Below are 144179 nucleotides of genomic sequence, written 5' to 3'. Positions count from 1 at the left end.
ACTTTATCAATGTCTGGCTGCCAAATTCATGCAAATAATGTAGCTACTGAAGATAGCTTAGGAACCTTATCAGTAGATGTGTCTTTACTAAAAATAATACAGTTAACATCTTCTGTAATAATCAATTCACCTTTTTATATAAGGTTATAATATCCAAATATGTATTTGGAACTTTGACTCCAATTCCAGTTATCCAGTAAGAATTCACAAAAATAAATTGTTTTGTAATTTCTACTACTGCTAAACTAACATGCTATTTTTATCTGAATAGGTATTTAATATTTTAGGCATAGGTAATGAATTTCTCCAAAGAATAATAGTGCCTCTCCTTTTTGATTTAAAATGAGAGCTCACAAGAGATGAATAATCTTTTAACATCAATCTATCTGCATATTCAGATAACAAATACATTTCTTGTAAGAAAATTATGTGAGCTTTTTGTAGTTTTAAATATTTGTTTAAGCTACACCTCTTCAATGGATTATTAAGCCCATTGATGTTTAATGAGAAACAATTACATGTCAACATTCATAAGAACATGTGAATGCACTGATTTAAGATGATTTAGCTTAAAATATAACAACCAAGTACTACTAATTATTGTTATGGACAGATAGAAAAAAAGCAAAATTTCAGACGTATATACATTCAAACCACCCATCATGGAACAAATTTTCCTTGATTTGATGATATAATCATGCAAATCCCACACCAACCCATCCCAATGTCACCAAGCTAAACAGTTGCTACTGCTTCTTAATTTAAAACAATATTATTAATAATAACTATTTAGAACACACTCAAGTCATGTTAAAATGAACAAAAATATAAATTATTAATTTGTGAGATATTAATATTTAAGATCCTAGAAGTATAATGTTGGAAATGTTAATAACAAAGAATGATATTATGTATTTTTGAATATATCAAAATACTCCTGAAATAACGCATTTCAAATTTCTATATTTGATCAAGACATTTTATATAGTCATGTCTTCTTATTAATTCTAATATAGAAAATGCTACAATTTGCCTAGTATTTGAACATTCATATGGAGGAAATAAAACTGACAATACCTATAACACATTAACCTTTAGACAACATAATGCCAATACATATCAAGATCACATATCATAAAACTTTGAAAACTCATTTAATAACATGGGTGAAAATGTGAAAGTAATAGTCAGAAGATGGAAGTATAATTAAAAGGTGCTACACTTTAAAATTACATATTTGTGTATATTGTATGTCCTTATATATGCATAATATATTTACATGGATGTGCATACATATAACTGTGTGCATGTGCTTTAAGTTATGATATGTATACCAACAGTCAAGAGAGTGAATATGTTCTATTTATCTATGCATGACAGTAAATATACAAATGAGTGTGTGTTTTTAAATGACTGTATTATGAATGTATGCATGTTACTATCAGTACTTCTAGTAATTGAAATATAGATTTAACATCTAACTTCTGTAAAGTTATGGTTCTATTTTAAGTATCCTATACTTACAAATTTGCTTATAGAAATTTTTATTGCCATATTATGAAATATGTAGAGCACGTTTATGTATTCATCATACCAATGGGAGATGAAAAGTGCTTGAAATGCATTAAAACTCACCCCAAGATTCAATAAAACCCATGTAGGCTCAGTATAGAGCCTACACAGAATGTACTCATGTACACGGCCACAGTTCCCCTTGGCAATGTGCCATGCATATTAATCATGGGGCGCTGCTGAGGGAGATCACAGTAACACAGATGTTGAATCCAGGTAAGCAGTAGTGTAGAGGCTGTCCTGTAGTTGTGGACTGTCCATGAAATTCTTGGACAGATGTTATGCACAGGATAGAATCCCCTGTAATGTACTCTGCTATGGTATAAATATGTTTGAATTTTTCTTTTTTTTTTTTTTTTCTTCTTCTTTTTTTTAATGCCCATTTGTGAGGCATGGAATGGTGCTTAGTGATGCCAGGCTGCACTTATACATACACAGCTGATACCTGGCAGACATTTAAAAATAGAAACTATATATAATTAATTTGTTTATTTTTTAATGGCCACTTGCGTGGAATGGCACAGAGCTTATCAACACTAACAGACACCTTAGTAGTATATTTAAAGGTATATTGGCTCTGTCACTATCCCAGGAGCTAAATAGGTTGAGTCACAGCCTAAAGTGTAGTAGTATCGAGTTCATGTCCTTACTAATCATACCTTTTTAAATTTCATGCTGTGAAAATGTGTGAGGTGACCTAAAGGGCAGTTTAATGCAAAAATAAAATTGTTACATTTGGAAAAGCTGCACAATGCTAAGCATCACTTAAATATGGCCAAAGTCTATTCTTGTTTGTGCATTGTTGAGCTCTGCTGAAACACGGTTGTATGAGTTTACATGATGCTAAGCTCCACTAAAATGGTTTGTATGATGCTAAGCAATGCAGCACTTTTTTGAAATTTACAGTATGATGTGTAAGGGTGGGAATGCAACTTATATTAAGACCAATAGGCAGGAATTCTACACCATGCACTGGAGTCCATAGTAGTCTACTGATATGCCTGGCAGTGTTGGTGAAGGAGCATGCTTTCAGGTGCAGAGGTGGGATATGCAGGAGTCCAGAGTGTTTGGTGGACTCTTGGTGACCAACTATGAACCCCAGCTGCTGCAGAGTGATTTTCAGGGCTCAGAATTTAAAGCTGAAGCCTGGGATAATTTGGCCAGGGATCCTACCAGTGCTACTGGTATCGACCGCACTTGTGAGCAGTGTCATCACCACTATGGCACTCTGAAGCTAAGGAAGAGGGAACCCTTGGACTCCTTGGTTCTGGTCAGTTTGAGTCAAATAACACTTGCTATTCCTCCCATTCCAGGAACAAAGTATATGGGTAAGGTAGCTCACATTCTCGGGAGATATCATGTGTATAAGTGACAGATTTTATGGAACAATAATCATAAAGTTTAAAACAGGATTGTGCTTTGATAAGTAATGTGTTCAAATAACTGCAATAGGTCTTTATTTACTATTTGTGTGCTTTAATCTGACTCCAGTCAGTTGTTAAATTAAGTGTACATGTTCCCTGGAGTCACAGCTTGTGGGTTCAACTCTCATGCCAGCCTAAGACATGACTGGCTGTCTAGTCTACTTAATGTGCATGAACATATCTCTCAGCTGTCATGTTTTTTCATAATGTAATGACAACTGCCTAATATGTCTGGTCCTTGATTAGCAGATAAATGATTACCTGGAATGCAATTCATCTATAAATCCATTTCCAGCACACCTTGGTAGTAATGTATGAGCACAGTATGTGAAAGAATTCCTTGCAGTTGTGTACCTGCATTTGTTAGTGCTTGGCCCATCATGACACATGCTGAGGTATGTATGTGCGACATCATCTATACAAGAATCTGAGTCACTATACTCACAACTAACACTGCACATCTGTAGAAGTATGTATTAGTAGTCTGTGAAGTAATAACATCTGCAAGTTCACTAATGGTATGATTTTCTCTTTCTATCCCCACCCCTTATCTTCTTTAATTTATTAATGTTATTTATTATTATGATTTGATATCAATGTACTCTGTTAAACTAACTATTATGTTGGCCTTATGGGCTATTTCATCCTGGTTTGCTGTTAACATACTTACCATTATGTTATTTATTGTTGTGTTCCACATAATATACATTAATATGTATCTTTGATTAATCAATATTATATTCCATTATGTTAATAATAACATTTGCTTGGTTATTACTTATCTTATCGTATGTTTACATTTAATTTACTACAGCACGACAAGGTAGGCCAGTTCCAGGCAATCCACCTACCTTGGCTCCCCTGGCCATGGTACTGGGGCCCAGCATGTCTGGGCCACAGCTTGGTGATGCCCCCTCTGCTGCCCCTGCACTACCTGCAGTATCAGATAGTTTCACCCATGGGCTGGGGCTGGGACCCCCTTCTGAGAGTAGCAGGGGAGGGGGGTGATTTTGTCACTCATGATGACATGCCAGGTATGGTGTGCAGGTTGCTCCATCGAACTGTCAGAGCTCTCCTACACTGGATGGAAACCATGCTCACCATCCTGGTGGTGTAGCCTCACCCTGGATGCCATCCTCCTCCACTGCCACCACAGACCCATGAGTGAGGACTTGAGTCACACTGCTACCTTGTGGATGGTCCTGAGACTGGGATTGCACAACACCCTTCCCATCCAAGGTCTTTTCTCCCCTCTTGTGTCTCACACCAAACCTGTTTGCTGTCTTGTCTGTCTCATCTGTCTGCAAAACCTTCCCAACTTACCTCCCCCACACAACCTATGTCCCTTCCCCAACATTCCACTCTCACCTTAAAAAAAAATGGACACCTGCCCAAAAAAAAAAAAAAATAAAAAATAAAAAAATCATCCTATACATAGCTCTCCATTTCACACACAGGTCCACTGGACACATGTAATTTGGTCCATTTGGCTTGACAATGCAGTTAGGTTGTCATCACCCCACCAAGCCACATAGTTGCTAATCAAAACACGTTTTTTAAGGAAAACATAGTAATGCTGTATCAAAACATAGTAATGCTGTAGTTCCCCCATTAAGCATGTTTAAACAGTATGGTGCATCACACCACACCACTCAAATCAGCTAAGAGAGTCATACAAAAATAGTACTGCAATTACGACTCTAGTACACAAACACATCACTATAAAGGCACACACATAAGCTTAGATGTAATTAAGGTATCTGATAGCAGGTAACCCTGCAGTTATATCTACAGTGTGTAAGAACAAGCTTGATAAAACATTAATGGAAAAGATGATGTTAACTGGGACTCTGTTATACAAATACAGCACTCTAAAGCCAAATACATACTAATAGATGTAAGTGCAGTACTTAACAGCAGATAACTGTGGAATGATAACTACAACATGTAGGAATTCACCTGCTATAACAGTAACACTGCAGCTCAGTCTGTAAAATGCATTGGAAGGATAACTTTTTTGTACCCATGGTCCTGGGTTCAAGTACAGCTGCATCTACTAATGAAAATGCATGTATGTGGCCATCAGTATTATAAAGTGTGACATGTATGTTTGTCTCATCATATATTTATCCATTCAAAGCAGTACACTTGGAATATCTGCATCTATATTACAGAGGGCAGAGGCCTACAGATAGGCCCACTCTCATCCTACTCCTAGTGCAACATGTAATGCAGTCGGCTGCATTCCCACTGGATATTGGTGTGTACTAAAATTGTGCCTCCTGTAATATCACACTGCAGCCCACAATGTTTTACTTGTGATATCACAGACAATGACAGATGCACAAGTAACATACATATATGGTGGTTGAGCTAGATGCAAGGGTTGCCAGCACACATTCAACAGGGGAATACCAAGGCATAACACATGATCTGGCAGTTGTCCACCTGCCTGACATCATGGTTAATGTACACCTACCTATTTTGTAAGACACACCAAGCATTTTGGCTTGCATTGTCTTACTGATACTGCTAGATGACACACTTACCTGACACACATACCTTACTTCCCAGTGGAGTGGCTACACTCATTGTGGCTCTGAGTATGAAACAAGGCTGCCATGGGTGCCACACTTACACTTTCAGCTTGTTGTCCTGCAAAGTGTTCACCCTTTCTGCTTATGCCTATTGCCTGCAGCATCACCATCATCTCCAGCCTGTAACACACACATTTGTATGTAAATAGTAGCTGCTACAGACATCCTTTCTGCCATGAAGTCGGATCTGTCCCCGACTATTTCCAAACCCAACATAGAGAAAGGGGTGGTAATGTACATTGAAGCCTTACATCTAGTTCAGTGTTTCCATGGGACTGGCTGATTATAATGCCAAGCAGATGTGCTGGTTGCAGTTTGCAGTTCAGAAGCACAGATTGGTTCTGAGGCAATCACTTCCTAATACAGAACCATGTTAAACAGCTAGCTAGGGAAAACATTGTGTATGAGAATTGCTTTTCATGACCAAATCATTGCCACATCTATATATCAGTATCGTTCAACAGAGGATATTGTACTCCATCAGGTATGTAACCATTTTGTTTCCAACATGGTGCATATTTGTCCATGTACTTGGGTGGAATGGTGATTACAGCAGTAAGCCTTGCGTGGAACTGTACTTCTGACAGGTCATTGATCTGCTATTGGGTTACCCCTACAGTGGAACTAGTGTACAGTACGAGTGGAATGCTCTCTGTTGAATAAGTATACCACTCCCCTGGGAATTTCATGCTGACAGAGATGATAATACTACACTGCTATTTGCGTGGCACTGCTTGTTTTACATGTTACAAGAGGGGTTTACACATACAGGACACAACTTAATGGACTTTTGTGTTGGTTGTGTGACCATACAACAGTATGTGTCATGGTACAAGCATGGATACATGAGTACTGCTACTATCCTACTTGCATCCACACCCTTACTATGTTTGCATGGTGTCGAATGTGAGATGTGTAACCAAGCCGTGATTACTGGTAGACATCTGGTATTACTGCATCTCTACATACTATACTGTCACATATCTGATCATGATATATGTCCCCATTTTGTTGTTTTTCAGGAAATATGTATCCCCAATGCCAGGGCCCTTTTACAGAGGCTGAAAATGAAGCTATCCTGGTTGCCCTGCATCAGCATCACCAACTCCTGCTGTCCATGGGGAGGACAAACAGGGAAAAGCAGGCAGCACTGAGGGCTGACCTGGTTCTCAAAGCAAATGCCATTGGACAACAGAGCAGGACATATGAGTAGGTGCAACACCATGCCACAGATATGATAAATTCCACCTGCAGAAGAGCAGCAGATGTGGCCAGGGATCATAGTGTCACTGGTGGAGGGCCTGTATTAGAACAACCACTGTCAGCCACAGAGGAATTCCTGGTGAACCTAGGAACACTGGACAGCTCCCAGGCATCCATCACATGATATGTCATGGATGTCGATGTCACTATTTCCACACAAGAAGAGTATCCAAGTATACTTAGTTGGACAAGCATTGGAATACTGTAGCATTGAGTGTTTCACACTGTACATACTTCTGTGTGGGTGGCAGGAATTTGTTTCTTGGGAGGAGAGGTTATTTGCAGTGTAAATCTCATGCCCAGATTGTGACCTACATACCAAGTAACATAGTATGCACTGTAAATGTGAGATCTGTGGATGTATTAACCTGTCATAGTGCAACATGGCTTGCTGTTTATATTACCTTTCCCTCAATTTTTTACAGGACCATCAAGAATCATATGTGGTCATGATCCTGCTCCTGGTAAGCATAACACTGTTGTGATACAGATGTAGATTGAATGCATTGTACTTGCTAAAATGTCATCCCAGGCCTGATGGCTGGATTGATGTACTGTCTGCATGATTGCCAACCTCATAGAGTTTTACCAATGGAACACAGTTTACAGTCATACCTATGTCTTGTAGTTGTGACCACACTGATAGATTTGCAGTATTTGTAGGACAGGTCAGATTGCCTTATGTGTCAGCTGTGCAGTGTTGACAAATTTCAGCAGTGTACATCACTGTTGCTCATGAGAGTCTTGAATAAGGTGTTTATTATTTACAAGCAACTACAGAATTTTTTTAGAAAGTAATTTCTCTAAGTCCTGGTATATAAGGGTGGGGGTTAGACAAGTCTGTAATACTGATAGCATTGTATAGAGCTTGACATATATTGCAAGATAGTACTGTAGAGCATAGTGGTTCATGTAGAAATGTACTGGTTTTCCCTTTTTATCACAGGTGACTGGGGGGTTGGTATGTTTCTCCTTCACAACCTGATGTCAGTGTCTCTTCAGACTCTGATGATGATGGCCAAAGTGAGGGATGGGAGGATTGCAGGGGTTGAATCTGTCACAGAGGTTGACATCCCTCTTCTGCCCTCATTATGCCTACACATACCCAGTCCCCTGAGGCCACAGATATTGGACAGTCAGCAGGTGGGGAGACTGAACAAGAAAGTGTGGGTACTATGGCTGCAGTGAGCGTTGATACTGGCCATAGCCAAACAGATGATGAAGTTCCACACAGGTGGATTGATAGGGATGCTTGTAGGAGGCCTGCTGTCCTTCCACCTCCTGTTGCAGGTGTCCCATTACATGCTACTTGGTATATATTTGCAGCCAACATGGAGGCACAGGCACATTATGAAAGGACCTCCAGACAAATGCTCAGGGTTAGAGATGTGGCACAATCTGACATCGGTGACTGTCTCCACCGCATTGCTGATACCGTGGATAAGATGACTGATTGGAAAGACAGAGGCCTGTGGGAGATCGCAGATTATCTGTCTTGAAACGGTCATTGTCTGTGATAGAACATATAGTTGGAGTTGAGCGTTGGACCTGTGGACATAGTTCAGCAACTACATCACCTGAGAGTCCACGTGACCATGCTCACTCATGCTCCTGTAGTGGCAGTACATATATCATTCCAGAGGCAAGTGTGCTTGTCCACACCAAGATGTAGCAGACCATGGGCTCATGGTCCTGGATGTTCCTGTGGAGGACACAGTCCCAGCAGATAGTTACCCTAAGGTAGTAGCAACACTTCTGACCTTGGGCATGAAGGTGCCAGTGCAACTCCTGGCAGAGGCAGTTCCCATGTTTGGGAGCAGAGACAGTGAACTGTCAGCTCTGCCATGCACAGTTCAAAGCTCTCCAACATACAGTCACGTAGGGCTAGCACTGAGCTTGACTGTGTTCACACAGACACTCACACACCACTGTTACAATCAGGTCACCTGCAGACACACATGGTACATTCCATGGTCCATATTGCCTGCTTCCCTTCCTGACTCATACACATGCTTGCTAACCTATTGGGTCAACCTTGGCCTCCTGCACCACCACACAACACCCTGTGCAAGTCATGATACCTGTGCCACATCCCTGTCATCCTTGTTATAGATCCAGGGAAATTAAGCTATGTGTCTGATGCACAGGGTGACTACCTAAATTGCTATGTATTCCTTTAATCCACTGTTGTCTTTCGCACGCTACTTGTACTGGTCATGGACAGACATCTGCTGGCAGTTGTATTGAGTACACCACATTATGTTGTGTAGATTAAGTTGGATGATGTTGTAATAGCTGTATACTTACAAAATGCATGGTGTCTCATAGAACAGTTTATGTTTCAGATTCTGGACATTTTGGGGCACAACTATGGCTACAGTGCTACAATAAACCAGGGGGCCATCAGAGCACATGAAGAAATGTCAGCACAGAATCAAAATATCTTCACAAAGGAAAATCAGTAAAGGTACATGGCTCCATAGCTTCATATGTGCATCATAGGCTAACAGGGACAATGGTGTCATGCAGCCTATTCCTGCATCCTTAATCTCTGACACAATGTAGTTTCCTTGATAAGTGTAAGTAGTGTTCTGGAAGCTGACACATCTACAACCTCTGGTGTAGGAGATGCATTATCTACAACCCCGTGTCCATTACAGACATTTGCCATCATCCAGCTATGATTCCCTTGTTCTTCATTCCATTGTGTTACTTACACATGATGTGCATTACAGCAGAAGTGTGGTTCACATGGCTGGAGAGCCTGTCACATGCAGTGTGTAGTGTCATGGTTACATACCTGTCTCCACAGCATAGCCTATTTATACCACAGTCAAGGTGCAGCTGTGCACAACAGGTACGTCCCATACTAGTCCTTTCTTGGAGTGGGAGCTGTCAGCTCCCTATATGGCAGCCATACACCTCCCCTCCAAAACATGTAATAGACAGAATAGACAGTTTTGGTCTTGACAGAGTCTGCATTGGACATGTTATGTACACTGTATATTGGGTTACTGTGGGACCTCTCTGACTGTTACAGTTGTCAGATATACCTATGTACTTACATACCGCAGGTGTCATTGTACTCAATGATAGGTATGATGAGTGCCACATACAGTATAACAATGACATTCTGGGATTTACATGCCATACATTTATCTATATGTTGTACAACAGTGCATAAAGTCCTACATCTTACTGACCAGTGAACGTCAAAGACTACATCACTCTCTGTGTCCATAAGCCCCTGCCTGCCAGGTCAACTATTGGAGGTGTGCAGACAGTACTGTATTGTCCAGGGCATGGCAGACTGCCAAAAGTATAGTATTGTGCATATCTTGGCATCTAGTATTTGTCAATGGCTCTGCCAGCAACTGAATGTTTGTGTCAGCCCTTCCTAGGTAACTGTTGGTTCTGTGTATGAAACATTGACCGTCTCTTATTTGCAATCATCTGCAAATGTAGTCAGTCTGAGGTCCCTGACAGTGGCTGTGACTGCAGAGAAGGGAATGGCTAGGAGGGGTAGTACAGGAAGGATGTGTGTGGGTATTCCACTGGTGACTGGGGTCATTGTAGAGCTGGCTTACAAAAACCTATCTTCCCATATAATGACTGTTAGACACTTGGGTATTACTTAACGGCTGAGATGCAAGTTTGTAAAACACCTCCACGGTGTGTCCACAATGCCTAATGGCCTAATTTTGCCGAATGCATTGTTGGGCCATGGTAGGTTGGATGAGTCATTTTCCTCTCATACATTGCAATCTGTAACAATAAATTCAGTACAAAGTTTAGCGTAGGCATGATCTGACCTTGAACAGCACATACTGCATTTGGTCCAGTGTTTGCAGGTGTACTACATTGTTAGTGATCATTTCCATGATAAGTGTTTTCATGGCTGTAAATGTGACACTACTGAAACACCTGGGGACACCAGTTGTCATTGTATGCTATTTGCCCTGTGTGCAACTATGTATTGACTTCAATTCCAGCATGGTTTCCAAGAAGATAGTCTACCAATATGTCTGTGTCTGTAGAGACCATAGGCAAGCAGTGGTGGGGAGAATTCATATGTACACCCTGGGAAAGGTAAGGAAGCACTGTTCTCACAGTTATCCTGCAGCTGCACATCACTCAAGCAGTATGTACTGTGCTGACACAATTACCTTGTGAGGAATGCTGACAAGAAGGGGTGTCCCCTGAATTGCTGGTACCTGGCTACTACAACTGCTGGTCTCAGTACAACCACTCTCTCCTGAGATACCATGCCCTTACACCTAGTCTCACACCAAAAGCAAAACATTAGTACCAAGCTCCACATGAAAAGTGCAGGCCACAGCCTGTTTGCTCATCCACATAGTTGTCCCACATCATGCAAGGCTCTGTGCCTTGACATAACCTTTACCAGCTTTAATCAGCCTTGAGTAGCAAGCATAACAATAATTACAGTGTGGCATGTATTATGCCTAGTATTCCAGGGTTCTTTGGTTTCAGTAGGGTAATGTGCAGATGGTGAGGTAGAGCACAGCTGCAGTGTCACACTATGATGTGCAATGTCTGGTGACATACACGTGAAAGGTTGTTTGGGCAAGCATCACAGTGGCAGTGATCCCTGTCAGGACAGAATGTCACACCAGTTCATGCAGCTTGACCATCAACAGCTTCATGGTGCATGTCTGCATGCCATGGATACTGCATAGGGGTGGGCACCTTTGGCCAAAGCATGTGTACCCACACTTGTCCTATGTATGTCAGACTGTACATTTATGTAACTGGAGCACATGTCTGTATTCCCACATCATGCCCCACAACATCCAGTGTGCTGTCTGGTAGCCTGACAGGCAGTGCAGGCTAGCAAGGCCAGAGTAATGACCACAGAGTTGAACAAGTTCTCTGTGCATGCATGGACATCCATATCTTCATTGCAAGGTGTGCCACCTCTACATCTGCATAAACTTGGCTGTAGCTGACAGGTGGACAAGGAGCACCTCATGGTACAGCAAACTGGGAGCAGTCATACAATCTCCCAGTTATGTCAGTCTCCCACAAGAGGGTCTTCATGAGCATATGCCTGTTCACATATTCATGGCTGTAACCCCATGCAAATGTGTATGTAGTATCATTTCCATCGATTACAGCATTGTTCCTGGTAAGTAACACTTTATTAGCCACACTTGATGTACATACTCAGGGGAGATATACATGGGCACACAGGCCTAGCCACACAGGTTTACACCTACTTTACCACAGATCACCATCTCTCCACAGGGGTAGGACAGGTAGCATATCATGCTCATGTCATCAGTGAGGGCATTGTCAGTCGATAATGCTGTGTTTATAACCTCTGTGTGCTCTTCCCTCAGCATGGCAATATTTCATTGCAATGTTCATTTTGTCATGTAGCTTTGCAAGCACCACCAGCAATTGAACACAACACAAAGTTTCTTCACAAGGGAACTTCAAGTCCCCAGTATCTCACTTGTGCAATTACTGTCATTGTAGCTTGTGTCATATAGACCACTCAGAAGTGATCTCTACTTTGCATACAAGCCATTGTGGGACCTTGCTGTATTGGACATGCTGCAACTCTGTAAGTGGAATGGTACATGTATTACCCATTGTAAGGACTTAGGATCATAGGATCATAGGAAGTTACTAGGCTATTGGCCCTGAGGCCCTTACAAGCCTGCCCATGAATTTAGCCTGTGTTCTGACACATTAGCACCCAATGTCCCTGTCAAGCAGGGACATATGTGGAATCCCAGGAGTGTATGTTCTGTTCCCCATCCAGTTATCCAGGTTGTGCTTACACTGGATTAATGAGGTACTCAGCTTGACATTGAGAGGGAGTCTATTCCACAGAAGGGGAAGTCTTTGGGCCACAAATCTGTCCCACCAATAAATCCTACTGATGTCACAAACCAAGTTGAGGTCATGTATGTGGGTTACTCAAGTGGAGGTTGATTTGTGTATATGCATCAGTCCCATCAAGGCGGGATCTGAGATTGCCATGTATGCCAGACAGATGTCAGCTCTGAGGAGTCTGTAGGAGACTGAGTAGAGGTACAGGGCTTTTAGCCTATCTGTGTAGGGTAGATGTTTGAGGCCCTGGATTCTCTGGGTGAGGAATGTCTATGTTCTCTCCAGCTGCTGCAAGTGCTTTGTGAGGTACATGCCAAAAGGGGCATTGTATTCAATAATCGGTCTTATAAGGGATGAATACAGGGATGCTCTGGCCACCTTGTCCCTGGATGAGATACCCTTACTAATGAGGTGGGCCATGTAGAAAGCTTTCCGTACAATGGAGGCACTATGGTGGTCAAAAGTCGGTATGCTATCAACCTGGGTTCTCAAATCCCTCACGACTGATTGTGTGCTTAGTGCCTTATTATCAATGTGACATTTTTGGGGACATAATTCTCCCCATAAGGGATGATGGTACATTTTTTGGCATTCAATTTGAGGCCATGTTTCTGACACTGGTCATTTGTTTGGGTGACACCCCCTTGGAGAATGTCCACATCACTAGGGGACTTGATGACAGCATCCAGCTTGCAGTCATCTGCAAACTTGGTCAGCCATAGCCCACTAGAGTTGGTCTGCACCTCTGAGAAGTATATCCCAAATAGCAGAAGCCCCAAGACCTATCCCTGGGGTACACCGCTTGTTACAGGTCTACTACTTGAGGTGGCTTCCCCTATTTTGACTGGTGAAAAGTATCAAAGGCCTTGGCCAGGTCAAGGTAGGCGGTGTGCACCATCTTCCCCTCTTTTTTGCACTGCATTTCTGTTATGAGCTTACATATATAATTTCATTTAGGCTGCACTTTTGTGCTCCTAAATGACAAAACACAAATACATGCGAGAGATGCAACTATACGGCCAAACTGGAGGCTGAGCTCTCTCAACATAGGACTGGCAAGACCAGTCAGGAGGAGAAGGTTACCACACACACTATAGACCCAGTCTCACATAGTACCATTACAACCTCAAATCATACACATAAACACACAAAGACATACTCGGAGGCTCTGATCAAAAATCTACCAAAACAGCAGAGGCCACCAAAGCAGACACCCAAACAACCACCACCTCAGAACACAACACCCGCAACACATAGACCTCACAGTCAGAGTGTCAAACAGTCACAGCCCTTAAGGCCAAACACAATGCCAGACACACTAGTCATTGGTGACTCCATAGTCAGACACACTGATGTCCCGCTCACCAGACTGAGTAAGGAGAAGGTCACAGTAAGCTGCCTGTCGGGCGCTAGAATCCTCCACATAACGCAAGCACTCACGTCTCTCAACAGCAGGTACAAATATGACTCAGTCATTGTCCACGCTGGTGTAAACGACCTGAGACGTACCTCCTTGGACTACATGAAAAGAGACATTGAGGAGCTCTCTGATTATGTAGCCCAGGCAGGTATGACCCTGACCTTGAGCAGTATCCTACCTTCACCAAGAATGATGCCACAATACAGAGATAAGATGATCAGCTTTAACAATTGGCTTAAACACTGGTGTCATTCAAAGGGGATCCAGTATCTGTCTGCCTGGGATGACATGCTGGACAAGCCACGCTGCTGCAAGGGATGGCTTGCACCTGTCACCCTGGGATTCCGGATATTGGCAAAGGCTCTTGCCACCCCATAGTGCCTTTTTAGGCAAGGCTCAAATTCTAAACCTACCACCCTAGAACACAAAAAGGAAAAAACTAAGGGTAATGCTGCTCAATGCCAGAAGTCTAAATCTCAAAATGCACGCACTCGAGGCCCTTCTCAGTATGGAGAACATCGATGTCTGTGCTGTGACAGAAACCTGGTTCAAGGCTCCTGAGAGCACCCCAGCTATCAGGTTTTACCTCATATCATGCGTTCCGCCCCAAAATCCGGACAATACCAAGAAAGGAGGGTATCCATATTCATCAAGGACACCCACACCTCAAGACTGGTGGCAACGCACGATGCATCGGAGACCATCCAGGTGCAATTAACCATAGGCAAGACTGCTCTGCAAATTGTAGCATGTTACAGGCCACCCTCACAAACTCAGGAAACTCACATGGCCTTCCTGAAAACACTAGAGGGGATAAATGTATCACCAAACACCATCATACTAGGTGACTTCAATTACCCTAATATAGACTGGGAACACTACTCAAGCCCAAACACCCTAGCCCAAAAGTTCCTGGAATTCATAAACTCAAATGCCATGGAACAACTAGTCACCATCCCCACAAGAGGAGATAACATACTTGATCTCATCATCATGAACATGGGAGCACAATGTTCAACACCGGAAGTATACCCCTCACTGGTGAGATCAGATCACAAACTAATCTCGCTGGAGGTCCTCATCCCACCCCCACCTGAAATAAAAAAGACCACAGTAAAGAACTTCTCAAAAGCCGACTTCACACTTCTAAAGACTAGTGTGGTCTCCTTTCAGGCCCCGAGCCGCGGAAAACAATACTCAAGCCGCTGAATCACTTACAAACGCCTTCTACCAGCACCTGCAGGACTGCATGGATAAGGCAATCCCAAGCAAAACAAAGACTCTTTGTACCAAAGGCAAGCGTCCAGTCTGGTGGACCTCAGCCATAAACAAACTCTACAACAAAAGGAGGAAGCTACTACAAGATAGAGCAAAATCCTTAAAAGGTAAGACACCCTTGATCAGTATAAGTAAAAAACTAAGAGCTCTCATAAAATCATCCAAAGCAAATTTCGAGAGAAAAATAGCTAAAGACTCAAAAGACAATCATAAGGCCTTCTTTAGCTATGTTAGAAACCTAGGAGGAAACTCCCAGATATGCTCAGAACTAGTTCAAAATGATGTGAAGATTACTGATCCTACAGACATTGCCAACATACTGGCTGACAGGTTCAGTGCAAACTTCTCCCCTCCCCCAAAAGGAGAGATATCTATACCAAATGAGTGCAGCCCCCAAACATCTCCAGCCCAAGTGAGAACTGCTCTCCAAAGCAAAAACACAGCATCCATGGGACCCGATGGTGTCCCCGGCTGTGTGCTGCACGAACTCAATGAGGAATTAAACCCACAGCTAGGACAGCTGTTTAATCAAAGTCTTACCTCTGGATACGTACCCAGGAGTGGCGCACTGCAACTGTGGTCCCACTTCACAAAGGCGGTGCCTCCACAGACCCTGGAAATTACCGGCCCATTAGCTTGACAAGCCTTATCTGCAAAGCCATGGAGAGGATCATAATGGACCTCATAAATAAAGACATAGGGAATTTGCAGACTTTGGATCCAACCCAGTTTGGCTTTGTCAAAGGCAGATCATGCCTTTTAAACTTGGTTGACTTTTTGAAACAGTCACCAAAGCCATTGATGAGGGAAAGGCAGTCCATACAGCCTACCTCGATCTGGCTAAGGCCTTCGATACAATACCCCACTCGGGTATCATTGAAAAACTCATCAGCTTAAATGTTAACCCATACATCACAAGATGGGTTGCAAACTGGCTGAGTGACAGAACCCACAGGGTCAGAGTTGCTGGCGCCATGTCAGACTCAAAGCCTGTCACAAGTGGTGTCCCACAGGGCTCAGTCCTGGGCCCACTCTTGTTTGGCATCTACTTTTCCCAAGTACAAGCAAACACAGGAGGGTTATGGCTGACAAAGTTTGCAGATGACTGCAAACTGGGCGCCATAGTAGAAAACACATCTGACACAGATATCCTTCAGAAGGGTCTCACAGAAACGGATAACTGGTGCCAGAGCCACGGCCTAAAGTTAAATGCCAAAAAATGCATAGTCATACCCTTCGGGAAAAACAAGGTTACCCCTAGCTACCAAATAGGTGGCAATCCACTGAGCACAGAAGAAGTTATCAGGGACCTGGGGACCCAGGTTGATAGTAGTCTGTCATTCGACACCCATGTAGCTAAAGTAGTTAGGAAGTCCTTCTACATTGCCCACCTTATCATGAAGGGATTCTCATCTAGATCAAGGGAGGTCATAGTCTCCCTTTACTCATCACTCATCAGACCAATGATTGAGTACAATGCCCCATTCGGAATGTATCTGACCCGACACTTGCAGCAGCTGGAGAGGCCACAAAGTTCCTCACCAAAAGGATAAAGGGTCTCAAAAATCTGTCCTATGCTGCCCGACTGAAAGAACTCCAGCTCTATTCAGTCGCACCGCTTGCTCAGAGGTGACCTTTGCCTAACATACAAGGCCATGTCAAACCCAGATTTGATGAATATGCTTCACCTCAAAAATCTAGATCCATCAGAGCCACAAGGGCGGAGACTTAAACCTCGACACGGCTATTAATAGGACGTGCTGGAGGGATAGATTCATCACCCAAAGACTCCCTATGCTGTGGAACAAAATCCCGGTACATGTGAGGCAGAGCACCTCGCTGGCCTTGTTCAAGAGAAATCTTGACCAATGGATGGGAGATCGCAGATATACCCCAGGAATTACCTCAGTGTCACTGCTCGACAGAGGCACAGCAAAATAATGGGTATAGTTCCCCATACAAAAGGGGTGGCGTAAGCCACAAAACAATGGGCTAGGCTTATAAATGCCCTCGGGCAGATAGCCTAGTATGAACCTATGAACCTATGAACCTATGAATCTTTTTGAATCTTTGATTTTTATTTTATTTGATTTATGTTAAACACAGAGAAAAATATCTGAAAAATGAACAAAAAGGTTAAAGCTAATGTGAAACAATTTGAATATTTTTGCACGTTTGAAGATTTTCATGAACCATATGCAGCAATTCTAAATTGTCTGGCCAACAATGTCATTGACTGGGAAATACTGGGATATAAAAATTATCATAAATGAAAATGGACTGTGTGCATCTATTAACATGTTCAGTTTTATTCTTGCATTTCTGAGTGCAAGGTACCTATTAGGCTATATAAAGAAAATCTTAAAATAACTTTCATCAGGAATCATCTCAAGACATTATATGTGCTCGCAAAATTGCAAATTTTCCATTCAGGGAAAACAAAAATATGCAACCTAATACAGATAAACATTTATGAGCTATATTTAATGCAATGCTAGCAATACTCAAAATATATGAATCTCTAAATGGCGGAACATGCAGAGCAATATTGGCGGTTATACTCCTAATATGTAGTAGAAAACCTTACCTGAGCAGTGTATTTGGAAACTGTTTGTTAGACTATGTGTGCTTTCTTGAACAGCTGTAATTTTTTCTCCTTAATATCAGCTAATCTTCAACACTTAAGTGAAGAAAAACTTCTGAAACTGAACATTTTATGTCTGGCTGAATTGACTTAACAATCAACTTTTGAACAAGACCTGAGCATGTGGATCATGATGTGGACAAACTCATGGCCAAGTTCTGACCTTTGAACTCACATTATGCTATTTTCTCCACAGCCTTTCTCCTCATCTAGGGTTTATTCATCAATCTTGCTTAAACTTTCTTCTGACAGAAGGTATGCTTGATAAGATATGGATGAATTAAGACAAATATGCTAGTTTGGGGAATGAAAGCATTAATCATGTTAAAGAGCTCCTGTATGAAATGCAAAGACTATTCCTCATTACTGTGCAGACAAAATTAATATTTACATGCTGAGCACTATAGTAAACAGTTTGCAACTTTACTCTACATGAAGAAAAACAGAACTGATATTCAAGCATTTCATATTAATCATTTAGTAATACAATATTCAAGACATTCATTTATTCATCTGTAAGGCCATGGAAAGTATCATTATGGACCTCATAAATAAAGACATTGGTGACTTTCTAACCCTGGAACCTACCCAATTTGGCTTTGTGAAAGGCAGCTTCTACCTGTTAAATCTTGTGGTTTTCTTTGAAAATGTGATCAGACAAGTGCAAATCTGTGCACATAGCATGCCTTGACCTGGCAAAGGCTTTCGGCACAATCCCACATTCAGGCAGTACCTATAAACTAAAGTCCCTGTCACAATACTCCATATTGTATAGATTTCTTATGGGAGACTTATGTCTGGCCTACAGAGTAATCCAAGACCCAATCCTAATAAACGCTGCATATCCGTAAATCAAATCGGACTAGGGCTACCCATTCCAGGGACCTAAATATGTCCTGCAACTTAAATAGGTCATGCTGGAGAGACAGATTTATCTCCCGATGACAGCTGCATCTTTACAACAGGCTACCAATTAATGTAAAACAGAGCACATGTATGACACTGTTCTAGAGGAACCTGGATGAGTGAATGGGGCACTGTAAATTCTTACCAGGGATAGAACCCACAACCTCCTGGACATGGGCAGTCATCACTAAATGCAATCTTCAGTATTGACTAACATTTCTATGGTATTACATTGGGATGAAATGGCTAGGCTTAAAATGACTTCCGGGTCAATAGTTTAGTAATCTCCTGTGATCCTATGATCCTATTTATTTATTCAACTTACTGGGAAAGTCTGACTGGGGGAAAAAAGTATTTTTTCAGCAGAGTCCCAGAGAGAAAAGCTCCACAATAAATAACAACAGTAGTTCATATACAACATAAAGAATGCTAGTATAACTTTTAGCAGCATTACTTAAAAAGTTTCATAAGAACTACTTACAGCAATACTATACTATATACAGAATGCTTAGGCAACAACTAGCAGCATTACATGCAACGTGTGGATAAATTATGAAATAAACAAGTATTTTTACAGCACTGTATCCAGCATTGGGTGCAGTACATTAGGTTGGATATAATTATATGCATTAGCCAAAAGAAGAAGCAGGAACAGTTTTAATTTATTTTAATTACTAAGGCCTTTGCTGTACATATTTGCAGATTTTTTTGTGATCAAAAATTGCAAGGTGAGGACAATTGCAATAGTTTACTTGCTCAATCATTATAATGTTCTACCAAATTTCACAGAATTTAGGATTAGGTATGCAAAAGTTAAAAAATATATATTATTGTTTTACCAAGGAATAAGCCTCTAAGACCTGGCATGTTGCTATATTAGTTTTACATTTCTTTACTTCTTTTATGATCATTTTTTTTCCCATATTAATTCAAATGCATACATTTATGTGTATCACAGGATAACCCCCTGATAATTTTTATTGCCTAACAGTATACTTAAAACCAAAAACTCTTTAGAGGAGGATAGTTATCTATCTATCTATCTATCTATCTATCTATCTATCTATCTATCTATCTATCTATCTAACTATTATATATTTCTTTTTTATTTAATACAAAATCTATCTTAGTGGCACAAAATGTTAATAATTAATTTCTTTCTCATTTGTTAAATTTGATAAACCAGTTTTACTTGGGCTACGTCCCATCCTCACACAGTTAATTCAAGTGATGCAGTTATACATTGTGACACATTTTCATAACTAGTCAAAAGATGTTGCCTTAGTACCAATTGATGTATTGAATAGTACTCAATGAAATTAAAAGAGTGTATATTTTAAGGTTTAAGATAAAGAGAAAAAATGCTAAACCAATCCACGGCAGATCAGGTACATCAAAAATCAGTCCATATAATCCATCAAGAAGCAAAAAACATTTATTTGGTGGTTAACAGTTTCAAAGTTCTTCAAGACTGTTCATTTGTTCTCTTTATCTTTAATTATCATTGTGACAGTGTTATGTTTTACAGAACTGTTTGGTGAACCATTTATTTTTCTTGGACTGTTTTTTGTTTCTGTGTATATTTTAAGGTATAATAAAACACAGCACCACGGATCTATAAAGGCTGTCTTCTTGCTTCAAAAACTCCACCAATAATTCCAGGAACCATCGAAAAACAAGAGTAGCAAAATATGAACTTTATTTCATAACAAAAATAAAACAGGATTGAACGCTTTCGTCTCCGTACTGGAGACCTCTTCAGAATCTGCTGTGTTTTATTTTTGGTACTGTTGCTATTTTCGATATATTTTAAGGTATGTTATAACCTGGGCCTTCCATTCCATATGACATCTTAAATCTGATTATATACTTGTTTCTTACTACACCTTTTTTATGACAGCAAATGCAATTAATTGTAATAATGTATAGAAGTGATATATGTGACATAGACAAAAAAAATACAAAGCTCTTAAAAGGATATAATGGCTTTTCCCTGCATATGTATACAGCCTGTGCATGAAGCCAACGCAGGCCTATGTCAAACAAAACCAGAGGGGTTAGGTCAGTGTCAGCATCATTCATACAGGGAGATGACCAAGAATAAGCAGGCAACCTGTATAACAAGAAAGCTGATAGAGAACTTAGGAATGGTTAAAAAGCTGACAACATAAGACTTAACAAAGTGGCATTATAAAATACTGCTTTGCCTTTCTGCTAAAGAATAAAATCAGCTTTGCAGCCCCTGAACATATGTTTCAGTACAGAGAGCTACCATTTTATATAGATGGAACTCCAGCCTACTTTCAGAAATTAATGGCTAAAATTCAGAGGCTCTACTCACTTTATACCTCTGCAAACCTAGAGTCTCTCTCTCTCTTACAAAAAGTGCAAGCTGTGCTAATATCTATTAAGTAGGCATGCCTAGTAATTGCAAGTGTTAAAACGAGTAAATTGGGAATTGAGGAAGCCAAATAATAGAGATATGTTATAAAAACAGGGTTGGTAAAAAATGCAAGTGCAAGCAATAAGAGGCCAGCAGAGGAAATGAAACTATTTCTATTCCTTCCACTGCGGGGAGGAGGAATTTATCTCATTTAACTCTAGTCTAATGTTGTTTGCTTTGCCTGTTTAGATGGAGGTGCGCATATACCTTGGCATTCAATAAACTCTGTGTAGGCCCTGCATGAAGTCTACACGGAGTTTACATGTGTGTGCAATGCTGTGCGCAATGCATATTCATGCTGCGCAGCGAGTCTAAGCAAAGTTGTGTGGCTGGCAATAGTGTTGCTGGCTAGAAAACCATGTAAGCAAACACAGATAGCAATACTGTTTAAGTCAGACCATTTATGGTCCACAGTTTTGTGCAGAATGCCACAATGATCACCAAGGTTTCACAAATAGCTCTCAGTCTGCTAGCTCAACACATCTGTACAAAAGCCAACATAATGTGGGGATAATTAACCAGAAACAGGGACATATTTGAAATAGATATCTCAGAGAAATGTGGTAGAATGAAACTCAAACAAACATCTCAACCTGTTAGAGCAAGAAATCTGGACAAAACCGTATATGATGTAGGGGAAAAAGGCCCCAAAATAGGGACAAATTTTAATATTGCTCTTACAAACTTAGAAAGTTGATAAAATAATAGGTTTTACAGTAGCATGAATTTACTGAAGAACATGAAGTTTGAAACTCAAATGTCTGCCATTATTTTCTGAGTTCAATCTGCAAAGACATGCCAATGATTTGCCAGAAAACCAAAATGTTATGAAGAAGATATAAAAAATATGAGACAAAACCTGGACATTCTGTGCAAAACAGGATAGTTGAGAGGTATGAACAGAAACATATGTAATATTGAGTCACATCAGTTCTGAGATCATCCCAGTGATATGGCAGAAAGACACAAATATGACAAGGAATACATCTGGACATCATGCAAATATCTGGACAGTTGAGAGGTATGAATGCTAAGTATATGGTCCAAACATAGTACAAGACATTGTATCTACAGTGCAGGATATTGTGATATCCCATTCCTGGCATTTTATACTGAAGCTGGGTAAATGATCTGTAATAGTACATGGATTACCATGTAAAATGAACACTCAGTGGAAGTGTGTGCATTGAATAGGGACACACAGATGAACTATAGGAATGAACACAGGGGAAAGAGGACTGGTGAAACAACCTAATGTACAGCAGATGAGGGCATGTCAATGGAAGATGGTTGCAGCAGCAACACCAAACATATATCTATATGGTACAGTATGGACTGCACAGTGAAAACGTGTTATCTGTTCCTGTCACACAAGGTGACAAAACAATGGGGAGGATGTCTATGTGAGATAAGCATCCTTACATGTATAATGCAGAGGACATCTACCAGGTATCTGACATATAATTGAGGTAGGGTGCATATTGTGAAGCTGTGCAAACTGATATGCTTGAATATGAGTGTAATCTCAGCAGAGGTCTCCAGCAAGTGGGGCACAGGTAAAGGCTCAAGTAAAACATTAAAAGAACCAACCACAACCATGGACAATATCAGAATAATACCACCAGTAATTCCATACCTCTGACATAACATATTTGATTTACAATGATAAGAGATGAGTCTGCACAAACACACTTATAGGTTCATAGGTAGGTACTAGGCCTTTGGCCCTGGGGCCTATATAAGCCTAGCCAAAAAGGTTCCCTGGCTTTCGCCATCCAAAAAATTACTTTCCTGTGTCCCTGTCAAGCAGTGCTGCAGAAGTGATGCCTGGGGTGAATTTTCTATTTCCCATCCAGTTGTCACGATTTTTCTTAAAGAGGGCCAATGAGGAGCTTTGCTTGACATGAATGGGTAGTTTGTTCCAGAGTATGGGAAGTCTCTGGGACAGGAATCTATCCCTCCAGCATGTTCTGTTTATTGTGGTGACAAGGTTTAGGTCTCTGGAGAATGTGGTTCAGAGAGACTGGGATTTCTTTAAGTGTAGCATGTCCAACAGCTCTGGGTTTGACATAGCTTTGTATGTTAGGCAGAGACATACCATATGTCATCTTGTGACATAGGGATTTATGCCCAGTTTAGTGAGTTTATCTATAATTCCAGAGTGGGGGATGGTATCAAAACCCTTGGCGAGGTCAAGATAGGCTGTGGGCACTACCTTGCCCTCATCTACAGCTCTAGTGACTGCTTCAAAGAAGTCAATCAGGTTTAGTAGACGTGATCTACCTTTTACAAACCCAAACTAAGTGGGGTCCAGGGTTTGGAGGTTACCTATGTCTTCAGGCTGATGGGTAGTTTCCGGGGTCCATGGTGGCACCCCATTTGTGGTGTGGGATAACCGTTGCTGTGTGCTATTCATTAGGCACATAGCCTGAGGTGAGGCTATGATGAAACATGGTACTTAGGTGGGGTGCCAGTTCGTTCTGCAGTTTATGCAGTACGCAGCCTGGGATGTTGTCTGGTCCCATGGATGCTGTGTTCCTGGCTTTGGAGAGTGCGGTCTTTACTTGTTCATCCATTATTACAGGGACTTTGCATTCTTCCAGTATTAAGATGGGCCCTTTGGTGGGTGAAAGGGGGGTAAAGTTAGCACTGAACCTATCTACCAGAATTTTGGCAATATCGGTTGGTCCTGTATATTTAGTGCCATTGTGCTGTAGCTCAGAGCAGATCTGAGTGTTGCCACTGAGAATCTTGACATAGCTGTAGAATGCTTTGTGCTGTCTTTGGAATCAGTGGTGGTTTTATTTTCATTACTGGCTTTGGATGATTTTATGAGGGATCTCAGCTTCTTGCTGATGCTGACCAGGGAGTTCCTCCACTCTTGAGATTTTACTCTTTTTTGCAACAGCGTCTTCCTTCTGTTGTAGAGTTTGTTTATGGCTGGGGACCACCAGATTGGCTTCCTTTTTTGGAGGATAGCATCTTGGTTCTGTTGGGGATGGCACGATCCATGCACTCCTGTATGTGCTTATACAGTGCATTTGTGTAAGATTCAGCAGTCATACCTCTATTTTTCATCTGCATGGGTGTTGTGAAGTTTGCCACTTCTGTCTTAAGAAGCATGAGTTTGGCTTTGGAGTAGTTTTTGATGGTTGTTTCCTAAATTGGGGTGAGTGGGGGTGGGATATGGATGTTTAGGGGGATTAGCTTGTGGTTGGATCTGACCAGCAAGGAGTTGACGTCTGGTGTGGATCACTGGTTACCCATATTGGTAATGACCGGGTCCAGGATATTGCTGCCCCTGGTGAGGGTGTGGTCAAGCTGATCCAAGGTGTTGGAAATTATGAAATGTTGAGCGAATGAGTTGGTACATGAGTAGTTTTTCCAGTTGATGGTGGGGTCGTTGAAATCACCCATAATTAAGGTATTGTGTTGTACCTTAATATTTTCCAGTATCTTAAGAAATGAAGAGTGGGAATCCTGGGACATGGTGGGGGATCTGTAACAAGCTACAACCTGGATTGCAGTCTTGCCCAGTGTTTGTTGCACTAGGATAATTTTGGATGCATTATGTTGAGCAACTAGCCTGGAGGTGTGGATATCCTTAATGAATATGGAAACTCCTCTGCCTTTAGTGTTTCAGTCCAGGTTAGGTGGCCGAAAGGTGTGATATGAAATATAGCTTGGTAATGCAGGGGTGCTCTCTGGAGCCTTGAACCAGGTCTCTGTCACAGCACAGATGTCGTTGTTCTCCATTTTAAGGAGTGACTTGAGTGAGTGCATTTTGATGTTTAGACTTCTATCATTGAGTAGCATTACCCCCAGAGTTTGCTTCCTTGTACCTGTTACAGTGGTGAATTTAGATTTTGAACTTTGCCTAAAAAAGCCACAATAGGGGTGGCAAGAGCCTTAGCCAGTATACAGAATCCCAGGGGTGACAGGTGCAGGCCATCCCTGTCAAAGCATTGTGGTCTGTCAACCATGTCATCCCAGGCAGACAGATACTGGATCCCCTTAGAATGACACCAGAAGCTTAGCCAATTGTTGAAGTCAATCATTTTGTCCTTGTACTGTGGTATCATTCTTGGGTGATGGCAGGATGCTACTCAGGGCTAGTGTCATACCTGCCTGGGCTACAAGATCTGAGAGCTCCTCCATGTCTCTTTTCATGTAGTCCAAGGAGGTACGTCTCATGTCAGGACTTGAACAATTATTATGATACATCCACACACTATGAGGGTAACCATTCATACTGTCCTGGCACTGCAACATCTGCTGGAGGTGTTCAGAGGGACACCGCTATACCTGTGGGCAATATTATGAGCAATACAGGCTAGCTGACTGGTGTGGATTGCACACACACACACACACACACACACCTATATATAGATATATATATATATATATATATATATATATATATATATATATATATATATATATATATATATTTATATACAGAGAGAGAGAGAGAGATCACATTCACATTGCCGAAAGTACAGTTCTCCAAACCACACTTTGCCAAGACCATAACTCCGAATTTACACTTTTCCAAAATGGCACTTTGCCAAAACGGAAAAGAGTTAAACCTTATTAACTAATTTTCTTTCATTTTTGCAGGGGGCCAAGCCCCCCTGCACCCGCCATGTGGGGGTGGGCTGCACCCTCCACACTCCCTGCTAATTATATATACTAATTCCGAGATCACACTACAGTGACAACAGTATATATGTTCATACATACTGCAGTGTGATTGCAAAGTGCCATTTCAGAGAAGTGTAAATTTGGAGTTATGGTCTAGGCAAAATGTAGTTTAGTTTGGGGAACTGTACTTTCGGCAATGTGAATGGGAACCATATATATATATATATATATATATATATATATATATATATATATATATATATATGACAAAATCCATGTTGCTACAAATGTTACCCATGCCATTAATGTAATGAAACACCTATGTATGTAGTGTGTGCATCAGCAGAACAGGTAGCACAAATACATCTGGTGTCACAGCTTGACCTGTGTTCCACACCATCAGGCAGTCATATATATTCCACAAAAAGAATACATAGGTATGACTAATAAGATGTGTGACAGCTCACTGTGACAAAGGTGGTACACTTCAGTTATACATCACTGGAAGATGTGTAGGGAGGTACATGAAGAAGGCTGCATTGTACTCAGGTATGGGTGTGAGGAAGGGCGGAAACTATAAAGGTATTATGGCCTCTGATGCAGATGTCCTACAGATACCCAGTACATGAATTACATTCAAGGGAAGAGTCAGCATGGTGACTACATGCTGTTGGATGTTCCACTTCACATGTACCCCATGACATAGGTCACATACCTATTGGTCTGATTATAGGGTGTGATGTCTACATTATACCTGGGCTGTGTGTTAGTTTTCCTGAATTAACAAATCCCCTCATGCTTTCTTGTCATTGCAGGTGTTGTCATAGCTGTGGCAGCAGTTTTTGGTATGTGTTGATGATGTGTGTATTATAATAATATCACAATTGGAGTCAATGGTTGCCCACAATCTGTAGGCCTTCAGGCAGCTGTTTGGACACAGGGTATGTATATCATCTGTGATGTCTGCCACTTAAATAATGGGCAGGAAAGGGCCTAGCAGACAGCACTGATGTACAGACCTGATCACTGGACCTGAGATATAGGTCACTTCACACATTTCAACATAGTGAGATGCCATGTATGTGATACACTGATCTACCGACTTGGTGATATAGCTGTTTATGGCCATATATGACAGTGTTGATTGAATACCTTAGTGTGGATTTGTGTCATATGCCTTGACCTCATCAAGTTTCACAAGATAATACTGTTGTCATCATGCATGCCCTCAATGACCTATTTGAGGACATCTATCAGATGTAACAGACATGATTTAGCATGAACAACTCACACAGTTCTGTTTTACACAGCCGGAATATTGCTAGTGTCCATGTAGAAGAGGTCCATGACAATATGTTGGTCTACTTCACGATGAGGAGAGTCAGATGTCTGTATACATGTATGCATCAGGTGCTGTCCCTTCAACTCAGATAGATGCATGTTGACATACACCCATCTATGGGAACATAGTCCATGTGGAGGGTGTGTTGAAGGATGTGTTTAACCGTATCAGGAAGGTGTATGTCCTGAGTCACACCATAGGCAATCTGTGATGTTGTCACAGCCCAGTGATTCCATGTGACAGGCCTGGATGAAGGTAAGACAGTGCATACTGCCTATCATGCTCTGCCTTAAGGTTTTGACACAATCCCCCATCCAGGTATCACTGACAAACCCTCCGAGCTGCAGAATAATCCTTATGTCACTGGATGGGTAACCAATCGGATCACCAACAGAACACATATGAAAGTTGCTGAATCAAACTGTATCAGTAGAGCTGTCACCTTTGGCAAACCACAGGGATCTGTGCTTGGCTCTTTACTGTTTGGAATCTATTTAGTTCAGGCTAAAGTATATGGCCTTTGCTTACTGAAGGAGGAGGTAATACAGACAAATTATTGGTGACAAAGGCATACAATCTATAAAAAAATGCAAAAATGTGTCTTTTTATGTTTTATGTCTGAAAAGTGGAATTCTATGTTAAAGATAGCATTGACAACAGTCCTGCTATGCTGAAATACAGTGATGCACGCACTGGGAACACATGTAGATACCAATTTGAACATTGACCACCAAGTATCGACGTTGGTATTGAAAGCCCATGTTGTGCACATCATAAGTTATGCCATCATATTCAGATTTTTGGATAATGTTCTCTTTTGCATGTATCTCAACAGACACATGCAGCAGTAGGAGAGACCACAGGGCCTACAAATCATGTCATGATGTATGTGGACAGATTAAAATCCATGTGACTGTAATCTGTCTCAGATAGAAAGAGGTGACATCTGACTGGCTTCTAAGCCAGTCTCTGACCCTGCCCTGGTGGAAGTACTGCATGTCCACAAATCTGATATAGCTGATGACATCAGCAGTATCTTTTGAGGAGAATATAACAGTGTCCCATATGCTAGTGTAAAAGACTGTCTGTAATGTCAAGCCAGAGCATGCACACACACACACACATACACACACACACACACACACACACACACACACACACACACACACACACACACACACACACACACACACACACATACACACACACACACACACACACACACACACACACACACTCACAGTTGATGCACTGAGAATAGATCCCATACCTAAGTTCACAGGCTACAGAACACAGTTCTTTATGAAAGCCACTGCACAAATCTGACTTGAAGTGTCTCGGACAACACTTTATATCTGATGACATTGGCAGTATCATAGGTTCATAGGTTCATAGGTAGGTACTAGGCTATCAGCCCAAGGGCCTAAGTAAGCCTAGCCAACAAGGTTCCCTGGCTTACACCACCCGAGAAAGTTATTTTCCTGTGCCCCTGTCGAGCAGAACCACAGAAGTGATCCCTGGGGTGTATTTCGTATTTCCCTTCCACTTATCAAGATTTTTCTTGAAGAGTGCTAATGGGGAACTTTGCTTGACATAGATGGGTAGCTTGTTCCAGAGTATGGGAAGTCTCTGGGACAGGAATCTATCCCTTCAGCATGTCCTGTTTATTGTGGTGACAAGTTTTAGTTCCCTAGAGCATGTAGCTTGGAGGGATTGGGATTTCTTTAGGTGTAGCATGTCCAACAGCTCTGGGTTTGACATAGCTTTATATGTTAGGCAGAGATCACCTCAGAGTAGATGGTATGCTACAGAGTAAAGCTGGAGTTTTTTGAGACGGTCAGTGTAGAGCATCTGTTTGAGGCCAGTAATCCTCTTTGTGAGGTACTTCTGTGGCCTTTCCAGCTGCTGCAGATGTCTTGTGAGGTACATTCCAGTAGAGAGGGACAATGACCTCTTATTTCCTAGATGAGAACCCTTTTGTGATGAGGTGTGCCACGTAGAAGGATTTCTTGACTACTGTGATGATGTGATTATCAAAGGAGAGACTACTGTCCACCTGGGTCCCCAGGTCTCTTATCACACATTTGGCATTAAGTAGACTGCCGTCTATGTGGTAGTTCATGGGTAGAGAGTTTTTACCAAACGGGATGACAATGTCTGTTGAGGAGAATATGTTAATAACAGTGTCCCACATGCTGGTGTAAAAGGTTCTCTGTAATGGGATCCATATTATTTCAGTGAAAAATCAGGTAATTGAATGGTATTTACAGTGTAATTATATCGAACATGCCATTTGTCAAACTGTTCATACTGAGATCACAGTAGATTGAGGATCAGGAAATTTGCCCTTTCCCCACTGTAGTGCAGTCTCGCAGTTGGCATATATAATTACCAGGGGGTGAGAGTGTCACAGACCCCACATGAGGGGAAGTCAATGAATGGCATTTTCGATTAAAGAAACCTTTATAAATAACACAAAGCTTTCAGGTCAAACACCCTTTCTCAATGCTTAATACAGGTTCACTAAAAATAGAAATGTAAATAGGGGCCAGAAACCACGACACGCAGCCCAAACGTCATGTGACCAAATAATACAACATACAAAGTATGGTTATGGCACAACTAGGTAGAATAAGTAGACTGAATACAAATGACTTATGTTTTTTAAATTAATTAGAGGACACATGTGCAGAGTTTATGGTTAGTGGATATAAAACTGATCTTTTGGCTGATGTCAAGACCAAAGTTATAAATAGTAGGCAAACTATTTTTAAACCTATTTTCCTGTCATCTGAAGAACTTATAAGTAATTCTAACAGTGTTTTGTTAGGGGATGGTAATGTGAGGTACGTTACATCCTATAATGTTATGACACACTTGGTTAAAAATGTTATAAGTAAACACTGGATGGTATCAATGGTGTCTAGTGAGATTCAGACAGTTTTAGGTGATGGACCACAGTTTGTGTATAGAAATATGAAAACTTTAAAGAATATGTTATGCTATAAGGACTTTAGGGAATGTTTGCAAGATAAATGCAGATTGGAAAATATTGGCACATTTTGCTGTCGAAATTGTAGTTGTTGTAGTGATATCATGAACAATGATATCAATAATAACCATGGTAATAGTGTTTTTGTACATCCGACAACAAATAAGATCTATAAGTTCCATGTATCAGCCACTTGTATAACTACTAATGTGGTATACCTTGCAACCTGCACTGCTTGTTCCTCTTTCTATGTAGGGAAGATGACCAGAAAATTAAAAGAACGTATAACGGAACACAAATCCGAGATAAGAAGAGCATGTGAAAATAATGCCCTATATAAACATATTGTTATACATGGATTAAATCATAGTTTTAAGTTTAGGGTAATAGATAGTGTTTACATATCTAGTAGAGGAGGGGACATAGGAAATTCTTTGGAAATAAGAGAGTTTGAATGGATTATCAGACTATCAGCTGATAGTCCTCCTGGTTTGAATTCTGCTGTTTCCTTGAAGCATATTTTAGTTAGAATACAACATACTAAGTTAAAGTAATGAAGTTAAATATTTATACTCCTAATATGTATAGATAATTATGTATTTATTATTTTTTTATTTTTCATTTTTATGTACATTTTGGTATATTTGTATGTTGTATTATTTGGTCACATGACGTTTGGGCTGCGTGTCATGTGGTTTTTGGCTCCTATTTAAATTTCTATTTAAATTTCTATTTTTAGTGAACCTGTATTAAGCATTGAGAAAGGGTGTTTGACCTGAAAGCTTTGTGTTATTTATAAAGGTTTTTTTTCTGCTCAACAGTGTTGTTTTTTGGTGATTTTTGATACAGCATTTGTTTTTTTACTTTTTATTTTCGATTAAAGACCATTCACTGAAGTGATGGTTTGATAAAGTGATATAGACTCATGTAATGTCAAGAAAGAGTGCACACACACACACACACACACACACACTTGACTGCAGTGAAAACAGAACCCATACCTAAGTAAACAGACTACAGAACACAGTACTTTACAGAAGTGTCACAGCACAAGTCTTACTTTTACAATACTGCAGCTCAACTTATAGTAGATGACATTTGCAGGCCATGTTGGAGAGAAGGTGTTGGGAAGTCTGCATAGGTTCATAGCTTCCTAGGTTCATAGGAGGCTATTGACCTAATGGCCCTAGGGTATTTACAAGCCTAGGTGAGTAAAAACAAAAGTACCTTTATTATGCATAGTTAGATGGTCATTGCTAGCAGAACAATTTTTCTGAGCAGCAACAACTTTCCCTATCCATGAGGGACATAGCTGCTACACCAGAGGTGACTTTGCAATCACCCAAAGTTGCCAAAGTTGCACTCGAACAGGGTCATTGAGGATCATTGCTTCACATGCAGTGGCAGCCTATTACAGAGGAGTGTCAATTGCTAGGGGGAAATATCTGCTTCCCCCAGCTTGTTCTGTTATGTCACAGGCTAGGTTGAGAACCCTGGAGCAAGTTATTCCAGTCCCATTTGATTTGCACATGTCCACCATTTCCAGTAAGCAGGGTCTGAAACTGCTCTGTAGACCAGGCATATGTTACCTGTCAGCAGCCTGCATGTTACTGAGTACAGTGACAGGTCTTTCAGTCTTTCCACGTGCACCATGTTTGGAGGCCCTGGATCCTCCCAGTTACAAAATCTGTATTTTCTTCAATTGGTGCAGGTGTCTGGTGAGGTACAGACAGAAGGTAACAGTGTACTCAATTCATGGTCTGATAAGGGCAGCATATGGAAGAGCTATGACCTCCCTGGTCTTTGATGTGATGTCCATATGTATGAGGTGCACAAATGCAGAATATGTGTGCCATGACTATGGATTCATAATGATGAAAGTGTAGATTTCTATCAGCATGTGATACCAAGTCTCACACAACACTGCACTTGATCTTAGTGGGGTACTATGTATATTATAATTAGCAGGGGTATTTCATTGCCAAAGGAGACAATGAGGCATTGTTTGCTAAAGCTTCAGTATGTGAGTTTGGCACAAATTATTTGTCTGTGTCAGCACTATCTGTAATATGTTACCATCACTGGGGGACTCTATATAAGTGCATCCAGATAACAGTCATCTACAAAGCCTGCGCTTCAGAGAAGTAGTTTCAAACAGTTGAGGGCCCAGCACAGATCCTTGTGGTGTTCCACTGGCAAGTGGCTATTGGTGGATGTGCAGTCCCCAACTTTGTGAGTGTGTATTTTGTCGATGAATCAGTTGGTTATCCAGCTAGTGCTGTATGACCTAATTCCCAATTAGGAGATCATCTCAATGATACATGAATGGGTAGATCATGTCAAAGATCTTGGCTAACTCAACATAGGTGGTATATCCTGTTATCCTTCATCCAGGTCTTTGGGATTGGTATCTAAGAAGTCCACAATGTTCACTAAGCAAGCTCCACCCTTGACAAAAACAAAATGGGTCGGGTTAAGTGTGCTAAAGGTCACTTATGTCCCTGTGGATAAGTTCCATGCTGATTTCTTCCCTAGCCTTGCAGATGAGGCTTTTTAAGCTTATGGGTCAATAGCTGCAGTTATGGATGTTACCAGATTAATGTGCATTGCATATCACACAACATTTGATATTACTCTCTATAGTTTAGGTGTTATATGGATAGAAAAAGCACTGACACTCCATGGTTGCAGTGCTTGGGGGGTGACAACACATGGCTGAATTGTAATTATGTGACAGAACCATGTGTATAGTAGTCCTACTCTTAAACTTGTTGCCACAAGAAAGTTGAAATACCATTTGTTGATATTTCAGTTCACTGCTATCAACCGCAATGTCACAACAGTAAAAAAAATGGTGCGTACCCTATGCTAGAACCCAGGGCCATCTGTACTCCAGCCCTACATTTATACCTGCTGGTACAGGACTAGTTTCATGGCATTGCGTAATTAGTAATTGTTCTTAAGGTCTATCTGGTTATCTGGGTCCTGTGTGCTTCCTGGGTGGTCCAGCTGTCCAGTTTGCACACTGTCATACTTCTCGCAAATGAGATAAGCACATCCAACCCTGGCATTCATTTTCTGCATTCCCATAATTGCTCTATGTGCCTTAATGTGCAAATACTGGCTAAAAAATGAAAAAAAAATTAAATAGGAAAAAAGAAAAATAACCAAATGAGGTGGCGTTCCTTCTATATTAGAAATAAATTCACCTCCTAGCTAGTTAGACTGGACAACTCAATGGAGTTACTCCATGTTCAGATTACTGGGGGTAATATCCCCATTCAGGTCATAGCTAGTTATAGATCCCCCTCCATGGACCATGCTACCCATGAGATTTACTTGACTAAACTGGAGTTAATCCAAATATTGCCAAACACAATGGTCAGGGGAGATTTCAATTATCCCACCATCAACTGGGAAACCTACTCTAGCCCTAACTCACTACCACAAAAGGAACAAATTGTTCAAACCCCAATAAGAGGAACAAACATACTAGTTCTGGTCCTCACTAACATGACAAACAGATGTGTCATTGCAACTGTTGGACCTTCATTAGTCCAATCTGACCACAAATCAGTCAACTTCAAACTGACACTAACAGCAGAACTCACAGAGGGAAAAGTCAGACTAAAAACTTCACCAAAGCAAACTATACCCTTGTAGGGGAAGATATAAATGCATTCCAAGCCCCACCTCCAGCTGGAAATGGTAACTACACAAAGCCCTGTACAATCACTTGTATCAGTGTATAGACTCTGCTGTTCCAGAGGGGCTCAAAGCCAGAGTCCCAAGTAAAAAAAAAAACACTGCCCTGGTGGACATCCAGCATGAACAAACTTTACAACAAATACAAAAAGTTGCTGTCTAAGAAAACTAAGGCGAGTCCACAACAATGGAAAAGCACCCTCCTCAGCCTCAACAGGCAAATAAGACAACATGCCAAATCCACTAAGGGTAACTTTGAAAAATACTTAGCAGTCACAGCCAAGGACAATCATAAGGCCTTTTGCAGCTACATACATAGCTTAAATGGTGGGACCCAAGCATGTGCTAAACTAGTGACTGACAATATCACGCACACTGATCCATCCCGCAGAGATAGCAAACCTGTTAGCAGACAGATTATACAAAAATTCCACTCCCTTATCTTCTCCAAATGTATCACAAACCTTGCCACCAACTCCTCCCCCTGCCCTGCATATCCAAAGAGCAGGTCATTAAAGCCTTGTATAAGTCAAAAAATACAGCCTGTATGGGACCAGATGGCATCACAAGCAGTCTTCTAAACAAACTAAAACATGAACTTGCATCACCATTAAGTACTCTGTTCCATCACAGCCTAACCACTGGATTTGTTCCTGCAGAATGGAGAACAGTAACAGCTATTCCCCTCCATAAAGGTGGCTTAGCAACAGACCCTGGCAATTATAGACCCATAAGTTTGACCAGCCTCATCTGTAAAGCCATGGAATGTATCATCATGGACCTCATAAATAAAGAGAAAGATGACCTGCACACTCTTGACCTGACCCAATTTGGCTTCATTAAGGACAGATCCTGCCTGTCAAACCTGGTGGATCTCTTTGAAAATGTGGCCAGGGCCACTAATGAGTGCAAATCTGTGCACACAGCATACCTCAACTTGGCAAAGGTCTTTGACATAGTCCCACAGTCAGGCATTACCAATAAACTTAGCAAACTGAATGTAAACCCCTTTACTGTAAGATGGGTTGCCAAATGGCTCACAAAGCAGTCGCACATTATCAAAGTGGGTGACTCCTCATCCACCAGCAGATGTGTCACCATCAGGGTGCCAGAAGGGTCAGCACTGGGCCCCTTATTGTTTGGTATATACTTCTCAGAAGTTCAGACCAAAACTAAGGGGCTGTGGCTGACCAAGTTTCTGGATAACTGCAAACTGGGTGCAATTATTGAATCCTCTTCAGGAGGGTCTTACACAGACTAACAGCTGGTGTGTCTTAGTCACTGTCTCAAACTGAATGCTAAGAAATGCATCATTATTCCATTCCATAAAAAGAATGTCCCCTCACACTATTAAATTAACAACAATACCATATGTACCTATGAAGTGGTAACATATTTGAAATCTCAAGTAGACTGTGATCTTAACTTTGACCAGCATGTGTCTACTATAGTAAGGAAAGCTTTCTATGTAACACACCCAATTAGTAAAGGCATCACTTCTAGAGCAAAGGAGGTTATAACCCCTATATACTCATCACTAATCAGGCCCATAATTGAGTATAATGCCCTGTTCTGCATGTACCATAAATAGAACCTGCAGCAATTGGAGAGACCTCTGAGGTTTCTAACTAAGAATATCAAGGGAGTCCAGCACATGCCTTACACAGACCAACTAAAATCCCTGTCACTACACTCAGTATCTTATATATTTCTTAGGGGATACTTATGCCTGGCTTATAGACCAATCTCTGACCCAAACCTAATGAATTTGTTGCACAACTGTAAATCAAATGGGGCTAGAGCTACCCATTCCAGGGACCTAAATATGGCCTGCAACATGAATCAGGCATGGAGAGACAGATTTGTCTCCAGCAACTGCTGTGTCTTTGGAATAGGCTGCCAAATCATGTGAAGCAAAATCTAGATGAGTGGATGGGGCACAGTAATGTTTTACCAAGGATATCACCCACAGCCTTCCTGGACATGGGCAGTCATTAATAAATACAGTCCTGTGTATTGACTAGAGTATTTATGGTATTACATTGGGATAAAATGGCTAAGCTTGAAATGACCTCCTGGTCAATAGCCTAGTAACCTCCTATGATCCTATGATCATAAAAGTAGCTGATATGAGGGAAGACAATGTATGACATACACACTACAAACTGTTACTACAAATGAAGTTTTTCTACAGTGGTCTGGATTTGATCTCTCATTCCACTGAACCATAAGAACACAGTAAGGGTGCTTTATTCCTCTTTGCAACACAAACAGCTTTGCAGCAAGGAACTGAAATCATTCTGCATACAGCCAACTGCAACATCATCTGCAGTAATATAATACCTTACAGCTGTTATTTGTACATTTATTATTTTTGGATATAGTGCACTAAGTGATCATACAACCAGTTATGATTGTCACTTGTTAATATGCAGCTCTGTGTTACCTTTCTGTGTTTGTTGGCCATTCTTCTCTTATCTGACCAGTAATCTGAGACATAAAGTATGCAGGTCATTCTATAACATTGGCCTTAAAATGTTTGAGGATATTACACGGTAATAATATCATATTCGGTTGCCAACAAATGAAGGGGACGCTGGATGTTCATGAACAGAACCTGTGAATTGTGTGCTGCTTCCTTACATTTCCATCCTTGACAAAAGTATATTAACACTTTGTAAGTCCAGTCTGGCACACCCACTGGATGTAGGGCCGTCTGCATTGCTGTTGTGTTTACCTTCTCCCAACCAGTAACCATTCACAGTTATAATCCTTTAACAAAACACTGATGGAGCACCTGCACTATGTTTACATCAGCTACATGGTACTAAGAATTTGGGATTCAGCAACTCTGATGAGTTTGCACCTCATTTGGATCTTCACCATGCTGACAGTCCTGAATCTACACTAGACATCAGCTGTGTAGCTAGGGAAACTGAAGGTGAACAGACTTATTTATGGGTGAACACAGAAGAGAGGCTATTACTTTGGGATATATCTGCACAGGGGATTACTCATTTTGAGAAGGTATGCCTGCATTTTGTCAGCTACATACTGCATATGCTGACATGTAATTATGAATAATCTGTTTAATAGTTTTATATATAAATATTTGGATTAGCATAGGCTTTTACACTTTTATCTATATGCATTAGTTAGAAGTGTACTGATAGCATGGGCAAGTTTGTCAGGGCATTTCACAGGTACACGTGATTGGCAATACCTTCATGTGGAATATCCTGCATTAAATCTGCAGACATGTTTCAAGGACAGGCCATTTGATAGCACTTTTAGCATGTCAGTGATGCTTTGTTAGCCAAATGTGTAATTTGCCTGTTCTTTTGGGGCTAGGGAAGCAAAGCTGAATTTCTGTTATGGTACAAACAAGGATATGTTGCTATTGTTACTCTCCTTTTTTTTGCATCCAGCCTACACATCCAAGTCAAATATGAATCTGCTGTTACACATTAAGGTAATTTCTGTACAAATCTCCCATCTTTTACTTGCTCTTGCATATACTGCAAAGTAACAAGATGCAAGGATATGCCACTCTTTCATATTATTACACAAAGCACTTCAGGTTCAAGACTTACCTTGTAAATGCAGAAGTTGCCACAGTTTTAGTTCAGCATTGACTCTGCCTAATGCAAGCAGTACACAGCCAATACATGGGGAGGTAAAGGTTGTGAGCATCGCCTGGCATCAATGTTATTATATGTATGTGCATAGGAGGAAGGTTTTAGGCTCCTAAGTAGTGACTGAGTGCACTAAGCATTGTCTCTTAGCCAATGCAAGGGAATATTGAGCATGCTTACATCTGTCTATACCCACAGTAGCTGGTTGTTCCCCCTCTAACTCCTGAACTGACTCTGGCTGTGGTAACCTTGGCATTGGTGGTGGGATGTGTGCTCCTTCCCCTTGTTGATCATGCTGAAGCTGTTTTCCCAAGATGATATAATGTAGCATGGCACATATTATGAATCTTTCAGTACATCTGTGAATTGTACTGCAGGGCTCCCCCAGCTGTATCTAGGCACCAGAAGTGTGATGTCAGCAGCCCAGACACATTCTCTATATTTATGGTCTGAGTGTGTGCCTCATTATGGCATTCTTCAGTGAGTGAGTTTGGATTTCTGATGGCTGTCATCAGCCATGGCTCTAGTGTATCACCTGCATCCCCCAGTAAATGATCATGTGGGAACATCTGGTACAGTTGGGAGATGTGCCAGATATGTCAGTGATGATAACTGCCAGGCTTGCCAGCACACATGTTCAAGATGATTCACTTGGCATTACACATGACTTGGCAGTTAATAGAGTGGTAGCCCTTTCTGTTTATGTACAGCCTACTCTGTTCCCCCAGTGGTGTCCTCATTTCTATATGTGTGCAATCTATGGCACCCAGTTTATCAGGGTAGTGTGCTACATGGTAGAACTCTAGCATATTTCTGTCCCTCTCCTGAGGTGCATGGGAAAATATATGTGTTCACTGGCATGTTGGAGCATAGCATTCAGGAATTGATGAAAGATCCTGGATGCTGATGCCTGTGACACCCCAAACATGTCCCCTGTTTACCTCTGAAAGGTACCTGTAACTAAGATTCTAAGTGCTACACATACATTTGTCGCCACTGGGATGGGTTCCCCTTGGTTGACCCTGGCTCTGAGTTAAGGACAACAGAGGTTGCAGAGTTCCTGTAGTGTGTCCCTATCCACCCTGTAGTGCTCTACAATTTCCAGATCATGTAGTTTTTTAAAAGTTAAATGGGGCCTGAAAACTCTTCTCTCTCTTGGCCTAAGTCTATTGGCAACAGCAGCAACATAGGCTTCAGATTGTTGCACATAGAAATGAATAAAAGCAACATCAGCCACTAACATTGTTTCCATGTAGACTCCTTTCTGTGGCTGTATTTCAATAGGTTTTGGAATTAATAGGGAAAACCAGCACAGAGTCTACACAGTTATTTTATAATTTGTTGAACAGCTCTACCATGTTGGATTGGTTGAGTAGCATGCAGTTCAGCTGCTTATGCTGTAATTAGCATGCCACAGTGTTTACCTTATTTGCACTGTGGTGCCTGACTCTATACAGAGCTTAATGAATCTAAAACCCAGTGCTACCATGTAGGGTTTATTGAATTTGGCTGTGAGTCTATTCTTAGGCTTTTTAGATTACTAACTTATTTACAATTTAGAGACCAGTAAATGTAATTTTTCAAAATGAAACATCATAACTGAGATTTATAATTATTCAGAGCAAAGTTTTTAATTCAAATTTTCAGATATGCACTGCCTGTCAGGAACAACATATATAATTAACATGGCTGCCAATTCCATTACATGCCCAGTGAACATCTATTTAATAGCTATGGATAGTCATCTCATTGAACAGAATGTAGCCACATGGTGCTGAGCTGCATGGATACAGGTTTGCTGTGATTGGATATCAGCATACCATGATAAAACTGTAGAAGAGATCTAAAATGGTGTACGTGGTTTACAGACATACACTTATGCTGCTGTATTCAGATGTTGCACAGTACAGGATTCTATGAATCATCATTCTATGTAGCCTCCATAATGGCAAATTTGACTGTGGTGGAGAAGAATCTAATTTACATCGGCAAACCACCAAATGACTGCTACATTAGCTCACATGAGTATCTGTGTCCCCCTGCATGCTATGTAAGGTCATACAAGGTGGCCCTCTATAATATTCAGCTGGCCAAAATTATGACTCATTTTAGTAGCTATTTTATGCAGATAAAACCTTTTCTTCTTCGTCTTCTTCTGCTGCTAAGTTTCAGTTTCAGAAGAGATGAAGCATTTTTGCATTTCACATTTGTGTTTATGAACCTTTGCATACGATAGACTTTTTGTCAAGTTATTTGAATTTCTTGGTTCTACACTTACACAGCACAGAAAAGCAAAAGAAAACAGACTGAGACAATCAAAAAAGAATGAAACAAATCATGCAAGGAAAAAAAAAACCACAATACTGAAATGTAGAGCAGATATGAAGTCCGGTGTTGGAAGTATAGTTGCCTATTGAGTATATGACAGTCCATGATGTATCTGTGCTAGTTGTTAATGCTAGGAGCATTAGTAATAAAAACATTTTATTGGAAAATATGCTACATTCCCACAGAATTTATGATGTTATTGTTTGTGAAACATGGTTAAACAATAGTGACTGGAAACCAGGCATGTCAGAGTAGAAATGTTTTTATTGTGACAAACATTCTAGCAAAAATCAGGTGGAGGATGTATCATGGAAAGATTATTATGTGACTTGTGATTAGCACATGTTCAGTGATAACACCAGTACTACAGATTGTGTAACTGTGACAATAAAGATGACCATAGAACATATGACATTAGAGTGTGTAGACCACCAAAATCAAGTGTTGATGACCTAGAGGAATTCATACATTTCTTGAATGAAACACAGGAGAGAAAAATAATATTGGCTGGGGACTTCAATTTACCAGAAACAGATTGCAATAAAATTAATACAACAACATTAGTAAGAAAAAATATTTACAACTTATCTTCAGGAACATGAATTGCTTAAGACTGTCAAAAAAAAAAAAAAGAAAACTACAAGGGAATGGAACATGTTATTCATATTTTTTTCTGTTCATAAGGAATGTACAGTGATCATGGGGTTACAAAGGTTGAATTACTACCAGTTAATTCTGCCAAACTCAACTCTAAACCAATGCACAGAAGATTAATAGTAGATTATACAATGACTGCTCATTGCTATTTATAAATGAACATGCTGATTGGACAGCCCAACCACTGTGTCCATTGCAAATCAGGTTTATCGAGTAGCCAGGCATCCTATTGGCATATGCTGGGGACTGCAAAATATGAGAAAAATAAGGTATTTTCTGCAATACAAAATAAACAGAAGTATACCTGACTTCTTTGTATTTCTCCACTGTCCCTTGTAAAATTCTGACTTTTTTTAAAACTTAAAAAAAAAAAAAAAAAAAAACAGCAATGGAAATAGTTTTTTTAACATTGACTGTCCTACACTGCACTGTGCAGTCGTGGGAATGGAAGTCCTATATACATTAGCAGTGCATCAGTAAACAAGAAAGAAGACTGAAGTGCCATTATACAAAGGCATTATCTAAGAAAGGTAATCAATGTTTTTCTTAAACAGTGTTATTGCATAAAAGCAATGATCCACTCCTGTTTGTGGATATATCAGGATTTAGCCACAGTTGGTTTTGTTTAATCTCTTGGGCTGTACCCTTGTGATCAAACCACATCAACTGTGGATAAATCTTGATATACCCACACACAGGCATGGATTATTTTAATTATAATATAGCAAAGAAGTTAATATGTAAAACTAACTAGAGTGATGAGTTCAGCAGAAAAACTGCAGAAAAAATCTGACAAGTTTTGAAAAAGAAATTTAATGCAAAAAAAAAAAAGTTTAATATTAGGATCTGGGCATCGAAGGTCAGGAGAATATAATTCCATAAAAACAAGATGTTTTATTAAGATAAAAATAACAGACGCACACACACACAGACACACACACACACAGACACACACACACACACACACACACACATATATATATATATATATATATATATATATATATATATATATCTATATCTATATATATCTATATATATATATATATATATATATATATATATATATACCCTATTTCTTTCCTTATTAATAGAACTATTTCAGAAAGTAAAATCCCCCTTATATGGAAGGTATCTCATATCATTCCTTTACACAAAGGTGGGATATCAACTGACATTTCCAACTTTAGACCTATCGCCTTACTCTCTCCTATAGCTAAAATAATGGAAAAATGTATCCACCAACAACTACTTGACCATCTTCTCCACAACAATTTGCTTGCCAACTGCCAACATGGTTTCAGACCATTCCATAGTACCTCAACTGCCCTGCTATCCTTTTCTGACTGTATAAACAAAAATCGTAACAATAACACTCCTTCCTCCACTTTGTTTATCGACCTTTCAAAAGCCTCCGATATGGTCAACCATAATCTGCTTTTAGAGGTATTAAAAGCCCATTCACTGGATGCACAGGTGTTACTCTGGTTTAAATCTTACTTAGACAACCATCATCAAGCAGTCCTTTGGGATAATATGCTGTCAACTCCCCTCCCCATAAACCTTGGAGTACCTCAAGGTTCCATCCTAGGCCCTCTTCTTTTTTCAATGTTTATTAATGACATAAATACTAAAATTTCTCAAGCCACCTGCCTTCAGTATGCCGACGATTCTACTTTAATCTGCTCTGCTAGGTCCCCAACCACACTCCAGACCCTCACCCAGTCTGTATTTCATACTGTTGAAAATTGGTTCATGCAAAACTGCCTCCTCCTGAATGCAAAAAAAACCCCAAATTATTACTCTTTACTCCCACTCTAAAATCACCACAATTTCTCTTCACTATAACTTCTAACAATGGAACCACCATATCCCCTGATACCACAACCCGTCACCTAGGCATAACCATTGACAACAACCTTAGCTATGACAATCATATCAACACTACCATAAAATCTGTCAACAAAAAACTGGGTTCCCTGTATAGAATTAAACCCTTCCTTACACCTACAGCCAGAACCATTATAGTCCAAACTCATCTGATCTCTCCCCTAATTTATGCTTCTGCCATTTAGACTAACCTTTCCAAAAGCAACCTTAACAAACTTGCCACTAGCTATAATAACATAGCCAGATTTGCTACCAGCAACCCTTATAGAACACACCACTGTCTCAACCTCAAGCAATTGGGATGGTTAGAACTGCAGCACCAACTACTCTATTATCAACTTACTATAACCCAAAATATACTTTTCCACCCTAATAATATCCCAATCCTCAATAATCTGACTACCTCTTACAAAAACCTTACTACTCTTCGCTCAGCTGATAAGCTTCTAGTTTCCACTATTAAATCTGAAAACAAAGCTGGAGACTCTCTTTTTGCTAACACAGTTGGCAAGGCCTGGAACCAGCTTCCAAGTGAACTTTCTACTCTCTCTTCCACACATCTTTTTGAAAAACATCTCAAAGAACATTTTAAAACTCACTGGCTCTGCCCCTGCACTAACCCTGACTGATCTCTCCACCTTTACACATTCCTGCTATCCCTTTTATTTCTCTTCTCCAGGGTACTTTACTGCTAATTATTCTATGGCCTTTTTTCTGTACTATGTTGTCCTACAAAAAAAAAAATCACACTTTTTCATTTATTGTAAATATGTTCTTGATCATCCTCTTTTGCAAATATCACAAATAATGGTATTATCTGTATAAGTTGATAGCTTTTCTATATTATTATTCCATAATAATGTCTTTACCTGTCTGCTTGGAGCTTTTCTCCCCGGGCCTCTACTGAAAATGGACATGTATCCAGTTAGACTAGCCCGGTCAACAAATGTAAATAAATAAATAAATAAAATAAAATGAAATAAATATATATATAAAACATGTAAATGAGTTTGAAGTGAGACAAGATTAATTAAAATTTGAATAAAATGTATATAAGTATATTTATTAAGCATAATAGGAAACCATTTTATAGATACACACAATGCAGTAGGAGTAAAGGCGTACAAATTGAGTGTGCATAGATTCTAAAGTTTAATCTCAAATACAACAGATTATAGCTATATGCAAATCATCTTATGCAAAACAGTTTGGATCCACAAAGTAGGTGATGAATTGTCCTAGTAACATCCAGGTAACTTCAAATACTGATATTAAACTAGATTAGATTTAAAAAGAACTATGCTAACTGGACCCAAACATAGCTCAGGGAAATGACATAATTAATAATACCAACTCTAGAACACTTCAGCATGAACATATGATACAATTATATCTGTTATTCTCTAAATCATTTAAGTAAGGGGAGATTCTTAAAGATTGAAGATATGCACAGGTTAATCCTATCTTTAAGGGCATCCATGAATGTGAACATTTAAGTTATTATGAAAGACTAAAATATCTGAACTTGTACGCTGTCTCATATAGATAATTAAGATAAGACTTAATTCAAGTATATAGGCCATTTAAACACAAACGCCCTTGCAAATATTTGGGGTTATCAAAAAAATAATAGAGAATTTCAGACAACTGGTTCTCAGTAGCTGATGCATGGAATAGACTACCAAATTATATTAAAGCAAGTACTAGTTTAGATATTTTATAAACAGCTTGGACCCTTAAGGGAATGACTGTTTTGGTATATTGGCAGGCTATAAGGGCACTATTCATCATTCCTAAAATAGTTGTCTGCATGTATATATATATATATATATATATATATATATATATATATATATATATATATATATATACACACACGTGTGTGTGTGTGTGTGTGTGTGTGTGTGTGTGTGTGTGTGTGTGTGTGTGTGTGTGTATTTTTTTTCCATCCTCACTGATACCAAAACAAGAAGATCATGACTACACTTCATTTTACCAAATTGTGTTACACTAACAGGTGGGAATGTAGAGTGCAGAAAGCATAACTGAAGCAAGAACAGTGATATAATATCTGTCAGGGCAGAAGTCATTGATGTATTGCAGCCCCTTCACACACACATGCCTTTCAACATCTTTGCTCGAGAGTTTTAGACAAAGCCAAAAATAACAGGAAACAGAGGGCCAAAATCAGGAATAATTTTTAAATATTAGTCCAATTCACTTGAAAGGTTTATAGAGCAAAAGGTTTTGCATCAGCATGCATTGCTTTGAATAAAAAGAAAAATGAATCTCTAATATCTGTAATCATCAGTGATTTACCAGAAAATTAACTATTTTATATGGACAAGGCAAAATATGAGCATAATCAGGAATGCTCTGCAAAATTATAAACAGATGAGCGGTATGCCTTCACAGCCATTATAAGCATAATCAGCTTTATAGTAGTGGCAGCTCTAAGGGGAAAGGAATACGCCTTATATTACAGTCACCTAAAAGTATAATTGTAACTTCAGACATTCTTCCATTCTCTGAAATTCATTTATCTTATCCAGAGTTGGGGTGGGGAGGTAAGCTATACAGAGATTTCTTGATAATCCTGGCTATCCTAGAAATGTGTAGAATATGCAGTCAAGAGGGTGAATACTAGAACCCCAAATGTATCTAGACGGTTTATACAATATTAAAAGACAGCATAAAGGTTGGGATGTTATTTTGCTATTAAATATTCACTCATTTCTGTTAGTATCATTGATATGGTGAAAAGCCTTGGGGACTTCAGTTAGAGTTAAAGGAGTTAAGGAAGCAAATCTTACTACAGGCCTATAGCTGGCCAGGGATAAATGACAGGTTGTCCATCTCTCCTGTATTGAAATTAAAAGCCCTAGAAAGGAACAAAATATCTCAAAACATTTGTTAAGCACAAACACTTTTGTATATATTTTGCTTTGGGAAACATTTCAGCATTATGTGAATATTTAACGAGATTTAAAAAATGACTTTGATTTTAGTTTTATTCTATTTATAGCCATTCATGATACAAGTATGAGACTAGTAATTTATCTTTTAATTACAATTTTTAGTTGTATTTAAAAGGCAACAGTTTCAACAGTAATGCAGTCGTCAAGGGGTTAATTAATGTTCTGTATCAGTGTTGCTTAGCTAGCTGCCTCTCTTTGCTTACCCAGAGTATTTCTCTATGTATATAAAAGGTTGTCTTGCATTTTAATGGTGTCTGATGAAGTTAACACTTCTTTAACAAAGCGCTCACGTTTTATTTGTTTTTCTTGTGGATTTTTATCATTAAATACACCTTTGGTTTATCATCACCTGAGTGATTTGTGCCTGTGAAACTCTGCCTGCCAGCATTTTTATTTATTTAGTCTGTTTTGCTGCTTCTGTTTTTTTGGTGAAAAGCATTGTCATGTCTTAAGTTTGGATAGTATGTTGCAACAAAGCTTTACCCTCCTCTCTTATTATTTCCTCTCCTGTTGAAGTATCCTTAATATACAAATTAGCTTTTAGTTTTATGCATACATATGCAGTAGAAATTGGAATAATTTAAATCAGTAGGTTCCTTTGTGTACACCATAATAAATGTGAGTATGTTTGTTTGTTTGTATGTTTCTCACCAACCTTCCTGGAGAAAGAATAATGGTAGGTTTGATGTTACAACATATTTTAACTGTTTTACATCTATGCAGTTAATACTGTAGTGGGCCACTCTTGCCAATTGTTCTATAATGCAATGACAAATACAAATAGTATGGATTAGAATTCAGGAACATATTTTATAAATGCTTACCTATGTAAGAATATGAATAATTGTGCTCCACATGGTGGTGGTGCTGCAGTAGTGTTGTCACCTCACAGTAAGACGTTGTCCTGTTCGATTCTCAGCTAGAGCGTCTTCTGTGTGGAGACATGCATGAATGGGTGTACCTTCATTGAAGGTTGTGTGTCAGAGCTGGCAACTCGGCACGTAAAAATCCACTGCCAATCATTAGCTGACTGGTTTTCCGCTGTGGCGACCCCTAACCGGGAAAGGCTGAAAGACACAACAACTTATCAAGATTTATCTTCAACAAATATTTACTTAAGGAATATTATTTTCACATCAAGCTATGTGACAGAATTTAGGAATGCTACAGAATTTAGGCAAGTAGCTTTGAAAATAATGGAGGCTACATATATACTAAGATCTGGCGCTGTTATTCCAAATGGGCTTATGAGAGAAGCTTCTTGTGGATATTTCAGTTGATTGGTTAATTAATTAATTATTAAATATTTTTTCTTATGTAATAGGTTGCTTTGCCGCTTGAATTTATGCCCTTGAAGAATTTTTGGAACTTAACATGTTTGCTTTCTCTAAACTCAGCAAAATAAAATATGAGGATGAGTTTAATTTAATTGATTTCGCTTAAATGATTTGGAGCTGATTGCTTTTAGAAGAGGAAATTACTTCTAATTCAGTTTCCATTTATTCAGTAGCAGTGTTTTAGACTATTCAGATTGTTTTCCTCTGAAGCTGTGTGATCATTGGGTTAGTAGACATAAAAAGGGGGGACCCTCCACATAGATGGTGCAAGAGGGCTTGTCTCCCTGCAAAAAAAAAAAAAAATTGTATTTGCTTTATGGAGCTTAAATTTCATTCAGTGTGCCCTATCTGTAGCACAGACTGATAATGCTTTGACAATTGCCCCTGCTGATACAAATTTGGATAGCAGCCTGGTTACTGATAGTGCATGCATAGAAAAATGGGAAATAAATTGATATGGCTTGCACATGCTGATAAGAGGATGCATTGTTTTTTGGGACAGCTCTCTGGAACTGCAGTGTTAGGGGAGAATATCCAGAGTGGAGAAAGCAGGATGCAAGTCACAGCAGGGATATACCCTACACATACCCAAGCTCTTAGTGATAGTACATCTTTAAGCCAGCAAAGAAACATGCATGTACAACATATAAGGTTATGGATAATCCCTACAGTGATGCAGATACAAATTTCACCATCAGTTGAGGAGTTAATTATAGAGATGTTGGTGACAGCATGCCTCATGATTATCTGAATGATATTTTTTTCAGATGACCTTCACACCCATATGGTACTGAGAAAATGATACATATAATCCAGCATTTGTAATGTCAATTTTTTTTTATTCCAGCAGAACTGTTCATTTAAGCTTAAGGTGTTAAGTCTGTGTGAGAATGTCAAAAGTGGGGATCAGGGAATTTGCCCTTTCCCCACTGTAGAGTGATCTCAGAGTTGGTATAAATATCACTACTATAGGGTATGGGGGGTACAAGGGGGCTTGTCCCCTTGCAAAAAAATGTAAGTGTTTTGTTTTTTCAGTGTTTTGGTTTTCAGTCTTTTTGGGCTCAGTGTTTAGTCATTTGACAATGTTTTGAAGTAGATCCAGTACTGCGTATATCCCTTGCATTTAGGATAAATTAACTTTGCCTGATAGTGGAGGGCTTCATAGTTATCACTCTGAAAAACTTCATTCATTTTGTTTCATCTAGTTAAAGATTCATGGAAATGACATCTAACAAAATTTATTTTGTGTGTGTGTGTGTGTGTGTGTGTGTGTGTGTGTGTGTGTGTGTGTGTGTGTGTGTGTGTGTGTGTGTGTGTGTGTGTGCATGTGTGTGTGTGTGTCTTTCTCTGTTTTATAGGTTCATAGGTTCATAGGTAGGTAATAGGCTATTGGCCCTAGGGACTATATAAGCCTAGCCAAAAAGGTACCCTGGCTTTCGCAACCCAAGAAAATTATTTTCCTGTGCCCCTGTTGAGCAGAGCCCCAGAGGTGATCCCCAGTGTGAATTTCCTATTTCCCATCCAATCATCAAGATTTTTCTTGAAGAGTGCTAATGAAGAGCTTTGTTTGATATAGATAGGTAGTTTGTTCCAGAGTATGGGAAGTCTCTGGAATAGGAATCTATCCCTCCAGCATGTTCTGTTTATTGTGGTGACAAGGTTTAGGTCCCTAGAGTGTATAGCTCTGAGGGATTGGGATTTCTTTAAGTGGAGCATCTCCAACAGCTCTGAGTAGGTGATATGTGATGGAGTAAAGCTGGAGTTTTTTGAGACGGTCTGCGTAGGGCATCGGTTTGAGGCCGGTAATCCTCTTTGTGAGGTATATCTGCGGCCTTTCCAGTTGTTGTAGATGTCTTGTGAGGTACATACCAAAAGGGGCATTGTACTCTATAATGGGTCTAATGAGTGATGAGTAGCGGGGAACAATGACCTCTTTTTTCCTGGATGAGAAACCTTTTGTGATGAGGTGTGCCACGTAGAAGGATTTCCTGACTACTGTGGCGATGTGATTATCAAAGGAGAGACTACTGTCCACCTGTGTCCCTAGGTCACTTATCACACTTTCAGTGTTAATTAGACTACCACCTATGTGGTAGCTCATGGGTTCAGAGTTTTTAACAAAGGGGATGACAATGCACTTTTTGGCATTGAGCTTGAGGTCCATGGCTTTGATACCAGGCATCTGTCTCAGTGAGGCCCTTTTGTAGGATGTCCACATTTGTAGGATGTTAGGAGTTTCGATTTTGGCTCCTAGTTTGAAATCATTTGTGAACTTCATTAACCAAAGACCTTCTGTGTTAGCCTGTACTTCAGAAAAGTAGATACTAAACAGGAGAGGACCCAGGACTTAACCCTGTGGTACTCCACTTGTCACTGGCCTGAAGTTGCATTTGGAGTCTGCTACTTTCACAGTATGGGCTCTGTCCCATCTTGTGATGTAGGGATTTATACCTAGTTTAGTGAGTTTATCTATAATTCCAGAGTGGGGGATGGTGTCAAAAGCCTTGGCGAGATCTAGATAGGCTGTGTGAACCATCTTATCCTTGTCTACGGCTTTGGTGACTGCTTCAAAGAAGTTTCTCTGTTTATCTATCCCCATCTACTTATTAGTCTATGACACTTAATCATATACTCATGCAATCAACTTGAACAAGATCAACAAACACTGGTCAATCTAAAAAGAAATTAAAAAGGAACAAAAACAAAACCCAATAGGGGGCTGCACCCTCACACCCTTGACTAATTATATATAACAACTCCTAGATCATGGTACAGTGGGGAAAGAGCAAACTCCCAGATCTACACTGCTGGCCAATTTACACCAAAACAAAACTGGCAATGTTCGATCAGTTGATCTGGCTATTTTTTAGTATGATGATCCACCATTCAACCACCTCAATGACATCCCTACCTAAATACATCAATATATATATATATATATATATATATATATATATATATATATATATATATATATATATATCTATAGAGAGAGTGAGAGAGAGAGAGAGAGAGAGAGATGGAGAGAAATATCTATATCAAGATATATATATATATATATATATATATATATATATATATATATATATATATATAGGTTTACTATCAAATGGTTGAAGTTCAGAATGCAAAGCTATCATAATGTAGAATTATATTATCGAAATTCAGAATGTTAAAGCATTCATATGGTCAAAAATCAAAATGTTTTAACATTTTCGACCATTCTCGACATTTTTCCACCCTTTGCAAAACCAAACCTCCACCAAACCAGACCCAGTGAGATTAAACACTACTTACTTACTCTCTTAACAGAAACTGGTCAGTATGAAATCAAGCTAGGTGGGAGGCTGCACACCCCACACCCCCAACTATATATTCTAACTCAAGGATCGCACTACAGTGGGTATAAGGGCATATACACTACCACTACTATGTTCGGACAAAATGAAATTTGGTGATATGAATTTTTGGTGATTTGGGCTTTCGGCGATGACAATGAAGTGATCGAGTTCATTTATTCGAATTGCATTGCAGTTTCGACATTCTGAATGGGTTTTTATGACAGTCAAATAAAGGATTTTCACATATATGTTATTCAGGTATGTGACTTTCAACTATTGGCCTTTCAACCATTTGATAGTAAACCTATATATATATATATATATATATATATATATATATATATATATATATATATATATGTGTGTGTGTGTGTGTGTAGGCAGAGAGATATAGATGTAGATATAGATATAGATATAGATATAGATATAGATATTTCTCCCTCTCTCTCTTTTTTTCTCATTTTGTTTAGGTCATTTTTTTATTGCAAAACAAATAATCTCACTCACATATGACATTCCCACCTATGCACAATTTGGGAAAAATGCAGAAAGATAACAGGTGCTTTGACAGGTTACAGATGAACTTGGTCAACTTTTACCATTTTATGTTCTTGCAGAGAGGACTGTTGCTAAATTTGTCTAGCATTTGTTGAAGTGCTGGATTTAGTGGTAGCCTCTTTTTCAGTAGCATTACAGTCCATTTGTTGTGCTAGGTTGTTTTAACTGTGCCGTATCATGATTAATATTAGACATTACTATTGGCATCTTTCAGCGTGATGCAGTTTGATACAAGCTAGCAATGTTTTTTTACTAACTAGCAGATCTGACATCAGCTCTGTCAGTCCTTAGACTGTTCTTAGGATACCACAATTATTATATAGCCTGTAATGTTGCCATGGTTTTCATAGGCACTTTACAGTTTTTACAAAGATATTTTTCCAGGATAGTCTTAAGGTTGCTGGTTGAACATTAAGAATGCTTTCATATTTCTTGAGATCCTAGGTAGAGGGCATCTTTTGAAATGAATGGATGTCTATTTCCCTTTATTATCTGGATAAAATAGGATGATGGTGGATTTACAATTTGTTTCCAGACCAGAGCTGTAGTATCTTTTTTTATATTCATATTCAGTTTGGATTTGGAATTATACATTGGTGCATTTATTTATTTATTTTATTTATTTATACTTTGTCAATTGGGTTAGTCTGACTTGGCCAGTGGCCTCTTTTTTTTTGGGAGGGGGGAATACCTGAGGTTGCTTTCATACTGACTATGGGAAATTTTGCCAGGAAACTGGAGAACTTCCTCTCTTTTTTGTGAAGAGAAAGAAGTAATGCAAATGAGCAGTATTTAGCTGTTTCTGGTAGTTTTTATTATGGAAGTGTTTGATGGAGGGCTAGATGATACAATGCTTGTCAGAATGATGCAACAAGAAGATCCTAATGAGGATTCAACTTCGTATGACATCAAGGAACAACATTTTTTTCCAGAATGAAAAGGACAGAAACCTGATGTACTGTGTACAAAAAGTGTTACATTTGTGAATGAGAAAGTGCCCAAAATGTTTGCTGACATTATTGGGAAAGGGGAAGGGATACATGAGATGCTGTCAAGATATACAAAAAAGAAGATACATACAGTTAGAATTAATTAAAAAACTGATAACTGATTGGCAGATGTTATGTGTGGGGTAGAATTGTGTTGCCATTAGGATTTTCAGCTGGTGACATAAATCTTTTAAACACTTGGAAAAAGAAGCTTTCTGTGATCTTACATTTGAAGCAGACATTAAGTTGGCTAGATTTGTTGTATGTTGAGAAAAAGAAAAATATGATTCCATGGAATTATTTTATTTTTCAGGGCATAAATATGTATTAAACACTTTTATTTGCAATTTAGATCTGATGAGATAAATGAAAATGATATTAAAGGTGTAAGCAAGTTTATGTGAACAACTGAATAGTATAAAAGAGATGAAAGAAATTTGTGGAATGGGGATTTGGAAGTGTAGGGAATTCTGAAAATTGAAAATAATCATTTTATTCACATGCCTAGTGTAATTTATGTAAATAATTTGAGGGGAACTTTGGAGAATATAGGTCAACCAAAGACTTTTGTGGGGACTTATCACATTCAATTAGTGCATGTAATAAGATGCAATCAGTGAGGAGAAAAGGATCATGCTTTGAATAACTGCAAAGCTAAGGGTAGTGTTTGTAAACAGGGTAGCCATTTTTAGTTTGGTTTTGAAGAAAATATAGAAAGTGTGGAGGAGAAATTGAGGAAGATGAAGAAAGAGGAAGAAATACTTTTTTCAAATGAAGAGAGAGTAGAGGAAGAAAAATTAGATGTCTTATATTGATAAAAGTATGACAGGTTAAATCAAGTAGGGAATGTAGAAGTACAGAATAAATATGTATCGGTAGATAATGAATAGACTGAAAAAGATAAAGAAATTGTGGAAGACAATAAAATATTTTGATGGGTCCGACAATGAGATTAAGGAAAAGAAAATTTAAAAACAGACCTGTTAAAGTTAGGAAAAAGGGAGGGAATAATTTAAAGTTATTTTGTTTGATTGTAACTAGCTTACTGAATAGAGCAAGAAGGTTAAGTATTTTGGAATGGTGTGTGAAACTAAAGGTGAATGTAATTTGTTTAAAAGATGTCAGGTTTATTAATACGTTTGACAGAATTCAAGTTGAAAAGATTTGGTGTGGTAAAATTATGTAGAATGTAGGACAAGAAGTATGTTCAGGGTAGTATTTTTGTTTAATGACAAGGTAAAGGATGTCAATATAACAATTATAAAAGCTAGGAGGATGGTAGTTGTATATATGTGTCATGGGATAACAAGATGTATAGGGTGATAGGAATTTATGCATATACAAAAATTAAATGGATGGAAAATGTATTTGAAGAAATAAGTACATGGTTGTTAATATGCATATTATTGTGATGAGGGATTATAATTGCAATTTTACGAAGGGAGATAAAAAATAAGGATAGATATAAAATGAAGAGGTGCTGACATGTGGTGGTTTTAGTATATTGGATCAGAGTCACTGAACATATAAAAGACTATAATTAAGAATAAAAATTGACTTTTTTGTCAGTGCAGGTGAATGGAATCGAAGGATGTTTATTTGCTGGATATTAGGGTCATTTTGCAAAATGGGTAGATATTAGGGGCAACAGTGAAGGTATTAAGGAAGGGAAAGGTGTTAAAATTGTTAAAAGTTTATTAATTCTGAGTAGTTAATTGAAAAAGTGTTTCAGTTGTGGAATGATCATTTGCTATTAAGATTTTTTTAAAAGTGGTCTGATTGGTGGCTGACTTTAAAAACTGTACAAAAAGTTGTTTTAGAGGAAGAGTATGAGTTAAGAAAAGAAAAAAATGAGTTATGGGAAACTGTGTAAAAATGGATGATTTGGAACATAATAAGGATTATTTTTAGTTAAAATTGTATAATTTAAATTAAAAAAAGAGTTTATTGTTTAAGGAGAAATATTTTTAGAAGGTAGACATGAAGAGATATCCCTGTTTTAGGAAAAGTTGTTAAGGAAGAAAGTAATTTAATAAAAGAAATTAGGAATGTGGATGGTAAAATCTTTAAAGCTCACAACAGTGTGATGAAGATGATTCAAAATTATATATGTAGCAGGTTTAAAAAAAGATGGTAGCTGGTAACAAGATGTGGGCAGTGAAAAAGTTTTCTTCATGTACATTACAGCTGTTGGAAAGGCCAATATAAGTTGAGGAATTAGACATTGTTTTTAAATTGGTGAAATAGCAATCAGAAACTGGTTTTGATGGCATAGGATATGATTTTTAGAAAAATGCAGATATGGCAAATATAAGTTTTTGTTAACATTTTGAATGAATGATTAATTTTTTGTGTAAACCAGTTTGTCAATGGGTGATGAAATTTACTTGAAAAAAGGAAGGAGACCAATTATATTAAATATTTCAGATTATAAGATTTTTATGAAAATTATGCAAATGCATTTTGGCAAAATGTTGGATAAAGTATGGACATTAGGCATTTATTGGGTGAAAGAAAGAAATCATAAGGATCTGTTATTAATTGTGAAAGAAGTAGTGGATAGTATGCTGTATGAAATGGAGGAGGTTAAAGTGATTGTAGAAAATATGAGCTATGTCCAACTGTGGAATATAACTGAGCAATATGGTATTTAAGAAAATGTTCTGCTTATGATAAGCATTTTTTTATTATTACAAGGCTAATTAGTGAAGGGATAAAGTTAAAACATGCGGTGAGACAAAGGTGTTCAATGTGTAATGTTTTATTTCCTTTAGTGATGAATGCAGTAAGTGGGAATACTGGGTAGTATGAGGAAAGCTGAATATAAGATGCAGGGAAGAGTTAGGAATCCTGTTGTATGTCTTATTTAGATGCTGCTGTGGTGGTCATAACAATAAATTATTGATGAAGGAAGTATTGCTTTATTTGATGGATTTATTGAACCATCTAGTTTTAACAATGAGTAAAGAAAAAAGTAAAGGATTAGGAGACATTATGAAGATAAAAAGTATTTATTTTTCTAAAAGTGCAATTAAATCGTTAAAGAGTGAAATTCAGAAAAGTTGAGTATATTTTGAAAGATTCTGATGATTTAATAGAAAAAATAAAAGAATTTGTATTTGAGAACATTTGGAATGCATTTTAGAAAATAATGTGTATTTGCTTAGTTATATAATTATAGGAACATTGGCATACTTGATTAATGTTTATATGATTCCACTGGAGAAAGAAAAATATATTTAACAGATTATTTGTGATTATATGGAGTGGCTGCGGTTGTGCAGTGGTTAGCATTGTCGCCTCACAGCAAGAGGTTCTCCCGTTCGATTCTCGGCTGGAGTGCCTTCTGTGTGGAGTCTGCATGTCTTCCCGGTGACTGAGTGATGTTTAAAGACATGCAGGTAGGTGCGCCCATGAATGGGTGTGCCTTCTTTGAAGGTCAGGCATCGGGCTGGCAACTTGGCACCATAAAATCCACTGCCAATCATTAGCGGACCAGAGTTCCACTGTGGTGACCCCTAACCAGGAAAAGCCCAAAGAGTAAGAATTTGTGATTATATAGAGATCAAGATTAAACCCAATAAAACTGGGTGTTTTATTTTTAAGTTGAGATGAGGGAGGTCTGGGCTTAATTCATCTGATTTTTGTGCAGCTTTACAGTTATTCATAATTTTAAGGAAAATTAATTTAAGCAATGAAGAGTTGGTAGGAAAGAGATATAAGATTAAGTATCAAGATTTTTTTGAAAAATATTTTAGAAAAGAAAAGATGGAAAAGAATGATTCATACAGAAATTCAAAATTATAATGGAAAATATTTATTGTGGAAATTGAATTTGGAAAATTGTGGATAACAAAAGAATGTGGTATGAATTTACTGTTAGGTCATGCTATATAGTTAATCTATGGGAGGGATTTGATGTAGAAATAATGAAAGCTATTCAGAGAAGAAGGGATAAATTGAAAAATATATTAGAATGTCAAGATTTTTTTTATGGAGTCCAATATCCAGAAATAAAGTCCCAGCTAGAATAAATGGCCCATTCAAAAAGAAAATAATCAAAATAGTCATGAACAACATTCAGCGGACCAACCAATGATGCAGGATGCCACAATCCACATATAAGAGATAAAAAACAAATAGCTTTATTGTAGTTTAGTGCTTTCATGGAGACACATAAAACAAGAGATGTCATGGTCTGAAGGAGTGGTGTGTATCACCATGAAAGCGCTAACCTACAATAAAGCTATCTGTTTTTATCTCTTATATGTGGATTGTGGCTTCCTGCATCATTGGTTGGTCTGCTGCATGTTGTTGGTGACAATATTTTATGGAGATTAATTATAAGAAAACATTTGGTTAAGGGATCAGTTTCAGATAAAGTATGGAATTTTTACTCAAGTAAAAACAGTGAGTCAATTTTAGAGTGCAAGAGAGTACAAAAGATATGAGAAGTTGCATGTAATGGAGGTTTAATAAGAATCATTAATAACAGAGACGATGGTATGGCTGGTATGGCAAGAATCCTAAGAAAACTGAACAAGATATTTACAGAAAATAATACTGAAAGTCATACTAAATGGCTCTGGCTAAGTTTGCAGATGACTGCAAGATAGGAACAATGACTGAATCCCCAAATAACTTGGCCATCCCACAGGAAGGTTTTTATCAAATAAATAACTGGTGTGAAAACCATGGACTGAAACTAACTGCCAAAAAAGACACTATTGCATCTTTTGGGAAGATATCTACTTCAGGGAAGTTCTACACGGACAACATACCCCTAAGTGTTTATCAGGATTTGGGTATTTATGTGGACAGTGACCTAACCTTTGACCAACATGTGTCTATTATTGTAAAAAAGTCCTATATTGCACAGCTTATAAACAAAGGGATTGTGTATAGATCTATGGATGTCATTGTCTCCCTTTAGTCAGTCATAGGTTAGTTCTAAGCTAACTGCCCTTGCGAGCCCTTTTAAGCCTAGCCAATTATCCCTTGTGAGACTCAAACCCTGCATCTTGTGCTTGCAAGGAAAACACCTTAACCATTAGGCCACCATCCCAACTCTCATTTGGACAGACATTGAATCTAATGCCCCTTTTGGCATGAATTTGCCTAGAACATTGCAACAACTGGAATGCCAACAGAGATATCTTACTAAAAGGATACAAGTCTACAATCATGTCCTACAAGGACTGACTCAAAGCCTTGTTACTATACTGTGTATACTACAGATGCCTAAGAGGTGACCTGTGTCTGACACACAAAACATCAACCAAAGCATTAATAATGGATTTACTGCACATCAGCAAGTCAAATAACATCAGAAATACTCAGTCTAGTGAGCTAAACCTTTTCTGCAGCATCAGCAGAATGATTTGTAAGGACAGGTATATATCACAGAGGATACTGCTTTGGAACAGATTCTAGCACAACTTATATCTATGTATGGAAAACAGAAAATCTACCCCATATCAGCCTCCTGTACTACTAATGAACAGATGTACCTCTAAATGTTTTATTCCATGCATGGGCCCCCCTCAGATTATCTATGGTATGATCCCAGTTATTCTCATTAGGGGTAATATATAATTATCGACCATGGGATGGATAAAGCCAAGCTATACCCTAATGGGATAGGTTATTTTGAGCACAAAAAGGGAAACTGGCTAGGCTTAAAATGCCCACAAGGGCAGATAGCCCAGTACTTATCAATGAACCTACATACAAAAGATGCTTATTAAAATTTGCGGTATTTGTAGTTCTAGAGTCAATGAGTTATTGTTTAATAAGTCTTGGAATGTGCAAGAAATTTGGTAAAAAATTAAATTTTGGTTGTGGAAAAGAAGAGGGAGTTATGTGTGTAATGTATTTGGTTTTAGGAAATGATTGTTTGTTTATTTATTGATTGAATTATTTAAAACTTTAAAAAAATTTTAAACACCCCAAACATCTCATACATAATGTCTAACATTGACTATATGACATTATAATCCACCCCTCCTATGCCAAAACTTCCTATAGCATTAACACAAATGATCCATATAACCAAACCAATACCTTAAATTTTTACTAATATCTGCATAATCCCAAACTCACTCCCCATTATATCCTGAAGTCATCATGTTTACCAAACCTCTTTCACTTCTAATTCAAATACTACTATTTATTACCATATCGTACCTAACCTATCTCACTCAATCTCTCAGTGCAAATCACCCACCCCCATTTCATACAACTATCCCAATCTCCATGATGCACACATATTTCTCAACCTGGATATCACCCAGTCTCTACCCACTCAATAATAGTACACTCTTCACCTACAAACTCTTACCTAACCCCAAAAACTCTACTCACATCTATATTAGCCACATCCCCATAAAGCTTACACCCCATAGATTACATACCAAGCAACTCAAATACCTCTTCTGCCATCTCATTTCTATCCTTCTCTCTGGCAGCATTCACCCAAACTTTGGCCCTTCTCCCTCACACAGCTCAACCTTCCAATCCCATCCTCATCCCACAACTGGTAAACCCCTCCATTTCTCAGCTCTTAATGCTCAAAGCATATGCAACAAAATTCCTAAACTCCATGCCTGGCTTCCCATAACCAACCCGATATTCTGGCCATCTCAGAAACCTGGCTCAAACCCCATATAAAAGACTCTAAACTAACACCACCCAACTACTCCATAATTAGGAAAGATAGAACACATAAGGTTCATAGGTTCATAGGTTGGTACTAGGCTATTGGCCCTAGGGCCTATGCAAGCCTAGCCATAACAATTCCCTGGATATTTCTTCCCACAATATTTACTTCTCCAGGCCCCTGTCTAGCAGGGTGACTGACATGATCCCTGGGGTGAATTTCCTATACAGGTTCATAGAAAAAGGAGGGGGAGTCACTCTCCTCTACTCATCATCCCACTTAGTTACCCCCTATACCAAACCTATTGCCAAATTTGGCAAGGCAGAACTAATTCCAGCCCTACTTCATATAAACAAACATAGGGACGAGCGTAAACTTATATGCATGGCCTCCCTTTATATCCCTCCTGGAGACAATATGTCAACCCTTGAAGATATTGTCTCCTAGTTCTCTAACATCACTAATGAAACTATAATTCTGGATGTTGTTAATATTAACTGGTTAACAATTCAATCTCCTACAAACTCACTTAATATAAACTTGTACAACTTCACTCAGATTATTAACTCAACAACAATGCCTTCCAAGAACTTCCTTACTGGAAGCACCCTGGACTGGATTCTAGTTTCTAATCCGCATTACATCTCTGATAGTGGCACTCTGCCAAACCCATTAGGTGACCACTTCCCCACTTTTGCCCACTGTCTTCCTTCCTCCATGCAACTAACTCATACCTGCTCCTTCACTCGCTGTCTAAAAAAACTTTAATCCTAGCACATTTGCAAATACACTAAAAAAAATTAACTGGAACCCACTAAAAACCCTTCCCTTAGAAAATGCTGTTACCTACTTTAACTCAACTTTCCTCAACTTGCTTGACTCCTTTGCCCCTCTGAAAACAAAATGCATAAGAGGCAATCCTATACCTTGGCTAACCAAAAAGATCTTACTAGCCATGTGATTCTGGGATAAAGCCTGGAAACACTACTCCAAAAATAAAACTATCACCGCCCTTAATGAATTTAAAACACTTTGTAACAAAGTAAAAAAAAAACTTATTATGTCAGGCTACAAAGCCTACTTCTCTACACTCCAAACCAACCATAACACCAACCCCAAAAATTATGACATGGAATCTCCTCCCTTCTCAACCCTGGCAAAAAAGAAAAACCCTGCCCTGATCCAGATGCCTATAACTTGGACTTAGCCACCCAATTTAACACTTTCTTTATCGATTCCATAAGTACACTTATATCATCCTTCACCTCCCTTTCGGCTTCCCCACCCTTATTTCCACCTATCCCTCCCTCCCCTATTATCTCCTGCTCCTAACCTCCTCCTTTTCCTTCAACCCCATCCCTACATCCACCATAAAAAAACTAACATTGAAACCCGGCTCCAATGCCCCTGATGAAATACCCTCATATTTCTTAAAAGTTGTTGCAGAAGGCATAGCTCTTCCCATCTGCATTCTTATAAATCGATCTATTGCTGAATGTCAAGTTCCCCAGCTCTTGGAAAAGGCCTTTATTATTCCACTCCATAAAGGTGGTAATAACAATAATATCACAAACTTTCAACCTATCGCAATCTTATCCCCCATTTCTAAACTTCTCAAAAAATGCATCCATCTACAACTTCTAATTACCTCATAAACAACCAACTTCTAACCCCTACTCAACATGGTTTCAGACCCGGCCACAGCACTACCACAGCTCTCCTCTCCTTCCTAGAAACAGTTAATAAGGCCGTGACACTGGCCACATCATGTCCACTCTCCTCCTTGACCTTTCTAAGGCATTCAACACTATCTCTCATAACCTTCTTTTCACTAAACTCACCAAACTAAATCTATTCCACTCTTCTATTAACTGGTTTACCAATTACCTCTCAAACAGGCAGCAAGCAGTCAGAAGGAAAAAAGCCACCTCCCCTTTTCTCAATGCTCCCAGAGGTGTCCCCAGGGTTCAATTTTAGACCCCCTTCTATTCAATATATTCATAAAAGTTTTCTACCAAGCCATCCCAAATGCCAACCCTGTCCAATATGCTGATGATTCAACAATAATCTTCTCTTCCTCTTCTATACCCACCATAGTTAAATTAACCCAAGATGCCTTCTTCTCCACTGAGCAATGGATAATGGACAACCATCTAGCACTCAATGCTACTAAAACTAAACTCATCATATTTACTGCTCTCAAAACTATGACCATAGATAAAACCTCATTCTCAGTCACCAGTCAAAATAATACTCCTCTCAAAAAAATAGTCTCTAATGCTAAACTACTAGGAGTCCTGATCAATGACCCACCAAAGTTTGATAATCATCTACAAGTAAATATCAAAAAACCACACAAAAAATAAGCATGCTTTACCGCCATAACCGTTTCATCTCTCCCTCCACTAGGGTCACCCTTGCCAACACTTACCTTATCCCATGCCTCCTATATGGTGCCTCTATCCTTTCTAACCTGCAATCCTCCCTCAAGACTAAACTCTCCTCTTGCTATAATAAAATAACAAAATTTGTAACTGGCCATAGATCCACTTCCCATCACTGTACTGCCCTACACCAACTCAATTGGCTTGAGCTGTCCAATTACCTCATCTATATTCAACTTGTCCAAGCACATAAATTTATTTTCACCCCCTCTCTCTGTCCCTCTCTTGCCACCACCTGTAAAATGCACCAATCAAATAGACTTTTGAGATCTAATTCCCAAAATCTAATTGAACTGCATAAACCTGCCCATCCACCAGGCAAGCATCTAATGTCATTCTCTCTAGCACACCATTGGAATTCCCTCCCACCTCTCATCTGTACCACCAGCAGCCTCTCTTCATTCAAAACCTTACTTCACACACACCTAACTTCACTATGGGAATGCTCTTGCTCCCACCCCACATAATCTCCCTACACTATAGCTACTCTCTATAAGCTAGAATTGAAAACAGGCTTCTCATGGCCCAATGGACTACCCTGGCAAATAAACTATAAATAAATAATAAATAAATAAAATAAATACATTATTTATATAATATAAGTATTTATATATAACTGCAACTGTGAATAAGTGCAGTAAAGAACCCCTACTCTTTTTGATAAGTGCCATAGGATATTTTACATTCACCTGTGCTACCACCAACTCAAGCAGATAGGGTCTCTATTTATAGTTTACTCTACAGTATAAACATGGATGCCCTTTTGCCAACCTACTCATGCATGCTAACCCTAACCCAAAGCCTGCCCCTGCTGCTAACCTTAACCCCACAGATTACATTACTAACACCCCTTATCATAACAGTATCACTATCAAGATGGCATCTTCCTAAGTTCATAGGTTCATAGGTGTCTACTAGGCTAATGGCCCTGGAGCCTTTACAAGTCTAGCCCATTGGATTACCTTGGCATCGTGCCACCTGACCTTAGTTCCTAGTGCCTCTGTCGAGTAGAGCCACTGGAGTGAAACCCAGGGTAAATTTTCTATTTCTCATCCACTCAACAAAATTTCTCTTGAAGATGGCTAGTGAGGTGCTTTGTTTGACATGTATGGGAAGTCTATTCCATAGCATTGGCAGTCTCTGGGTTATGAACTTGTCCCTCTAGCACAGTCTGTTGATTATGGTAATGAGGTTAAGATCTCTGGAGCATGTGGTATGGAGGGATTGAGATTTCTTTAGATGTAGCATTTGTAACAGGGCTGGGTCAGACATGGCTTTGTAAATCAAGCAGAGATTTTCTCTTAGTAGATGATATGAGACAGATAATAGCTGGAGTTTTTTGAGTCTGTCCATATAGGACAGATGTTTAAGGCCTAGAATCTTCTTTGTGAGGTACTTTTGTGGCCCCTCTAGTTGTTTCAGGTGTTTAGTGAGGTACATGCCAAATGGGGCATTGCACTCAATGATTGGCCTAATGTGGGAAGAGTAGAGGGAGACAATGACCTCTTTCTTCCTGGATGCAAAACCCTTAGTAATGAGATGTGCCACATAGAAGGACTTTCTGACCACATTGGCAATGTGGTTGTCAAAAGAGAGGTTGCTCTCAACCTGTGTTCCCAGAGCTCTTATAATGCCTTCTGTGTTCAGAGGACTACCATCGATGTGGTAATTCATGGGAATTGGATTTTTCCCATAGGGGATGACAGCACATTTTTTGGCACTGAGCTTAAGGCCATGGTTCTGACACCAGTTGTTGGTCTCAGTGAGGCCTTTCTGTAAGATGTCAGCATCACTTGGGGAGTTAATATTGGCTCCCAACTTGCAATCATCTGTGAACTTTGTGAGCCAGAGTCCCTTCGTGTGGGCCTGGACTTTTGAGAAGTAGATACCAATCAGGAGAGGACCCAGGACCGATCCCTGTTGGACTCTCTTCATGACTGGTCAACAGTCTGACTTGGAGTAAACTACTTTAACACTGTGGGTTCTCAGTTTTGTAGTTGGAGTTTACTGATACATGGATTTTTTTTTCTTATCTTTTATTGGGGGGCATTCAGTGTTTTGTGATTCACTCTAATGAGTCATTCAGGGTTTTGTGATTCTCTCTTTTTTTATTCTACTATTTGTGAAGCTCTATTTTGAGTTTTCTACCTTTTATGATATAATAACATACACACACACACACACACACACACACACACACACACACACACACACACACACACACACACACACACATGTGCATGTAGAGAAACCACTTAATAAAATGTAAAGAAAGACACAGCAGAGCTAACGTTTTCACTGTGTAAAAACTTAAACCTCTTGTAAGGAAAACCCTTAGGATATAAGCAAATGTCCCCTTAAGGATGTATCAGGTTTCAGCTGTATGCTTTCTGAACACCCATGCCTTTTTATTTTCACTTTTTAAAATTTTTAATGGTGTAGTCATACCAAACTCTACTAGTTGTAGGCATGCCATGGTCAGTCCTTTTCTCAGCTTATGAGAACTGCATGAATAGATTGTTTGGTCATACTTTGGAAAATCAAGAGATTAAAAGCACACATGATGTCCATAACATTAAGATGACTGCAAAATATCCCAAATAACAACCCAAATGGTAACAAGATCGCACTGACAAGCCACTTAGTAAAAACTCAAAGAAAGGCCCAGCAAAGCTGAAATGTTTCTTGCAACATAGCTGAAACATTATATATCCTTAAGGAGTCATTTCAATATATTCCTTGTATATCCACTACAGGAGATTTAAGGTGTTACACAGGTGTGTGTGCGTGTGTGCGTGTGTGTGTGTGTGTGTGTGTGTGTGTGTGTGTGTGTGTGTGTGTGTGTGTGTGTGTGTGTGTGTATCTGTGCATGTTGTGATGCCCATGCACTGGCCAGCAATCAAGGAGCCTCAATCCTCACCACTAACACCTGTGAGGGGCGTCCATATAGAGAAAGGACAATAAATACATACACAGTAAAGTACAATTTCCCTTAAGAGCACACAGAGATCACAGTCAGTCTAGGATTGGTTTCTCCTTTTCTCTCAAGATCCCCAATAAGACTCCCAACTGGCACAGCTATAAGGTCCAGATCTCAGCCTAGTTGGCAAGCTAAAACCACCAGCACCCTCTCTGTTCAACTAGTGCTTCGTGTCCCTTCCCAAGTAGCTGAAACACACACACACACACACACACACACACTTTGAGATAAGAGTTTATACAACCACACAGACACTCCTGGAGAAGCCTGGCACAGGTTCTCCAGCTGTGCCCCTTTCACCAAGACTTTACGGTAGAAATCACTGCCACCACCCAGCTAATATTTATCAGCTACTCAAAGGCCCTTATGAAAAGGGTGTCCAATTATTACTGTGCAATATTATTATCCAAATGGTAAGTGCAAACGAACAGTCAAGACTTATCTGGAGTGACTTGGTACAGTATCACTATATACACGCAATGTACTCTCAGACCTTACATTATCACTACACAAAACAGCCACAGTTGAAATGTTTAAACATATTTAATAATAAACAATAAAAACACAAGTCAATATTTCTTACTACACAGTGCTAGTCAAGAGTTCAGAGATCATAGAGAAATGTTTAAAATAATACAGTAGATGAGTTTTGACATCACAGAAAAACAAACTAGTCTAATCTTCCTATTTCCTAGCTATATCTAAGAGAAACTCTAAAATCTAAGATCCTACTTACATATAGATACAGGCAGTGCTGGTGATGTTGGATGTTCTCAAAACAAATGCTATAATGCTCTCATTCTTTCTGTCTTTAAATTGATATCACAGTACCACTGATTCATTTCAGATTACATCATTTCTTTCTGGTTCCCAGGCTAACAGACTCTTAGAGGTTAATAGCCCCTTTGATCTTGCAGCTGGTCAGGAACAGAGCAAGAAAAGAGATTATACATGCAAATTCTAGCCATTAACTCTGGCTTCAAAACAATAGGCAGAATTCCTTCATCCAGACATATCGGCTCAGAGTTTTGACATCAAAGAATTTACTTGTCAGCTTTGTTACAGCAGAGTGCACTGTTGTTACATTTTTGCAGTTCCACATTTAACACCATTTTCCCATTTAAGAGAACAAGCCTGTGGCTTATATTAATATTTACAAATGACAGAATTATCTGCAAAATTCTATCTGGCTAGGCTGGCAGCCTTCACCTATTTTCACACACACCCCCACCCCGAAGAATTCAAGCCAGTTTTTCAAGTGACCATTGAGAAACGTTGCTTGAGAGGGTTAGGTCTATCTGAGTATATCTTACCCCATTCCCTGTTTTGAGAGACCATTTGCATTGGCATTGCTAATCCCACTGTGGTGCTACACTGACATGTCATATGCTTGCAACCTTAGGCTCCATCTTAGCAACTTGGAATTTTTCTGGCTGGCTCTGTGCAACCATGTTAGGGGGTTTGTGATCTGTCACTACAGTGAATTCTCTTCCATAAAGATAAGGCTAAGGTTTCTGCAGTACCCACACTATGGCTAAACATTCCTTTTTTACAGCTGCATAGCATTCCTCCCTGGGTTGGAGTCTATGACTGAGATCAACCACTGGGTGCTCTTCTCCCTCTGAAGAAATCTGGCTAAGTACAGCCCCCACCCCATAATTTGAAGCATCCACTTGCACAGCAAAGTTTTTGTTGTAATCTGGACTGGCTAACACAGTGGGTCATCCCAAAGCTTCCTTAAGCTCCTGGAATGCCTGCTCACATGCTGGGGTCCACACTGCCTTATCTGGCCTGTTCTTCCTTGTCAGGTCTATGAGGGGAGCAGCTATGGTACTATAACTGTAGACAAACTTCCTGTAGTACCCTGCTGACCCTAAGAATGCCCTCACCTGCTTTTTGCTAACAGGTGCAGGCCATGCCTGAATGACCTTTACTTTGGCAGGTTCTGGCCTGATCTTAACACTCCCCACTCTATGTCCCAGGTACTAGACCTCTGCCATACCAACCTGACATTTGCTGGGCTTAATGGTCAACCCTGACCTCTGTAGCCTGCTCAGCACCTCCCTGACAAGTTGAAGGTGCTCCTGCCAGGAATGGCTGTAGATGGCAATATCATCCAGGTAAGCAAGAGCAAACCCTCCTGCTCCTACTAAGATATGATCTACCAGCCTCTGGAAAGTTGTTGGGGCATTTTCCATCCCAAAGGGCATCTTTGTGAACTCATACAGGCAAAAAGGAGTCACAAAGGCTGACTTCTCTCTAGCACTGGGAGTAGCCAGTAACCCTTGGTAAGATCAATGGTTGTAAGATACTTAACCCACTCAGCTGCTCTAGGGCCTCATCTGTCCTAGGCATAGGGTAAGCATCTGACTCTGTGTGACTATTTAATTTTCTGTAGTCCACACAGAAACTGGTGCTGCCTTTCTCCTTTGGCACTAGCACCACTGAGGAGGACCAGGGACTGTTGGACTCTTGAATCACCCCTAGTTCCAACATCTCCTGTATCTCCTCCATCAGAGCCTGTTTGACTCTCTCAGGCACCCTATATAGAAATAGCCAGGGAATTGTTATGGCTAGGCTTGTATAGGCCCTAGGGCTGATAGCCTAATACCAACCTATGAACCCATGAACCTATGTATCCACCTGGTGCTGTACCAGGTGGGTGCACCATGGTTTCCTGTAACACTGCTGAGATTTCTCGAACATGGGTGGGAGATAGCTGCTGGGACATTGCTAGCAGTTCCACCGAGGTGTCAGTTCAAGCCTCACTGGGGAGATCATTCACCAGATCTCCCTCAGACTCCTCCTGCAATCCCCTGCAAATGCTCAGCACAAGGGCCTCCCTATCATGGTAAGGTTTCATCATGTTAACATGGCACAATTTGTGCCCCTGCCTCCTGCTTAGCAGTTCTACCATGTAGTTAACATCACTTACCTTTCTTACCACCTTGTAGGGTCCCTCCCAAGCTGCTTGCAGCTTCTTGTGTCTGACAAGAATGAGAACCATTACCTGCTGCCCCACAGCATACTCTCTAGCTCGAGTATTCCTGTCATACCACACCTTTTTTCTGTTGTTGGGCTTCTGCTAGATTCTCCTGAGCCAAGCCCATGAGTTCCCTGAGCCTTGTCCTGAGATTTAGGACATATGCCACAACAGACTTCTTGTGAGGTTCACACTCACCTTTCCACTCATCTCGAATTAAATCTAGAGGTCCCCTCATCCTTTACCCAAACAGCAACTCAAAGGGTGAAAAACCTGTGGATTCCTGGGGAACTTCTCTGTAAGCAAGCAACAGATGGGGCAAATATTTGTCCCACTCCCTCTTAAAATGGTCTGCAAATGCCCGTAGCATGGACTTGATTGTAGAGTTTAACCTCTCAACATGACCATTAGTCTGGGGATGGTAGGGGTGGTCTTCATGTGCTTCACCCCACAGTACGTACACAGACAAGCCAGCAGGTCTGACATAAAATTGACACCTCTGTTAGTCAGTATTTCCTTTGGGAAACCTACCCCACTAAAATCTCTATCAAAGCATTTGCCACCTTTTCTGCCTCAATTTAGGACAGAGCCACTGCCCCATGGTATGGTGTAGCATAATCCACTACCACTAGGATATACTTTTTCCCTGTGGAACTTGGGGTACTCAGAGGCCCCACAATATCCATAGCTACACTCTGAAATGGCTCCTCAATCACAGGCAAAGGCATCAAAGGAGCTCTCACCTTGTCTCCTGCCTTGCCTACCTTTTGGCACTACTCACAGGTCCTGCAGTACCCTGTTACATCTCTGGAAATTCCAAGCCAATAGAAGTTCTGCATAATACATCTCTGTGTATGTTTTATGCCCATATAACCTGCAAAGGGAATATCATGGGCTATGGATAGAAGAGCCAGATGGTAGGCTCTAGGCACTGCCAACTGCTTTACCCTCTCACCTTCTAGCTCTCCCTCAGGGGTTTACTCTCTATACAGTAACCCTTTGTCACAGTTTACAGATTCCCCCTTCCCTTGAGAATCAGGTGCCTCACTAGCTATCTGCCTCAGGCCTTGCAATGTAGGGTCTGAGAGGTGAGCTTGTCTCAACTATCTCTTTGTAACTCTTTCCAGCTCTCACTTCCACAGGAAGTCTGGCATCCTCTGACAGTGGTGCCTCACTGTCAACCTGGGTACTACTACTCACCTCTACCTTTGCAGTCACTCTGTCCAAGGGAAAATCAGTACTTACAAGGAGCTGTGGCTCACATTCAGTCTCCCTGCTACAGAGCAGCTCCCTCCCTGATGTAACCACCTCAACAGTCCTGGCTGCAAGTATGTGGTCTGCCTGGGTCTCCCCCAGGCAATCAGACCCACATGTTTGTCTTGAAGCCTGACTGCATGTAACTGCATTAACACATAGTACTTCCTCATCCAAATCCTTCCCTATCAGGATATCTGCAGGATGGTAGTTTTGTACCTTGTTGTCCCAAGACAACCTACTATTGGTAATTTGTCTTTCCCACTTACTGGCTCTCTCACCTTTTGTTACACATCTTGCCTCCATGGACATCTGTATGCCACATAGCTCCACTGATTGCATTCAAAACATTTAACCCTAGGTCCTGGACATGTACCTGGACTATTGGCTTCCCTGCTACTGGCAGATTCTGTTGGGACAGTCTGTGCTGCCCACCATGGGTTCCTTTAGACCCATGAGCAGTACTGGAGTCCCTTTCCTGTGCAGGGATGCCCTGATTGCTATGTATAGGTCTTGCTTCTTCCCCAACTCCTCTGAAGTAGCACATTGTCTATCAACTAACCAGATCATCATGTCCTCAGGCAAAGTGCTAATGGCTTGTTCTCTCACCAAAAGGTCTGCCGGCCCTTCAAAAGTGGTGACCTGACATTCACTCACCCACCTATAAAAACAAGTGCTCATTTTAGCAACAGATTTACATGCACTTTCATCTGTCTTGCATGTATGCTCACAAAACATTTTCCTATAAGTTTCAGGTGTTAGCTTAAAACATTCTAACTAGTGATTTTTAACAGCAGTATAATCAAAATATTCACAATGAGCAAGTTTAGACAACACAGTTACAGCTTTACCATGGAGTAAGGGGTTAGGAACCATACCCAGAGCCTTTGGTCAACATCATACCCTTTACATGCCTTCTCAAACATATGAATGAAACTATCAAAATTATCCCCCTCTTTAAAATGCGGAAGAAATTTACTGACCTTTTGTGCTTCTGGGGTCCAGTTACTCCATCCCCCATTACCTCCATGACTCTGACAAAGAGTCAGCATCTCCTTTTTATGCTGTCACTGCTTTTCCTTTTCCTCCACTACCAGGCATAGCAGTTTCTCATTCTCCTCAGTCTGCAAACATCGCAGTTTCTCCTTGTCGTCATTCTCTAGATGCCTCAGTCTCTCAGCTGCTACTATTTCCAAATGCCTGGCATCCAACTCAAGTCTCTTTAGCTTCGGATGGAATTTTAAGTCCTCTGCAGAAAGGTTGAGCTGTCCATTCTCTGAGTGTGGTATACCTCCCTGCAAGTCTGATCGTCCTTCTGGTTGCTGTTTTCTGATGCAGCTGTGACCAAAGCTGCAATCATGTCTGCCTTAGTCAGGTTTCCATGCACTAGTCCCCTAGCCTGGCATATCTCAGCTAGCTGGCTTCTTGTCAGCTTTCCATACTCCTCTGCTGACATGCTGCTTGCTCTCCCTGACTAACTAAGCTAACAAAAGAAATAAAAAAATTGTGATCTGAACTGTAAGTATTCACTGCGTGGCTGATTTAGAGTGCAAAACACCTTCAGTGATCACTGTACACAATCTACAGGAATTCACTATACCCACACCACTACAAGCCTATTAGTATTTGCCAACCAAATAATATGGGGTGTGGAAATCCCACCACTGCCAAACAATTAATATGTGATGCCCGTGCACTGGTCCAGCAATCAAGGAGCCTCAATCTTCACCAATAACATCAGTGATGGGTGTCCATATAGGGAAAGGGTAATAAATACACACACAGTAAAGTACAATTCCCTTAAGAGCACTCAGAGATTACAATCAGTCTGGGGCTGGTTTCTCCCTTTCTCTCCAGGTCCCCAATAAGACTCCCCACTGGCACAGCTATAGGGTCCATATCTCACCCTAGGTGGCAAGCTAAAGCTTCCAGAACCCTCTCTGTCCAACCAGTGCTTCGTGTCCCTGCCCAAGTAGCTGACACACACACAAGCACTTTGAGATAAGAGTTTATACAACCACACAGACACTCCTGGGGAAGCCTGGCACAGGTTCTCCAGCTGTGCCCCTTTTACCCAGACTACATGGTAGAAATCACTGCCACACCCAGCTAATATTTATCAGCTACTCAAAGGCCCTTATGAAAAGGGTGTCCAATTATTACTGTGCAATTGTTATCCAAATGGTAAGTGCAAACTAACAGTCAAGACTTATCTGGAGTGACTTCGTACAGTATCATTATATACATGCAATGTACTCAGAGCTTAAAATATCTCTACACAAAACAGCCGTGGTAGAAAAGTTTAAAAATATTTAATAATAAAAACACAAGAAAATATTTCTTACTACACAGTGCTAGTCAAGAGTTCAGAGATCACAGAGAAATGTTTAAAATAATACAGTAAAAAGGTTCTGACATCACAGAAAAACAAACTAGTCTAATTGTCCCATTTCCTAGCTATATCTAAGAGAAACACTAATGTCTAAGATCATACTTACATATAGATACAGGCAGTGCTGGTGATGTTTGATGTTCTCAAGACAAATGCTTTAATGCTCTCATTCTTTCTGTCCTTAAATTGATAACACAGTACCACTGATTCATTTCAGATTACATCGTTTCTTTCTGGTTCCCAGGCTAACAGACTCTCAGAGGTTAATAGCCCCTTTGATCTTGCAGCTGGTCAGGAACCAGAGCAATAAAAGGAATTATACATGCAAATTCTAGCCATTAACTCTGGACTCAAAACAATAGGCAGAATTCCTTCATCCAGACATATTGGCTCCGAGTTTTGACATCAATGAATTGACTTGTCAGCTTTGTTACAGCAGAGTGCACTGTTACATTTTTGCAGTTCCACATTTAACACCATTTTTTCCCATTTAAGAGAACAAGCCTGTGGCTTATATTAACATTTACAAATGACAGAATTGTCTACAAAATTCTATCTGACTAGGCTGGCAGCCTTCACCTATCTTCACATGTGTATATGTGTATAACTGTACACATATACATATATAGTCATTAAAAGTTAATAAATATATTTGTAAAAATAGTTAAAATGTCTTAATGCATTCTTCAGGACTCTTGGAACTTAAAACATTCTGCATAATTACTAGTTTCTTTCACAACCCAATGCCCAAGAATAGTGATGTTACTCCTAAATAGCATATTTTGTGAAGCTGCCTGCTGCCCCAGACCTATGCAACCACCATGCCAATATGCTTAACTAAGAGGATGAGAGGGGTGCAGCAACCAGTCCTTGCAGCAATGTTTGCAATAATTTTTTCAGTAAGTGCAAAATATTTCCTGTCAAATGCCGTATTCTGTCGTGTTTTTAGTCAAACTATTTGCTCTGTGGCTCAAAAGAGCTCAGTTCATGCAGTGGCATATTGCCTTCCGGTGGCTGTGTGATCATACAGTTAGTGTATTTAAGGAAGTGGGGTGCATGGGAAAACCCTTCACATAGACACTACATGGGAGGGATACAACATAACCTGCAAAAATACTTGGTGTAGTTTTTTTTAGCAGGAGTAAAATATTTTCTGTCATTTTTATTATGGCATGTAGTTTTTTTTTTTTCCTCTGGCTGGCTGTAAAATTACTAATAGTAGGGAATTCTGATTATTCGATTATAACTGAATGACATGTCACAGCACTTGATTAATTGGTAATGGTGGGCCAACCTCTTGAAACTCATTTCAGTCACTGCTAAAACAAAAATATGCAAAACTGCTGGCACTGCTTTCTGTTAATCTAGCAGATGTGATGACTATCCTGTTTGTTACTAAGGGCTTCATTTGGCTCATTCTGGGGAACTGACAGTCTATAATTTGGCTGTTGCTCTGTCAACATGAGCCCATGCATTACACAAATACCTAGAGGATGGGTGATGTGAGGGATCATACAGTCATCTATTATGTGGATGGCAGCTGGGAAAGGTAGACTGATGATGATTAGCCATATGAGCAATTTGCATCTCATATTTTCTATTAATGGCAGATGTACTGTAAATGAGAAAGATAGATCTGCGACATATGGAGTGTATGGACACATTTTCCAGGAACATATATTAGCCCATGGCTATGACTCACAGCTAATAAGATTACTTAAACTGTGTGACTCGTGCATTCTTAATATACATCTTAGCATAGGTTTATGCTTATACATTTAGATAGTTACAACATCATTCATAGTTAAATACTAGGGTATTCATCTGCAAATTATTACAAGCCTAGCCAAAAAAGCATGAGTCAGAATCAAACCCTGCACCTTGAATCTGTGAGATAAAGACCTTAATCATTATGGCAAACTCCCAGTCCTGCAAATATTTTAGTTAAACATGGAGGCTCATGTTAGTCAGTCTGCAGACCATTACACATCTGGTAAATAAACAAGCACGAACTAAAGGTGAGAAACAATACCTTTAACTTGTGTCTATTAGGCAAACATATTTTTTTTGGTCTCCTTGGACCTCACTGTTACTGTCCCATTCCCCAGTATCCAGTGTCCATGTCAGGTCTACCAGCTACTTACCAAGCACTGGATTTACTCCATATTTTTGCTGGGACTGGCCATGGATTCTGAGGGTGTCTTGGGGCTAGGCTCATCTGTGCTTCTGTCTGGGGGGATTTTTTTATGACCTATCCACTCCATTTCCCTACTTCCCATGCTCATTGATTACATTAAAGGGGAATGCTCCTTTATAGAGCACACTTCCCTTTTGGGACTACATCAGCAAGAATTCTCCCACCTAGAATGGACACACCCATTCCTTCCCTGCCTGTGCGTCAGTCACCTGAGCCCCAAATCAAATCCAGGTCAGCTGGGCTGTAGTCAGGGCTTTATCCCTCTACACCACCAGAGAGGCTTATTAGATAAACATTTTAACAGTGGTGTTGCGGTAGCATTGTCACCTCACAACAAGACGTTGTCACGTTCGATTTTCAGCTAGAGCATCTTCTGTGTGGAGGCATGCGTGAATGGGCGTGCCTTCATTGAAGGTTGTGCGTCAGGGCTGGTAACTCGGCACATAAAAATCCACTACCAAACATTAGCGGACCGGAGTTCTGCTGTGGCGACCCCTAACCAGGATAAGCCGAAAGACACAACAACAAATCGTAATCCCCAGCCCCATGCCCATTACTTTAACACTTTTCACTGATGCTGATAATTGTGTCCTTCCAAGCATCAGGATATACATAAAAGATATAAAGCAAAGAATCTCTCTCTGGAGAGCAAAAGTAAAAGAGAAACAAATTTCAAATGCACAGATGTTTATGCTGTAAACAAATGTCATTGCATCTGTGTTAAGTATGCAGTGCTTTTACAACATCTGAAAATACTATAAGCTTTGACACCTAGTGTAGTATCTTGTGCTTAATGTCTTGTGCCTGATGTCATAAGCCATGCAATTTTGAGAAAGATCTTTTATTCACTAAATGAATGAGCATGTCTACAAAAAGAAAGCACTTTCCATCCATATAATATACTAATTTCTCTATGGACATGCAGTAAATTCATGTCAGTAACAATTTGTTGACAGAAAACATATTACCCCTAGGATACTTATGCATATTAAAATTTCTAAATGTTAATAGAGTTAATTTGATGTGTCTTATAGCCATTTGATATCACTGAGTGAATATCATGAATGTAGTAGGTTATCAAGTTCAATTTCTGCCCTCGTGCCTGTAATATATTACTGTTGCTCAGTACAACAGCACTGCGGAATATTTATCAGCTGAAAATGGCTGATCTGGCATATATACCCAAGTATAACAAATTTAAGTACTTTCTGTTAAGGGCACTTATGAAAGCTGTGGCACTAATTTGCACTTTTCTCTAGGTTCTGGATATACGAAATAAGAATATGACAATTACACTTACTCTAATGCTATTTATACATGGGTGTACATTTTCGATACAATTACTGCACCAGAACATGGTTTAAGTCTTACTACTGCTAACCTTTAATGCTGATCTATATCCACATATCCTGCTTAAAAGATTTCTAGTTCACTGCTAAATGTTACAAGTTGTCTGATGTATGTTCAGGTATATCTTAAAAGTGCAGACTCCATCCTCATGATGGAAATCAGCTTACCCTTGTTCTATAACAGCACATTTCATACTCATAAGACATTTCTTAATGCACACAATGACCATGCTTTTGGTTTTTTCAATGGTGGAAATGTTACAACAGCATCTCAGTAGTTACTATGTGACAATTCCCACTCATATGATTTCTTCACTGGTGCAATCTGAGATATTACAAGTCCTAATGAATGGGACAAGTGAAATTAACAGTGGATATGTCGCTATATTGTAATTGACTTAACACTGGATCAGGTAAGCAGACTACAGCGAAGAAGTCAATCATTAATCTCTCTATAACTAAACATCTGAGGCACAATTTGTGCTCACGCCAAGCTTCTATGCTCTTCACCAATGCTGAGACCATATATTGGTGAATAAATAAAGAAATGGCCAGTGACTCAATTGGTTACTTTGTGTCTAACAGTATACAAATGATAAAGCAAAGCTTAGATCATGGATTGAAACGGAGTGCTTGAATGTTTCGTTTATAAGTCTTTAATCCAGCCTTTATTTCAGTGGCGGCTGGTGACTTCAAATCAAAGGGGGGCTGCAGGAGATAGCTTAATGGGTGGAGTCAATGGGAAGGGGTTTGACCAACTAGAAAGGGAAGGGGCTATTTTCAAAACCACAAAACCTGTAACTTTAATTTAAATACACTGCCCTGGGTGCCAAACCATCATTATGAGAGTCCAATCAAGACAAAATGAAGTGTTGAAGAAAAAAAAACATTTCAATGCATTGGCTGTATGACAGCTTACTTAATATCTGGATGGAAACAAAAAGGTTGTGAGGCATGAAAAAATAAATTACTTTTTAAATATGTTACTGGAATGCCAGTCAAAATCAAGTATAAGAAAAACAAGCAGCACTCAATTCAAACCACTTCTCCTTGCACTGCAGTTCTAATTATAATTTATATTCAGTTTTATTAAAGTACCAAGTAACATGCTGAAAGTAGCAGTCTCTGTTTCACCCCCACTTGTAAAAATGTTTCTTATCCAAAAAAGACCTACTGCCTGACAACAACTATCTCCTTGTTTCATGGGGAAAACATGATAAAAGCAAACAAGAAACAAGCTCAAAATACATTGCTTAAAGGATTACTGCACAGGTTATGGATCACACATGATAGACTGGCATTCTGTTTAGTTTACAGGTAAATCCTGCAAAGATGACTGCAAGTCTCCAACAAATGTAATGAATTTCTTAATATAATGTAATCTTGTCCTTTATTACAAATACTGTTGTATGCATTTCAATACCCAAGGGTTATACGTTATCTAGTTATGTAAGTATTCTCTGCATGGCAACAACAGAAAGGCTTTCAATGCTGGAATTCTTAACAGTATGCTTATTAAAGCTTACTTACATCTTACAATCTCAGACAAGTTTACCTGATGGTCACTGCTACTTAAACAAAGAGAAACAGGCACTTTCTGAAAAATAATAAGCATAAATCAATGTATAAAAATATGACAGAAGCTAGAACGTTCTGCAAAATCAAGGATGGATGAAAAGCCACTGTAGTACTTGTGTCTATCTTGGATGGGGGGATACTCTGCACATTTACACCCCATAACTGCTCCTTGCCTGGCTTGGACACATCCAGAGTCACTACATAGGGGAGTGGGGTGCAACAAGTATGTCACAATTTGAAATGTCTCTGGCTGACTGTGATGGCCCTGACACATTTGTCATACCTCTCAACCTCAGAGCAAGAAATCTGGACAAAGCCATACACAGAAGTGGGACAAAGGCCCAAAAATAAGGAAAATTTTTAAATATTGCTCTTATAAACTTAGAAAGATAACAGAATAGTAGGTTTTGCATTAGTATGAATTTTCTGAAGGGTATGAAATTTGAAAGTTAAATGTCTGTCATTATTTTCTAACTTCAGTCTTTAATGATTTGCCACTAATTTGCCAAACAAACACAATTTTATGAAAACTGGACCAAAAATGTGATGCAAAAATATAAAATATCCACACCATACAGCTGGATACATGTCAAAGACGGGACACTTTTTTAATATTAGTAATGCTGCGGTGGTGGTGCTGCAGTAGCGTTGTCACCTCACAGTTAGACGTTGCCCGTTCGATTCTCAGTTAGATCATCTTTTGTGTGGCGACATGCATGAATGGGTGTTCCTTCATTGAAGGTTGTGCATTAGGCCCAGCAAGCCAGCATGTAAAACTCTACCGCCAATCATTAGTGGACCGGAGCTCCGACTCAAACTGCTAACTTGAGTAACTGACAAATCAAAAGAATCTACCTGCATTTTTGAAATAAAAATAATCTATAACTCTGATTTTTACAGTTATTTATTAATTGTAAACTCTCCACGTTTTCTTCCAAAATTGCCATTTTGCGGAGGGATTATTAGGGGAAGAGCAGAATTTTGAGCCAAAATCGGGGACAGTTGAGAGGTTTGGATATGCCTAATTCTATAAAGCAATGTTGAGCCTGACTTTAGCCATTGCATTTTTTATAACATGTTAAAAGTACCATTTTAGCAGAAGGAATGATCTGCAAGACTTATTAGACTCAGAGAGTCTGATTATATTAGATATGTATCTAAACATAAACATGTTGCCAAACAGACAATTTAAGTAATGTGCATGGTTACTAAAAAGAAAGGCCCTGTAACCAAAGTAGAAATGCAGATTCTTTCAGGCAATGCACTCTACTCAGAAGCTTTAGTATCTAGCTTAACATACAATGTGATAATTGGCCAAACTACTGTGAAAATTTGTTGGGGAAGGCCATGCAACAATTGTTTTGCCCAGCAAACATAGACTCGGTAAATAGCGTGAAATTAGAAACCTCAAAAGGATTCAATATTTCTGTCTGAGTGAGTTAGTCTGATAAACCTAACACAGAGTCTAAAGTACTGAGGAAAGCTCAGAACAGAAATTGGCAGTTTAGAAACTGAAAGGAAGGAGCCCATAGTTAGAGTCAGCATGAGAGAAATAGTTATTGAAAATAAGACAAAGTAATCTGATACTGAAGAAAGAGAGACAAGGAAATTGGGGTCTATATTATATCATCGAATGCTTAAAAAAGCGAACGCTGATTGATCGACCTAATTTAAGCGAAAGCTTACAATCTCAAACTGTCAGATCAGTGATTTTTTTCCCAGGAAAAAAAATCGCTGATCCAAAACACATACACACAACACAAGCACACCAAACAAACAGAAATCCACACACTTACACCTAAAATCTGATAACTAACCCTACACTAAACTATGCACACACCACTAACTACCCACTTACCTTAACCCAAACCCTAAGCCTAAGGTCCGTCACTATCGCACACTTACCTCACCCGTTCCCTAACCCTAACTCACTTAAATCCGCTCTAACCTTCATGTCCACTCAATCGCACACACACCTAATCCGAGTCCTAACCCTAACTCACCTAAATCACCCTAACACTCACATCCACACAATCGCACACTTACCTGAATCCGACCGGTAACTTTTCGCCATAACACTGAAAATACCGAAGCAACAGAAACGGACAACCAAATTCTTTCCCTAGGAAAAAATTCGAGTTTCTGCTGCTTCGATATTTTGCATTTTCGCGAAAATAAGTTTGATCAATCAGCGTTCGCTTTTTTAAGCATTTGAGGATATAATATAGACTCAGAAATTGTAACATAGCTATAAGCTTCTTCCTGCTATGTCAAAGCAGTCATCATGATCTAGACGTATATAGAAGCAACACTCTATAAACAGAAAAAGTAACAGAACTGTTGAAATGGATATAAACTACCAATATCAATGGCACAAAAATCACTACCATGAATGACTCCTTTTTAAGGAAGGAATTTGACATAGGGTAATTTTTTTCTGTCTTAAGGAAACAGGATTCCTCTTCACACTCAGGCACTGATGAAAGCAATACAGTCCTGGATGACCTACAAATAATGTATGTAAAATTTAAGAAGGTCCAACTGTGAGACAATACAAGGAGAGCTAGAGCTTATACAACCAGAATAGAAGGGAAACATTGGGCAGCGCCCTACTTCATATTCATACATTGAACTATAGCATAACATTCTCTGAATAGTGACTAAAGAAAAAAGAATAGATAGCGAGTGATATAGTTAGCAAAAAAAGCCATTTAGAAACACTAGTAATGAAGAAGTCAGATAGCTGCATTTCTGTTGATCATCTTGGGATAGATAAGACAAAGACCAGGATTTTGCACAGATTTTACTGCCTGATAATAAAAGGGAAATAGAAAAGTCTTGTGCACCTTGAACAGAATGCCAAAAGACAGGGCCTAACCCAAGGTTTAAGAACTCTTTGATGCCCATGCCTATAGTAAAAATCACATTTGAGCAAATTGCAATGGATATTATAGGTCTACTTGTGAAGTTGTTTTAAGGCTCACCAGTTTATACTAGTTAAAACAAAGTCCTGAAGTAATGTCCTTTTAAGCACACAGTCAGGGAGTAGAAAGTAACACACATGCATATAATTGTATGTTAAAAGTGCACAGTAGTAATACAATTAACTAATTAAGCTTGATGATACATTAAATTTAAATACAGAGCTGTGCATATAATCTAGTTACAAAAGGAGCTCTGACTGCCAGTGCCACCCAGACCTCTCATAAGGAAAATCATGAGTTTTGCACTAACAGAGGCATGTTGACTTCAAGTTCAATCAGTTTACACACTCTTACCTCAAATAAATGACCGATGATGAGTGATTAAGGAAACTGAGACTGACTGTCTGTTTCTGACATCACGAACAACAAATTAAGCAAAGTTTTTTTTTTTAAGTTGCTACAAGGACTCAGGACTCCACTGCAGAAATCTTTTTCCTCCAGGTAACAAGCACCCAAACTAAGAAACCTGTTTGCAATCCTAATGAGTATGTATGACTCAGAATACACCCGCATACCGTACGGTAGTAGCACTAACAAACAGTAAGTGTCCTGTCCTGCACTACCTGCTAATGCTGATTGTTTCTCACTCTCTTTTTCAGAAAGACACTGAGAACCAATCAATAGTCATCCTGACTGCGGACGTAGCAGTCCTCCCCCCTTCCACTTTACTGTGCAGTTACCACACAGACTTCTGGGCATCACACACTTATGCAGAACTCTCCCTAGTCTAGACTGCCTTTACAGCAGTCTGAGACAATCCAGCATGACAGCTTCAGAGAAAAAAAAAAAACACGGAACTCTCCGAGCAATGAGCATGCGCAGTTCAGGTTCCGGGACTTTGCGAGTCAGTCGAACTCATTTTTACAGCAAGACAGCCATTTTTTTTTTTTTATGTTTTATTGTGAATTTGTATTTTCTTAACACAACTGGGGGGGGGGGCTGCAGTCCTGCAGTCCAATGCCACTAGCTGCCCATGCTTTATTTTTCACTTCTTTGTAATATAAATGACATATTCTATGGCACCCTTTTGGGTCAAATTAGTTGCACTGTCCTAATCTTAATTTTGTTCAAGAATTATTCCAACTACAACAATCAACTAATTAATCTAACTATTCAGTAAAAAAAATCTAGTCTTTTATTGTCATGTTAACAGATGAAAACTAAAAACTGAAAAAGGGTAATATTTCTCAGACATAATAGGGAATTGATTTATTGTTAACTCTTTGCCTCATCTTTAGTAATGATAATAGGCACAGACCTTATGCACTTCATAATACAAACCATACCTCTCAACTGTACAGATTTCCACAGAATGTCCAGATGTTTGCCTCATATTTTTGGTGTGTTCCTCCTAAAGTCTGTACCTTTTTGGCAAATAGCTGAAGATTTAAGTAATTAAACAATGACAAACATTTGAGCTTAAGACGCCGCATCCTTCAGAAAGTTCATGCTAATGCAAAACCTATTATTCTATCACCTTTCTAAGTTTGTAAGAGCAATATTTAAAAATCTGTGCCTATTTGTCCCTCCCATCATTTTAGGCTTTGTCCAGATTTTTTGCTCTAAGAGGTTGAGAGGTTTGATACAAACAGATTTGGTAAAAACCGTAACATATTTTTCAATTCTCTGACTAGAAGTATGTAGCAGGAATGTGCCCTATAGCAGTTCACCATGATAAATGATGGGTTCCTCACGGTGTAAACACTATAGCAGTTCACCATGATAAATGACGGGTTCCTCACGGTGTAAACACTGTAGCAGTTCACCATGATAAATGACGGGTTCCTCACGGTGTAAACACTGCTCATGTTACCTATGAACATTATCTTTTTATATCTACGGTATTTATAAATTTACACTACAGCTGCAGAAAAGTTGTTTTCAGGCAGCATCCAAGGTGAGCATATAACACTCTGCTAAGAACACATACAGAAGTTCTCAGAATATCACAAGTTAAAACCTCATTAAATATAACCCCACCTCAGATACTTGCCACATATTCAAATGCAGACCAAATGCAAGTTGCAGCCATATGATGAGTGCTAAGAATGCATGCTTAAGGATGCAGTGGATTAATGCTATGAGCAACAGATTAATGCTATGATCTGCTAACTTCGACTTTCAGTCCAGCGTTTGATTTCATCAACCTCCATTTGTCTGCTGAGTGGCTCTAAGCAAGTGACTTATCCTGAGAGTTCTAGCAGATCTCTTTGGAAAAGGTGGCTGTGTTTACTGGGTTTATTTGGTTAACAAATTAATAAAATAAGCACTCACATACACAGAGACAGACATACACACAAAAACATAGGCACATTTTCACACAGTTATGTGCCAGCACGTCTACATGCACACACACACACACACACACACACACACACACACACACACACACACGCGCACACACACACACACACACACACACACACACACACACACACGTCTGTAGTAATCCACATGCATGACTATAAAGTTGCCATACACATACATGTATCCACATACATGTGCATACACACACATGCCTATATGCATGTGTGCGTGTGCACACACACACACACACACACACACACACACACACACACACACACACATGCACACACATGCACATACACATACACATGTACACACGTGCACATGCATGTCTCTGCACATGTAGACATACATACATACACATACACATGCAAACACACACACACTTGCACATAAACACACATGCACATGCACGTCTCTGCACGGTAGACATGTAGACACACACATACACACACATACACACACACACACATGCACACACACACACACACACACACACACACACACACACACACACACACACACACACACACACACACACACACACACACACACACACAAAATCCAAATTCTAATACACAAAGGATGCTTCTCAAAAATAAGTTACTAAATTGTATTGGGGCTGGTATTTGCTAAAACTGTCATAACTTGCCCAAACAATTTTTAAAAGTCATTCATTACCTGAAAACACAGACATACACTGATTTCTCTCTCAAAGACTCCAGTAGGAATGTGAATGAAGTGTTGTGGCACTCTACATTTCTCAAACATTTCTTAAACTGCCCTCTGTACTACTCAGGGACAGATGAAGCTCCTAAATGTTTTATCCCATGCATGGGTCACCTCAAATTATCTACGATAGGATCCCAGCTATTTTCATTTAGGGTAATATATAATTATCAACCATATAATAGGTAACCAATGGGATATTTTATTTTGAGCACAAAAAGCAAAATTGGCTAGGCTTATAATGCTCTGCAAGGACAGCTAGTTTGGTAGGTACCAATGAACCTATGAACCCTGGGTGATTCAGAGAGATGAGAACTCAAAAAATACACTGTGGATGTTCTCCCTAGTAGTAATGACAAGCACCAAATGTTCCTTTGTTTTTCTGAGTTTAATGAGCAAAAAACATACACATAAAAGTACACAAAATGCAAAAACATTTATTATAAAAAGTTGAGCATATGCGTTTGCACATCAAAAGAGCAGTACATCTACCGCAAGCCCACTTTTTCCAATGCACATCTTCATTTTAGCAGTTGTCACCTGTTCTCATAAAAAAGGAGTTTAGTCTAAGGTCAGTTTGTTACACTAGCCAGAATGGATTTGGATAAACCAATGTTTTTGGAAGAAAATAGTAAATTGGAATCTATGTTTATGGTTAGGGGTTATCCTGAGGCGTTGGTGAGAGGTATTAGTGATGAGGTCATGAATGGCTGGGGTGATAAATATAAACCCTTATCAGGTGAGGGGATGGTGGCTGCTAACCGTAATGGCAACTCCACTGACATATCTTTTGGAACATCTGCTGGGACCACTAGAAACATGATTGATTCAAAAACCCTTTAAGGGGGTTTTAATTCTTCAATATAATTCATTGTTCCAAGCAGTTAAGAATGTAGTTAGAAAGAACATGTTTTGGTCATCCAACTGCAGACAACTTCCACTGAAAACTGCACATACAATGACCTGAAAACCATGGCACACTAATGGTGTACCCAGAAGAATACTGCATGGAAGCATCTTCTACAAAATTGTACATAAAGTCATCTGAAATAATATATATTTAAAGATCCTCAGTGTACCCAGCTCTGAAATTGCACCATGATGAATGGAATAGTATGACCATCTAATTTGCAGACCAAACTCAAACACTAATGAAAGACCTCTCTCACCAATGAGAATATCATTTGCATATCCTACAAATTAAACTGGCTCAATATCATGGCAAAGAGGTTTGAACATTTTATGAATCACACATTTGCACGACAGTGGACTGTTTAGTAGATCTGGTAATATGCTGATTTCCCCACATATATACTAAACAGGGTAATACAGACAATGCAGCATATGGCCATAGCAGCTCTCAGTACAGGTGCATCTGCTATTAACAACTGCTGTGGCAACAGAGGGAAGCAGGAAAAAGCAGGCATGAGGACCTATCAGCATGGTTCAAACTGTGTGTTTGCAGGTGAGCAAAAAAGGAGGCAGTTCCAGTTGACCTTAGTAAATAATCTTTGGCTGTTAGCATTTATTTCCCTACTACATTGATAGTGCTACAATTTTCACACTTCTGATAAACTTCAATACATCTGATGTACTGTATACCACTATGTTGTATTATTGTTACACTTCTATGGACGAAAAATAAACAGGTATAATTCATTATTATACACCCTTTTATATATATATTGTATTTTAATAAATAATTATAATGTACATTTATTTAGAGACCTCATTCTCATAAAAAACATAGATTGTGAGCATTGCACCAACACACGACAGTCTATGCACCGAATGTAATGCCCTATGCTAATGCTCTGAAGAATTCTTTATATATGCCTCATAGATACACAATGATTTAGCCTCAGCAAAAATCAAACATCATCTCAGCACATAAAAATCTCACCTCTAACAAAGAGTTACTATGAGACAATGGGTCTAAATTTCAGTACATCAGACCAATCCACAAACAAAACTGTTTTAGTATTTGGTGACTCCATAATTAGACACACACACATAACCCACTCACTATAATGAACAAAAACAGGTTGACACTGAGTCACCTTTCAGATGACAAGATCTCAGACATATCAAAGACCTTTAGAATCCTCACACCAGACAACTATAACTATAGCATGATAGTTGTGGGGGTGAATGACTTGGGGTGAAAAACTATGAGGGAGATGAAGCGAGACATGTCTGAACTCTCTGTCATGTCACAAATGCAGGCAAGTCCCTGATGCTGAGCAGAATCCTACCTCCCCCACAAATGGTGCCTAATTGTCACCAAAATATGACTGGCTTCAACAACCGTTTAAAAAATTGGTGTCATTCCTGGGGGATCCAGTATGTATCTGCATGAAAACAGGTGCCTGATAGAACTACTTGTTTTGCAAAGGGTTTTCTGCACCTCTTGTCCAAGGGTTTTCCACATACTAGCTAAAGGATTTCCTGCCCCATAGTACTTTTTTTTTAAATCAAAGTACAGTTATTCAACATTTCTATGTTGCAACAATATCCATTTCAAAGCAGGGTCAAATTAAGGTGTCTCTGCTCAGTGCCAGAAGTGTAAACAATAAGCTGCCTCAGCTGGAGGCACATTGTTGCATTTGGAAGACATCCATGAGCATGTTATCACTAAAACCTGGTTTCAATGCATAGAAAACACTGCCTCCATACCTGGGTTTAGTGTCTACCACTCCATAAGACCTAATTGCAACTATGATGGCCTATCCATGTTTGTCATAGTTCACCTCTAAACATATTCTCAGAAACCCACCAATTGAATTTGTTGAACTCCAAATCATACTAAACAAAATCAGCTATCAGTTTATCACCTCTTACAGGACCTGTTTAAAGATCCCCTGAAGTCCATCTCAGGATCCTAAACATTTTGGTTGAACTTCCCCATAAACAAGTACTTCATCATTCTTGGAGACTTTAGCTAACCATCAGTTGACTGGAGTACCTACATCATTAACGCAGGATATGCTTTGAAGCTTTTTAGACCTAATGACTAAAACTTCAATGGACCAGATTGCTGGCCCCACAGGAGGACAAAATATACTTGAGCTAGTACTTACATGTCATCATGCACGACTCTCTTAGTAACTCCATATTCAATGACGTCAGACCAAAAGCTAGTAACTTTTCCCTTCAAACTATCTAAACCCTCTTAAACCAATTTATCCGTATTAAAAGACTTCAAGACCAAAAATCTATTCAAATACTCAATGAAGACTCAAAATTTACTGCCACAAACATCACTCCAGACATTGCATCAGCAGATAAGATTTGCAAATAAGATTTATACATAATAATTAAATGAATAGACTTGGAAGTGCTATCCACTTCTAAATATAATGGGAAATTTAAAAGCAAACCATCCTGATAGTCCACTGATATCAATAAAATATACAACAAAAGGAAAAAAAATCAGTAGAGCATTGTGCAGATCAAAGGAACCCTAAGTGAGGGAAATATAAGGAATGTGACTAAGATTTAAAAAAAAATTAATAGATCCACTAAGACAGTCAGTGAACACCACAAAGGTGACCCTGCTGAAACTATAGGCTCATTAACCTAATAAATCTTATTCGTAAAGCCATGGTACACATAATAACAGAGTTAACATCATCATTAACAGCAGATCATGTATAATAAACCTTGTTAACTTCTTTGAGAAAGTAACACATACTGTTGACGGTGTTCTCATTGTACACATAATTTACATTGATTTGGCCAAGGCATTTGACACAATCTGCCAAACTAGCATAATTAATAAACTAAATGCATTACACACAAACCCTTACGTATTAACATAGGTATCAAATTTGCAAAAAGACAACTCCCACATAGTGTGGGTGGCAGGGGCAGCATAAAAAACATGGAGATTACCAGTGGCGTCCAGCAGGGCTCAGTGCTGGGACCATTACTTGGTATTTGCCTCTCTGACTTACAGTCTAAAAAACAAGACTTATGGCTAACCAAGCTTGCAGGTGACAGTGAACTGGGAGTCATTGTCTAATCCTTCACAGACACAAGAGCCCTCCTGCATGAAATGTCCGGTGTATTGAAAATGAGCTTAATTACAAAAATGCAACATTTTTGGGTTTGGCACATAATCCACCACCCCAGCATATAGCATCAACAATGCACCACTTCAAAATGAAAATGTAGTAAGAAACCAGGCAACCCCGGTTTATAATTCTCTCTTCTTTGACCACCATGCCGCAACAGTTCTCACAAAATCCTTCTATGTGACACAGCTAATTACCAAGGAAAATTATTCAGATCTAAAAAAAGTCATTGTCCGCCTTGCATTCAGCACTGATCACATTAATTACAGAATATAATCCCCCCCTTTGGGATGTACATCACTAAGCATATCAACAGTTGGAAAGAGCCCAGAGATGACTAACAAAGCGAATCAAAGGCTTAAAAACACTAAGCTAACAGAAAAGACTAGAAACCCTGTACTTCTTTACTGTGTGTTACAGACTCCTCAGAGAAGACCTTTACCTTGTCCTTGAGCAATCAGTGACCCAGTAGGCCAAAATCTCTTGTACATTCATAAATCAAAAAGTCCCACCAATAACAAGAGATCTAAACCTGCTTCAAAATATCAATAAAAGAAAGTGGAGAGCTAAAGTTGTTGCCCAGTATCTCTTCACCTCTGGAATAAACTATGGCAAATAAAGCAGTATGAATCACTAGCTTCCTTCAGAGAGGACCCAGATAATTGGATGGATATTCATAATTTCACTCTGGACATAACTGACACAGCTCTCCTCGAGAAGGTACATACAGGCTAAGGTAGGAACTGGCAAGGAGCAATGGTCACAAGACTCAGTAATCTTGAAATTCCCATGATTCCTAAACTTTACATGAAAATAACTTAGACTTGAATGCGCAATTAATTCAGATTGTAATTGCTGTGATTGCAAGTTATGTTCACTGTAAATTGTTTTAACTTTTTTTATAGCTGTGTTTGCTCCATAGGAGTTCAGTCATGGCTTAAAAGGGTCAATTGACCATCCTACCCACCCATTTAGCAAAAAACAAATAGACCAATAGACAGCAAAATAAGCTATTGAGTCTATCAAGGATGATATGCCCTAACAACCACAATGGGCAGTGCATGATAGATCCCAAAGATTAAACAGATAAATCTGCATTAGTTAGTGACTTCCATGTGTTTGCAATACAGCTAATCCAGGAGATGGGTTTCAGAGATAACTAGAGAACTGCCACTTTTCTGTATCAAACCAGTTAGTGTCCAATGTAACTCAGCCTTTAGCAATGACACTGTAAATGTCAGACTATAGCAGTAAAGGGTATTGCTTCTGATATGAATCCTTATGCACTACATAAGTGGGCCTACTTTGAGTCACTGAAAACTAATTTCAATGAATTTCAATTCACCCTCAAAAAATCACTGAAAGTTCAAATCACTGAAAACTCATTTCACTGAATCACATTTCACTGAATATAGGTACTGTTGTGCAAATAAAACATATATGCCATTTTCCCCACTGTAGTGTGATCCTGGAGTTAGTATATATAGAAGGAGAAGGATGTTTAGACCTCATTTAACTTTCCATGATCTGCATGATATAGAAATTGTAGAGCACTACAGTGTGGATAGAGACACACTACAGCAACTGCTGTCAACCACAGCTAAGAACAAGGGCAAACCAAGGGGAACTAATACCTGCGGAGACTAAGGTATGTGTAGTACTTAGAATATTAGCTACAATAATCTTCCAGAAGCTGACAGGGGATATGCTGGCAGTTCATAAGTTCATAGGTAGGTACTAGGCTATCTGCACGAGGGCATTTATAAGCCTAGCCAGAGTCTGTCAGCTTTCGCCACCCATTGATTAATTAACTGAGCCTCTGTCAAGAAGAGCCAATGAAGTGATCCCAGGGGTGTATTTTCTGTTACCCATCCACTCGTCAAGGTTTCTCTTGAAGAGTGTTAGTGAAGGGCTCTGCGTAATGTAGTTAGGAATTTTGTTCCAAAGCATGGGGAGTCTCTGTGACACAAATCTATCCCTCCAGCATGTTCTATTTATTGTTGTGAAAAGGTTTAGCTCACTAGAGCGAGTGGCTCGCAGTGACTTGGATTTCTTTAGGTGGAGCATGTCCATCAATTCTGAGTTGGACATGGCTTTGTAAGTCAGGCAAAGATCACCTCTTAGTAAGCAATAAGCCAATGAGTACAGCCGGAGTTTTTCCAGTCGGGCTGCATAAGATATATGTTAGAGGCCAGTAATCCTCTTGGTGAGGTACTTTTGTGGTCTTCCCAGCTGTTCTAAGTGTCTTGTGAGGTACATCCCAAATGGGGCATTGTACTCTTTGATGGGTCTGATGAGTGATGAGAAGAGGGGGCACTATAACCTCTTTATTTCTAGATGTGAACCCTTTAGTAATTAGATGGGCTACATAGAAAGATTTCCTAACTACTTTGGCAATATGATTGTCAAAGGAGAGATTGCTATCTACCTGGGTCCCCAGATCTCTTATTACCTCTTCTGTATTAAGGGGGCTGCCACCTATGTGGTAATTCATGGGTGTTTTGTTTTTCCCAAATGGGATGATTATGCATTTTTTGGCATTTAGCTTGAGACCATGACTTTGACACTAGGTGTCTGTCTCAGTAAGGCCCTTTTGGAGAATGTCCGTGTCCGCCGCAGAGACAATTATGGCTCCCAGTTTGCAGTCATTAGTGAACTTGGTTAGCCATAGTCCTCCTGTGTTTGCCTGTACTTCTGAGAAGTATATGCCGAACAGTAGGGGTCCCAGAACCGAGCCTTGTAGGACACCACTTGTGACTGGTTTAGAGTCGGACCTGGAGCCCACTATTCTTACCGTGTGAGTTCTGTCTGTAAGCCAGTTGGCAACCCATCTTGTGACATAGGGGTTTATGTTCATGCTGGTGAGTTTTTCTATAATTCCCGAGTGGGGAATGGTGTCAAAAGCCTTGGCGAGGTCAAGGTAGGCTGTGTGAACCACCTTCCCCTCATATATGGCCTTGGTGACTGTCTTGAAGAAGTCAACCAGGTTTAGTAGGCATGATCTGCCCTTAACAAAGCCAAACTGGGTTGGTTCATGTGTTTGGATGTTCTCAATGTCTTTGTTAATGAGTTCCATGATGATGCACTCCATAGCCTTGCAGACCAGGCTAGTCAGGCTTATGGGGCAATAGTTACCAGGGTCAGTTGTTGCCCCTCCTTTGTGGAGCGGAATAACTGTTGTTGTGCACCATTCTATGGGCACATAGCCTATGGAGAGGCTGAGGTTGAATAGTGTGTTTAGGTGGGGGGGTTAGTTTATTCTGTAGTTCATGCGAGACGCAGCCTGGGACACCATCTGGCCCCATTGATGCTGTGCTTTTGGCTTTTGAAAGGGCTGTTTTCATCTGTGCGTCTGTGATTTCTGGGACACTACACTTTTCCAGTATTGTTGTGGAACCTTTTGGGGGTGATGGGGGGGTAAAGTTTGCACTTAATATATCTGCCAGGATGTTGGTAATATCAGTAGGTTCAGTATATTTTGTGCTATTTTGCACTAGCTCAGAGCATATCTGTGAATTGCCACTTAGATTATTGATATAGCTAAAGAAGGCTTTGTGGTTATCTTTCGAATCCTTGGCTATTTTTCTTTCAAAGTTAGCCTTGGATGATTTTATGAGGGACCTTAGTTTCTTACTGATACTGATCAGGGATGTCTTTCCTTCTTGGGATTTGCTTTTTTTCTGAACTAGTTTCCTCCTTCTGTTGTATAGCCTGTTTATGGCAGGGGTCCGCCAGACTGGTTTCCTTCTCTTAGGGGAGTGAGTCTTGGTTTTACTAGGGATGGCACAATCCATGCATCCTTGTAGGTGCTCATAGAGTGCATTTGTAAAGGTTCCTGCATCTTGGACACTGTTATCCTTTAGCATGGGGGCTGTGAAACTTACCACCTCTGTCTTAAGTAAGAAGTAAGGTGAAGTTTGCTATAGAAATGTTTTTTCACTGTGGTTTCCTTGGTTGGGGTGGTGGTGTGGTGTGGACATCCAGAGTGATTAGGTTATGGTCTGATCTAACCAGTGACGGGTTGACCTCCGGTGCGGAGCACTTGTCACCCATGTTGGTGATGACCAGGTCCAATATGTTTTCACCTCTGGTTTGGGGAGTTTACCAGCTGATCCAGGGCATTTGAGTTGATAATTCCAGGAAGCACTGGACCTGGGAGTTTGTACTTGAGTAGTTTTCCCAGTTAACCATAGGGTAATTGAAATCGCCCAATATCAGGGTGTTCGGTAGGACCTTCATGTTTTCCAGTGTCTCCAGAAAGGCGGAGTGGTGGTCCTGGGTCATGGAGGGTGATCTGAAGCAGGCCATAATTTGCATTGCAGATTTGCCTGATGTTAGTTGCACATGGATGATCTCAGAGGTATCATGTTGTGCCACTAACCTGGAGGTGTAGGTATCCTTGATGAATATGGATACACCCCCTTCTTTTGTGTTTCGGTCCATGTTCTGTGGCCGAAATGTGTAGTATGAGTTGGAGCCCAGTAGTGCTGGGGTGATCTGTGGAGCCTTGAACCAGGTTTCAGTTACTGCACAGATGTCAATGTTTTCCATACTGAGGAGTGCTTCGAGTGCGTGCATTTTGAGATTTAAACTCCTGGCGTTGAGTAGCATAACCCTTATTTTTTTTATTTGTGCTGCTTACGGAGGTGGGGTTGACTTTTGAGCCTTGGCTAAAAAAGGCACTATGGGGGCAGCAAGAGCCTTGGCCAGTATTCGAAAGCCTAGGTGTGACAGGTGCAAGCCATCTCTTGTGAAGCAATGAGGCTTGTCAAGCATGTTGTCCCAGGCTGACAGACACTGGATCCCCTTTGAATGACACCAGACGCTTAGCCAATTGTTGAAATTGATCATATTTTCTTTATACTGTGGTATCATTCTTTGTAAGGGCAGGATGCTACTCAAGGTCAGGGTCATACCCGCCTGGGCTACATGATCAGAGAGCTCTTCCATGTCTCTTTTCATGTAGTCCAGGGAGGTACATCTCAGGTCTTTCACACCAACATGAACAATGACAGGGTCATATTTCTACTTGTTCTGGACTGACCTGAGTGCTTGTGTTATGTGGCGGATTCTGGCTCCCAACAGGCAGCTAACAGCAACCTTCTCCTTGTCTAGCCTAGTGAGTGGGACATCAGTGTGCCTGACTATAGAGTTGCCTATTACTAGTGTGTTAGGCATGTTATATTGCCTTAAGGGCTGTGATTGTGTGGCACACTGATTTTGTGTTTTATGTGTTGTCTGGTTTGTGACAGGAGGTGCAGGTTTTTTGGGTGTCTGCTTTGGAGGTCTTTGATGCTTTTGCAGGTTTTTATTTAGAGCCTCCGAGTATGGTTTTGTGTATTTATGTGCATTTTTTGCCAGTGCTGGTTTAGTATGTCTTTGTGAGGCTGGAGGTGTGGTGCAAGTGTTAACCTTCTCCTCATGACTGCCTGTTCCAGTCTTGGGTGGAGAGAGCTTAGCCTTCAATTTAGCTATATAATTGCATCTCTCTCATATGTTAATGTTTTGTGGCAGGAGGAGAGGGTTGTCTGTGTACATGAGGCAGTTGTAACATTGCCTCAGGATACCCAGGTTCACCAGCTAGACTGGAGAGTATACCTGAAATTGCGCTTTGGTCATGCCTGAATAGTAGGGTGAGCTGCTTAGTCACTTGGTTTGTGAGGAGTGAATAATGAGCCTTGCCCTGCTGGGCAATCAAGTGTAGGGGTATATTAGTGCTTGCTATTAGGTCTGATCAAGTGCTGGACTGTAGGATGCTTTTTAAGTGCTTAGGTTGAGAGTTAGACTACTTTCAAGGGAAAAACTGAAGAGGAGACTTGGTGGAGCCAGGAATAATTTAGCTCTAGCTAACTGGTGCTGCCCGGACATGCAAAACCATGCAAACGCATTTTTTACAGCAAGGAAATGAAAGAGAGAGAAATTATCCCAACTTCAGGTAAGTGTGCTAAAGGGCAGAAATCCTGCATAACTTAAGCTCTGCCCTTTAGCACACTTACCTGAAGTCCTAGGTGCCTTAGACTGCATGAATATTGAAATCAGAGCACCACCTGGGGAACAGGGAAGGTGTATATAAACAAAAAAGGTTTCCAGTCCATTAGCTACTAGGCCTTGTGTAATGCTATGGGAATCACCCTGAATGTGTGTGCTGGCAACCCAGGCAGCTACCAGGACTCCCATATCTGGCACAACTTTCACCTCTATTAGAGATTTTCTTTGGGGATATCCCACAGTGTCATTTATCGGGGGATGCAGGTTATGCACTGGAACTGTAGCTGACAATGCTTATCAGAAATGCTCACACACCCACTGAAGAAAGGTATAATGATTCACATGTTCAAACAAGAAATATCATAGAGTGCGTGTTTGGGCTGCTGAAGTCACAATTCTGGTGCCTATATACATCAGTGGGAGCCCTTCAGTACAATCATCATATCTGTGCTGAAATTTTCACTGCTTTGCCATCCCTCACAATATTATTTTGAGAAAACAGAAGGAACACCAAGGGGAAGGTGCACACATCCCACCACCACTGTCAAGGTTACCACAGTCACATGCAGGTGTGGAGTCAGAGGGGGAACCACCAGCTGCTGTGGATGTAGGTAGATGTAGGCATGCACAATATGTCCTCACAATGGCCAAGAAGCAATGGATAGCACACATGCTCACCACCTAATGGGGTAAAATCCACCTCCTATGCACATTCATACAGTAAAATCGATGCTAGGTAATGCTGACAACCTTTAATTACCCATGTAATGGCTATGCACTGTTAGCATCACACAGACTCAGCTCAGAATTAAAATGCTTGTAACTGCTGGACTATCAAGGTAAGTGCTGAACCTGGAATATGAAAATAAATGGCCAAGAACACACATGCATGGCAGATCCTTGCTAATAGTTAGTTGCTAATGTAACTAAGTAGAAAGTGGGTGATTTTTACAGCAAGGACATCAATATGTGACAGCACGTTCTTATGTCAATAGATGTGTCCTTTACCAAGTAATATGCCTCATGCATCAAAGATACACACATTACAGAAACCTGTAAGAAAGCAATACAGTTTTCAAAAGGGCCTCATAAAACATAACAGGATGCCTACACAATTTCAAGAGCAAATCTCTCAAAACACAACCTCTGTTGTAGCAGCACACAAATGTTACTTGGCTCCCCCACAACCAAAACAAGAGTCAAATGACAGTCTGTAGAAAACAAGCAATACTCAAAAATTCAAATATTACAAATGCTTTCAAAGCAATTCTCACAAAATGTGTATACCCATACAACAGAAAATTCAATTTTATATGATTGCCACTCACCTCTCACTGTGCCCAGCACTGCCCTGGAGGTGTCTATGGGACATCATAGAAGCATAACACCCATGTCATTGACAATATAGTATATAACATTTCCCTGAAATAACATAGAAGAGTGGTAGATAACCAGTTTTAACAGTAACACTTGTGATGAAAGTAAATATTGGCAGTGTATCTGAGAAATGAAATGCCTGCCAAAAATGCCTATGCCAACAGTAAATTATAAGAAGTGAGTATAGATAAAAGTTCCATTTTCTAATGCATTAGTTATATCTTAGTAAAGGATCATAAGCCTTCTATGCTGATAAATCAAAATGAATAGCAATTGTCAGTGTTCTCCCAGTACACAAGTCTCCTCACCTTCAAGTTCCCTAGCTACACGGTTACCTTTTTATGGTATAGATTCAGACTTCTGAGCATGGTGAAAAAGCAAATGAGGTGTGAACTCATTAGAGTTGCTGAATCCAAACCTTTGACTTCATGTAGCCGGTGTAAATATAGTTCAGGCACTACCTCAGTGTTTGTTGCTAATGGATTGCAACAGTGACTAATTAGTGGGAGGGAGAAGGAATACACAAGAGCAATTCAGGCTACCTTACCTGCAGTGTGTTGAAGTATTGTAGCAAGCTTTTAAATGGAAGTGAACAGCACACATTTCTCAGTATTGTTCTCCAATAGCCAAATCCCCCTGCCTTTGGTAAAAACTGTGTGATACTCTCATGTAATTTTATCAGACATTTAAAGGACAATGATACAAAAAGACCTATACACTGCATGTTCATAGGTTCATAGCTAGGTACTAGGCTATTGGCCCAAGGGCCTAAGTAAGCTTAGCCAACAAAGTTCCCTGGCTTACGCCACCCAAGAAAGTTAATATCCTGTGCCCCTGTTGAGCAGAGCCACAGAAGTGATCCCTGGGGTGTATTTCCTATTTCACATCCACTCATCAAGATTTTTCTTGAAGAGTGCTAATGAGGAACTTTGCTTGACATAGATGGGTAGCTTGTTCCGGAGTAAAGGAAGTCTCTGGGACAGGAATCTATCCCTCCAGCATGTCCTGTTTATTGTGGTGACATGGTTTAAGTCCCTAGAGCATGTAGCTCAGAGGGATTGGGATTTCTTTAGGTGTCGCATGTCCAACAGCTCTGGGTTTAACATAGCTTTATATGTTAGGCAGAGATCTCCTCAGAGTAGCCGATATGCTATAGAGTAAAGCTGGAATTTTTTGAGACGGTCAGTATAGGGCATCTGTTTGAGGCCAGTAATCTTCTTTGTGATGTACTTCTGTGGCCTTTCCAGCTGCTGCAGATATCTTGTGAGGTACATTCCAAAAGGGACATTGTACTCTATAATGGGTCTAATGAGTGCCAAGTAGAGGGGAACAATGACCTCTTTTTTCCTGGATGAGAACCCTTTTGTGATGAGGTGTGCCACATAGAAGGATTTCCTGACTACTGTGGCAATGTGATTATTAAAGGAGAGACTACTGTCCACCTGGGTCCCAAGGTGTCTTATCACACATTTGGCATTAAGTAGACTGCCGTTTATGTGGTAGTTCATGGGTACATAGTTTTTACCAAAGGGGATGACAATGTACTTTTTGGCATTGAACTTGAGGCCATGCCTCTGACACCACGCATCTGTCTCAGTGAGGCCCTTCTGTAGGATGAACGCATCATTTGGAGACTTGACTATGAGTCCTAGTTTGCAGTCATCTTTGAACTTCATTAGCCAGAGGCTTTCTGTGTTAGCCTGTACTTCCCAGGAATGAACCCTGTGACACTCCACTTGTCACTGGTTTGAAGTCAGATTTGGAGTCTGCAACTTTTACAGTGTGGGTTCTGTCAATGATCCCGTTGGCAACCTATTTTGTGATGTAAGGATTTATACCTAGTTTAGTTAGTTTATCTATAATTCCAGAATGGGCGATGGTGTCGAAAACCTTGGTGAGGTCAAGATAGGCTGTGTGAACCACCTTACCCTCGTCTACAGCTTTGGTGACTGCTTCAAAGAAGTTGATCAGGTTCAGAAGGCATGACCTGCCTTTCACAAACCTGAACTGGGTGATGTCCAGAGTCTGGAGATTACCAATGTCTTTGTTTATGAGTTCCATGGTGATACATTCCCTGGCCTTGCAGACCAGGCTTGTCAGACTAATAGGGCGATAGTTCCCAGGATCAGTGGTGGCTCCCCCTTTGTGGAGTGGGATAACTGTTGCTGTGCTCCATTCAGTGGGCACAAAACCTGACATGAGACAATGATTGAGCATGGTGTTTAGGTGGGGAGCCAGTTCATTCTGAAGTTCATGTAAAACACAGCCTGGGATGTTGTCTGGTCCCATGGATGCTGTGTTTTTGGTTTTAGAGAGTGCAGCTTTTACCTGCATAGATGTGATTACAGGGACTCTGCATTCTTCCTGTATAGATATGGGCACTTTAGGGGATGAAAGGGGGATAAAGTTAGCACTGAACCTATCTGCCAGGATATTGACAATATCAGTTGGTCCTGTAATTTTCATGCCATTGTGCTATAACTCAGAGCAGATCTGGGTGTTGCCATTGAGATTCTTGACATAGATATAGAATGCTTTGTGGTTGCTCTTAGAATCAGTGGCAATTATGTTTTCATAGCTAGCTTTGGAGGATCTTATAAGGGATCTCAGCTTCTTAATGAGGCTGAGCAAGGAGCTCCTCCACTCATGGGGTTTTACTCTCTTTTGCAACAGTTTCTTCCTTCTGTTGTAGAGCTTGTTAAGGCAGGGGACCATCAGATTGTCTTCCTTTATTTGGAGGATAGCATCTTAGTTCTGTTTGGGATAGCACGATCCATGCACTTGTGTAAGTGCGCATAGAATGCATTTGTGTAGGATTCAGCAGTTGTGACTGTATTGTCCATCTGCATGGGTGTCATGAAGTTCACCAATTCTGTCTTAAGAAGCATGAAGTTGGCTTTGGAGAAATTTTTTAACATGGTCTCCTTAATGGTGGGGGAGGGTGGAATGTGGATATCTAGGGTGATTAGCTTATGGTCGGATCTGACCAACGAGGAATTGACTTCAGGTGTGGAACTCCAGCCACTCATGTTGGTAATGACTAGGTCTTCGATATTGTTGCCCCTGGTGGGGGTGTGGATAAGTTGATCCAAGGCATTGGAATTTATGAATTCCAGAAAGCGTTGAATGAGGATGTTTGGTTGAACCCTAATATTTTCCAGTATATCAAGAAAAGAGAAGTGGGAATCCTGGGACATGGTGGGGGATCTGTAGCAAGCTACAATTTGGCTTGCAGTTTTGCCCAGAGTTAGTTGCACTTAGATAACCTTGGATGCATTCTGCTGCGCAACTAGCCTGGAGATGTGGATATCCTTAATGAATATGGACACAATCCCACCTTTGGTGTTCTGGTCCAGGTTAGATTGCCAGAAAAGTGTGGTATGAGTTATAGCCTGGTAATGCAGGGCTGCTTTCTAGAGCCTTGAACCAGGTCTCAGGCACTGCACAGATATCGATGTTCTCCATTTTAAGGAGTGCCTCAAGTGAGTGCATTTTGAGATTTAGACTTCTAGCATTGAGTAGCATTACCCTCAGTTTTTGCTTGCCTGTTCCTGTTACAGTGGTTAATTTGTTATTTGAACCTTGCTTAAAAAAGGTGCTATAGGGGCAGCAAGAGCGTTAGCCAGTATCCGTAATCACAGGAGTGACAGTTGCAGGCCATCTCTGGCAAAACATCATGGTCTGTTGACCATGTCGTCCCAGGCAGACAGATACTGGATCCCCTTAGAATTACACCAGAAGCTTAGCCAATTGTTGAAGTTAATCATTTTGTCCTTGTGTTGTGGTGTCATTCTGGGTGATGGCAGGATGCTACTCAGGGCTAGGGTCATGCCTGCCTGGGTTACAAGATCGGAGAGCTCTTCCATGTCTGTTTTCATGTAGTCCAGGGAGGTACGTCTCAGGTTGTTCACACCAACATGGACAATGACAGAGTCATATTTGTACTTGTTCTGGAGTGCCCTGAGTGCATGGGTTATGTGGCGGATCCTGGCACCCGACAAGCAGCTGACAGTAACCTTCTCCTTGTTTAGCCTGGTGAATGAAACATCAGTGTGCCTGACTATAGAGTCACCTGTGACTAGTGTGTTAGGTATGTTGGTTTGCCTTATGGGCTGTGGTTTATTGACACACTGAGTCTGTGGGCTATGTGTCATGTGAGTTGTGTTGGGGGTGGAGGTTGCTTGCATTTCTGCTTTGAAGGTCTCTGTTGCTTGAGCAAATTATTATTGAGAGCCTGCTGTACCACATCCAAGAACCAGTGACACCTTTTCCAGAAAATCTGTTTAATTCCACAGCGAATTAGATAATAAAAGCACAATGAAAAACTTCACCAGTCTGATAGATAGGTGAAGGTTTTCATGGTGCTTTTATTATCTAATTCGCTGTGGAATTAAACAAATTTTCTGGAAAAGGTGTCACTGGTTCTTGGATGTGGTACAGCAGTTTTTGTTTTAGAGTGGTTTCAATTTATTATTGAGAGCCTCTAAAAATGTTTTGTGTTTCTATGTATGGATTTTGGTGTAGGTTTAGTTGGACTGTGTGATTAGAGTGTGGTGTGGTGCAAGTTTTTACCTTCTCCTCTTGACTGTCAAGTTCAGTCTTGGTTGAAGAGAGCCTTACCTCCAGTTTGGCTAGATAAGTGCATCTCTCAGGTTGTGGTGTTGGGTGGTAGGAGGAGAGGGTTGTCTGTGTACATGAGGGAATTGCTACATTGCCTCAAGATGCCCAGAATCATCAGATAGACAGGAGAGAACACTTGGAGCTGATGCTTGGACATGCCTGAATAAAAAACTACTTTCCTCTAGACAAGTATGGAAAGTGAGTATAAAAGCTGTTTTTCTCTAAGCAAGTGAGGAAAGTAAGTACAAAAACTGTTTTACTCTAGGTAAAGAGCAAGGTTGAGTGATGTAGTAATTTGTAGCTTACTTAGTGCAAACAACAAGTTCTGAACAACTGCTGAGCACGAATAAGCAAATTCAAGTGCTAAAACTAAGAATCTGTACCTGGATCTTGTGGTAGATAGGCTATCTACTGCTTACCACTCCCACTGATAAGCTAGAAGGCTTCCCTCCAACACAGAAAGGCTTGGGGGGCTCAGAAGCTTACAAACAGTCCTGGATACAGCAAATCTGTGTCTGGACTAGACTAGTTACAGGAAAGGTGGGAAACAAGAGCAAACTTGGGCTTTTAAACCAGAAAGTTGAAAGAGATGGAAAAACTGCCAAACAACCAATAAACTACAATTTCTGGGCCAGAAATCACTCTTGTGGTAGATAGGCTACCTAGTGCTTACCACTCCCACTGATAAGCTAGAAGGCTTCTCTCCAATGCAGAAAGGCTTGGGTGGCTCAGAAGCTTACAAACAGTCCTGGATACAGCAAATCTGTATCTGGACTAGACTAGCTACAGGAAAGATGGGAAACAAGCACAAATGCTGGCTTTTAAACTAGTAAGTCGAAAGAGATGGAAAAATTGCCAAATGGCCAATAAACTTTAATTTCTGAGCCAGAAACCACTCTTGTAGTTGATAAGCTACTTAGTGCTTATCAGTCCCACTGATAAGCTAGAAGGCTTCCCTCCATCACAAAAAGGCTTGGGGGGCTCAGAAGCATACAAACAGTTCTGGATACAGCAAATCTGTATCTGGACTAGACTAGTTACAGGAAAGGTGGGAAACAAGTACAAACACAGGCTTTTAAACCAGAAAGTTGAAAGAGATGGAAAAACTGCCGAAATGGCCAATAAACTACAATTTCTGGGCTAGAAACCTGGTAGATATGCTACATATTGCTTGACACTCCCACTGATAAGCTAGAAGGCTTCCCTCCAACAAAGAAAGGCTTTGGGGGTTCAGAAGCTTACAAACAGTCCTAGTTACAGCAAATCTGTATCTGGACTAGACTAGTTACAGGAAAGGCAGGAAACACGCTTAGAAATTTTATTTTTATTCTTTCTTTTTGGCAAGTGGAAAGGGAGAAAGGAGAAACAGAAGATAATGCAAAATTAAGGACCTAAGTGGCTTGCCCTTCTCAAATGTTCTCTCTGTATTAGGTAGAATGAGCTCGTGACACTAGACTGGACTAGAGCTGGGATAGAGCTGAATGTCTGAGAGTAAATCAAAGATAATAGAGGAATGAACACAATACAAAGAGACGCAGTGCTACATTGGTACAAACAATACTCACAAATGGTTGGGTGAGCAGTCATTGCATTAAATATGTAAGCAATACATGTAGAAACAACTGACAGTGTACAAGTGTATATGTCATGTTAATACTGTGGAGGAAATGGGACTTGTTCCTATGTACAGTGATTTGCATTCCTTCTGCAAAGTTGTTTCTGTGGCAAAGATAGATGATACCCCTACTGTGTTTTGTAGGTTCAGTAGTTTGACAGTTGAAATCCAGAGTTGTGTAAAAATGTATAAGATGTATTAAAATGCATTTTGTAATGTTGCTTATGTTTCATGTTTTTGCTTTTTTCGATATTAATATTTGCACAGTGTGTGGCTTAGCTCAAATGTGATTAAATGGCTAAATAAATTAAAATTAATAGAAGTTCCTTCTGTGAGAAAGACAGCAGAAATTGAATCAAGTGTGTGTAGCACAACTGTTAAATGTAATGACTCACAGAGCCCATAGTAGATGGAGATCAAGGTTCATTTTTCTTTTAGTGATGTAGTATATGTAGATCAAGTTTCAAGTCCCACATTTTTCTTTTAGTGATATAAAGTAATAAAAACTTTTTAAAATAGTAATGCATGCTGAACTTTGCTAATCTCATTTGTGAGTTGCTCACCTCTGTGCAAATGTGGTGTAATGGCCCAGACAACAAGCAGACATTATCATTTTTATAAAATATCCATTGTTACATCCTTTGCCTTCCATTGCTGAATGCCATTTAGAGGCGTTGTGTGGGGGTCAGCACGCTTCCACAACATCTGCTGGTCAAAGACACCTGCAGACAATATGCAGACATTGTCAATTTCAAAAAGATACATTGTTGCATCTTCTGCTTTCCATCACACAAACATGCTAAACAGCATTGTGCAGTGGTCAACAACCTTTCACAACACCTACAATCCCAGAGCACCTGTAGACCAGAAGCAGCCATTGTCAATTTCCAAAAAGATACATTGTTGCATCTTACGCTTACCACTCTTTAATGTGTATATGTAACTAATGAGCATGTCTGACAAACAGCCTCCCAGCTGTAATGAGAGGTGAATACCAAACCATGACAAGGAATTCCTAGTTTGTCTTTTGGATTCGTATTGTAATGAGAGGTGAGCCAAGGTTCAAATCTAGCACACTTTCAGTTTTATTAACACTTGTCAACTCAATTTTAAAAGAACAATCTAAAGATAATTATAAATAATAACTATGTTTAGCAATGGATATCCTATGAATTATATGTGCGACTGAGGATATACTGACAATTATCTTTCTATACTTAAAAGTGTATTTTCTGCCCTGTGTTGGACTTTATACTTGTATGATAGTCATATACACATGAATGTATAAACGAGGACCTTATCAGGTTAAACACATACATTGTTAACCAATCACTCCTTCATGTGTCCATATATTTATTAAGCACAGTTTACAAGTACCTCTTCTGTGGCAAGAATGAAAAAAACACCTATGTGGAAGAATATGTTTGCCTCTTTTATATAGGTTTGAATCCCGCCTTGCACAAGTTATTTTTATCAGTGTTTAAAGCCATACAAAAAATGTGACAGGTCATAAAATTTATGCCCCCAATGCATGCCTGCAAAGTTGAATCAACTAACAGGTACATGAGCTACCAGCACATAAACTAATTGCAAGAGTCTCATTACCTTTCCGACTTCAAAAACTGCTTTCCTCTCTTTCTGGCATTGTTGCTTTCTACTTAACATCATGCAAATGTGGTCATCATGGTTTTTCAGGTTTGCTCACTAACTGCAAAATACAATAACACGAATTGGCTGGAAAACACTTTAACTGTTGCTGTTTGACTTGTGCAGACATGGCAGGAGCTAGAAGGGAAGGTGGCCACTTTATGGCTCAAAGATGGGATGTAGAGGAGTTCAGAATATTCACTGGACTTCTTGTAAAGTGCTACAGCCATAGTCATTTGCAGAGGGACTATACTGGGTGTCAGATCAAATCAGAGGCTTGGAATAGGCTTGCCAAGGCAGTCGCCAGTACGACTGGCATTCTATGTACTGGAGAGCAATGCAGGCACCACTACAACAACCAGAAAAGCTGCAAGCAGGTACAACTGAACCAGTGTCTAGATGTGTTTAGGACTGTTGACATCCCACAGTTGTGTAAGAATACAGTTAAAGATACTTTAAATTATGCAGAAAGCTAGGTATAGCCAAGACTGGTATGCATAATGCTGTTCTCTTTTCCTCCATTTTTTCTTTTACAGACATTCAGGAGATTGCACTGAATATGGATGCCTATTCTGAATGTTTGGAAAGACTAAGAGAAGCAAGGGCTATGTATGCAACACAAAATAATATCATTTTATCAAAAGTATTGCTCTTCTATATATTAGCAGAAAATTAAGCATACATAGCATAACTATAGTCAAACATACATGCTTCATTCTGTAGCTCAAGACAACTCTAGGAGTCTGTTGTATTTACATGTTGTGGGTTCAAATCCCACAGGTAACAAATATCTCATAAAATAATTTAAAACTATAGCATAATAATTTCAACAAAATTGGCATGCATGCCATGTTGTTAACTTAATCTGTATTATTTGATAAAGCATATGTACAATATATGCATATTGTAATGAGTACTTGGAAAAATATCAGCAATAGCTGGTAGTTGTTAAAAAAGAATACTTAATGCAAAAGTAAATTAGAACAATATAAGTATTTATAAATTTACTTTTACATTAAGTATACTTTTTAACAACTACCAATTATTACTGATAATTTTTCCAAGTAATCATTACAATATGCATATACTGGTGGTTCTAATTATCTTTTTCTTTTTTTTTTCTCCCTTAACCCAGCCCTTATTCCTCTTTTTATTTTTATATGTGTGGTCACAACATTTTGCTCACGTCAATTTCTGACAACTGACAAAAATTATTTACAACATAGGGAGGTAGGCCAGCCAGTGCAGCTCAGTCTGCCACCCCTCCAATGGCTGCAGAACTGATACCCAGTACATCTGGGACCCAGCCTGGCAGTACTGTCTCTGCAGCCCCTGCACTACCTGGGTCCTCACATCAGGTAGCATTATCCCAGCAGCAGTGGTACCCTGTGGGAGCATTGTTGGAGGTGGTAAGTTTATTATCTGCCATGAGATGCCAGGCATAGTACATGAAGTCATAGAAAGTACCACTGATAGATGCCTCAGCCAGATGGAGAAGATGATCACTTGAATGTTGGGGAAAAAAACATCAAGTACTCCAACAGCGAGTTCAGGAAGGGGACAATGATGACAGTTCCAAGGGAGAGGAATAGAGTCTCACTGTCCTCATGCTTGATGGCCATGGGCATCTGATCCTCCCTCCCTATCATGGTGTCCCCCAACATTTTGTGTCCCTCACCATCTTTATCGCTTATCTTGTCTGTCATGTTTGTCTGCAACTGCTTCCTCAGCTACCCTGCTTACTTGACCCTGACAGACCTAATTTTCTTACCCAACATTCCTCTCCTACTGAAATAAAAAAAAAAAAATGGGCACCTGTCCCCTCCCAAAAAAAAAAAAAAAAAAATTATATATATATATATATATATATATATATATATATATATATATATGTATGTCATTAAATACATGGCTCTCCACTTTGTACTTGTATCTTCTTGACATACTTTATTTGGGCATATTGTTGTTACAACTTTTCTGCATTGTCGTTAGCCAGTTTTGTTGAGCTGACCATCCAAATTCATCCAATACTATATCCATGCTCATTTTGCACTGCTGAAGAAGTGGACAGTTATGTTTTTTTCCAATTTCCCTCATGCACATTCCTATATTGCTTTCCCTTTTTTTCCCTGCTTGCCCCCATTTCACCACTTTGCTATCTAACCCATTTTATCACCTTTAATCTGGTGAAAAAATAGAATCACATACCACACACATGGCAGAAATGACCCCTAATGAAGCCCTTCATTTTTTTCCCTCTGCGTTTGAGTGACATTTGGCATTACACACCAATGCAATGCAATGGTGAATGGCTCTTCATGTCTTATGGCATAGTGCAGTTACCTCTGTGCAATGCTACTTAAATTTGTTGCGCTAACAAAACACACAGTTAAAGCAGAGTAAAGGCACTAAAATTAAATATTTTCAATAATATCTGTTCGGACTAATGATCGTATAAAAATGCCAATCCATATGTATACCATTGACATAAATAAATTGAGCAGTGATCCCTTTTATACAGTACTTCACTGTTGTCATTCCTGCTCACATTTGTATACATTATCACATGTAATTATTTAATTACATCCTGAATATATATGTTAAAAAAATGAGATTGCTCTGGATTTGAACCCTGTATCATTTGTGCTCAAAATAACAGCTCACTGTTCTTACATCTGCTGCCACAGAAACAGATAGGCAGCAAGTGTTTTAATATACTTAGTACTGTCCAAAGTGATGACTGCCATGCCTTTCCACATAGCTTGTGCACATAGGAAGGCAAATCAAAAGAACGAATACTGTTTTTCTCAATAAAGTAGAGAACCACATTTTCTCAGCACTTAACACACAAATGGGGATGACAGTAATAATAGTTCTTAATGTGATTAAATTTATAACACAACATTTGCAATATAAACTACATTTTGAACACCATAGTATCTGTCAGTTATTTCTACCCCAGGCCATATGGATAAGTACTTCCCAAGTTCAAGTAGTAGTCAAGTGTGAATCTCGCATGAGCAAACACTTTGCCATCGAGCGTGCAAATACATTACTAGGCGGTGTGCTACAGGAAGGGATAATTGATATAACTTACTATGTTTACTGCCCAGTTAGTTTTCATCCCACTATATGCTATGTAAGATCATAACCACAGCAAAGACACTTGTTACTCACTGAACACATATTTACTCATGTGTGACCTGCACCCATGCACTTGAAAATGGTTATGTCAGTAATAGTTGCCAAATGTCAACTACACCACAGAAATCAATAGCACATCTGCATTGCTGCATATTCTAAGCCATTATACTGACAGTACACATTAAGATTGTCTTCTACATGTATTAATGTGGACATTAATTCTTCAGAAATATGAACACACAGACATACACAGTTGCATTCATGCTGATCACAAAACATTTGTCCGTCTGTATGAGTCAATAGCACTGTACTGTACACAACACATAAAGAAACAGCTGCATATGTCTCAGTTTTTATACATGCATTCTTGACAGCTTCTTGCATCTAGTTTGAAAAGCTATATTTAAAGTATACCTGCACATTTGAAAACAACAGGAAATACACATTCCACACTTTGCACACCACTCTCATAACAAGATGTTACTACTCAACTCATATCATAATGATGCCATCATCTATAAAGACCACTGTGGCAAGGAAAAACATAATTCAGCAATGGTGCAATCATTAACTACTGTGTCCTGCAGATAGGAACAATACTTCAAATGTGTGGATTAAATTACAACAGCAGACACATTATGTGCATGTCTCTGGTGTGTGTGTGCATAGTCAGACAGACATCAGTCTGTATCCTACCATCACCAATTCAGTCCCATGCAGAACTAATATCTTGACAATCATACATGCCTGACCAGCTATTTCATAAAGGCCTCCCACCATCTTCTCACATACATCCAGTGATGCTGTCACCCACTATAAACTGTCCAGGAGAAGTGTAAAAGTCAGAGTTACTGTGCAGCATTGGCTTAAAGTACTGAGTTCTCTAGCTTACTTAACTACTTAGGTAGGGGGTCTAATCTCACTGTGTGTGTGTGTGTGTGTGTGTGTGTGTGTGTGTGTGTGTGTGTGTGTGTGTCTATGCTCAGAAAAACACAAGTCTGTATCGTACTGTCAGCAATCCAGTTCTATGGATAGCAGACATTTGACAGTCATACATGCCAACACATCCATTTTATACAGGACTCCCACCATCTTCTCACAAACATCCACTGCTGATGTCATCCACTATAAATTGTCCATCAGCAGAATAAAGGTCAGACTTGTACTATGGTGCACGCATTAAGTGCTGAGTTCTTTAGCTTGTGTAACTAGTTATGTAGGTGTTCTAATCTCACTGTAGTCAACTTGAGTTTGTGTTCAGTTAGTTTACATTGAAGAGACCCTTTTAGAACAGCATGTGAGACACTCATACTACCATGTTCTTCTCACAAACAATATTTATTTATTTTTATTTTATTTATTTGCAGTTGTTTAACCAGGATAGTCCATTGGGCCTAATGAACCCATTTTCAATGGAGTCCTGGGGAGAAAAGCTCCTAAATACATATTACACAAAGATTAATATACACACAGATTGCATGTAGATTACAGAGGTAAACAAACTACGCTTAATATACTCTTAAAAGCTCCTAAATACATGTTACACAAAGATTAATATACACACATAGATTGCATGAAGATTACAGAGGTAAACAAACTAAGCTTAATATACACACACACAGACTGCAGGTTCATTACAGAGGTAAACAGACTGATGAAAAGTATTTCAATCAAAGGAAATGATATCAAAATTTTTTTTTTTTTTCAGTTGGAATGAGGATAGGTAGTTAGATGGAGTAGGGTCAGTAGTTACTAGGTACTAGAGACAGGCAAGAATTTGTTATCTGGAATTTGAGAAAGGAAGGGAGAGGGTGAATGAAGTAGAGTGTTGGTTATGAGGGATGGGAGCAGGAGCATTCCCATGTGGAAGTTAGATGAGAGTGGAGTGATTTTTTTAAAGTATTGGAGGCTAGTAGTGGTACGAATGGAGGGGGGAAGGGAGTTCCATAAGCAAGTTAAAGAGTGTGACAGGAGGTATTGTCCTGGGGGGTGGAGTGGTCGGTAAACTTCTATAAGGTTTTGATTATTAGATCTGAGAATTCTTTGTGTGTGGTGCATTTTAAAGGTAGTGGCAAGGGAGGGACAGAGGGAAGGCTGGAAGATGAGTTTATGGGCATAGGTGAGCTAAATGTAGGATAGGTAGTTTGGTAGTTCTAGCCAGTTTAGTTTGTTGAGAGATTCACAGTGATGTGTTGATGATTTGTTGCTAGTGGCGAATCTGGCAATTTTATTGTAGCAAGAAGACAGTTTGGTTTTGAGAGATGATTATAGATTTGTTAGAAGGGGGGCTCCATAGAGAAGGGAGGGTAAGAGAAATGTAGTAGAGAGAGTAAATTTGGTAGTTGAGGTGAGAAACCGATTTTGTCGGTAGAGCATACCAATTTTTTGGTGGGTTTTTTTTATGTTTAGTAGTAGATGGGAGTTGAATTTAAGCCTGTTGTCGATTTGAACTCCTAGTAGTTTGGCTTCGGATACCAGTTCAAGAGGTGTTGAATTTTGGCTGGTGATGGAGAATAAATTTTGATCGAAGTTCTTGGTTTTGGAGGAGGTAAAAATCATAAGTTTAGTTTTACTAGCATTGAGTGCAAGATGGTTGTCTTTCATCCATTGCTCTGTGGTAGAGAAGGCATCTTGAGTTAGTTTTAAAAGAGTTGGGATGGATGGGGCAGCACAGATGATTGTGGAATCATCTGCATATCGGATAACGCTAGTAAGAGGGATGGAGTGGTAAAAGTCATTAATGAAAATATTGAAGAGAAGGGGTCCTAGTATGGAACCTTGAGGGACACCTGTGGGGGTGTTGAGGAAGGAGGAGGTGGCCTTATTCCATTTGACTGCTTGTTGCCTATTGGAGAGATAGCTGGTAAACCATTTGAGGGAAGAGGGTGAGAGGTTTAGGTTATCTAGTTTAGTAAGAAGAAGGTTATGAGAGATAGTGTCGAATGCCTTAGAGAGATCAAGAAGGATGGTAGATACAGTGAAGCCAAGATCTCTAGCTTTATTCACAGTTTCAAGGAAGGAAAGGAGAGCAGTCATAGTGCTATGATGGGGTCTGAATCCATGTTGGGTAGGGGTTAATAGGTTGTTGTCCAAGAGATGGGGGAGGAGTTGAAGGTGAATGCATTTCTCTAGGATCTTAGAAATGGGAGAGAGGATGGCGATGGGACGGAAGTTGGAAATATTAGTATTGTTACCTCCTTTGTGCAGGGAAATGATATAAGCTTTTTCCAGATTTGAGGAACAAGACCTTCTTGGATAGAGCGGTTGATTAGGATACTGATAGGGAGGGCAATAGCATCAGCAGCTATGCTGAGGAAGTATGAGGGAATGTTATCAGGGGCATTGGTGCAAGGTTTCAGTTTCTGTAGGAGTTTTCTTATAGTAGAAGTAGGAATAGGTTTAATGAAAAATGGTGGGGGTTGAGAGGGTGAGGAGTGGGAGAAGGAAGTAGGAGGGGGAGGGGAGAGGAGAAGTGGTGGTAAGAGGTGGATTGTTATTTGAGGAAGAAGTGGAGGTAGGAGGTGGATTATTATTTGAAGGAGGTGGGAGAGGAGAAGTGGTGGTAAGAGGTGGATTGTTATTTGAAGAAGAAGTGGAGGTAGGAGGTGGATTATCATTTGAAAAAGAAGATGTAAGTTTTGAGATGGAGTCAATGAAGAAAAAATTTAATTGGGTAGCTAGATCAGAGTCTTGTATGTTTGGGGAGGGGTTAGGGTTTTCTGTATTACCGGGTTGTAGGAGGGTAGTTATACCTCTCCAGAACTTCTGTGGGTTGGTTTTATGGTTGCTTTGAAGTTGGATAAAGTAGTTTCGATGGTCTGATGTGATAAGCTTTTTAACTGAGTTATGAAGTGTTTTGTATTCATTGAGGTTAGATATAGATTTGTTTCTTTGGAACTGTGTCCAGGCTTTATCTCTAAGTCGCATGGTGGCAAGTGTACTTTTGGTTAACCAGGGGGTGGTTTTCCTTTTATTCTTTTAGTAATTAAGGGAGCATGATTGTTAAGGAGATGTAAGAAGGTAGTATTAAAGTGAGTTATAGCATCTTCAAGTGGTAGAGATTTTAGGGGGTACCAATTAAGTGATTTGAGGGTATCAGAGAAAGTTTCTGGGTTAAAGTTTCTAAGGGATCGAGTAGTTAAGTAAGTATGAGTAGCTAGCAAGGGAGAAAGAAGACATCTAGTGAAGATGGGAAGGTGGTCACTGAGGGAGTCAGGGAGGGTTCCACTGTCAGGATAGTTGTGGGGGTGGGAAACTAGAATCCAGTCTAAAATGCTGCCACTTGTGCAGTCTTTAGATGGCCTGGTTATGGAGTTAATGAGTTGAGAGTAGTTGTATAGGCTGATATTGAGGGGGTGAGCAGGGGACTGAATGGAGGACCAATTGATATTGGTATCTCCCATGATTATAGTTTCATTACAGATATTAGTTGATAGCCATGACAGGATTTCTTCAAGTATTGGGACATTGTCTCCTGGGGGAATGTAAAGAGAGGCAATGTATATAGATTTTTGTTTGTTTAGCTGAAGATGAGCTAGTATTAATTCTGCGTTAGTGAATTTTGGAATGGCTTTTTTATAGGGTGTTGTGTGTAGGGAGGAAGAGTAGATTAGAGCCACCCCACCACCTTTTCTATGGGTTCTGTCTGTTCTGATGATAGAGTAATTAGGTGGTACTATCTCTTCATTTTTTATATGGGGTTTTAGCCAGGTTTCAGAAATGGCAAGGATGTCAGGTTTGTTATGGAGTAGCCAGGCATGAAGATTTGGAATTTTGTTAGCTAAGCTTTGTGCATTAAGAGATGTAAGCAGGATGGATTTGGTTATTGAGGAGGATGGGGATGGTCCTGGGTTAGGGTGAATATCACCAGATAAAAGTATGGAAGTTAGAATTTGAGTTATGTAGTAGAGGTATTTGGATGTCACCAGCACTAAAGTGATGTTTGACACTACAAAAGCCAAACTTGTGTTGTGGCACTTGCATTAAGTGCGGTGTTCTGTAGATAGTTAGGTAGCGATTCTAATCTTACTGCAGTCAACTTGTGTGTGTGTGTGTGTTTGTGATCTGTTAATTCATATTCAAGAGACCCAGAATGTGAGACACACTTACTATGTCTACTTGTCACAAACACACACTGCTGATGCCATCAGCTATAAAGTGTTGTTCAAAACTTTTGAAACCAGATGTGTGCTGTGGTGCTTCCTTTAAGTGCAGTGATCTGCAAATAGGTAGCGGTTCTAGTCTTACTGCAGTTAACTTGTATGTGTCTTTTTGTTCAGTTAGTTCTCATTTGAGAGACCTTTTTAGAACAGCATGTGAGACACTCCGACTACCATCTTCTTCTTACAAACATACACTGCTGATATCAACTATAAAGTATTGTTTGAGACCATAAAAGCCAGACAAGTGCTGTGCTGTTTGTGTTAAGTACTGTGTTATGTAGATAGTTAGGTAGGAGTTCCAGTCTTACTATGGTCAACTTGTGTGTGGCTGTTCATTCAAAGCTCATTATGGTGATGTTTCTTAGAATGGCATGTGAGTCCACAGCTGTCAGAAACTCCTCCGAATGTCTTGCAATATATACTGATGATGTCATCCTGTCTAAAATGCACTCTGACATTATTCACATCAAGCCAATGCTGTGGCAGTAACATTAAGTACTGTGTACTCCAGCTTCTGTAACTAAATGTTTTGGTGTTGTAATCTGACAGCAGCAGCATGTGTATACTTTCAAATAATTTGTTTAGACAATTTTATTCCAAGATGTGACTAAATGTCCCTGTCAGACACTCATCTCAACATATTCTTTCAGCATACAATGATGCTATAATACTCCATAAAGTGCAACATGACAGTGTTAAATTCACACATGTGTGGAGGTGATACTGTTACATTGTATGATATATGTGGAGGTGATACTGTTACATTGTTTGATATATGTGGAGGTGATGCTGTTACATTGTATGGAGTTCAGTTTCTATACCTACACTGGTATAATGTTCAAATCAGACAAAGTCTTCTGCTGTGTGTGTGTGTGTGTGTGTGTGTGTGTGTGTGTGTGTGTGTGTGTGTGTGTGTGTGTGTGTGTGTGGTTGGTGGTGCATGTATAACCCTTTGAATTGCATTTAATTTCAATACCATTTTAATGTAGCCGCATACATCCAACATCCCCTATTTCCCTCTGGTAACTTGACATATTTCCTGTAGATAAGCAGAGAATGTCCTCATGTCAAAGATGCAGATACACATCATGAAGCAGAGTTCTTCCATGCGCCTCTGAAAGCCATCTCCAGACCACTGCATGTGTGACTGCTAATTCTGTTATGTTGTGGTGCAAATGTCACATATGGAGAGAGACACTATGTAACGCAATCAAACAAATATACACAAAATATGAATATAGCCTTACTATCTTCCATCAAGTAGATATAGGGAGTTACCTGCAAATGTTATACTGTCTAGGATTTTATGTGATGGCCATTAGCTGAGTAATGAATCACCTATGACCATATGAACATTTCACATGTCAGTGTGTTGCTTTCATCGGCATGTGCTATGTTGAGGTGTATATGTACAGTGGGCCTGCAAGAGTGTAGTACAATCTGTGATATGAGGTAATGTAGCAATGGCTGCTACTGCCATGTTGTTATGTGTTCCTTCTAGAACAGCTGTAGTATATGCCTCCTGAGAACTATTCACGTGGGATGATATGTATATTGTTGGTTAGTAAGGCAAGTGTTTTTGTAGTGGAACAGATCAACCTTCTGCACAGTTCTCATTCAACCATCACATTGACACTTGCAGTATGACACAGGTGTGCATGTGTATAACTACCATCATTAAATGCTCTTAAATATACACCAGTATAATGTTAAACTGATTACATAGACACATAAGTCTTGTTTCATCCACATGTTGTAATGTAATAATATACACAAAAATATCATGTTTTGAGTCAATTGCAGCCTTGTGGAATTAATTGAACACGTAATTGTGTCACTATTCACAAAGATTGTTGCAGTGGTCAGCAGCACCATTGTGTCACTATCAGCATTGGAGTCAGTAAATGTTCTGCATGAGCTGCAACTAACTCATTTGTAATGTATCCTTATATGGCATCAGGCTGCTCAAACACAGCTTTCACATAATACACATATAGGCATATATTGTGCAAGCGATGTAATACATGACATTGTTAGAGTGTTATGACTGTGTGAACAGTATCACTGTGTGGCATGTGATGCATAGCCAAGGCTGCAATTTTAGTATTTTTTTCAAAAGTCATTTCTTGAAATAAGTGTAAAATGTTAGTGGGAATACACAGCTATGCATAGAGCTGTTTCTAGATGCCAACAGCCATACTCAACTGGAGAAAAGAGATAATCTGCTAGCTGACAGTTTGTTTCACACTTCACCCATGTATCATCACTGGCCATCAGTACTCATGCAAACAATACTTTTCAGCGTATCTTCTCAGGAGAGCGGCTCATCTCTGTGCTCTCTAATGCTAAAAACACAGAATTTATCCTCACAACATCCCAGGTTGCATATATTGTAACTCAAAACCTGATGTAGCAGACACACTCAGATCCCTAGTTGACAGCAGCCTCCAGACAGCCTATGTTCTCACAGAAGGGTGTAAAGCAATAGTCATCCTTCTGTACATGGGGGACCATCACCTACTGCAGGGACTTATAGATCCATACTCCTGACTCTTATCATCTGTGTGGCAGATCAAAGAGTCATCATGGACCTTAGCAAAATGGTCACAGGTAATCTCTCTACTGTATAACAAAACAATGTTTGATTTCTTAAGGCTACATCATGTCTGTCATATCTGTTTGATGTCTTCAAGAAGGTCATCCATGGCATGAATGAGAAAAGACTATCACCCAGCGTAACTTCACCTGTCCAAGGCATTTGACATAAATCCACATTCAGGTATTACAGAGAAACTCTTTCAAGTGGGTATACACACCAATGTCACCAAGTAGGTAGACAGATGGATCTCATACAGGACACATATTGTCAAAGGTTGTGAATTCACCTCTAGTTAGTATATAGTGACCAGGTCCATACCTCAGGATTCTCTATTAGGCCCTTTCCTGTTCAGTATTTAAGTGTCATAAGTTAAGACAAACATGCACATCTTTTGTCTTGCCAGCTTTGTGGATGACTGCAAATTGCGGACACTCCTTGATATCACGAATGGTATTGGTATACTGCAGAGAGTATTAACACACATAAAAGATTGTTGCCAGAGCCATGGAGACACAGTGATGAACATGAACAGAAATCATAATTAGTTCCTTTATGAAAACAAATATACAAGATAATTAAGATATAGACAGAATTAAAATATAGACAGCAAATCCTTATAAGTAGATCAAGTGTACATGACCTGAGTACACAAGTACACAGTAAGGAGAATTTGCACCAGAATGTGCCCACAGTGGTGACAAATCCCTTGTATGTGGCACAACTCCTGAGTATGGGCAGGCCATCCACATCAAAGGACATTATAGTCCCATTGTTTTCAGCCCTCATCTTGCTAATAATTGAGTAAAATGCACCTTTTTGCATTTACCCTACCACACATCTTCCAGAGATGATTAACTCAAGTGTATTATGTGGGCTACAGTGAGCTCCCAAAGATCTTATTTGCCATATGTAAGTATTCTCTGTGATGCCTAACCATTAGGAGTTCACAGTGCAGACTTCCCTTCAAGTTGTCATGCAGGATGCATGTGTGATACATGTTCCTGTGATGCACTCAGTACATGCATAGCTCATTGACAACATTGATAGCATGGGTTACATTCTTGCAAGTGTGGATTGTGGTATATCTATGTCATTCAAACCTTTTAACTAGACAGGATTGCTTGTAAGGTAAAGCACAGATGTAACACTATCCCTCTTAAGAACTCCATAATATGATATTTTTTTTTTTAGGAAACATGTGCTTGATTACCCCTATGGGTTATTGAATAATCATTACAGTTGTACATATGTGTTCATGCAGGCCATGTATAATAAGTTGCAATCACATATTTTATATCAATGACACAGATTAATGGTGGTATTATTGTAATATGTGTCTATGATTGTGTGTGCTTCTTTCTACAGTTGTCCATGAGCCTATTGCTTATGTGTCCTGATTGGTTGTGAGCTATGCTAAAATTGCATTCATATTCCAGCAAATTATTTTGAACATCTTCACAATATGTTCATACCCACTATTGTATATACCGTCCTTGATAATTGTCCTCTACAGTGACCATGTTAGTGTGCTTATATTATAAGCACATCTCCACTGAAATGTGATCTTGTGTGACAGTCACAAAATATACAATAGTTGTATGATGATATGTCTATACCCACACTGGAGGTATAAACAGCAGTACGTATTATATTATGTACATGTGTAATTACTGTTCATACTACAACTGTCTTGGCTTTGTGGTGTATGTACATTGACATGCCCTTCTCTGGTGTACATTACCATGTTTCACTTGTCCTCTTCAGCGTTCTTTATTCCTACCATTCATATGTGTGGCCATTCCTTCATCTGGTGTCACCATCAACAATCAATTAAACTTGAGGAGAACAAAAAACAAAAAGTCCATTCCTGATTTGGAGCTCCTTATCTACGGAGAAAGCCAGGTCCAATCTCATCTACACTCCTCAAATCTAACATCTGGAGCTTCAGTTCTGGCCACAAATGCAATACTGGCATTCATTTCTAAATGTCAATCCGCCACATAACACAAGCACTCAGGTCACTCCAGAACAAGTACAAATATGACTCTGTCATTGTTCATGCTGGTGTGAACGATCTGAACCGTACCTCCCTGGACTACATGAAAAGAGACATGGAAGAGCTCTCTGATCATGTAGCCAAGGCGGGTATGACCCTGACCCTGAGTAGCATCCTGCCCTCACCAAGAATGATACCTCAGTATAAAGAAAAAACGATCAATTTCAACAATTGGCTAAGCTTCTGGTGTCATTCAAAGGGGATCCAGTGTCTGTCAGCCTGGGATGACATGCTCGACAAGCAGTGTTGCTTCGCAAGAGATGGCTTGCACCTGTCACCCCTTGGCTTTCGAATACTGGCCAAGGCTCTTGCTGCCCCTATAGTGCAAGGCTCAAAATTCAAACCCACCTCTGTAAACAGCACAAGTAAAAAACTGAGGGTTATGCTACTCTACGCCAGGAGTTTAAATCTCAAAAGGCATGCGCTCGAAGCACTCCTAAGTATGGAGAACGTCGACATCTGTGCAGTAACTGAAACCTGGTTCAAGGCTCCAGAGAGCACTCCAGCACTATTGGTCTACAACTCATACCACACATTTTGGCCAGAGAACACGGACCGAAACACAAAAGGAGGGGGTGTATCCATATTCATCAAGGATACCCACACCTCCAGGTTAGTGGTGCAGCATGATCCCGCTGAGATCATCCATGTGCAGCTAACATCGGGCAAATCTGCAATGCAAATTGTGGCCTGCTACAGATCATCCTCCATGACCCAGGACCACCACTCCGCCTTTCTGGAGACACAGGAAAACATGAAGGTCCTACTGAACACCCTGATCTTGGGAGATTTCAATTACCCTACTGGGAAAACTACTTGAGTACAAACTCCCAGGCTCAGCGCTTCCTGGAATTTATCAACTCAAATGCCCTGGATCAGCTGCTAAACTCCCCTACCAGAGGCCACAACATATTGGACCTGGTCATCACCAACATGGGCGACAGGTGCTCCGTACAGAAGGTCAACCCATCACTGGTTAGATCAGACCATAAACTAATCACTCTGGATGTCCACACCCCATCACCACCCCCAACCAAGGAAACCACAGTGAAAAACTTTTCTAAAGCAAACTTCATCTTACTTAAGTCAGAGGTGGTAAGTTTCACAACCCCCATGCTAAAGGATAACACTGCCCAAGATGCAGAATCCTTTACAATTGCACTCTATGAGCACCTACAAGGATGCATGGATTGTGCCATCCCTAGCAAAACTAAGACTCACTCCCTTAAGAGAAGGAAACCAGTCTGGTGGACCCCTGCCATAAACAGGTTATGCAACAAAAGGAGGAAACTAGTTCAGAAAAAAAGCAAATCCCAAGAAGGAAAGACATCCCTTATCAGTATCAGTAAGAAACTAAGGTCCCTCATAAAATCATCCAAGGCTAACTTTGAAAGAAAAATAGCCAAGGACTCGAAAGAAAACCACAAAACCTTCTTTAGCTATGTCAAAAATCTAAGTGGCAATTCGCAGATATGCTCTGAGCTAGTGCAAAATAGCACAAAATATACTGAACCTACTGATATTGCCAACATACTGGCAGATAGATTCAGTGCAAACTTCACCTCCCTCTCACCTTCAAAAGGGCCCACAACAATACCGGAAAAGTGTAGTGTCCCAAAAATCACAGAAGCACAAGTGAAAACAGCCCTTTCAAAAGCCAAAAACACAGCATCAATGGGGCCAGATGGTGTCCCAGGCTGCATCTTGCACGAACTATAGAACGAACTAACCCCCCACCTAAACACGCTGTTCAACCTCAGCCTCTCCACAGGCTATGTGCCCATAGAATGGTGCACAGCAATGGTTATTCCACTCCACAAAGGAGGAGCCACAACTGACCCTGGTAACTATCGCTCCATCAGCCTGACTAGCCTCGTCTGCGAGGCTATGGAGCGCATCATCATGGAACTCATTAACAAAGACATTGGGAACCTCCAAACACTTGACCCAACCCAGTTCAGCTTTGTTAAGGGCAGATCATGCCTACTAAACCTGGTTGACTTCTTTGAGACAGTCACCAAGGACATAGACAAGGAAAAGGTGGTTCACACAGCCTACCTTGATCTCACCAAGGCTTTTGACACCATTCCTCACTCAGGTATTATAGAAAAACTCACCAGCCTGAACATAAACCCCTACGTCACAAGATGGGTTGCCAACTGGCTTACAGACAGAACTCACACAGTAAGAATAGCAGGCTCCAGGTCTGACTCTAAACCAGTCACAAGTGGTGTCCCGCAAGGCTCAGTTCTGGGACCCCTACTGTTCGGCATATATTTCTCAGAAGTACAGGCAAACACAGGAGGACTATGGCTAACCAAGTTCGCCAATGACTGTAAACTGGGAGCCATAATTGACTCTCCGGCTGACACGGACATCCTCCAAAAAGGTCTTACTGAGACAGACACCTGGTGTCAAAGTCATGGCCTCAAGCTAAATGCCAAAAAATGCATAGTCATCCTGTGTGGGAAAAACAAAACACCCACGAATTACCACATAGGCGGCAGCCCCCTTAATACAGAAGAGGTAATAAGAGATCTCTGGTCCCAGGTAGATAGTAATCTCTCCTTTGACAATCATATTGCCAAAGTAGTTAGGAAATCCTTCTATGTGGCCCATCTAATTACTAAGGGGTTCACATCTAGAAATAAAGAGGTTATAGTGCCCCTCTACTCATCACTCATCAGACCCATCATAGAGTACAATGCCCCATTTGGGATGTACCTCACAAGACACTTCCAACAGCTTGAAAGACCACAAAAGCACCTCACCAGGAGGATTACTGGCCTCAAACATATGTCTTATGCAGCCCGACTGAAACAACTTCGGCTGTACTCAGTGGCATATCGCTTACTCAGAGGTGATCTCTGCCTGACTTACAAAGCCATGTCCAACTCAGAATTGATGGACATGCTCCACCTAAAGAAATCCAAGTCACTGTGAGCCATGCGCTCTAATGAGCTAAACCTCACTACAACAATAAATAGAACATGCTGGAGGGATAGATTCCTGTCACAGAGACTCCCCATACTTTGGAACAAAATTCCTAACTACATTAGGCAGAGCCCCTCACTAACACTCTTCAAGAGAAGCCTTGACGAGTGGATGGGTAACACAAAGTACACCCCTGGGATCACTTCATTGGCTCTGCTTTAACGAGGCTCAGTTAATTAATCAATGGGGCGGCGAAAGCTGACACACTCTGGCTAGGCTTATAAATGCCCTCAGGCAGATAGCCTAGTACCTACCTATGAACCTATGAACCTATAATGAACTTAAGACCGAACTGTATCTGCCAATCACATCACCTAGAACTTTAAACATGGAGTGGCTACCTCCTTCGCCCAGAAATGTCCAAAGTGCAAACACTGGTAGCAACATACTTGATATTATAATAATAAATGTGTCTTCTACTTGTTCTGTCCTCATAGTTCTTCTTGTGATAGTAAATGTTGACCACAGTACCATCATCATTGTTGTTAGAAGAAGAAGAGGACAATGTGCAGTTAGGCAATGTGGTTTAAATGTGGTATGTGTAGAATCAGTGGGAAAGAAGTAGATGTGTAACAGCTATTCACTGATGCAGAAGGAGCTATGCTGAAATCCAGGTGACAGTGAATATCATTTTATCCATATGTAACGGTTAACAGACTATCCCAGAGGATGTACATTGTTAAACATATAACCAAATAAAGAAGCCAGCACCTAGGATGTATGAAGAAATATTTATTGGAACTAGACCGGTTTCAGCACATAGCTTTCATCAGTAGTATGAACATAGGCAATGGGAAAAGACCCAACCTTAAGTACCTGTTCCAATCAAAAATTCTGACATCATATCCTGTTAGGAAATGAAAAACATGTTATAGATATGTAATACAAAAGTGATTATTACAAAAACAAAATTGAAATTAAATAAGAAACCCACAAATATACAGGGCACAAAGACTCAATAGAAGAAACATTATAATTTATCATTAAGTCCAGGGAAAAAAAGAGCACCTAATTTTACTATCCATTTCCTTTCTTTACTATTAAGTATGTCATGCCAACCAGTTTTAAAGGATCGATTGCCAGTGATATTATCAATAATAGCAAACGAAAACTTAGCAGTAGGATGATTCAACGTGTGTCTATATAAGGCATTGGTAACCCAGGCATTTCTGATGTCACCCATGTGTTCAAACATTCTAACTCTAAGTTGTCTGGATGTCTGACCCACATAGAAGGCTTGGCAAGTGCATGTGGCAAGATAAACAACCCAGTCCATACTACAATTACCAAAACAGTGTATATTGTAAAGTTGTCCTGTATTTCTGCTGGTGAAAGTTTTGGTTTTGAATATATACTTGCAAAAGGAGCAATGACCACAAGGATATGATCCAACCAATTTGTCCCCCATAAGAGTTTGTTGTTGATAATTGTCATTTCGAAAATATGCTTTTTTGTAATATGAAAAGTGAGACCCTAGGGTTTTGCCCTTTCTGTATGAAAATAAACATCTGTCCCCCAGGAACTGATCCGTGGATAGTAAAATGAGGTGCTCTTCTTTCCCCTGGACTTAATGATAAATTATAATGCTTCTTCTATTGAGTCTTTGTGCCCTGTATACTTGTGGGTTTCTTATTTAATTTCAATTTTGTTTTTGTAATAATCACTTTTGTATTATATATCTATAACATGTTTTTCATTTCCTAACAGGATATGATGTCAGAATTTTTGATTGGAACAGGTACTTAAGGTTGGGTCTTTCCCCATTGCCTATGTTCATACTACTGATGAAAGCTATGTGCTGAAACCGGTCTAGTTCCAATAAATATTTCTTCATACATCCTAGGTGCTGGCTTCTTTATTTGGTTATATACAAGGTTGTTTGCCTTGCACCGGTCTTACTGGCTAGCTCTTTCCTGTTTACATTGTTAAACAACCTGCATTTGGTTCTAGTTATCCTCAATTTGTCAATAATGGCAAGAAGTTAAAATCACATTAGTTTTTCTTACAGGCATCTATTTTACATGCAGTGCAGATGAAAAGAAAGCAAAAGAAACCCTGACTCACTTAACTAATTCACTTCCTTTTAACAACCATAGCTCCTTATAGCATACTGACATTTTGAAATTTTTGGAAACTGGATTATTTTAACACATCAGTCTCCTCAGTTAATAAAAGGCAATATACAAAATGGCAAGGTATAAGAAACAAATTGACACTAAGGCCGTCATTCAGAGGCAGATCAATCAGCAGTGATAAGGTTGTGGCAAAAAGGGCCTTTTAGGATGATCAGGGAATATCCCAACCAGGGAATACCAGGCTGAAAATAAGAACAATCTCAACCTAATAAAAGCCCACAGTCCAAAGGGATGAGCTCAAGTCACCAGAGAGAGAAAATTGTTATGCCAAAATCTTTTATTCCAGTTTAACATCAAGCAGAACAGGCTTTCACAAAAGCTTCATCAGGATAATAATGAAGGTTTTCTATTAAACCCTTTTATACTTCAATGTTTTAATATGTAATCATGTAAGTAATTCATTTTTGTGTGTGTGTTATACTACATTTTAATATGTAATCATATAAGTAATTAATGTGTGTGTGTGTGTGTGTGTGTGTGTGTGTGTGTGTGTGTGTGTGTGTGTGTGTGCGCGCGCGCATGTCTTGGAAGGTGGAAGACACATGCCAGAATGAAAAGAAGGAAACAACTAATCAGAGATTCAGTTTTTAAGAACACAGGATGTCAAGCAGTATTCAACTATTACATAAACTGAATGCCTTTCTTAAAAAGTATTAAATACAATATATCAGCCTGTTAGAGCCTTAACTGCTACCATACATATTTTTTGGCAGAGCTTGAGTAACCTGTGGTTAGCACTTTTCCTCAGCTATATCATTTTCTAGTAAGTACAGGCATTTAACCCAAGTGTTCCTGTACTTAAAAACATTTTTAAATTCAATGGGATTTGTCTCCTTGATAAACTAATTTGTGGTTCTACCATTCCCTTTAGATTTATTTTTGTTCACAGTGAATCTACTTGCACAGTCTGATTACTTTTTTATGATACGACAAGTAAGTATCTATTTCATATGCTTATGTTTCAGCAGTCACTGAATTCCAGGCTATTCTAACTTGATTTTGAATCCTTTTATTCTTAGATTTAATACTTTGAAGCTGCTGTTCCTTTTTCCATCACCATAAATTTGAATAGATGAATGTTGTTCATAGAATTTCTGATTCTTTCACAGTGAATTTTAATACGCATCTACAGAAATATGCTCTGATTTTATCTTCCTTTAAATAAATGTGCAGGATATACTGTTATAAATATAAAATTGTCACAAAACAATAAACTACCCTGTCAAAAATCCCTGTTAATTCAGAATCATTTTCAAAGGACATTTATGAGAATAATGACCTCAAAGGAAGACAGATGGAAATAATTTCAGCACTTTTAGTTCTTCTGACAGCAGGTACCCAGGAGTAAAGTATGCCAACACAGGAAGATTATTGGAGGCATATTGGAAATGTAAGGTTGGCTGCTTTACTTTGTACTATTTCCACTCCAATTACAGTGTTGGCTGGATTCAAACTCAGTGCCACATGCTGTACTGTTTTCAGCATAAATGAGTGATTAACTTTCAGCATGTAGATTGAACAGGTTCATGAACTTCGACTGGTGCATATTTTTTCCTGCAGAAAGTGTGACAGATCATCCTGCTGTCTTCTAATATTAGAGGTTGAAGCAAAAATTGGAAATCATGGCAAATTCAGTTTTGCAGTAAACCAACTGCTTCTGAAGGCAAGAATGCCAGACACATATGCAGCTTATCTTAGAATGTAATATAAGTATTTATATTTAGTATAACAGTTACATCATGTATATTTATAGTAGAGATGTCCAAGAAAACTACATCTAACTGTGTCATGTTGTACTTCATAAAGTGACAGAAGGTTTAGTCCAAACCTGTTGTCATTGCATGCATACAGATTGCATGTTCTGTCTCAGTTTCTATGAGTTTCCTTGTTTTATTCCACCTCCCAAAACATGCTGGTGGATTCACTATAGCATATTGATATATTTATGTATTTATATTTATATCTTTGCCTTTTGAGCCTGAGCCATGACTGAATATGGTCCATGAATCAAGCACTTATCCAGCTAATATATACATGCATACACTGTTATGTAATTATCAGACAGAAGAAGTTGCTCAGTAACACAAGACTGTGTACAGCCTGACATACAGTTACTTAGTAGGTCATTTTTCCTCATGTATTTCTCTGAAACATTTTTTTCAGACCTTTTCATTCTGGTGCACTCTGATGTTATTATTCTGGCTGAAAATAAGTGAGTCTGTGTGTGTGTGTGCTTGTGAGTGTGTGTGTGTGTGTGTGTGTGTGTGTGTGTGTGTGTGTGTGTGTGTGTGTGTGTGTGTGTGTGTGTGTGTGTGTGTGTTTATGGGAGAGAGACTATAAATAGATTATTTTGCACAAACAGAAACACACATGCATTCAGCTTCCATGTTGTGCTTATTGCAGTGTGTATTTCCTAAGCACTCAATACATATGAAATGAATCAAATAGAAATAATAGTATAAACATAACTAAAAATTGCAGGTAGTTAGTTTGTAAAATAATGCATATACTTGTACACTGGGAGTCAGGCAAAAAAGAGGCACTCATACTTGCACTCAATTTAAAGGCAACTGTCATTACTTTTGAGAAATAATAATGGCACAGATTTGTACTATAGCGGTCAGTATTATGCAGCTGGAAGCATATGATTTTCTGACCTCAAACATGGTGGATTCTTGTCTTACCTGGGGATTAAGGCCATGTTTAATAAACAATGGTAACTAAGTGCAGTTTAAAGACAGAACTGTAATGACAGGATTTACCATCCTTGAGAAGAGATGACAAAAGTTGATCCTTTTCTAACATTCTAGATACTTGTGCTGTCCAATTTTGTATCTAGGTGGCAAAAGAGATAACAGAAGCCTGGAGAAACAAACATACTGATTCAACACGTTCCTTCAGTCTTCATGAAAGAAAGCAAGGAGAGGATGCCATGCAAGGAGGGTGGCAGGGCAGAATGTCAGCAATATTAGATTCACAAGATGAGGTTCAGGGCACTAGCTATCCTCATGCAGAATAATGCACAAGGATCTGACCAATGTCCTCAGAAGTGTGACCAATATGTTGACAGATCACTAACTAGTGAAAAGTAGCATAACAAGGGTAGGGTGAAAGATGCAACTGCCCTAGACACAAAGTGTAGGGAGCACAGTCGAAAGTTCCTGCATCCATTTCTATGTTGCACCGAAATACTGGTGCAACAGAAAGACATTTAAGTGCATTGCGTAGCAAGCCAATATTGGCTTGTTGCAGTTAAGTTCCTTTTTTTTTTTGCTCTGCAATTGAATAGTGGGTGCATATATCTGTAGGAAGCTGACTGATACAAATGTATAAAAGCCAAAGTTTTTTTTTTGTTCTTTTCATGAAAAGCTGAGGTGGGGCATGGGTTTTGCTGCTGTAGAATCGGTTGTACCAATAGGCTTTCTACATTAAGCCTAATTTTTTTTGCTCTTTTGGGGGATGGGAGAGTACTCTGGGGACTGGCACCAAGTACTAGGTAAACCAGCTATGGTTCTACTAATGAAGACATGACAGACAACTGGTAAACTACAAGTATGGTAGCCCTGTGCAAGGCAATGCAGAAAAAGCCATGAGAACTACAGGCCTGTTGGCTTAACTATATTGGCATGAAAAGTCTTAGAAAGAATTTTAGCCTGTCAGCATTTCTAGAGGACATCAATCTGCAGGGCAGCAACCAGTATGGATTCATAGCTAAAAGGAACCAAGATTTAAATTTGAACCAGTTTATGCCAGCTTTACTAATGAGCATGGTAGGAGAATAACATAGATGTAGTTTATCTGGACTTCAGTATGGCCATTGCCTCAGTCCACCACAGAGGCTAATAGGAAACCTTGACTGAGTGAGAGTAGAACCGAAATTGTGGTACTAAATTAGCTGTATGGTTAAATGTTGGAGTATAAGAGTCATGGTGACTACTATATAATGAATAAGGAATAAAGGAACTACCTAGTGCAGTAATGCATGAGTCTGTTCTGTGTCTAGTATTCCTCAGTCTGCTGGCCTCAGATGTATTTGAGGGAACAGATGGCAAAATTAAGGTCTTTGTTGATGACACAAAAATAGATGCAGTTGGGGAAGATTGCGGGAAGACTGTAGAGTTTAAAGATTTATAAGGGTTTAAATACTAGGCAGAAATGTGGCAGTTGAGGTTTGGTGCAAAGAAATGCAAATACTGCACTTATATCTCAACAATATAGATGTGACCTATCCACTTGGAGGCATAGTACTGATAACAGCAGAGCAGGATAAGGACATGGAGATCTCTTCTGGACTGAACCACCAAGAGCAAAATGAGAGGGAAGCATCAGCAAACAGAATGTTGTTGTGTAACTATAGGGGTATTAGCATTATATGCTACAAAATCAAAGAGTTAAAGCTCCATTCTACAGGACCCTGGTCAGACTATGCAGTGAATATGAATATTGCATGTAGTTCTGGAGGCCATATAATGAAAGTGACATCAGCCTGGTGAATCGAATGCAGAGGAAACTTGCCAGCAGGATCTGTGGGATGAAGGGGAGCATCTATGACTAAATAGTACCTGAGCTACATATTTTTTTAACCAGAGACTAGAAAATCAGGGACCATGAAATTGGTATATGAGACCAAATCATGGGGATGTGAAGAGTGCCCATGTCAGAAGACTGTATGATTGACTACTGCCCGGATCTTTAAAGTACTTTTTCACAGACATACTTACATACATAAGAATAGACTACTGGAATAGGAGGTGGAGAGGTAAAAAGAGAGAGACATTTAAGATGGTATGGGGCAGGTATCTCGAACCGTATGCATCTATCCTTCTGCTCAAAGTACACAGTATAGCCAATGCTTTTACACCAAGTTAAATCTGTCCCACTATTCCTGCTAAGAAAGTGATGTTTGCATAATCCATGGACTTAGATGTCAACAAGCATGGTAGTAATACATGGCCTGACCTCCAGCAGATATTTTTACACTTGACACAATCATGCTGGATAATATGTAAATCATAGTATTTATTTTTAAACATCTGTCTGCAATTTGATATATGTATGGTTTATACTCTGATCTGATTTCTGGATATCTTGGCACATAAATTGTGTACTGTATGTATCATCATCTTAGCAATAAGATGTATAATAATTTAATTTATATATGTATATATATATATATATATATATATATATATATATATATATATATAGAGAGAGAGAGAGAGAGAGAGTTTGTACTTTTTGGCAAACTAAGTACTAGCTTTTGTAACATGGACATAAATATGAATTTGGGAAGTGCATTTCACTTTTATAAGTCTTTTTGTATGTGCTTTATTGTTGCACCACATGGCTTTTGGTATAAATGCCACTCCTACTATGTCTCAGAGCCATATTTACCAATACTTTATTCTGCTTTATGTAACTTTTCTTTCGTGTTCAAATATTTGAATCCGAATATATCTAAATGACATGAATTATAATATTTTCCTTGAATGGTCTTGCGGTTTTCTTTATTAGTTTTAATTTTTTGTAAGCCCTTGCATCTGTAACATGGTATTAAAGACAATTTTTATTTCTATTGATTGTCTTTTCTTTCTGCATTTAAATCTGTATCAGTTATGTATTACTTACATTTCTAGATATTAGATGCTTATTATGGATTGATTAGTTGTGGCACAGTGGCATAATAAATAGCATTACCTCTTAGCAGGAAATACTCTGGTTCAATTCTCATCAGGGGCAGCTTCTGTGTAGAGTCTGCATGTTCTCCCAGTTTTCACATTGGTTTCTTCTCACCTCCAAAAAACATGTAGTAGGTAGACTTCTGAATCTAAATTGTCCCTTAGTACTCATGTTGGCTATTCACAGGGTCAGATTTGGGGATGAATGAATGCATTCACGTGTTGCAATAATATTTTTTAAATTGTACCACAAATGTCATTTATTAAGCACAATAAAAATGAACATAAGATATGTCCAGTTAATAAAGAGAATCAGTCACTCAATTACTCAGTCCCTCAATCTTCAGAGAGTCAGATAATTTTTTCACCTGCTTTTTCCACCCTGCACTCATTTCTGGGGACAAAAGTGTGTGTATATATCCCACTGTTTTTTTCTAATGAAATGTGCTTTACATCAAATGAACTGTCTATCTATCTATCTGTCTATCTATCTATCTATCTATCTATCTATCTATTTTTGATTCCAGCAGATACTCATGAAAACCATTTCCAAACAGTTAAAATACACTCCTGCAAAACTTCTATGAACCTCACCCACTTTGACCAGAACACATTCATAAGCATTTTGAACACTCACAACTGGGTCCTGTTACAAACTCTTTCTTTAGATGATGTTTTTAACTACTTTAACAACATATTTCTGGAAACTCTTAATAGTCTAGCAACTATTCAAACTAAAAGAACAAAAGTTAACCATGCACCTTGGCTAACAAAACAGACCAAACAAAATCTCCTACATGGAAACCAAGCTTGAAAACAATGGTGAAAGAATTAAACAAAACAAAATGAATTCAAATTCAAGCAACTTTGAAATAAGGCCAAAAAACTAGTCATACAAGACTAAAAAAAACTACATTTATTCTAAGCTATCCACCTTACACAACAACCTCAAAAAGTTCTGGAAATCTGTCTCTACTCTACTTAATTCCAGCACCATACAAAACTCTTCCCCTTCACCTGATAAGAATCCACAGCAAATTGCCCATAATATCAATACCCATTTCTTTGCTACCATTCAAAAGCTAATCAAACACTCACCAACAAACCTAAACTCCCTTGACATAAATAGTTCTACATGGGACAGCAACAGCATCCCTCCTCAGACACTTCAATCAATACTCACACAACTCCTTCCTTTACTATTCAGCCAGTACCCACCTCTCTTATACTCAAATTCCTGAGCAAACTAAAACCCTGCTCTGTCTGCTGACAATCTACCCCCTGAGTACCTACAACTAGCAGCAAAAGCAATTGCATATCCAGTTAGCACTCTTATAAATTGATCTATCTCAGAATGTTATGTCCCCCACTTGTGGAAAAAGTCCATTATTACTGCACTACATAAAGGTGGAAATTCCCATGACCTCTCTAATTATCACCCTACCTCTGTACTCTCTCCATTATTAGAAAAATGTGTACAGATCCAGTTTCTTAAATACCTATCTGCCAATAATCTTCTTGCCCCTACGCAACATGGTTTCCATCCCAGTCATAGCACAATCACAGCCCTTCTATCTTTCACTGATAATGTTAACAAAGCCATCGATGCCGGTTATCCTACTTTAGTAATGATATACTGCAGCAAACATTAGCTATGTTTCATATTGTATGTATAGCTAATATTTGCTGCAGTATGTATTATTTGCTATTGTATGTATATTCAATTGTTCTTCATGTACTCTGCTGTTCATTTATTGTTCTGTGGAGCTTTTCTCCCCAGGCCTCCACTGAAAAAGGACCTGTGTCCAGTTGGAATTTCCCAGTAAACAAATGTAAATAATAATAAGAATGAGAATAAGAAAAAGAAGATATTAGGGCCCTAGTATGGATCCTTGTGGTACTCCTATATTGTTTGCCTGATAATCAATTGTTCATTGTTCATTGTGCCATCTTACTGATTGTTTAGATAAGAGGAAAAACAAGTGAGAGATGTGGGGGAGCAGCATAGTTTTTATAGTTGGTCTATCAGTTTAGTATGGGATACAGTATCAAAAGCCTTCTAATAAGATTACAAAAGTAGGGTAAACGGCATCAATGGCTTTGTACCTACAACTCGAAGCAAAAGCAATTGCATATCCAGTTAGCACTCTTATAACTTGATCTATCTCAAAATATTATGTCCCCCACTTGTGGAAAAAGTTCATTATTACTCCACTAGAGTGAGATAGTTAAGCTTGTTTTAACAGGTCTGAGAGACTGAGTGAGGAGGGAAGTGTCAATGATCTTCATTAAGCTTCTCAACAAAGTAGTCTCATCCAATATGCAGATGATTCCACAATCATCTCTACTTCCAATAATTTCTCAAACCTCCTTACAGTTACTCAAAAGGCATTCTCAACTATAGAAGCCTGGCTAAATAATGCACAATTGCTATTAAAGGAGAAGGTCAACACCTGCACCACACCACATGGAACACATAGCCCTCCAGAACACCCACTATCGCAGCTCTCACATAAAACCACAAACCACACACTCATCTTTGTGGAGGCTCTCAGTAGACATCTACACAAACAGCAGAGACCTCCAAATCAGAAATGCATTTGACCACCACAACACAGCACAAATCATAAGACACATAGCTCAATTACACACTATGCCCCTCAACCTAAGTCCCTAAGGCAAAACAGCTTGCCCAGTACACTAACCATAGGTGACTCAATAGTGAGGCACACTGCTGTCCCACTTACTAGGTTGAATAAGGAGAAGGTAGTGATCAGCTGTCTGTCGGGTGCCAGGATCCAACACATAACACATGCACTCAGGTCACTCCACAACAAGTACAAGTATGACTCTGTCATTGTCCATGTGGATGTGAATGACCTCAAACATACCTCCCTGGACTACATGAAAAGAGACATGGAGGAGCTCTTGGATTATGGGGCCCAGGTAGGTATGACCCTAGCCCTGAGCAGCATCCTACCATCACCTAGAATGATACCATAGTACAACAGAAAATGAATGACTTTAAGAATTGGCTAAGTTTCTGGTGTCATTCTAAAGGGATCCTTTATCTGTCTGCTTGAGATGACATGATTGACAGACCTCGATGCTTTGCCAGAGATGGCTTGCATCTGTCACCCCTAGGTTTTCAGATACTGGCTAAGGCTCTTGCCACCCCTATAGTGCCTTTTTTAGGTGGTGTTCCAAAGACCAAATTACCACAGTAACAGCTATAAATAAATGCAATCTGAAGGTCATGCTGCTCAATGCTAGACGTCTAAACCCCAAGATGCACTCGCTCGAAGCACTCCTTAAAATGGGGAACGTCAACATTTTATCTGTAATGAAGACCTGGTTTAAAGCAGCAGAAAGCACCCCTGTGCTACCAGGCTATAACTCATTCCACACCTTTCAACCCCAGAAATGGACCAAAGCTCCAAAGATGATGGCATCTCCATATTCATAAAGGATATGCATACCTTCAGACTAGTAGCCCAGCATAACGCATCAGAGATACTTCAGGTACAACTAACAGTGGGTAAGACAGTGATTCTGGTGATAGCCTGCTATAGGTCCCCAACCATGTCCCACGACTCTCATTTCATGTTCCTAAGCACCCGGGAAACTATTAGGGTCCAACCCAACACTCTCATACTGGGTGACTTCAACTACCCCTCCATCAACATGGAAAACTACTCATGCACCAATACATTTGCCGAATGCTTCTTGGAATTCATTAATTCCAATGGGCTGGAACAGCTCATTCTTACCCCCAATAGAGGAAGCAACATCCTTGACCTGGTTATTACCAACATGGGCAACTGTTGCTCAAGACAAATAGTTAATTCCTCCCTGGTTAGATCTGACCACAGACTGATTACCACGGAAATCCACATCTCATCCACACCACCAGCAAAGGTAACCACCATGAAAAACTTCTCCAAAGCTGACTTTGGGCTCCTAAAAGCAGAGGTGGCTAACTTTACAGCACCCATGTTAATGGAAAATAGGTGCATGACTGCTGAATCATACACCAATGCACTGTAAGAACACGTAAATAAATGCATGGAACTACCCATACCCAGCAGAACCAAGATGGTCTCCTCCAAAATAAGGAAGCCATTCTGGTGGTCCCCTGCCATTAACAAACTCTACAACAGAAGGAAGAAACTGTTTCAGAAAAAGGTGAAGTCTCAAGACTGGGAAAATTTCCTTATTAGCCTCAACAAAAAGTTGAGATCTCTCATCAAAACTTCTAAAGCTAGCTATGAAGGCAGAATTGCAGCAGACACTAAAAACAACCACAAAGCCTTCTACAGTTATATCAAGAATCTCCTTGGCAATACCCAGATTTAACTCCTATACTAAGCCAACAGATATTGACAACATACTGGCCGACAGATTCAGTGCCAACTTTACCCTTCTTTCCCCCCCAAAGGACCAATCACAATACCGGGAGAATGCCAGGCACCCAGCAATACTGCAGCACAAGTTAAAGCTGCATTGTCCAAGGCCAAGAATACAGCTTCCATGGGACTCAACAATATCCTTGGTTGTACTTTACATGAACTACAAAGTGAACTGGTACCACACCTGTGTGCCCACCTCATCACAAGCTTTGTCCCTACAGAATGGCGCACTGGTACAGTCATCCCTCTCCATAAAGGGGGAGAGCAACTACAGACCCTGGGAATTATTGCCCCATTAGCCTAATGAGTCTGATATGTAAGGCTATGGAGCAAAACATCATGGACCTAATTAACAAGGCTATAGGAAATTCAAACTCTAGATTAGGTTCATAGGTTCATAGGTTCCCCACGCAATTTGGTTTTGTGAAGGGTAGATAATGCCTGCTCACCCTGGATGACTTCTTTGAATCAATCTCCAGAGCTGTGGATGAGGGCAAGGCAGTTCATACAGCCTACCTTGATCTGGCCAAGGACTTTGATACCATTTCACTCTCAGGAATTATTGAAAGACTCACCAAACTAGGCATCAACCTTTATATTACTAGGTGGGGTGCAAATTAGCTTGCAGATAGAACCCACAATGTGAAATTAGCAGACTCCAAGTCAGACTGCCATCCAGCCACAAGTGGAGTCCCACAAGGATCGGTCCTGGGTCCTCTCCTGTTTGCATCTACTTCTTAAAGGTCCAGGCTAACACAGAGGGACTCTGGCTGACCATGTTTACTGATGATTGCAAGCGGGAAGCCATTATTGACTCCCCAACAACGTAGACATCCTACAGAAAGGCCTCACTGAGACCAGCAACTGGTGTCGAAACCATGGCCTTAAGTTTAATGCCAAAAAATCCGTCATCATTTCCTTTGGGAAAAACTCAGTTCCCACTAATTACCACATTGATGGTAGCCCACTGAACACTGAAGGTGTTGTGAAGACTGGTAGAGAAGGGTGAAGGCTGCCAGCCTAGTCAAATAGAATTTGATACATAATTCTGGCATTTGTAAATATAAATGTAAAATACAGGCTTGTGTCTTAAATGTGAAGAAATGCTGTTTCAACAATGTGGCAACATTGCCATCTGCTGTAAGGAAAACTAAGTCAAGCATTTCTTATTGGTCCTTTGAAGTTGGAATTTGGAGTTGATGAGTCTGGAGTAAGCATCCTGCCTATTGTTTTAAGGCTAAAGTTAATTACCAGAATTTACATGTGGAATGTCCTTTATTGCTCTAGATGTTAAAAATGTAAATGCAGTTAATGTGTAGCCTGTGAACTCCAGGAAAGTGTAAACAAATGATGTAATGTTTTATCAGAACTGCAGTTTCAATTTAAACAGTGAGAACCAGAGATTATTAAACATTTTCGTCTTGACATCCATCTCATCAGCACTCTGCCTGTTGTCTTAAGTAAGTTATCTTAGAAGTATGTTTTCTTGTAGAAATAGTTAGGACTATAAAGATTAGACTAAGTGTTTTTCTGTTATGTCAGAACTGTACTACGGAATTATTTTACGTTTCTGTGTGATCTCTGAACCCTTGACTAGCACTGTGGTGTAGTAGTATTGTCTTGTGTTTTAATTATTTATTATTAAATATTTTAAAAACCTTTTACCTGCGGCTGGTTAGTGTAGAGATAAGTTAAGTTCTAGAGTGCATTGCATATTTATAGAGTTTATTGTACAAGGCCATTCTAATAAGCCTTGACTGATTAGTCACACTTACCAATTGAATAATAATATTGCACAGTAATAGTTGGGCACCCTTTTAAGGGCTTTTAGGTAGGTGATAATTATTAGCTGGTGGTGGCAGTAATTACTACCGTATAGTCTGGGCAAAGGGGCACAGCTGGAGAATATGTGTCAGCTTTTCCCAGGCGTGTCTGTGAAGTTGTATAAATACTTATCTCAAAATGTGTGTGTGTGTGTGTGTGTGTGTGTGTGTGTGTGTGTGTGTGTGTGTGTGTGTGTGTGTGTGTGTGTGTCAGCTACTTGGACAGGGACACAAATCACTGGTTGGACAGAGAGGGTACTGGAGGTTAGCTTGTCAGCTAGGCCGATATCTGGACCATATAGCTGTGTCAGTGGGGAGTCTTATTGGGGACCTGGGGAGCAAGGGAGCAACCAGCCCCAGACTGACTGTGATCTCTGTGTGCACCTAAGGGAAATTGTACTTTACTGTTTGTATTTGTTACCCCTTTCCTCTCATATGAGATGCCCTCTCTGGTGTTAGTGGTGAGGATTGAGGCTCCTTGATTGCTGGGCTAGGGCACGGGCATCACAGGTGTTATACGGAATCTGGGGACACAAGTTGACAGCAACCACTCCGACCACCACATTGCCACTGTGGTAAGAAAGTCCTTCTATGTGGCACATCTCATTAAAAAGGGTTTTGTATCCAGGAAGAAAGAGGTCATCATCTCTCTACTCTTCCCTCATTAGACCAATCACCGAGTATAATGCCCCATTTGGCATTTATCTCACTAAACACATGCAACAGCTGGAAAGGCCACAAAAATACTTCACAAAGAGGATCCTAGGCGTAAAACACATGCCCTACATGGACAGACTTAAAAAAACTCCAGCTTTTTTCTGTCTCATATCATCAGTTAAGAAGCAATCTCTGCTTGACTTACAAGGCCATGTCTGACCCAGCCTTGTTAAAAATGTTACACATAAAGAAATCTCAATCCCTCCACACCACACACTCCAGGGACCTCAAACTCATTACCGCAATCAACAGAACATGCTGGAGGGGCAGTTTCATAACCCAGAGACTGCCCATGCTCTGGAATAGACTTCCTATACATGTCAAGCAGAGCACCTCACTGGCCCTTTTCAAGAGAAATCTTGATGAGTGGATAGTAAATAGAAAGTTCACCACGGGGATCACTCCAGTGGCTCATAGGTTCATAGGTAGGTACTAGGCTATCGGCCCTGGGGCCTATACAAGCCCAGCCAAAAAGGTACCCTGGCTTTTGCCACCCAAGAAAATTATTTTCCTGTGCCACTGTCGAGCAGAGCCACAGAGGTGATCCCCGGGGTGAATTTCCTATTTCCTATCCAATCATCAAGATTTTTCTTGAAGAGTGCTAATGAGGAGCTTTGTTTGATATAGATAGGTAGTTTATTCCAGAGTATGGGAAGTCTCTGGGACAGGAATCTATCCCTCCAGTATGTTCTGTTTATTGTGGTGATAAGGTTTATGTCACTAGAGCATGTAGCTCGGAGGGATTGGGATTTCTTTAAGTGGAGCATGTCCAACAGCTCCGGGTTTGACATAGCTTTGTATGTTAGGCAGAGATCACCTCTGAGTAGGCGATATACGGCAGAGTAAAGCTGGAATTATTTGAGACGGTCTGCGTAGGGCATCTGTTTGAGGCCGGAAATCCTCTTTGTGAGGTATTTCTGCGGCCTTTCCAGTTGTTGTAGATGTCTTGTGAGGTACATACCAAAAGGGGTGTTGTACCCTATAATGGGTCTAATGAGTGATGAGTAGAGAGGAACAATGACCTCTTGTTTTCTGGATGAGAAACCTTTTGTGATGAGGTGTGCCATGTAGAAGGATTTCCTGACTACTGTAGCAAAGTGATTATCAAAGGAGAGACTACTGTCCACCTGTGTCCCAAGGTCTCTTATCACACTTTCGGTGTTAAGTATACTACCGCCTATGTTATAGTTCATGGGTACAGAGTTTTTACCAAAGAGGATGACAATGCACTTTTTGGCATTGAGCTTGAGGCCATGGCTTTGACACCAGGCATCTGTCTCAGTGAGGCCCTTTTGTAGGATGTCCACATCATTAGGAGTTTTGATTATGGCAGCTAGTTCGCAGTCATCTGCGAACTTCATTAGCCAAAGACCATCTGTGTTAGCCTGTACTTCAGAGAAGTAGATACCAAACAGGAGAGGACCCAAGACTGAACCCTGTGGTGCTCCACTTGTCACTGGTCTGAAGTCGGATTTGGAGTCTGCTACTTTCACAGTGTGGGTTCTGTCAGTGAGCCATTTGGCAACCCATCTTGTGACATAGGGATTTATACCTAGTTTAGTGAGTTTATCTATAATTCCAGAGTGGGGTATGGTGTTGAAAATCTTGGCAAGATCTAGATAGGCTGTGTGAACCACCTTACCCTTGTCTACAGCTTTGGTGACTGCTTCAAAGAAGTCTATCAGGTTTAGGAGACATGATCTGCCTTTTACAAACCCAAACTGGGTGGGGTCCAGAGTTTGGAGATTACCAATGTCTTTGTTTGTAAGTTCCATAATGATAAGTTCCATAGCCTTGCAGACCAGGCTCATCAGGCTAATGGGGTGGTAGTTCCTGGGGTCCGTGATGGCTCCTCCCTTGTGGAGTGGGATAACTGTTGCTGTGCACTATTCAGCAGGCACAAAGCCTGAGGTGAGGCTATGACTGAACATGGTACTTAGGTGGGGTGCCAGTTCGTTCTGTAGTTCATGCAGAACATAGCCTTGGATGTTGTCTGGTCCCATGGATGCTGTGTTCTTGGCTTTGCAGAGTGTGGTTTTTACCTGGGCAGCTGTGATTACAGGAACTTTGCATTCTTCCGGTATAGAGATGGGTTCTTTAAGGAGTGAGAGGGGGGTAAAGTTAGCACTGAACCTATCTACCAGGATGTTGGCAATATCAGTCGGGTCTGTATATTTAGTGCCATTGTGCTGTAATTCAGAGAAGATCTGAGTGTTGCCATTGAGATTCTTGACATAGCTATAGAATGCTTTGTGGTTGTCTTTAGAATCAGTGGCAATTTTGTTTTCATAACTAGCTTTGGAGGATTTTATCAGGGATTGCAGCTTCTTACTGAGGCTGACCAGGGAGCTCCTCCACTGGTGGGATTTTACTCTCTTTTGCAACAGTTTCTTCCTTCTGTTGTACAGTTTGTTTATGGCAGGGAACCACCAGATTGTCTTCCTTTATTTGGAGGATAGCATCTTGGTTCTGTTTGGGATAGCATGATCCATGCACTCATGTAAGTGCTTATAAAGTGCAATTGTGTAGGATTCAGTAGTCGTAACTGTAATGTCCATTTGCATGGGTGTCATGAAGTTCACTACTTCTGTCTTAAGAAGCATGAAGTTAGCTTTGGAGAAATTTTTTACCATGGTTTCCTTAATGGGAGGTGGGTGGGAGCAGGATATGGATATCTAGGGTAATTAGCTTATGGTCGGATAGGACCAATGAGGCATTGACTTCAGGTGTGGAACACCAGTCACTCATGTTGGTAATCCACAAAAAACGGTGCACAATGTGCTTGAAGTAAACCAAGTAACCAAAAGTAGCACAGCGTTGCGGGTCCACAGAGAAGTTTTTTATTGTTAACACAAAAACATAAGGTTAAGCGCTTTCATCAAATAAATTGACTTCATCAGAACAAGTAATAATAAAAACATTAAAGCTTAAATACCAAAAAGTTTAAATTCATTGGTTCAGTACTAAGCAATGCAATGCTTAAATATCCCACTTTTCATGAATAGTAAGCATTATATGCATGATCAAACAATGAATAATTAATTAGTTAGATTCAGTGAAAAAACTTTTCTACATGGAACAATATATGATACATATACATACACTACCCAATCAGTCCATAAAAAACAGAACCATAATAAACACTCTGGCAAAGCATCATGGTCTGTCGACCATGTCATCCCAGGCAGACAGACACTGGATCCCTTTAAAATGGCACCAGAAGCTTAGCCAATTGTTGAAGTCAATCATTTTGTCCTTGTTCTGTGGCATCATTCTGGGTGATGGCAGAATGCTACTCAGGGCTAGGGTCATACCTGCCTGGGCTACAAGATCAGAGAGCTCTTCCATGTCTCTTTTCATGTAGTCCAGGGAGGTACGTCTTAGGTCGTTCACACCAACATGGACAATGACAGAGTCATATTTGTACTTGTTGTGGAGTGACCTGAGTGCATGGGTTATGTGGCGGATCCTGGCACCCGACAGGCAGCTGACAGTAACCTTCTCCTTGTTTAGCCTGGTGAGTAGGACATCAGTGTGCCTGACTATAGAGTCACCTATGACTAGTGTGTTGGGTACATTGTTTTGCCTTATTGGCTGTGGTTGAATGGCACACTGAGTCCACGGGTTATGTGTCATTTTGGTTGTGTTGGGGGGGTGGAGGTTACTTGCATTTCTACTTTGGAGGTCTCTGTTACTTGAGCAGATTATTATTAAGAGCCTCCATGAATGTTTTTGTGTTTCTATGTGTGGATTTTGGTGGTGTACATTTAGTGAGACTATGTGATGAGTGTGGTGTGGTGCAAGTGTTTACCTTCTCCCCTTGACTGTCAAGTTCAGTCTTGATTGGAGAGAGCTTTACCTCCAGTTTGGCTAGATAAGTTCATCTCTCACAGGTTGCAGTGTTTGGTGATAGGAGGAGAGGGTTGTCTGTATACATGAGGCAATTTCTACATTGCCCCAATATGCCCAGATTCATCAGATAGACAGGAGAGAACACTGGGAGCTGACCCTTGGACATGCCTGAATAAAAAAACTATTTTCCTCTAGAAAAGTGAGGAAAGTGAGTATAAGAGCTATTTTTCTCTAAGTAAGTGAGGAAAGTAAGTACCCAAACTGTTTTCCTCTAGGTAATGAGGAAGGTTGAGTGCTGTAGTAATTAGTAGGTTATTTAGTACTTGCAAGTTCTGAACAAGTGCTGATCACGAATAAGCAAATTCAAGTGCTAAAACTTAGAATCTGTATCTGCTAAACTAACTAGGGAAAGGAAAACAAGTGCAAATGGGGCTTTTTAAATCAGAAAGTTGAGAGATGGAAAAACTGCCCAATTACTACTCCCACTGATAAGCTAGAATGCTTCCCTCCAACACAAAAAAAGCTTGGTGGCTCTAAAAGCTACATACAATCCTGGATACAGCAAATCTGAATCTGGACTGCACTAGTTACAGTATATATATATATATATATATATATATATATATATATATATATATATATATATATACAGAAAAGTAGCTAAAACAAAGTCAAAAAAACACAATTCAAGCAGTGCAAGCTACACTGAGTATGTGTAGCAATGTTAGACAAAACAGTTAAAAAATGCAATTAAATTAAAAATGACTAAAAAGTATAAGAGTCTATTAGGTAGAATGAGGTAAAGAGATGGGACTGGGGGTAATGTCCCATATCAAATAAAATTTAAACAACACATGAATAGGAACACCTTCAGCAGAGATCTGAAAAACTATACAGTGAAGCAAAAATAACAGTGCACAACTCTGAAGTCAGCCAGCAATGATATAAAATTAGTCAAACAACAATTACCAGTACACAACTCTGAAGTGCCAGAAAAATATACTCAGCTCTGTATATCTCCAGATAGTCTGAAGAGCACTCTGCCCAGACACAGGAAGGCTCCAGCAATTATATGCTCTACTTGATATGCTCTACTTCACAGTGGCACTGGGAACTAATGGTGGCATGATGCCAGGGTACTTCTATGGGTTATGAACCAGTGAACCTATTAAACCCCAAAAAAACAAACTATTACTTTTCTCCATAAAACCACCAGATGTACAGTTCAGAATCTTTTCAATAATACTGATCACCTTTAAACCACATATTCTCAACACACTAAGGAAACTTTACTGTCATAAAGTCTACCTCCTTAGCAATAAATTGCAATCTTGCTATTATAAATAGCTAAGTTTTTCTTCAGGAAAGCCTAGCCGTTCTCACCATTGCCATGCAATTTCAGAATTGAACTGTCTCGAATTTTCCAACTATCTCAATTATATTTAACTAACACTAGCCCATAAACTTATTTTTAAACCTAGCTCCTGCCCAGCACTCTGCTCCATCCTACATACTTATACTCCTACATGAACTCTCAGATCCTCCAACAAAATGCTTTTAAACATAACCAAACCTAACAAAATAGCCTGACAAAATCTATAATATATTTCTGCAAGTAACATATGTAATCATATATTTTACTATCTTTGTTAAATTTGTATACTTCAGTAGCATTTTGTGGAGCTTTTCTCCCAGGGCCTCCACTGAAAATGGGTTACTGACCCAGTGGACTTTTCTGGTCAACAAATGTCAGTGAATAAATAAATAAAATGACAAATACATATATAATATACCTATAGGTTTCATGTAAACTTACTGAAAAGCAGTATACTGAAAATCTTAATACTGAACATACAACATTAAAATTCCAAAATGCTGTAATGTTAAAATGTTAACATCAAAATACCTATTCCTCTACATGTTAGAGAACTAGACAGACCCACGTAGTACCCATGCTATCACTGGGAACATAATACCAATGTCACAGCCTTTTACTTGAACCTACCCTTTCCTTTCCCACACATACAGATTTTGTACCAAACTTCTTGCTCAATTAAAGCTATGTTAAGTATTAATCATCATCTGTCAACCACTGCTTGCAAGGTCATTGCTAAAAACATTTGAATACCAAAACTGAAATATGGCCTTCCTTTTCTCTTTATGCATTCAGGCCATAATATTCACAGAATACAGACTGCTGAGAATAAATTCTGCAGTTTCATTCTGTTAGCAGATCACCAGGCTCACCACTGCAATTTGCTAAAAATTCCATTTGGCTTTCAGTACCTCATAGGGATCCATTTGAAATGATGGAATAGCCAAAGTGTCAAAAGCCACTCCATCAAGATCTCAACATCAAACAATGCATTTGTCAAAACTTGACTTGATCGAAGTTCAGCTCATCAAACCACACCTATATTACCTGAATACACTTTGCTCACTAGATAAATGCATGCATGTACACGGTGACGTCTAAGCTGCTGACCGAATATGGTATTTATTCTTCTGGTTTTCAACAAATGCAGTGCTCAGTGTGGTTGACGGGGGTGGGTTTTTATATTCTTGTCATTTGATCACTTCAAATGATCTCCTCATAGGGCCCCTTTTCTTCTAAGAACTCTAATTTACAAGGTGCTAAAACACGGTCACTCCCCCTGTTTAAGAGTGAAACTACCTTTACAAGACAACTCTTAAGCGTACAGAAGAACACAGGACAACAATTTCTTTACTGAGTCTCTCTTTGTAACTTATCATCCCATATCATGAATAGTAAAATACATTTAAGAAACTTTTCTCAGCCTCTTAACGTGGCATCTTATACACATATATTTCACATGTATACAGAAGTTTATTTTTTATATGTGCATTTGCACTGTATTTTATACATATTTTAGCTTGCATTTTATGTATATTTTTTCTTTTGTTTTTCTCTCAACTCACTCTGACTGGATATTTTAATCTTAATCTGTCTGCATTGAACCTTACCATTATGTTCTGAATTTTGCTGTGTACTTATTCTGTAAATAATATTGTAGATCAGAAAGAAGTAGTTGCACTTTCAAAACCTTGAGCTCTGATTGTGGCTACAAAGGGTCAACAGACTGATCCACTTACCCAGTGAATAAACAGTAAATATATACATATATAAAGATATAGATCTCTATATAGAAAATAAACAGATAGTTATTGGGTCCGTGTCAACTTATTGAAAAGCAGTTTCCCAAAAGTAATAATACCCAATGTACAATGACAAAATGCCAAAAACCTGTAGTGCTGAAATGTTCAAATCAAAATACCTACTCACCCATATGTGGGCAGAGCTGGATCCCCCCCCCCAATTAGGATCCATGTTAACACTTATTTTTGTGTTTCACTAACACGAGACTGACAATGTTTGTTGATTGGACATATATGCTGTTAGTAGGTATTTTCAGTTCAGTATCGTAAAGTTTTAATGTTTTTACATTTATGGATTTTGCATTCAGTATTATGACTATTAGTATATCACAGGTTTTCACATACCCATTTATGCACCCAAACATACACATGCACACATCATACAGGATGTTTGTACAAATGTTTAACAAAGGACCCAGAATAACAACCCTCTGAATCCCAATGTAGCTGAATAACTTGAACTATGATGTCTTCATTTCTTATTTGATTATGACAGTGGTTTACTCTTTTATTTTTAATGTTTTCAATGCCTTGCCACTGTAATATGGTATCCATAAAGTTTCTTGCTTCTTTTTTATTTGACAGATTAATTCATTGCATAAAGTAAAGTAAGAAAGTATTCCTTTCTATAGCCTGGTCAATGTGCCCAGAATTAATTGCAGAATCCTGAGTACATTCCATTAAACCACTTTGCTATGTACTCATCACCACAAAAAATGTGGGATACAGATGCATCCATTTTCATTCAAATAGGTTCCTTGAGTAGCAGCTCGTAATTTGTTGGATCTCTAAAGCATCATTTACAGTGACCAAATTTCTGCTTTGTCCTTACTCCTTTGGGTAATAATCCTCATGCCACCATGTTGTTTCATTCATTTTGTATCACATATAAAACTAAAGCAAAACCCACAACTGATTATCTAGGCAAGACTGACCTACTGGACAGATACAGTCTTATTTCTTGAGAAAATTACTTGAAAACTATGCACGTAATTATATATAGTCTTCAGAATCTAGATTCATTTAAAGCTTTCGTAAAAAAACATTGGAACACAGAGATATGCATTAACAATTATTGGACTGGCCTAGTTATTACTGATCTTCCTATTCAGTCTTATGGAGTATAAGTCCTTCATCAGGAGCCACAGGTCTCAATCTCTTGCATTCAGGATTAAGGTTAGAATTTACAAATCAAGTGCAGTTTTTTAATATTGATTTTACTGACTATGAAAATTGACAGAGTAAGATAAGTTGAACTGGTATACATTTTCTGAAGTAAACAAATTTGTAACTGTAATGATTAACATCTTTTCTTGACTGTAATTTAACACCTTACCTCTGAAAATTACCAGTATCTGCGGTAGTGGTGCTGCGGTAGCATTGTTGCCTCAAAGCAAGACATTGTCCCGTTCAATTCTCAGCTAGAGTGTCTTCTGTGTGGAGGCATGTGTGAATGGGCGTGCCTTCGTTGAAGGTTGTGCGTCAGGGCTGGTAACTCGGCACGTAAAAATCCACTACCAAACATTAGTGGACCGGAGTTCTGCTGTGGCGACCCCTAACCGGCATAAGCCAAAAGACTCAACAACAACAACCTTTGAAAATTACCATTTTTAGGAAGAACAGAGCAAAATTTTGTACTCAAACAGAGTCATCATTGAAAATCAGGAGCATTTGAGAATTGTGTCTGGAGTTAGATCGATTAGCTCCTGAGGAAGTGCTTGTGCAGTTCAAATGCTTTAGAAGTATGTATTGTAACAAATACATTGGTCTACTAAATGGTTATCACTTTACTTGTCTGCTCTAGTGTATTGTATCACTGGGCCACAGTGGTATTTGCCCTGTTTTCTCAGCAAACTTAATTTATGTCAAATGTATTAATTATTTGAGTTTTTCATGGAGACATTTAATATAAGGAATCATCGGGAAAGTGAAAATGGAAGTGTTCCTCATAATCCCAGAACACCATACATCTTATATACATCTTATATATTCACAGGCCCAACATGACAAAAAAATAATTAAATATCAGGGCTTTGTAAAGCAGGCAACATAAACAGTCCATAGGCTGGATTCATTAATGGTTGCACAAAGTGTAGCAATTGTGTTGGTGGCATGGTGCACTGCCAACAAGTTAACGTGCTATTGGGTATTCATTAAATGTCTCTACATAACTGTAGTGACACCAAATTCAGATAAACAGCGGAATATGCTAATGATAAAATAAAGTGCAAAAGTACATGCTAATTAACTAATCCAATATGGCAGCCCTATTCAGGAAGCTGTAAAGCAATTGTGTATGCTCAGTGTAGGCTTTTTCCTACCTAACCCAATTCAAGTGTGATTTGAACAATTGGATGAGGAACAGGAAAGTCATCCCTGGTTTGGCACCTATAGCTCTGATAGGCACAGGCACCTGCAAAAATCTTGGAGAAATCTTGGAGAACCCATCCTATTCAAAATAAATGTATAGTTAATATTATTTGTACTAAATGCTGGTACTTTCCAGAGACCATCATAGGATATATTATGGATGTCACAGACCTCAACTTCTAGACTATTACATAAGTTTTTAAATGCAATACTACTACATGGAAGGGATCATATCCATTTCCTAAGAAACCCACAAGACAGAGCAAGAGCCATGCAGAAAATATGTGCAGCATGCTTCCCTGAAATGTTGGGGGCCATAGATTATACAGGAACAGAACCCACCTGGGGAACAGGAAAGGAGGTGCATCCCCAGAAAAGGTTTTCACTCTGTAAACAGACAGGTAGTCTATAATGCCCAAGGGATCATCTACAATGTTTGTGCAGTTAACCCAGGCAGTTTCCATGACTCACACATATCACATACTTGTCAGCTGTAAACAAGATTTGCTAGGGGTGACATTCCTTGAGGGCATCTCGCAGAGGATACAGATTATGCACTGGAGCCCTGGCTCTTGACACCCATGAAAAGCCACACAACCCCAGTGAACAAGGATACAATGAAGCCCATGCTTAAACTGTGAATTTCATACAACATGTTTTTGGTTTGCTTAAATCAAAATTTCAGTTTCAAGACAAATCAGGAGATACACTGCAGTATGACAAAGGCACATCTGCCTAAATACTTACAGTCTGTATCATGTTACACAATATAATTCTCAGGTAACAGCTTCAACAAGGTCAACAAGGGGCAGTGCCACAGTTTCAAGGACCAGAGGCAGGGCCAGCAGCAGCAGGTACAGATGAGGAGTCTGAGGGGGAACCACCAGCTGCAATGATGCTGGCGAATGGAGGTGTGCACAATATGCCCTGGCTCTGGCTAATCACGCAATCAATACCTAGGACAAAGATTAAGAGCCCATGCAAACATATACAAATAGCAAAACTAATGCCTGTCAAACTCCACAACCTTTACTTTAAAATGTAATGGATGTGTTCTGATAGCATCAGACAGGGACAACCACTAAGGACAAAATTTGTAGCTACAGTCATGACAGGGTAAGTGCGGAACCTGTAAAGAAAACAAACAAAAAAAGTTATATAACCATTTACTCCCAGATGTATTAATGCATATGCTGCTAAGCAGAGCATTTGTCTGAAGTGTACATTTATGTCATTAATATATCCTCTGGCAGATTTTTGCAAAATACGGTTATATATTAGAAACAATAGTGTGCATCATACATGTCAATTACTACTGTCTGTAACATGGAACAGGTTGATTATACCCTCTTTTGCACAACTATACCAAGAAGAAACACTGAAATGCTTAAGGGTTTCAATGCTGTCATCACAATATTAACTGAAATATAATGAGGTTCAACAGTTACAGAAGCAATCATTCACAAATGAGTAAAAAAAAAGAAATCAAAACATTTTCTTCTGAAATAAATATTGATAAATAGAAGCTTGTAAATAAGCAAGCATTAGCTATCCACTGAGTGCATCAGACATATATAAAATCCTAGTCACAAAGATATGTGCAAAAGGAAGGGCACAGTCCTTACTCAAATTACTCCTTTCACTATACTACTTTTCCTCTTTCAGTTGCCTACTAATATTTTCTTTTCTCCTTAGACAACTGTTTCCTTAACCCCTGAACTTTTTTCCTAGTTCTTTTTACTATTTTACAGCCTGTTTATACTAATCTCATATTCCTTAGTCTTTTAGTTCTGCTATGTGTTACCTCATATTAATTCCTCCATATGTATCCTTTTTTTGAATATTGTTCTGTATACATTATGTATTTCTTTTGATATTATTATTGCACGTAAAAACAATTTACTCTGATATGATTATTGTACTATGACTAGATTATATTCTGTGGAGCATTTCTCCCAGGGCCTCCACTGAAAATGGACTATTTTGGCCCAATCAGACATTCCCGGTAAACAAATGGAAATAAATAAAAAATAAATAAATAAAATTTGCACAGGATGGGGAGTTGGGGGGGGGGGGGTCATAGGAAAGCAAGACTGACACTGAAGAGGTGAGTATCAATGGGTAAGAAATACATGTATCTATCAAAGTATATAGTATTCAGGGCCAGTAACAACAGACATATAGCTCTCAACAGTATGCGTAGATAGCTTGCATCAGTTTGTGAAGTGGCATGGGTAAGTGAGTTTTATTTCTTTTCAGTATGTGGGTGTCTGCATGAACAAAAATCAAGCACTATGCTAGCACTATGTCCTGGCATCTCAGACAAGTGTGAGCTGCATGGTAGACTAGTCAGTTCAGCAAAGTCAGCCCACACCATGAGAACTAACTCTGTCTGGAGTTGCACTACTGCTTCCATGGCCCCAGCTAGAATTTGAGAGAGTTACCTGAATGTGAGGGATTTCTGCTGGATGAGTTATTCTCACGACTATATCCTGAGCCAGGACCCTGTAGCCTACTACATCTTGGTGTGGACATAGCAATCATTAATGGACAGGGCTGAAAATCGAATAGTGTAGGTAGTGTAACTGTAGGAGCGGGATCTTGTTTGGCCACTTCTGTTAACACCAGAAGATGCTGTGGATCTCCGGTCACATGGATGCCCACCCTCCCCAACAGACATTCCATCACAGACACTGCCAAATCCAGAGTGTCATTCATCCTGTACAAGAGTCATCTACATGGTTCAGGAAGTCATGCACATCAGAATGTACAAAGTTTAGTACTCACACTATGTCTTCCAAAGCCCTGGTAGAATATGCTTGTGACTTCACTAGAGCCCTACACATATGTCTGATGGCATCTAATTACACACCTAGATTGTGGATATTCCTCACCACTGACATCATCAGAGACTACCAATACCATGACATCATGTGGTAAAAGTTCCACAGTGCCACTCTCAGGATTAACTATGATAACAAGTAATAAACACAGCAAAAATTGAAATAGAGAATAAATTTGATAACTCAAACAAATGCCAGACCAACACAAATTATAATCCTATATAGGCCTAAATCTAC

The sequence above is a fragment of the Protopterus annectens genome, chromosome 8.part0 (assembly GCF_019279795.1).
Source record: "Protopterus annectens isolate FY-2018-M chromosome 8.part0, PAN1.0, whole genome shotgun sequence".
NCBI classification, from domain to species: domain Eukaryota; kingdom Metazoa; phylum Chordata; order Ceratodontiformes; family Protopteridae; genus Protopterus; species Protopterus annectens.
This window is presented reverse-complemented; position numbering follows the sequence as displayed.